This window comes from Delphinapterus leucas, chromosome 5 (assembly GCF_059928025.1).
Source record: "Delphinapterus leucas isolate spDelLeu-1000000601 "Yukka" chromosome 5, BTC_Dleu_Yukka2, whole genome shotgun sequence".
Lineage (NCBI taxonomy): Eukaryota > Metazoa > Chordata > Mammalia > Artiodactyla > Monodontidae > Delphinapterus > Delphinapterus leucas.
Genome location: NC_143133.1, coordinates 65,753,939 through 65,883,014, shown reverse-complemented (window position 1 = coordinate 65,883,014; position 129,076 = coordinate 65,753,939). Strand labels below are relative to the sequence as shown.

Here is a 129,076-nt window from a genome sequence, read left to right as displayed (position 1 = left end):
ACCACCCTAAAGTACTTCCTTGGACAGATTTTCTCCAGGCCTCTTTCCTTATCATTTACTGAATATCGAAATTCTTCCTCCCTGGCGAAGGGGTTGGTTCCACCCTCAGCTGGTACTAAGTGATCATTTCTTCTTGTTGTTCATTTGATGTTCATTTCTTCTTGATGATCATTTCTTGTTCATCACTACCTCACCTTGTATTAGTTTTATATTCTTGGTTAGTTAAGTCATAAGGGGGAGAGCTGGTTTAAAAAGGAGCTTTTTAGTCAGTGGCAATCCAACATTCCCAGGACTACCCTCTGAAAAACCGAGAAGAGGGGTTTTCATGGAATCTTTAGTCCCTCCCACTTAGCCCCTTCCTTGTGACAAAAAGTTACCCTGAAATCTGGAAAATTGTTCCTTTTTGGCCACTTTCTCCAATAATTAGTGTATTTTTAATAATACCACCGTCTTGCAATGCCAAGCAACCAGTGAATGTTAAAGGGAAATAATCATCTTGTAATTCAGACTGGTAGGAAACAGTCATTTCTAATTACTTGTCATAAGAGAATACAATGCAATTAAAGATTCTGGCTTAGACTAGAGCCTCCACACAGCCACTGTCTCCACTTGAATCAGAATATTTTTGACTGTCTGAAAAGGCAAAGTCAGAGAGATGGACCATACACTCATTCAAATTGGCTTTTACCATGATGGACGACATCTTACAGATGTTTTATATTTTTGATGGGTGTTATTACATAGACTGGGAGAGGTAATTATTGAAAGCCAAGGTCCTTAGGTCTAGAAGAGTTATTAGGGATTATTTCAGAATGGGTTTAGGCACATTTAAACATGCAGTAGGTGCTTAAGCATGTCAATAAACATCTTTTTGGAGGACTCATTATGGTGAGCTCCTTAGGATACAAAGATAATTTTGTTACTATATCCAAGACACTTTTCAGTCCTCACCCTACTTGATCTTTGTGGCAAAGACAATATTATGTATTCACTGGGTTCTATTTTATTTTCCTCTTCTTGGATGCACAGGAGGACTACTTTTTCTAGTCTCCCCTGTAGTTTGAAACCTACTTCTGGCCAAAACCTCTACAGGAGAGTGATGTGTGTCACTTCTGTGCCAAGACACAGAAGAGTGTGTGTGAGCCTTCCATGTTCTCTCTTACTCTATTTTGAGGACTTATCTTCAGGTGACAGAGACTCAGGGTGGAACCAGCCGGGTCACTCTTCAGAGTGGGCTTCCTCCGAGTCCTGCAGCAGATTGAGTGTGAGAAGGAAATAAATGTGTAGTGTAAAGCTACTGTGATTTGGAGGGTTAGTTTGTTACTGCAACATCACCTAGCTTATTCTGATTGACAGCCTCTTCAGAGGCATCTGACGCCCCCAACCTTACTTGGATTACGCCACTCAAAGCTCTCCTGATTTTCCTGCTACTCCTTTGACTTCACCATCTCAGATTGTCTTTAAGGTTCTTCTTCCCAGTCTCAGTCTTTAAATGTTGGAGTTTCTTGGTTTTCTAACCTGGGCTCTCCTCCTCTCAATGTATGCAGTCTTCCTGTCTCAATTACCATAAGATGAGGACTCTCAAAGTTATATCTCTAGCCCAGTCTTCCCTCCTAAGTTATAGATCCCTATACATATCTACCAACCTACTGGGTGTCTTATATGCATCTCAAGCTCAATCTACCCAAAATTTAACTTAAAAGTTCTCCTTCCCTCAAAGCTGTTCCTCCTCCAGTTTTTCTATCCACATGTTGGATAGAACATATGTTCCTCCTGCATATGTTCTATCCAACATATGGTGAATGGTATCACCATTTGTTGTAGCTGTTTACCAAAGATGGCCCCCGATGAACCATACCTTCCCATATTCATACTTGTATTTAGACTCTCGCACATTGAATCTGCCTGGCTCTGTGACCCATTTTAACCAGTAGAAGTGAGACATGGCAATGGCAGCTTCCACCTTTGCATTTTTGGGAGCCTTGAGCTACCACCTAAGATGTCCAGCTACTCTTCTGGAGGGTCCCTGTGAAGACAGAGAGGCCCTGAGTCTACATGGAAAGAAGGGAGAGGCCCAACTCTGCTAACATTCCAGCTGAGCCAGTTTCCCAGCCGTCTCCACCGAGGCCCCAGACGTGATTGAAGCCACCTTGGATGTTCTAGCCCCAGCTGCCCCCTGACTGAGAACACGTGAGAGAGCACAAGCAACAGCAGTAGAAGAACTGCTCAGCTGAGCACCGTCAACCGACAGAATTATGAGAAATGAGAAAGCAGTCGTTTGTTTAGCCATTAAATGTTAAGTGGTTGGATGATGGCCATTCTGACCGGTGTGAGGTGATACCTCATTGTAGTTGTTTTCTTTTTTTTTTTTTTGCGGTACACGGGCCTCCCACTGTTGTGGCCTCTACTGCTGTGAAGCACAGGCTCCAGACGTGCAGGCTCAGCGGCCATGGCTCATGGGCCCAGCCGCTCCGTGGCATGTGGGATCTTCCCGGACCGGGGCACGAACCTGCGTCCCCTGCATCAGCAGGCAGACTCTCAACCACTGCACCACCAGGGAAGCCCCTCATTGTAGTTTTGATTTGTATTTCTCTAATGATTAGTGATGTTGAGCATCCTTTCATGTGTTTGTTGGCAATCTGTATGTCTTCTTTGGAGAAATGTCTATTTAGGTCTTCTGCCCATTTTTGGATTGGGTTGTTTGTTTTTTTGATATTGAGCTGCATGAGCTGCTTGTAAATTTTGGAGATTAATCCTTTGTCAGTTGCTTGATTTGCAAATATTTTCTCCCATTCTGAGGGTTGTCTTTTTATCTTTTTTTTTTTTTTTTTAAATATCTTTATTGGGGTATAATTGCTTTACAATGGTGTGTTAGTTTCTGCTTTATAACAAAGTGAATCAGTTATACATATACATATGTTCCCATATGTCTTCCCTCTTGCGTCTCCCTCCCTCCCACTCTCCCTATCCCACCCCTCCAGGCTGTCACAAAGCACCGAGCTAATATCCCTGTGCCTTGCGGCTGCTTCCCCCTAGCTATCTACCTTACTACGTTTGTTAGTGTGTATATGTCCATGACTCTCTCTCGCCCTGTCAAAGCTCACCCTTCCCCCTCCCCATATCCTCAAGTCCGTTCTCCAGTAGGTCTGCGTCTTTATTCCTGTCTTACCCCTAGGTTCTTCATGACATTTTTTTTCCCCTTAAATTCCATATATATGTGTTAGCATACGGTATTTGTCTTTTTCTTTCTGACTTACTTCACTCTGTATGACAGACTCTAGGTCTATCCATCTCATTACAAATAGCTCAATTTCATTTCTTTTTAAGGCTGAGTAATATTCCATTGTATATATGTGCCACATTTTCTTTATCCATTCATCCGATGATGGGCGCTTAGGTTGTTTCCATCTCCGGGCTATTGTAAATAGAGCTGCAATGAACATTTTGGTACATGACTCTTTTTGAATTTTGGTTTTCTCAGGGTATATGCCCAGTAGTGGGATTGCTGGGTCATATGGTAATTCTATTTGTAGTTTTTTAAGGAACCTCCATACTGTTCTCCATATTGGCTGAACCAATTCACATTCCCACCAGCAGTGCAAGAGTGTTCCCTTTTCTCCACACCCTCGCCAGCATTTATTGTTTCTAGATTTTTTGATGATGGCCATTCTGACTGGTGTGAGATGATATCTCATTGTAGTTTTGATTTGCATTTCTCTAATGATTAATGATGTTGAGCATCCTTTCATGTGTTTGTTGGCAATCTGTATGTCTTCTTTGGAGAAATGTCTATTTAGGTCTTCTGCCCATTTTTGGATTGGGTTGTTTGTTTTTTTGATATTGAGCTGCATGAGCTGCTTGTAAATTTTGGAGATTAATCCTTTGTCAGTTGCTTGATTTGCAAATATTTTCTCCCATTCTGAGGGTTGTCTTTTTATCTTGTTTATGGTTTCCTTTGCTGTGAAAAAGCTTTGAAGTTTCATTAGGTCCCATTTGTTTATTTATTTATTTATTTATTTATTTCCAGTTCGCGGGCCTCTCACTGTTGTGGCCTCTCCCGTTGCGGAACACAGGCTCCGGACGCGCAGGCTCAGCGGCCATGGCTCACAGGCCCAGCCGCTCTGCGGCATGTGGGATCTTCCCAGGCCGGGGCACAAACCCGTGTCCCCTGCATCAGCAGGCGGACTCTCAACCACTGCGCCACCAGGGAAGGCCCCCATTTGTTTATTTTTGTTTTTATTTCCATTTCTCTAGGAGGTGGGTCAGAAAGGATCTTGCTGTGATTTACATCATAGAGTGTTCTGCCTATGTTTTCCTCTAAGAGTTTTATAGTGTCTGGCCTAAGATTTAGGTCTTTAATCCATTTTGAGTTTATTTTTGTGTATGGTGTTACATACACAAAATTTGATTCTTTTACATGTAGCTGTCCAGTTTTCCCAGCACCACTTACTGAAGAGACTGTCTTTTCTCCATTGTATATCCTTGCCTCCTTTATCAAAAATAAGCTGACCATATGTGCATGGATTTATCTCTGGGCTTTCTATCCTGTTCCATTGATCTATATTTCTGTTTTTGTGCCAGTACCATACTGTCTTGATTACAGTAGCTTTGTAGTGTAGTCTGAAGTCTGGAAGCCTGACTCCTCCAGCTCCATTTTTCTTTCTCAACATTGCTTTGGCTATTTGGGGTCTTTTGTGTTTCCATACAAATTGTGAAATTTTTTGTTCTTTTGCAGCTCTATTTACAATAGCCAGGACATGGAAGCAACCTAAATGTCCATTGACAGATGAATGGATAAAGAAGATGTGGCACATATATACAATGGAATATTAGCCACAAAAAGAAATGAAATTGAGTTATTTGTAGTGAGGTGGATGTCCCTAGAGACTGTCATACAGCGTGAAGTAAGAAAGAGAAAAACAAATACCATATGCTAACACATATATATGCAATCTAAAAAAAAAAAAAAGAAAGGTTCTGAAGAACCTAGGGGCAGGACAGGAATAAAGACGCAGACATAGAGAATGGACTTGAGGACAGGGGGAGGGAGAAGGGTAAGCTGGGATGAAGTGAGAGAGTGGCATGGACATATATACACTACCAAATGTAAAATAGCTAGCTAGTGGGAAGAAGCTGCATAGCACAGGGAGATCAGCTCGGTGCTTTGTGACCACCTAGAGGGGTGGGATAGGGAAGGTGGGAGGAAGACGCCAGAGGGAGTAGATATGGGGATATATGTATATGTATAGCTGATTCACTTTGCTATAAAGCAGAAACTAACACACCATTGTAAAGCAATTATACTCCAATAAAGATGTTAAAAAAATGTTAACTGGTTTGGAATACAACAGTGTAGATAACTGAAACACCGGATCCCCAGAAACCTGGAGATGATCTTTCATTTCTCTCCCTCATCCTCCACATCTAGTTCCCAGCCTCTTTGATTATACCCCCTAAATATTTTTTGAGTAGTACTCTTTTTTCCATATGCCATTTTCCGGTCCAGATTACTATCATCCTTTTACTATTAGATTCCTCCTGTAGCAAGAGGGATCATTTAAATGCAAATTTGGTTATGATCTTGGCCAGCCACCTAAAACCCTCCATGGATCCCTGCTGTTTTTAGGAGAAAATTCAATCTTCTTGACATTGCTTCCAAATCTGTGCAGGCTCTGGTCCTTGCCTATTTTCTAGACTTATGCAACTCTACGTTTCAATCATCCTAGATTTGTTTCAATTTCTCCAGGGTGCCACTGTTGTCTCTTGACTCCCTGCTTTTTTATTTGTTCTTCTTTCTACCTAAAATACTTTTTCCTGTGGTCATCCCTTCTCTTTCTCCTTTTTCAAATTTCTACTCATCCTTCGGGTCTCAGTTTAAATATAATTTCCTCCGGAAAACTTCTCTGATCCTCCAAGCCTGGATTAGTTATCCTTGCCAAGTGTTACTGTGCAATTCATTAATTCTTTCACTCATCAAATTTTTAGTGAGCTTGTATTTTGAGTCAGACACTGTCACCCTTCCCCTATAATAACCTCATCATACTCCTCTGTAATTATTTGTTTGCCTAGGTTTGTCCCTAGCCTGTAGGCTCTCCAAGGAAAAGGACCACGTTTATCTCATTTCACTTTGTATCTCCAGTGTTTAGCACATAATACTAATACATACGTAATGAACGGATGAAACTAAACTTAGTCTTTATAGGTGGTATAACCAGTGGAAGGAAATCATTATTCACTAGAGACTCAGTTCTAATAAACATACCACTTAGCATTTCAGTAAATATTTGGCAAGAGAAAAAAGTTCATGGTTTATTGGAGACAAAGCACAATTTGCGATGACAAATTATGATCAAAATTCAAGTCCAGTTTGATTTTCTGAAATCATAGTTATCCACGAATTGGAGGGCCATAGTAGCAATCATTTAGCATTAAGCCAGCAGCTTTGATCCTGAACAGCTGCAAACGTCAGGCTGAATAGGAAAGCTAACCCCCAGAAGTCACTACATCATTTATTTCACAGAGAGTTGCTAGTGGTGTCTGAGTACTCTGAAAACAGCTTGAATATATTTGCTCCAAAGAGACATGGTGCTAGGAATATCCTCATCTATTCTGGAAGGTCTAATATGCCTCAAAGATGAGTGGTTTCCAGGCTGCTCAGACCTGATAATTGTGGTCACCCCCAGCAATGACTGCCCCTGGTAGACTGCCATAGGAAGAATGGAAAATGCTAGGTAGACCGGTTTCCTTAAATAGCTTATCATCTTCAAAGGTCTTCAAATAACTGCCTCTGGCTCTTGGTCCCATTTTAGGGAAATTTCTGCAAGAAACCTGGAGTAGCCACCAAAGGATATAGAGGCACACAAACAGGCAAAATCCCGCTATCTTTGAATACTTATTGGTGATCACCCTCAGTCGTTCTTGTTAGCATCACTGTCTCTGGTTTAAGAGGTCCTTGCGTTCATTACAAAGCCCTTCTACTTTTAGCCTAATTTCAGTAGCCCTTTTGAATATTAGGCATTTATGCGAAGCCACCTCAAGTCCTTTCCGAAAGTATGTTGAATGCAAATAAACATTTCATGTATCAGTTGTTTATTGAATTAAGATGCAGGCTCTATTCCAAAGAGTGGTTTCTCTGGGTCCTGGAAATATGTTTGAGCTTTATTCTTTTAAGGTTTCTGATATTTTTTTGCATTGAGAATATTATTTTACAATAAGAAGTGACAGTATAATATTTAATAGGCCACAGAGGTAGAAGAGAACTTAATAATTTTGTCTAAGCCTGTCATTATACACTTGAGGAAGATGCCACTCACAGAAGACGTGATTTACTTGATTCCTGATGAGATATGCAAACATTAGCCACTAGTGAGGTTTTGTTCAGTATTTTCAGTTAAATGTCAATGATAGCTCTATCCGCAAGAATAGAGGAGAACTTTGGCTTTCTGGCCATACTGTTTTATTTTTTCCTCCACCCCAAACATGACAAATTGACTCATCACTAAAGATAAACATGTCTGACATCAGTATTTGAACTTGGAGTATTCATGGTTCTATTGGAGCATTTGAATAAAAGTGTTTGAATGACTCCCTATATTAAAAATTAAAACTTTTGAGCTACATAATTGCTATGAATTTAAAGCATGCTGGTGCTAGCAACGGTGGGCAGGTAAGGTTATTTTGAGGTTTTCTTCTTTTTAAGCACTTCCGATCTAATTTTAAAACTTTTTGGATCCTACAGGATCTTCTCTTGTAAAGCAGAGAATGTGTAGCTGTGATTATCCACTTAGCCCAGATCCATTCTATGGTTTAAAAAAAAATGTTATTTGCTAACACATACCAGACTTCACACAGGCACAAGGTAAACCCACAGGTCCAGTAACAAGATTTGCTGTGTTAAATGCAATTGGGTCTCAAATTTTAAGCAGTTAAATGTCTTAATTTGTCCTTTTCTTCCTACCATAATATAATGAGGATAAACTCTGACACACAGCAGCTCTGCAAAGAGAAGATTTCTCCTTGTTCATTGTTTGTCAAACCAATCTTCTCTCCTGAAATTTGATTTCCCAAGTGCCTTACAGTCCTTAAGCCAGGTGGCTGCAGTGAGTCCTCTTGGAACGTTCATAATCATCTGAAATAAAGCACACCCTAGAAGCCAGAAACACTTAAGACAATCAAATGGGGTTAGTCACCAAGCAGAAATAACTCCTTGAACCTCGTGCTAACTCTGCCCTTTAGCCTACCCACCGACTCCAGCCCAGGTTGCTGAAGGGAATCACCTTGGCTCTGAAATAAATAGTACGAATATCCCCTGGGTTAAGTACTTATGTGTCCTCTTATACACACGATTCATTTTTCTGGTGCTTGGTTCAAATACTGTCAGCTGGAAGTTTGCCTTGTGGCTTGAAGAAAGAAAACTGTAGTGTGCTTTCCGAAGGACCCTGTCTACAGTGGCCCCTCAACCCCAGGCTTCAAGATTTCAATATTAAATATTGTAATCTTTTCCCATAGCAATCAGTCTTCCATCTAGGAAAGGCCAACTGATGAGATGATATGGTTTTTAGAAAATCAAAGAAATACAGTGTTAAATTTGTGGGGGAAAAGCATGGATTTGGATTTGACTGTACCTGGACACTTCTTGTTGTTTATTTGTTTGCTTTTTAACAGAATTGTGCTGGGACACATATGTTTCCTTTTACTTGGTTAACCTGAGCAGTAACTGGACTTCATTGTGCATGTAGGCCCCTGATAAACAGGAGAGCTGCTGAACCCTGTGAATTAAGCCAACTTTCTAGAATTTTTATGAGATGATAGTAACTGCATTGACTTAAAAAGAGATATCAAACTTCTTCTACTTGTTTTTTTCCCCCAAATGGGAAAGTCAGGAGATTGGTGTTGAAGAAGAGTAAATAAGAAGAAAGGCAAATCAATGATATTAAAATCAGGGAAGTTGTTACTAGGAAAAACTATGGAACCTATTAAATTTTGACCTTAAAATAAGCATCATAATAATTTTTTAAACCTGAACTACTACCAGGGATAGAACTATAGGCACCTATGCTCATTTCAATGTGATTTTATTGCTATGTCATGGCCTAGTATGTCTGCCTGTGTTAGGAAGCTTTCCATTCCAAGGGACAGAAAAATCAACTCACGCTGGATTAAATAATAAAGGAGGAAATTCCCTAGTGGTCCAGTGGTTAAGAATCTGCCTTCCAATGCAGGGTACGTGGGTTCGATCCCTGGTTGGGGAACTAACCACATGCCGCGGGGCAACTAAGCCCTCACGCCACAACTACTGAGCCTGCGCACCTCAACTAGAGCGCCTGCGTGCCTCAACTAGAGAGCCTGCGTGCCACAAACTACAGAGCCCGCGTGCCACAAACTACAGAGCCCACGCGATCTGGACCCCCGCGCCACAACTAGAGAGAAGCCCGCGCACCATAATGAAGATCCCGCACGCGGCAACTGAGACCCTACGTGGCCAAATAGATAAATAAATAATTGTTTAAAATAAATAAAGGAATTTACAGGTATTATGAAAATGCAGTGGTGTGAGTTCCAGAACTAGTTAGTCTAGAGCTCAGTAATGTCACTGTGGACTCTGTTTCTTCTGTTTTTTTTTTTTTTTTTCTCTCTACATCTGCCATCTACAGTGTGGGCTTCACCCAGAGGCTGGGCCCTTTGATGTTACAAGAGAGCTGTTAGTATAATTAAGTCCACATGCTTCCTCTTTTTTATCCAGAGAAAGATAGAGTCTTTCCTTAGCTCTCTAACAAAAATTCTGAGATTCCTGTTGATTGGACCTTTAATTGGTTTAAGCCTAGGTCACTTTAACCAATATCTATGGTGAAGGGGTGGGATTATCCTGATGGATTATAGCAGTAAGACTTTACCCCTGAAGCTGATGGAGGGGTTCATCCCACCTAAAAACATGACTGCTGTAGAATCGATGTTGGGAAGGTGACAGATTTTCTATTATATATACTCTGGGGAGCAGTGAATTCAAGTTTCCCCATCCTTGAATTGTCTTTTATGATAGGCAGTAAAGGATACAATAGTAAATTTAAAGCTATCAGAAATCTTGGTGTTTTTACTGAGCCCCGTTTCTGAGAGCTATTAGAGAAAGTAAGATTGTGAGGTTACCCCTCAGAGTCTTCTCATTTATGTTACTCATGCTTTCCTTCTATGAATCACATAGAAATATACTGATCACATACTGGTTCAAGTCAAAGAGTCAGAGAATTCTTCAATTCTACACCAAAGGATGAAGATCAATGACACTGAAGCTGGGAACTACCACAAATGTTTTACCCAAACTACAAAAATGTTGTATTAAATGATTCATTAAAGCAAAAGATATATCCTTACCTTATTTTTTTTCCTTTTTTACAAAGATAAACTAAGAAGTTAGACAAGGGCGTGTTTATCCCATTCAAAAGATTACCCAAACAGAAGAAACAATGGTATATGTTGCATACTCTTGAATCACCAAACAATATCATCCTTGGGTCCAGAAGGGAATCTGTTTGCTGGACAAATAGACAACCAATATCAGAATCTACAGGCATCCTTGTACCGGCTTTCTGAAAGGCAGTACATTCTTAGTCTATCAGAATAGATTGTCTGATATGCTTTTTCTTTTTTTTTTTTAATTGGGGGTATAGTTTTTTACAATGTTGTGTTAGTTTCTACCGTACAGAGAAGTGAAGTAGAGTTCTTGTGCTGTACAGCAGTGATATGCTTTTTCAATACTGGGACTTCCCCGGCAGTCCGGTGGTTGGGATTCCGCATGACCACTGCAGGGGGCACAGGTTCAATCCCCGGTCAGGGACCTAGGATCCCACATGTTGCGTGGCACAGTGAAAAAAACAAAACAAAAAACCACAAAAGGTCAATACTAACTCATGTTAGTTGCCTAGTCTCCTGAATTCAGCTTAAGGTGTTTATACACTTTCTAAGATTTCAGTGGCTCTCTGGAATCTTTGCTCGTGGTGCAATGCTTGATATCTTTGGCTACTAGTTTTAGAGCTTTCCCTCCTGAGTGCTGGGAGAAGGTAGGAGAGAGAAAGACATGTTAGATATGGACATTATACTTTCCTTTAATGTTCAGTCTCTTGACACCCTACAAAAGTTTTATTTGTCCTGCCCTGAGAAATGAGTACCTCAACCATATTCTTGACAGGGTTCCTAATGACAGCATTACTTTTCATTAGAAATTTCTTAGGAGAAAACCTTGACTAAAGAGTGCTAATGAATTCCAGCCACTCCCACAGCTGCCTTGGTCCTTACCTCTCACAAGCCTCCACTTCCTACTTTCATAGTTCCAGATGTTTCCCATTTGGTTTTAATGTTGCCATTCTTGTAGCTGGGCATCACGAAATTTAAAATGGTCTAAGAATAAAAAAAAAAAAACCATGTCTGTATATTATCAAGATACTTGTGTGATTTCCCAAATGTATTAATTGTTCAATCAATACTTTCCAAAGTGCCAGAGAACGTTGAGAAGAGTATGGAATAGTTTCTTGATGAAATATATTCAGGAAAATGTGGGTTTCACAAATTCACATGGACTACTGCAGAATTGTTCAGGCCTTTAATATGCATTCTTTACCTCCAAGCAAAAGGATATCTGGTGCTTTCTACTCATGTTTGACCATGGAATCCTTTTCCTGAAGAACATTTCATATAACACATCTGAGGAACACACTTTGCAAAATGCTCATTTATGTCAAGTTACCATGTTTTCTGGGAGTCTGTTATCTGCTTTCCCTTCGTTATTAGATGTTCCTAGGATTCTATTCCATGACAAAATCCAGTAAGGAAAGCTTTGCCATTATCTTTCAAGGAGAAGTAGGATGGGAAAAGGCCCAAAATCTATTTTCTCAAGGAGAGCAGATCTGATTCAAAATCAGGAGCCTCTGATTCATCTTAATTGTTGTATTTCTGAGGGCAGAGGACATTTGCCATTAACTTCTAACAGGATCCTTTTTTCTATCTTAAAGTACATTCTGCTATGTAAATACAAGGTCATACTAAACTTGGAAAGTGCCAACGCAGCAGTTTTAGACAACTGACGTAAGTTTTATGGAAGCATTTTTTGCAACCCACTTTTAAGGATAGGGTGAATTCTCCACATGTAAACTGCAAATGGGGATGAGGCTCTGGTGTCAGCTACAAGTTCATGTTCAGATCTGAGTATGCCCCAGGGGAACAGAACTCTATCTGAGTTAAGGGGCTACAGTTGAAAAGCTCACAGGCCACTCCCAGAGCAGCAATAGGGTCACACGGTGATGGCCAGGCTTTGCCAAGACTCAATACCCAGATGAATTCTCTCTTTATTCAAGCCTAGACTACATTTCATTGTAGAATTTTGCTAACTGAATAAATTCTAATGAACTCTTATCTGGTATGGATGGCTTTCTTTCTATATTTTCTACTGTTCTTAGTTTTTCATGTTATAAAAGCAATAGATGGCCAGTGTTGGCAAAACACACAAAAGTGTGCAGTTAGGATAAAAATCATTCATAACCCCACAAATCAAAAATAACTGCTGTTGATATTCTGGTTTATCTATTTCAATATTTTATTTCTTTTTGAGTTGTTACATAGTTCCTTTGCAGGATGCTTTGAGACTATCTCTGAACTCTTTGTGGCCCTAATGCCCTATGCTGGAATTTATTTTGGGGGCAGATTCTCTTTTCTCAGAAGAGCTGCACTGGTGAGACTGTCTAGCTATAGAGAAACAAGTTCAGCAAAAGTTTTTTTTTTTTTTCCTACTGTAGCCCTGAATATCGGTAGAGTAATTCCACTCCTACAACTTGTACTGTATTCCTACTAACACATGGTAACCCCAACACTAATGGAAACTGCTAACATTTTCTATATGTTAGAATATGTCCTGTTTTAAATGCAGTATCCTATTTAGTCCTTACAATAACACTATGTGTTACATTCTATTATTATCCCCGTTGTGCAGGTGAGGAAACCAAGGCACAGAGAGGATAAACAACGTGCCCAAGGTCACAAGTATTAAGTGGTGGAGCTGGGGTTTGAACATTGCACCTCCAGAGTCTGCCTTCCTTCTTCAGACTGAGATGTTAACTGAGGTAAAGGCTGCCTTCACTGTGGGCTGAGTGTAGCGCTGAGAAATCATCGTGATATTAGCTGGCTTGATTCTGATTCCTCTAGCATGTTGGAATACAATGGTGCATTCCAAGGGGCAGGGGTGGTGGGTGAGGGGAGGAGAGAGTGAGAGAATATGAAAAAGCAAAGTCTAGTTGAGAGGAATGTGTCTCTGAACACGGCAGCAGGCCAGAGGCCGGAAGCTAGGGAGGAAAGAAGACATGGCTCCCTGTGAACAGGCGTGGCCAATGGATTTTAAGTGCAATGGTACGTGAATTCCAATTTGATGTTTTTCTTTCTTGCCTTGTAATTTGGCTGTGCTATTGTCAACTTTATTAAACTTATTTAAGTTGATTAAACCACAGGAGTCCTCTCTTAGCTGGTCTCTGAAGAATAAAGGAGTGATGGCTTGTACTCATGTTTGGGGCTTAAGTATAGAAGGAATGATGAAATGGGCAAAAGTGACAAGCTGCAGCCTGGGGCAGTAGTCAAGCATGGAAGGTGGAAAACAAAAACCAGGACATGCTGAAGATCACCATAAATAACTGCAGAGAGGACCAGACTTCTTATAGTCCTGTGGGATGGGGCAAGGATTTATATTTGGATATTATGGGGAAGCTCAATCCTGTAGGCCTTGAAAACTGCGGACACTTGAGTGACATACACAACACAAAGCATATGTTATATATTTTACTTATAAAACTTGAATCATATTTAATTTGATACATGGCTTTTTATGTAGCATTTTACTGTGGGTATTTTAATAATTTAAATTAAAATTTTTGAAAATGCTATTTTTCAGGGGCAGAAATGTCATTATAAGGAAGTACCATAATATTCACAACTTCTTCCCTATTGTTAGACATCTAGGATGTTTTCCAATTTTTTTGCCTATATAAGTAGCAGTGTGAGATAAGAATGCCCATTACCATCACTTACTAGACATCTTAACAAATAAGACATGAAAAAATGAGGACATAATTGAAAGGAGACGAACTTTTTTTTATAGACGATGATTAACTACACAGAAAATCAAAGAGAAATGATAAACAATGTATTTATTAGAACTAATAAGAGTGTCCAGCAAAGTTGCTGTGCCCCAAATTAACATTTAAAAAAATCAGTGGTATTCTTGTAACAATACCAATTAGAAAATTATAGTCTGTAAGTTCAATTTTGCTTAAAATCCCAGCAGGCATTTTACAGCTATTCCTAAAATCCATATGGAAGGGTAAAGGTCCAAAAATGGCCAAGACGATTTTGAGAAAGGAAGAAATTTGCCCTTCCAGATATCAAGGCTTGATATATAGTAATTAAAACAATGTGATACTGGTGTAGGGATAGACAAATAGATCAAAGAGATGGAATTATTGCCCAGAAACAGACTCTCAGATATTGCAAGACAGTCTCTCACAGAAGTGACGTTACAAATCAGCAGGAAAATGATGAGGTATTTAATAAGTGGATCTGGGAAAATAGACTATCCAAAGGGAAAAAAACACATTAGATCTGCAGTTCACTTGATAAAAATCTAAATGTGAATTTCAAAACTTTAAAAAATTTTAAGAGAGTATGGAGCAGAATACCTTTATAGAATTGGAGTAGGGAAGGATTTCTTAAATGAGACTCTAGAAGCACAAAACTTACACAGATGTTCATATACTTACTATGTTAAAATTTAAAATTGTTGAAAGACCAAATAAAGTTTACAAGACAAACCACAGATTGAGAAGAAACATTTGCAATGTGTGTGACTGATAAAGGATTTAGGATCTAGAATACTTACAAAATCCTTAAAAAGCAATAAAAAGAAAAGAAATTCAACAAGGCAATTTGCGAAGGAAATGAACAGGTAATTCAGGGAAGTGAAACTGGACTGTCCAATAAAGATATGAAAATATGCCCAGCTTCATCAGTAGTCAGGAGGATGCAAATGAAGGCAATGAAATACCATTTCCTTTCCACCAGAGAGGTAAAAATTAACAAGCCTGACTTAGCGAGTTTTGGGTGTGATGGGGGAAATAGGATCTTCCACACACTGTTGTCAGGCTACTTGGAACAATCACCTTTGAAAGCAGTTTGGCAATATCTGGTAAGGCTGAAGGTACTCAACAAAACAGAACTTATGAGTGGATGATAAAAAATAAAAAGGCAATCAAGTTGATACTTCTGGTGTGCCCTCCCTGACAACATTCCCCTCCTTTAACCACAAATCCTCAATTTTGTTTATATTATTTCTTTGCTTTGCTTTGCTCTTTTACCACATATTATGTACCCACAGAGACTATAATGCTTAGTTTTCTACTGCCTTTGGACTTCATATCAATGGGTATCATACTGTATGTAATCTCTGGTGTCTTGCTATTTTAACCAAACGTTATGTTTTCCGAGATTCATCCAAGTGTATATGTGCACTCCGTGGCTCACTCATTTTTCACTGCTAAAACGGAGTACTGTAATTTATATAAAGCAGTGCTGTGAGGGACATCCTTGAACCTGTCCCATGGACATCTGTGAGAGTTTCTTGAGCTTCTCTAGAGTTTAGGCTAAGGTGTTTATGTTCTAGAAGTGAAATTGCTACATCAAGGGGTATGAGCTTCGTCAACTTCACTAGATAATGCACAGTTGTTTACCAATATACATTCTCATTAGCAGTGTGTGAGTTCCCATTCTCCACATCCTCACTGACGCCTGATATCATTAAAGTTTAAATTTTTATCAATCTCATGGGTATATGATGGCGTTTCATAATTTGCATTTCATTCCTAATAAAATTGAATATATATATTTTTTGTTATGTTTTCTGTGAAGTGCCTTTTCATGTCTTTTGTCCATTTTTCTATTGACCTGTTCTTATTGATATTTTGCAGTTCTTTATATAGTTTGTATGCTAATTGTTGGCTGTATGTGTGACAAAGAACTTCTCTTGGTTTGTAGCTTTATGAAAAACTTCCTTGGGGCTTCCCTGGTGGCACAGTGGTTGAGAGTCCGCCTGCCAATGCAGGGGACACGGGTTCGTGCCCCGGTCCGGGAAGATCCCACATGCCGCGGAGCGGCTGAGCCCGTGAGCCATGGCTGCTGAGCCTGCGCGTCCGGAGCCTGTGCTCTGCAACAGGAGAGGCCACAACAGTGAGAGGCCCGCGTACCGCAAAAAAACAAAACAAAACAACTTTCTTTTTGCGATATAGAAGTTTTTAAATTCTTAATATAATTGAGGACTTTCTATTTTTTGGGGGGTCGAGATAGCCTTATCTTACTTTTAAAATTTGCATTTCTTTGATCACAAGTAAGGCTGAACTTTTTTTCATGTTTATTGGCCATTTATATTTATTTTTTGTCAGCTTTTTTATGTCCTTTTGCTCATTTTCTATTGATTTGTAAAGGACTTCATATGTTAAGGATATTAACCTTTTGTCATGTTTGTTGGGAATATTTCCCCTAGTTTCTTATTACTTGTAAATTTTGCTTAAAATTCTCTTTATCGAGTACGTTTTTAAGCATATTTAAATCCTAATTCTTCCTTTTCCTGTTTGTGTTTTTCACACTTGACAAAAATTAACTCATCTGGAATTAATTTTGTGATGAAGAGATGACATTAATCAACTGTCCCTCCTTTATCCACTGATTTGTGTTATCATTATTATACACTAACATTTTTATGCTTACTTGGGTCTGTTTCTGGGCCATATACTTTGTTGTGTTAATTATAATTATTTTATCCATTCTTGCCCAAGATACCTACTGCGTTTATTCTTCTCTTTCTAGTAAAGTTTACCATTTGGTAAGGCAAATTCCTTTGTTCTTTTCAAACTTTCTTGGATCATCTCAGAATAGGCATTCTCCATTTCTCTAATCAAATATTTCACTCGTTTCCCAGAGTGTTAGCATATAAACAAGACGCAGCTTCTCAATTTTCAAAGTGTTAGAAAACGTGAAATACTTTCATCACAACTTTTCATGAATTCAGGAGGAACTGTTGAATATTCCAAGGTCAGAGCTTGGGACAGTAATTAATATTGTACCATTGAGAGTGAGGGTGTAGCACTTGACATGATGTTTGATAGGTGCTTCCTATAGTTATACTTCAGTCACTTTCAGCCAAGGTATTTTCTTTACTTCTTCTTCTTTTTTTTTTTTTTTCTTAATTCCCCGGCCAGGGATCGAACCCGGGCCCACAGCAATGAAAGTGCCACATTCTAACCACTGGACTGTAGGGGAACTCCCCAGCCAAGGTATTTTCTAAACCAACAGGGCCTGTTATGATTATTCTCTCTCTCCTTGGTGGACCATGAAGAAAACAGGCTTTCACGGACAATGTCATTATTCCTGCTGAAAAAGTGAAACGCCTTGATTCCTGTATGAATGAATTCGTTTGTGGTGAAATGCTACTGTCCTATAGGAATCAATGAGCTGGACCCTCAGTGTCTTCTCCCCAACAGAGTGGTTAGAGAGGGACCTCTCCTTTGTTCAGGCCTTGGCTGTTGAGTTTGAGAAAGTGGAGGACCAGTTTAGCAACACAAAAGTTGGGTTATCTATCAGGCAGAACTGGTATTCCCCAGTTCTGGAGACCGGACTTGGGGTCGGGCGGGGGAGGCTTTGCAGGTGGTGTGTGTTGGGAGGGAGGTCCCTGCGGCTCTGGCCAGAGGTGTGGATGGTGTGGAGACACTCATCGGCCTCCTCTCCAGCAAACACCAAAGTGTCCAAGGTCACGCCAAAGGGGTAAAAATGGGATAATAAGTCTATTGGAGTATTTTGTACGTTTACTATAAAAAGAGTGTTCTAGTCTCCGTTTGGGTGTGGATTAAATCCTGCGAAGTCCAGCTATGCTCAGGGGTCCTTCTAGTTGGTCTCATGTGGGGTCCCAGACATGAGGACCAGGCACAGTTGAATATGAGCTTCACCTAATCCCTCCTGACTGGAGCCAGTTGAAATACACAGTTATGTAAAATCTTACACTCATTCAGAATAAGTCACTTATTCCTCGTATACCTCTATTCGTCATCTATAAAATGCGGAGGCATACATTTATCTTCTCATGTGCCAGAAATGCTTTTTGACAAATAAAACAATGCTTGCAAAAGTACAGTTGATAAAATGGTGCTAAACAAGTTCAGAAAAGATTCTGCCTTGTATATTTACACACTTTTCTGTCCTTTTGAGTCATTCAGAACAAAGAAGGAAGGGGAAGGGCATGGTTCTGCAAAATGCTGAACATGGGTGCTTGTGAAAGAGCAATTTTTGATGACAATACACAAACAATGCTGAAAAGTGTCATGAATTGTAGCGATACCACCTGCTGATCAATGGCTTTATCAGCTTCTTTCTCTGAATGACCCAAGACACTCCAAAAGCAAAAATTTGGACGCCAAATCTCGACGTATTTGTCAAATGGAAGGACTCACAGCAAGTTCGTAGCAGCTGATAGAAAAGAGATTTAGTTACAGGTTGTGGCCTGAGAACAAAATTGGACTTGTGGGTATATTTTGTGGAGCCTCACAATTTTGGTTGGCACTGTGCTGGAAAATGCTTTGAACTGTCAATATTTAAAAATCTGGGGATTTCGTATGAAAACAATTGGTTAGAGCTGGGTAGCTGCCTCCTTCTTTAGACAGGACTGCTTTTTTTTTTTGCTGTGCACCAGTGCCAATGTTTATTATTATTATTTAAAATTTTATTGAAGTATAGTTGATTTACAGTATTGTGTTAATTTCTGCTGTACAGCAAAGTGATTCAGTTATACATATACTTTTTCATATTCTTTTCCATTACGGTTTATCACAGGATACTGAATGTAGTTCCCTGTGCTATCCAGTAGGACCTTGTTGTTTATCCATCCTATATATACTAGTTTGCATCTGCTAATCCCGAACTCCCAATCCTTCTCTCTCCCACCCCTCCTCCCCCTTGGCAACCACATGTCTGTTCTCTACGTCTGTGAATCTGTTTCTGTTTCGTAGATATGTTCATTTGTTAGACAAAACTGTTCTTTTTTCAGTTTGCCATAGTCTATACCACTCTCTTAATACTGTCCTCTTCTGGTTCTCATTTACAGTACCTAGCTGGTCCCTCCAGTCATTTGAGTTTGTAACCCCTGACTTAGATAATGCCAAAGGATGGGGAGAGATCCTTTGTGGTCCAAATTCAGACCTTAAAAAGGAGTCCTTGGGTCTCGAAGAAAGTCAACGGAAGAAAAGCTAGTTCAACATTATCCCAGGTAAAATGTTCTTCTTTTAATAAAGACATTCTTCATAGATCACATGTTAGAATAACAATCTTTTCTTTGTTTTGAAATGCATTGTAGTTGAATAAACTTTCACTTAAATAACAATGGATATATTAAACTACTCCAATAGTTGCTAAAATTCTCTTACAAAAGGCAAAGAATTCACTTTTATATGGAAACAGCAGCAACTACTAACTGCATACCAAACTTTGCAAAAAAAGCAGCAGGATACAACTTGCAGTAGCAATTAGAATATTGTGTCTTAAAATGATGGAAACTTTCAAGGCATTTGATTGCTATTGCGACGACCTACAAATTTGAGACACAGTGCCAGGCAAGATACTTGTGTATTTTGCTGATACAGTATCAGCAGGATGCCACCTTTTCAAAGGATATTCCCAGACTCAACAATGGAGAGAAAGGTCCTCAGTGAACAGACTGTATGTATACAGTGAGAGGGAGCATTGGGTCAGCACTGGAAAAAGCGGCAGAATAGAGCGGCTTTAAAGGGTTTGACGTGGTTTTCTCTAGCCAGTACTGGAAGTAAACCATCATTTGGTTGTTTTAGACAATTTCCTCTGGTATTTGCATGGTCTCTCCTGGTTATTGTGATTCTCATCTCAAGGAGTTTGAATCCTTCAGTGGCAGGCAATTCCTTGGTGACTCCTACAGTCAGCTGGTAAGTTTGATTTGCCTTAAATAGCTGACCTCAGGATGCATCAATATACATATGCAAATACGCATCACTGCCATCAACTGACCCTGTAACTCTGGACCAAAAGCTGCAAGAGAGAGACAGCCTGATTCTCTCTTCCCCAAGTAAGAAAACTGGCCCCCCCACCCCTCAAAAAAAAAAAATCAATGAAATACAAAGTTGATTTGAGTATTTTATTTATAAATGTACATTTACTATAAAAGCTGTTGCATTTTAGACAACTTTTTTATGTTTATTTTTTACTATTTCTCAGAGGCATTTTAGAATAAATATTTTAAATGAAGGTTAGTGTAACTGATATAGAACATTGGCCCACCCAGAACAGTAACATCTTTTGGACGGACTCACATATGAGGTGGATCATTTCAGCCTGTTAAGTCTTACACTGTGTATAGATAACTATAATATGTATTGCATTAGTAACACTACACGGAAAGAATGAACACATGTCATGAAAGTTTGCAAGTGAAAAACAAAGAGTTACCCATTTTTTTCCTTAAGAAAGAGAAGGGACAAGCTTTTGAAGTATAAGAAAAAAAAAGATATACTTCCTCAGGAACAATAAATCACTCACTTGCCTCATCTGTTTTTTAAACAAACACATTTACATTGTAGCTCAACAGAGCAGAGCACTTTTTTTTTTTTTCCCTGGGATCTCAAAGATAATTTGAAAAGAAATAGATCATACTCACTATGCTGCATTGGAAAAAACAAGATCTAGTCTGCCCGAGCTGCCATGTAACAGACTCCAAATGAAATATAAATCAAATATAAATAGAAACAGTTGGCAATTAGAATTTAGAAAATGTTGGAGATTATTCTGTGCTGGTGACTATTGTTCATTATGGAAAAGCACATTTTGCAGTTGGAGATGGGGCTTTATTTTTCTTGATTCTAGCTTCAATACAATGTACAATGAGTCTCACTAAGAAATATGTATAAATGAGTTTGTGAAACCAGAAGAGAATGTGCAATATTCATAGAATCCTTACAGAACAGATGGAGTCCCACATGTAAAAAGTATTCTAGAAAAATCGGTTATGAAGAATCGTATTGTACATGTTTGTGCATTACTGGTGGTAAAGTACACTGCTAGTGTCATGCAAAGTGTAAACATACACATTATCAAAATACGTAACAAAACATGCAGGTGGTTAATCAAAATACGGGACTTAATCTGTACATTTTCAAAACGTTCTTTTTTTTAGTTTTTCTCTTTTTCTTTTTCTTTTTTAAGATTTTTTTCCTCCTGTAAAACAGCGAACACCTCCATGAGGAGTCTTGAGAACTTGGAGGGGACTTCATCTGTCTTCAATGTACTGCATCCTTAATTCATCAATGACTATGTGCAACAGCTTTGCATTTTCTAAGGCACAATTTTAAATGAAATGATGTGTAAATTTCAATCTAACAACAGCTTATCCAAATGACGAAATGGTCAAAATACCTCCAGTGGCTGAGGAAATTTCTGTACTTACATGGAACCCGCATGCAGAGAACCGTCTAGCGTGTAAATAAATAATTGCTAGTCATATTCAATAAGACACAGAAAAAAAATTATTGCTTACCTAACAGAAAAACATCTACTTGATTTCCTTTTATGACTACATTAACCTATTAGGAGTATATCCAGAGTCTACATTCACAAAATGTCATCTGTCATCACTTATTTGCCATCATTTTAAGGCAGAATAAATAGTCCCCCTTTCCCCAGTCTTAAAGAAAACAGCCTGGAGATCTAAAATGTGATGCTTTTTAGTAACTTGATTCCTTTCTTGGCCAGATGAAATTCATCACACAGGGCAAAAAATAAACCAGCTCTCCGCAAGAGTTTCTCGCTAAACTTCTCCATGAGCAAGGTCCAGTATTGGTAGTAAAGAGAGTTGGTGATGTAGGGCGTGAGGAGAGCAGGTAGGTATCCAGGAGGGTGGACAGGGCACGATGTGAACAGTAGGTTCTTGTTGATCGCATGCTAGTGGCTTCTCACATCATATGTCATTCAGATTCTATTAAGATGGGCTTAATGCTTTACTTTAGCCACCTGGGCTTCAGACCCCCAAGGAGAACTTGCAGGCAAGGGTGAGCGGTGGTCACACCTAATGATGGGCTGATCTCAATGAGAGCTTCCATATGTCCCACACTGAGCCTCTTATTGAATCTAGAGCCTAAAGAGAAGCAAGCAACAAAGCCCTCCTGGCTATCATTGACCCACCACTCTTTGGAAGATTAAACTTCCTCACAGATTTTGGTAATAACTTTGGAAATGATGACTGAATTATGTCCCTCTGGTTTCTTCCTACCCTTGGGCAATGTCCCAGAGTGTAAGCCTAGCCCGTATAGCAAGGGTTCTCTCTATTTGATGGGTCAGCCTACAGCAATGGCATAACTTCCAAAGGACACAGAATCTAACACTAACGGTGCAATAATTTATTGGTATGACTTCCACCTCAAAAAGTAAGTAACACAAATGTTTCAGGATTACAGTATATATTATCAGACTAGCATCTTTGCATTAAAAACAAGTTATAGCTCAGAGCTAGATGGTGTGATTTTTAGTTTCTGAAATGCATTAATTGTATGCTCCTGTCTCAGAAGACCACATGTCTCAAATTGGCATGTCCTGCATTTTCTGCAGCTCAATTCTGTAAACATAAAGTTTTTAATTCCTAGAAATGCTAAAAAAACCCCAGGTTTATTGCATCATTTATCTCATTAACTCCCAAAGAAAAGAATAACACATTTTAAACTGTAAGCCTGTTTGACCATGCTAAGACCTTTTTTGGGAACTATTCAGGATCGTTACAATTCAATATTCTTTTGTATATACTGTGCAAATGCCAAAAAAAAAAAAAAAAAAAAAAGGAAAGCAGGAAAAACACAAACACTGTGCTACAAAAGAACAGATACCATCTTTTAGAATAGCCTTTCAGAAATTAGATGAATGCTGAGGAGCCCCTGCACTTAGGGTTTTGTTAAACGATTGCCAGGGGACACCCTCAGTAAGGAAATGGTGAGTGATCTGGAAGCTCGAAAACCACGTCACAATGTTGTGGGTTGGCCAGCGCCTGGGACAAAGAACACAGAGCAACATTTGGTTAAAGTAGTCAACCATTCTGGCTTCAGATGTTTAAACATTTCCAAAATTAGCAATGCCCTTTGCCGAAGTCTCTTCCCTCTAGGGAGGGGAAACTCGTCCCACTATGCTACTCAGAGTGTGGTCCGGGGACCAGCCATATTGGCATCACCTGGAGCTTGTTAGAAATGCAGACTTTCGAGCCCCGTCCCAGAACTGAACAAGGTGATTCATATGCCCTGTCAAGTTTGGTTGAAGTCCTCTGGATTTCACCCTAAACCAAATGATCTCCACCAAGTTTTCTACCTTGTCTTCTGGGGCAAATAAGCAAGAAAATAATCTCTCTTCTTTCAGTTTCTCTAGGTTGTGGTTTCTCTAAGAATAAATACATTGCAAGAGGAGGAATTTGACATATGATCTAGATATAAGGATTGTTAGATTCAGCAAATAAAATACAGAACACCCAATAAAATTTGAATTTTAGATAAACAACAGATACATTTTTTAGCATATATCCCATGGGATATTTGGGATATACTTGTGCTACATCCTGAGCAGGTGATGTTTGGGACACACATACTAAAAAAAAATTCACTGTTATCTGAAATTCAAAAACATTTAACTGGGCATCTTGTATTTTATCTGGCAAACCTATCTAGGAAGGATGGTTTGGGTCCCATATTTCCTGCTGAAACCTTCACAAAGTTTCTCCTTCATTTTAGGCACTAGAGTTGTGATGAGGCAATCGCAACATTGGAAAAGACCCCAGGGATTTTGCGTTAAATGCATCTCACAAGAGTGAATGATGGAACAGACACAAAGACGTGGTCATCTAACACCCAAGCACAAATGGCACCAGTTAAACATGTGATGGCTTGATCCATGACAGGTAATTTGTTTTGCACTTCTATTCCCATTTACATATGAACTTAAAAACAGTTTACGTTGCTTTTAGGAATTGCATTTTAATATGCTGCTATGCTCTTTTTCCCCTCCAAGAGAAAAATTTCATTTAAACGTGGCTACTTACTTAAAGAAGATAGGCTTATATATTCAGGTTTTATTATTCTACACAATGAAATTATTTTGTTTCACTTAGAATGCTTATGATGTAAACCACCCCTCACATCTATCCATCTCCCCTCTTCTCAACTTAGATCAAAAGAAAAAAAAAAAGAAAAAACAATTTTAGCCATTTTTCCCATTCTGACTCTTTTATGCATTTGGGGTATATTCAACCAATTCAAGTGTATTTCTCTAGCCAATTATTAGCCTTTCCATCTATTCACTCTGAAGATATAGTTTTTCCTTATGACACCAAGAAAAATGAGCAGTATTCTCAGATGTACTGGTCATTCTCCCTGTCATGTGTTGACTTAATTAAAGTTTAGCCTAAAATGATATTAACATTTATCTGGAAAAATAAACATGAGAGTTAGGAAAACTCGGAAAAAATAATTGGAGAGAAGGTAGCCATTCTCTGCTTCAATATTGAAACATAATATGAAGCTATGATAATTAAAACTGATACTAGAGAATAAATAGGTTAATAAAACATAATAAAATATCCAGAAGAAGACTCAAATATATATGGGAACTTAGTTTAAGAGAAAGCTGGTATTCCAAATTAACAAGAAAAAATGGGATTATTCATTAAGTTATAGACATACAATTGGCTAATTGGAAAAAAAAATAAAGCTAGTATTTATCTTGTTTCTTGTCCCCAAATACATTTCTGATTATCACATGTTTACATGCCAAAAAAACCCAGAAAATAATTCTAGGAGAAATCTCAGCTAAATTTATTTATACCCTTGGAATAGTGAGAGTTTTTCTAAGGAGGACACAAAACCCAGAATCCAAAAAGGAGAAAAAGAGATATGTTTAACTATTTAAAATGAAAATCTTTTCTATGAAAAAAAAATCACAAAGTAGAAAGACCAATGATAACTGCCCAAAGCAGCAAATATAAAATAAAGGGAAATTTTCCTTAATTTACAAAGAACTCGTAAAAATCAACTGCCAATAGAACAATGGGCAAAAGATAAAGAAATATAAATGTCAATAGAAAAAGAAATATAAATGGTGAACAAACATATGAAAAGATGTTTAAACTAATTTATAGTTAAAGACTACAGATCAAAGCAAAGAGGTTTTTTTTCTTTTTTTTTTTTTCCTCCCCACTTAGCAGAGTGGAAATTTTAAAAGTTTGATGATATCCAGAGCTGACATAGGCATGGAGAGAGAAAGAGGCTCTCTTATATACTTTGCAGGGAGCATACACTTTTCTGGAAGATAATTAGGCAAGTTGCCTGAAAATTTAAAAAGCACATGCCTTTTTATTCAGCAGTACCACTGCTCAGAATCTACCCGGTGAAAATGCTTTCAAATGTTCATCAAGACATACATACAAGGATGTTCACTGGAGCATTTAAAAAATAATATTAAAAAACTAGAAATAACTGGAGCACTCATTCATAGAGCATTAGTTTTAAATTATGGTTAAGTCCACACAATGGAATTGTATGCAGCTATTAAAGAGCCATTAAAAAGAATGAGGAGAAAGAAAATGCTATATGGAAAAATTCCCAAGATATATCATTAGGTGAAAAACAACAGCAACAAAAACTAAGTACCACTGTGGCTATGTCATTACCTTTGTGAAATAAGAACCAATACAGGTAGATGTGTCACACACATATGCATCTGTGTGTGTGTGCGTGTGTGTGTATGCATGTGCGTGTATACAAACATACATTCTGCCCCTCTCCCCAAAAACTTATTAGAAAGTGATTACGTGGTTAAGGTTGAAGAGGTTCACTTTTAATTTGGTATCTTTCTAAACAATCTAATTTTTCTAACCTTTTACTACTTATAACTTCTATTTATTTATTCTTTTGAATATTGATATTGGTTATCTAGACAGAGAGATAATGAGCCTTTTCGCTTTCTTCTTAGTACCTTAGTATTCTAAAAAACATCCTAGTAAAATATCGCATCAAAAACATTAAAGAAAAAATCATATCTTTAATCTACCTCCAATCACCTTATTTTTCATCTTACAGGACAATTACAGGAACTCTATGGTTCTTGTCTTTAGATTTGGAATCAAAAGCAGTTAGTGGCCTTTATATTTGTATACACAACAGAAAAATTGCTGGCCTAGATCTGAAAAGCTAACTTCCAAAGAAAGGACAACGAAACACCCAGCTTCTCAATTAAAATGTAAATCTGGATGAAAGCAGGTCACTGTTATCCAGAGGTGAGTTCAGGTTTGTTCTCTGCTGGCATTCTTCAAGCACTTCAAATTATGAAAGAAATTCAGATTTACAGCACTTTTCAAATCTGGTTCAAGAGGCCATCAACCTAACAGCGCCCTCTTCTGGTTCCATGACTCACATTCAGCAGGTCATTGAGGTTGCAGGGAAAACTCCAATTTATGTTAGATGATAGGAAAAAAATCACTTTGAATCCTGAGACAAAAGGGTTTAGTTTTCCTTTTTAATGACTAATAAGAACGTTCTGTATAAAAAAATAAATAAAATAAAATTCAAAAATTAAATAAAGAGGGCTTCCCTGGTGGCGCAGTGGTCGAGAGTCTGCCTGCCGATGCAGGGGACACGGGTTCGTGCCCCGGTCCGGGAGGATCCCACATGCCGCGGAGCGGCTGGGCCTGTGGGCCATGGCCGCTGAGCCTGCGTGTCTGGAGCCTGTGCTCCGCGATGGGAGAGGCCACAACAGTGAGAGGCCCACGTACCACAAAAAAAAAAAAAATTAAATAAAGAGAAGAGCATTGGCACAAGAAGAGAAAATCAAAGAATATTCTTCTTCAAAAGTAAAAAAAAAAAAAAAGAAAAAGAGGAAGCTCCCAATTTCTCCTAACATTATCATTTTTTTTAATTTGCCAGAAATGTTGGGTACATGTATATCTATAACTGATTCACTTTGCTGTACACCTGAAACTAACACAACATTGTAAATCAACTATACTCCAATAAATTAAAAAATAAATAAATAACTAAATAAAATAGATAGCTAGTGCAAAGCCACATAGCACAGGGAGATCAGCTCGGTGCTTTGTGACCATCTAGAGGGGTGCGATAGGGAGGGCGGGAGGGATAAAGAAGAAAAAAACCCAAACAAAAAAACAAAACAAACAAATACAAATATAGTTTAAGTACAATATAATTATTATATATTATACATGTATATATATATTTGTATATAACTGTATATATATTTATGGTATATATATGGTATACTATTATCCCATATTTTATATGTATAATACATAGTATAAAAATTAATATCAATATTTTGTATATACATATAAAATACATATAAAATAGTCCAGGTTGATGGCAGCAGCTCTAAGTTGGAACCGTTTTGACCTCAAGTCAAATGTTTATCATAGATCAAAACCACCTGGGTTTAATTTTTATTTCCCATCATTTTGTTAAAATAGGCATATATTTCTCTGAATTTACAAAATCTATAGCAATAAAACAACTTAATTTCAATTTTCACTCTTAAAATCTTCAGTCTTGCAGATTTAGAAACCCACATGAAAAGACTGTAAAAATGCCACTTCACTTACTTTGAGAAATAATAAAAAATTCTTGAATTTCAAACACCAGATCTTCGCTCATATTTTTTTTTTAAAAAGAGTTTTTGACTGACAAATTTGCATAGAAGAGTCACCTGCTGTCTAGGTCATGCACCAGAAGGACTATACTTAGGATGGAGAGTGAGGAAGGATTCAGAGGCTAGCCACTGGCTAGTTTCAGATTTTATAAACAGCAGCTGGGCAACAGCACCCCCTGGTGGTCCCCCCAAAATAACATTAACTTTCTGTGGCAGGAGACCCAGACATGAGATGCGAGGCATTGATTTGATGAGCAGTGGAGAGCTATTCTTCATATGTGAAACACCCTCCAAATGCTACTGGTCTTCTAAAGAGATGCCTCAACAAATAAATAGTTTCAGACTTTATAGCATCCCTGCATCTCACTGAAATCTCTATGGTGAGCTCAGGCAACGTCTCAAACTCGGTTTACATTTTTACCTGCTGGTGTATTAATGCACTTCTGGATAAAAAGAATTAGTCCATGTTATAGCAGTAACTTCCAGTAAGAAACAAGTGGTAAATACAGGATTATTTCATTATCATTTCTTTTACCTGGATGCTAATGTATCTTTCCTTCAGTGTAGGAGTATCAACTGATGGAGAGTAGCTGAATTCCTAAGCTAGGTCTATGAAAGGCATATATGGTTGCACTCATTCATCTCAAGGTATTTCCCCTCAGGACTTACTTCTGGATCGCATGTAGCAGTCATTACAGTTTAGAAGACCATTTCGAATCCTAACATCCGTCCCACTCACTGCATCTCCAAGCTGTCCTTTACAAATTCCACACTATTGGGTAGAAAGAACAGAAGGTTATAAGGTGCGTAAGGAATTGTTTCCTTATAATGTTTAGTTATTGTTCACATGAATAGTACAGTAATCACTTCTCCAACCTCCACATTTGTTGCATATCTACTATGTATTAGATGCTGCACCACGACTTGACTTCCAGCAACAATATACTTTTAGCATTTTATCCTAACTCCTGGCATTTTTCAGAGAAGGACACCAGTTCAGAGAGGTTAGCTGACTCGTCCAAGGTTGTGAAGTTGGTAAGTGGTATCAGGTTGATCCCAAAGCCTATGCACACCGATTCTCAATCAAGACGGAAGAACCGTTTTAAACAGGTTAAATCCTAGTGGTTTTAAATAAAAACATGGCCAAGGAATGATCAATATATATTGAAACTTGTCTCTGAATAATCTTCAAATGCTTTTTAGCATTGTTGGTAAGTTCTACCTGACCAGAATGACTGGGAAATAGCTATTCCACTTTATGTTTCCACGTTAAAGGCAGTGATACCAAGTCAGCCTGAGAGCAGAAAGAGACTGTAGGGTACACTGTACTGGCTGAATCAGAGAACAGGCCAGCCTACCGCAGGGGGATCTTGACCCAGCCCAGGAAACAAGGGCCAGCCCCAGACTGATGCTCTAAGGTCATCTCAGGTAGAGGGAGGCTTCATCCAAATTATGTTACAAGCTGCATCTACACAGAAGGGTAGGGGATAAATTTAAGCGGTGATGTACCTTAAAGCATCAGGTCAGCTCCAGGAAGTAAGTGACTAGAGAGAATAAAGGCCTTGACAGCTAAGAAGACAAGTCCCTTATCTGCTGAGAATCTGCAAAGACTCGTTGCCACCTTGATTATTCTGAGTTCTGGTAAAGTTTCTGAGAATAAACTGTGGTGTTGGAACATATTATCTTGGTATCACTATGAATTTTTTAAAAGTATGAAGCCTCCAGGGACTTCCCTGGCAGTCCAGCGGTTAAGACTCCATGCTTCCAATGCAGGGGGCAGGGGTTCAATCCCTGGTCGGGGAACTAAGATCCCACATGACACACAGCGTGGCCAAAAAAAAAAAAAACATTCCCAGACAATTTAGGATATACATTACCTATGTCAATTTTACAATAAGAATATTGATAAATGGAGTCTAATCAAGTATCCATATTGCACTTTGTCCATCAGTTTTGCTTTCCAGTGATTACTGACATTATTAAATTAATAACTTTGGGACAACCTCACTCACTTTCTCTTATAGGTAAAGTGGAAGTTATTTTAAACCCATGCAAGTTTACTTTATAGCTGAGGGGGCTACTAATGAGAAACAGGACAAATCCAAGAAGGACACAGAAAGCATGTTAGGGTTATAAAGAGAAAGAAATGATTCTTTTTCAGAGATAGAGGTTTGGCTTCAAAATTATATATTATCTGAAACATGTCCATGGGTGAAAAAAGGAAATGCTGATATAGTCTGACCTGTAAATATTATAATAAATCAGGCATAATAATATAATATAATATATATATAATATATAAAATATATATATATATATTATATATATATAATATATAATAAACAGGCATTCATTCACCGGCTTGTTGGCAGGAGATTTGGGACTAGAATGTAGTCCTCCTCATTTTCAGTTATTTATTAATTCATTCATCTGAAAATATTTATTGACACCATCTTCACTGGGTGCAGAGGACATAGTGTGAGCCAGACAGACGTGGTGCCTGCCCTTACGGAGCTTGTAGAGAGCAGATGACAATTAAACAATTCAATAGTGAGTGGTGAGGACCACGAAAGGTTCTATAAGGACCTGTAACAAAGGCAACTTGACTTAGTGTGGTAAGCAGGTCAGCTTCTCAGAGGAAGTGATATTCAGTCTGTGACTGCAGACATACTCGTTTGGAGACCTACAAGTTAGCAACTAGCTGTAACCACTCAATTGACAATCTTCCATTAAGTCAAAGACCCAAAATCTTTGAATTGAGTCTCAAGAGTTTGAGAAGCATCAAAGATGTGACATTCCAAATAAATCCATCTGGCCTTAAAAGATTCAGAAGCATCGTCATCCTCCAGGGTGGCTTTCTCAGCTTCCTGCTAAAGTATATGCTCTTTAGCAACGAAAAATGGTTTTATAAAGACAAGTCGCACAAATCTGTTTTGCCTCCTCTAACCTGACATCCCAGAGGGATGCGTGATAGGAGAGTTTCATCCTGAAGGATGGACTCCACGCACACTTCTGTACAACCTAGAGTCAGGGGGCCCTCACAAGCAAAGGCTGTCAGGATTTCCAGGAGGTAGTCACTCAGCACAGAACGAGGCCAAAAGACATTATGAGACTGTACTTAGGCAGAAGAGAGATGAATACATACCCTAAAGCACTGGATGTGAAAATAGAGATTGAGGGTCTCGATGATCATTGCAGCTCCTTTACCCAATGGAAGCCCACACGAAGAGCACAGCTTCTTCCCACTTATAGACCTAAGTTGCAAAATATATGTCATAATAAAATGTTCCGTTTAGAATCATTGGTCAAACACACTAATATGGAGCCTCACGCAAAAAAAAAAATAAATAAATAAAACATGAGTTTTTAAAATGTTTATACTGTAAGTGAAACAATTACTGAACTGATAATGAGTAGGAATTAGGTATAAGATGCAGACAATTGATAGATTAAATACAATAGGCCTCCACTGTGGCATGGAATTCTGTGTGTGTGTGTGTGTGTGCGTGTAGGTGTGTGTGTTAGTTGTTATAAAAAGTTTGCGTTGTAGTCTATTCAACCACAGTGATCAAATGCCTTGAGATGATTTAATGTATTTATCATATGTTTTCTTACGTCCTAAAAGACAGTCAAGTTTAGCTTTATTAAGGTTTTAATGTTGTGTTAAATTTTTCTATAATTGGTTCATTGGCCCACTAGGGCATTTCTTTTTACTTATTAAAATTTTTTGTTTGTTTGTTTAAAAATAAAGAGGAAATTGTGATACAGCCTAACAGGTATCAGGCAGATGTGGGATCAAATCCCTGCTCTGATACCAAGTTCTGTGATCCGGTATGAAGAACTCACATTGGGTTTCCATTCCACCTGGCTCAGACAGGATGGCTGTGCTCTAAGGCAGCTTTCCCTCAGCTAAGATCGGATTGCAGTGATGCCGATTGTCGGGAAATCTCTTGGAATTACACAAGAAATTTTAAAATATGCACTATCATTTGGAAGCAAAGAGAGGGACAGAAGAAACAGAAAGACAAGAGAAAAAAGGAAGAGTTGCCCTTAGCAAACTCTATTTATTAGGATTTCCCTCTTATCCAGTAGTTAAATGAAATTTCTAAATCAAAGAAAACCTTGGAGTACTCAGTCATTTGTCTCTCCAGGGAATGGGAGCTCAGGCAGCTTTTAAGAATATCATGGGGCCTAATTAATGTCCAGAAGCAATCATTAGAGAGCTCGAGTAGAGTAAAAGGGAGGATGAAGTTTCATTTCTCAGCGCCCGCCTGGTTCACTGTAAGAGCCATCAGCGGATCCTGCCTAGAAGGTCCGAGCCGTCTTGGAGGGAAAGGCGCCGACTTAGGAGCCCGGCAATTGTCTGGTGGATTTTCTTATTAGATTGCAAGTTCTGCACAATGTAATTAAAGCCCTATGGCCATAGCCGCGCCAACGTCACACACTTGGCTCTTTCGACTGTGGGCTGATAAAATCTTTAGGCAGATGGGGATGTGTTCTTTCCTCCCGCCTATGTGTGTGTGTAGGAAGAGACATGGATGGACAAATCCCTCACAATCCTCGGGCAAGCACTAATTTGGTTGCGACTGTGCTCAACAGGCTCTAGCCAAAACAAAGCAGCCTCAGAAAGGCTTGCTGACCTCTTGTACCTGTTTGGTGACTGGCCAGGAGGGGTGGAGGAGCAGGGGGACAAGTGCCCAGCCTGGAAGTTCTCGCGAGGGCTTTTCCTGTAACATGGGAAAGGAGCCAAACATCACGTCAAGTAAAGAGAAGTCCAATCCCACAAGGAAAGGCTTTTTAGACAAGGAAAAAAAACACCCCACTTCCTTGGCAACCAAATAAAAGACCACAGTGTGTCCTAGGGGTCACTTTTTTTTTTTTTACAAAGGACAAAAAAATTTCCATCTAGCAGACTGTACAGACATTGGATGTCTGATATCAAAACCAGGCTGGCATTGTTGAACAGAAAGACAGAATAGTTTTCTATTCTTTAGTTTGGTCAGGCTCTTTGCTAGTTAAAGTTGCACTCCAAGTTAGATATAAAAATTATGGACAGGGTGGGAGGGGAGAGATGAACAGGGGTGTAGGGAAAAGTTCTTAAAGAGAGCCCAGAAATAAAGGGCAGCGCTTAAACGAGGTATTTTTCAGTGAGGTGCCTTCCACCCCTATTCATAAGTTCGTTACATGATTAGGGATGATGTTCAAAACATCTAATGACTGCTATGTGATTGGGCATCTACAAAGCAGAATGGTTCCCAGCCAGAAGCCCCCAGAATGGTTTTACGGGTGCTGTTGGTTACACGTGAGCCCTGCCTGTGATTAAGCTGTCAGTTCCGGGCTCTTGATTTTAAAAGTTAATTTCAGGGGCTTCCCTGGTGGTGCAGTGGTTGAGAGTCCGCCTGCCGATGCAGGGGACACGGGTTCGTGCCCCAGTCCGGGAGGATCCCACATGCTGCGGAGCAGCTGGGCCCGTGAGCCATGGCCACTGAGCCTGTGCGTCTGGAGCCTGTGCTCCCCAACGGGAGAGGCCACAACAGTGAGAGGCCCGTGTAACGCAAAAAAAAAAAAAAAAGGTAATTTCATTGGTAAAGAAAGGGACAGAAAAGAACAAGGAAAAGAGAAATGCCAGCATAGACATGAACAGAGCATGAGGCCATCTGTCTTGTAACTGCTTTCAGAATAACTCCCGGAGCCCCTGCCCCCGCAAACCTCCCTCCTCAGACAGAGCTTGTCTTCTCCAAAATATCAGCTTTTCATGGAATATCCTAAAGTATAAGGACCATCACCTTGAAAAATGGTTGAAAATCACCACAATGATCAATAAAAATAACAACTCCTTCTATGTGATTTTACCTTCTATTAATTCTCCATGTCATCTAGACAGAGAGAAATGAAATTGGATAGACATAAGAGAAAAGGGGGAAATGGTTCAAAAGTGTATTGAGAAAAAATGTAACAAGAAAAATAAGATAAAAGGACGAACTTATAAAACAAGTTATTATCATCATCACCATCACTGTCATTATCAACACCATTGTCTACAATGTATAGTACTTATTACTTGCCAGGCACAAAGCCCTATGAAGTAGGCACTACTATTATTCCCATTTTATACACGAAGAAACTGGAACAGAGAAAGATTAAGTATCTTGGTCAAAGTTCCATGCAGGCAAGTGTCAGAGTCAATATTTTGAATCCAGGTAGTCTGGCTCCAGGTAGAATGATTGGTTAAAGTATAATGAATATTATCTTTTTAAAACTGATTACAAGGAACCTCTGGCTCAAATATGATCTTATCATGGAACTGTGGGTTTACTCTGAATCCCTCTACCACTCATCCAGACAAGTACTTTGGATAAGTTATTTAATACCTCTGAGCCTCAATTTCCTCATCTGTAAAATGGGAACAATAACCCAATAATGTTATTGGGAGAGTTCAGTGAGTTAATATATGAAAAGAAGAGGAGAAAGATATATGTAAACCCTTCAACACAGTGCCTATTATATTGACATGTTTCAAAAATGATGCGAACTATTATTACTATAAAAAACACAATTGTTACAAAATTAGAATAGAGCCTGGGGTAGTTAGTTAAGGGGAGAGAATGATGATGAGAGGAAACATTTTTTCCTTGAAAGAACATTTGTCCATAGGCTCTGAGACAATTTAACTCACTTAAATAAATTGCTAATACAACAGACCTGCACATTCTTTCCAATGTTTAGATTTGTGGGTTAAAAACATACTTTTAAGTTGCCAAATTCAGACTAAATATTTACTTGCCAGCAAGATTGTTCCAAACTGCCATAAATATTTGTTACCTTGTCAATGACAGTCAATGGAGAGAAAGCACAAAAATGCTGCTAACATCTAGCCATCTCACACTTTTTCACTCCCCGCCCCCCCCCCCCCCCCCCCCCCGTTCTTAGTCAATTAAAATAAAAAAGAAATTCCACACCCGTCTTATTTGGTTACTCACTTCCGCCTTTCACTCGGAGACTCAATTTGATGATTAATGCTTTTGTCCAATGGGAGGGTTTTTGGCTTCACATCTTCTAAAATGTGCATTGGTGGGTTTGATACCTGCTGATTCCGGGATGGATCTGAGGCCAAGTAAAGAACATACACTTAGTGCTCAGTAAAGCTGCCGCCTTAGTGCTTAGTAATCACATTTCTTTAAAGTGCTAATGGCTGCTGAGGTCTCACAGTGATTTCATGGAGCCTCCGGACGGTGCTGTTTAGCATAAGCTGGAAGAGAAGCTTGCAGCCAGCAGAGGTCATATCTGTCTGGACGATGGGGTGGGGAAGGGGTCTTACAATAATTGAAACATGGGGGTTGGTTTTCTCCATTCTTACCCTGAGCTAGCTGTGGGTTCATCCCACAGGGTGAGGCCCCAGCTTCTGTATCCAGCTGGAGGTCCTGATATATTCCTTTCAATGCAGGGTTCTCAGAATGAGTCAAGACTCCTTGAGTTAGGCTGTTAAAATAACAAATATATCTCAGAACAGGAATAAAAGCAACTGAACGAAAATTATTGATCTTCTCCCTCAGGACCGATTACAATACGAGAAAAGAAATGGGGCTAAATAAATATTTATTCTTTTATGTTAAACTAGATTTAAAATGGTTTTAGAATACTGTTCAATGCTGCGCAGTTTCATTATCCAGCAGTTTAACAAACCATCATTCCTGATGTCCTCTCTACCTCCTTGTCCACAAAATTCTTCATTCTAATCATTTCAGGGGGTGCCAGAACTAAATGCAATCTCCCAGGTTTTCACAAGAGAGGACTTATTGTGGAAAATATTTGGGCCACATGGGGCTTCGGCAGCCTATGGTAATTCACTGGTCCTTTAGTAGCTTCTCTGTGCAAAGAAAGGAGAGACGGAGGAGATTTTTTAAAGGTTTCTGGTGACAACAGGGCCTGTCTGGAGAACGAGCAGTAATTCATGGAAAATGCTTATTAGCATCCTTCAAATATTCCTGACTAGTGGCTTTCATTTCAAAAACTGGAAAGTCTCTTTAAATAGTGTTAACTGGAAACAGATGTGCTGTTCCAAGGGCTCTGCAGGCTCTGGACATGGGTCCCAAGCTCTAATATCTTACAATTCACCGAGTCTCCTAGCTGATGAGCATAGGAGAATTCTCCGTGCAAATCCCACCAGAAGAGCTCAGCTCCCAGCCAACCTTTCAAATTGGCCAGTCTTTGAAAATGATACTTAGATAGCCTTTTGTGTCTTTGGGTCCCTCTGAGGAGGCTGTGTGTGTACCCAAGTGTGTATGCACACACACACATGCATGCACACTTTCCAACATCTATCTGATATATCGGAGCCCCAAAGGCCAACATTTGTATCATAAAGAACTTGCTGGTGGCAGAGCACTGCTAGCCTCTTGGGTTTCTGCAGGTCCCTTTTAGGTCTCAGGCATGGGGTCGCATCAATAAACTCACTACAGTCCGTACCTACAACCAGATTCTGCTCCAGTCTGAGCTAGCTCTGAATGCTCCAGGAGTTTCTGGGTATCCTGTTCTGATCTCCCATGGAACATACTGGAACCCATGGGGTAGGGGGATTACCCATGACCAACGGGTTTGTTGGCTATCCTTTATATTATCACCCAGAGTAAACACGGCTTCTCACAGGTCAGAGGATACTAATGGCAAAGTTCAGGTCCACATTGAGTAGGACACCACGGCCTCATTTTTTTTTTTCTTCTTTTAAATAAGCTTTATTTCTGTGGACGAGTCTTAGAGTTATTTTAAAAAATTGCAAAGATAGTACAGAGACTTCCCATCTACCCTGTACACAGTTTCCCCTGTTGTTTTCTGTGAGTATGGTACTTTGGTTACAGTTAATGAATCAGTATTGATACAGTATTTTTTTTCTTTCTTTTTTTTAGTTTTAATATACTTTTAAATTTAAGTATAGTTGATTCACAATGCTGTGTTAATTTCTGTTTTACAGCAAAGTGGTTCAGTTTTATATATATATATATACATATGTATATGTATATATATATACACACACACACACATATACATTCTTTTTTAAAATATTCTTTTCCATTATGGTTTATCATAGGTTCTCTGTGCTATACAGTAGGACCTTGTTGTTTATCCATTCTATATATAATAGCTTACATCTGCTAACCCCAGCTTCCCACTCCATCCCTCCCCCAACCACCTTCCCCTTGGCAACCACCAGTCTGTTCTCTATAACCACACCACAGCCCCATTTTAAACTCTATCCCTCCAGATACATTAACCATTTCAGGTGAGTGGTATTTAGGTTTGGGACTTTGAATTGACAACATGCTCCTTTGGTGATCTATACTGTCTCCCCTCATTTAAAAGAAGGTTTCACCTATTTATATTCAATAGTATAAGGACACTGACTTGAGAGCCATTAGAACATCTTCAAGCAATAATATACGCATAATGTATTATTGGAATGATAATTTCAAAGCTGAATATGATTTGCATTAGTGATGGGTGCCCTTCCTGGGAGTGAAGGGGCACAGCCCGGCTTTGCGCATATGGATGGACAGCCTGGAATGGCTCATACCTGCCCTTTTCCTCCAGTGGATCACCTTCCTTAGTCTTAGGCAATGAGCCACTGTTATCCCCCTGGAATGGTGTCTTCTGTCTTGTCTTTTGTTCTTCCTCTCGACAGTTTTCCAAGTCCATCTTATTCTAATGGGGAAAACAAGGATAATCTTGAATATAATTTTTAAACACACTGGACAATACTCATGTTTGGCCATGGAATATCTGAAGCACTTTCTCAATCACACTGACTACAATTTAAAGAACAGTCGTTCAAATTAACTGAATAGGGCTTCCCTGGTGGCGCAGTGGTTGAGAGTCCGCCTGCCAATGCAGAGGACACAGCTTCGTGCCCCGGTCTGGGAAGATCCCATGTGCCATGGGGCGGCTGGGCCCGTGAGCCATGGCCGCTGAGCCTGTGCGTCCGGAGCCTGTGCTCCGCAATGGGAGAGGCCACAACAGTGAGAGGCCCGCGTACCGCAAAAAAAAAAAAAAAAAAATTAACTGAATAGTAACTGATTTCCAATGATTTGAAATGAACATGTAAGCTGGATCTCTCTCAAAAGTTATCATAAAAGGGAACTGGCTAGAAAACCCATCTTTCAGAATAAAACAAAGTCATAGGATTGCTTATTTCAGGACAAGTGGCATTTGAGTGCCCGTGGGTTATTTCAAAATGCAGATTATGTAGTGTAACGTTTAAAAATTGTATAAAAAATTTTTAATCTTTAATTTAAATTTTAAAAATTTAAGTAAAAAACAAGCAGAAACGAACACACCACTGTAAAGCAATTATACTCCAATAAAGATGTTAAAAAAATAAAATAGAAATAAAAAACAATACACTTCAAATTTTGATATTTGAAAATGGCTGGTAAATATCGAAAAATTGTTGGACAGTGTAGAATTCCTTTGATGATGATACATAAAAAACTTATTTTAGAGTCTAGAAAATCTTTCATAATTATCATTGCAATATATGAAAGAGACATGAAAGACTTGGCTTTTGTGATAATCTTTGTATATAACAGCAAAGATAAGCAATACTCTGAGCTTCCTGAGTGACCATGCAATATCAAATTTGGTGAATTACTTTTGTACAATCTTCATTTGTATTAAGTTAAAATTGGATAATTTAAAAATTTTAGTGTATTGCAGCATATATTAATTGACTACAGAAATGACTAATATGACATATACCCAAGTGATATTATGTTTATTGCAAAATGAATTTATTCTGTTATTATACCATCAAAAACTAAAATGCAGATTATAGACTATCCAGGTGTTGGTATGACCAATGTCCACTACCTCCATGACCTTATTTGGGGGATATGGAGGTTGACCAGCCTTTCTGGACTCTCTCCAGACCTTGAAGACACACATATATATATATTCATGTGGAATTTTAAGAGTGATTCAGAAGAAACTTTCATGGAGGCCGGTGAGAGTGTATTGTTGGCATCCTACTGCTAACATCCAGTGCAAAGAGATGTATGGTCTGGCAGAGAGAAACATACGTCTGCTAAATGAATGAATGATGGGCAGTTAGAAAGACATTCCAGCACGTGGCATCACTAACCAGGGTCTTGCCAACCAGTGCAGAGACTTTGGTTTCCAGCCTGTGGGGGCAGGGCTGGCTTCAGTAATATGTTTACTGCTCTCAGGGATTGACTCTAGGGTTTCACCACGGCAATGACATTATGATGGGGTACAATGGCCACGTAGTAGCTGACATGATTCTAGAGAAACAGCTAGTCCTGGATTTAAACTGGTGGAAAACTTGGCCTTGTGGTTTAGTACTTCTATTTTAGTTTTCTTATTTCATGAATTCCTTTTAATCTATGGTCTTACCATTGTCCCACTGCCTTCAGTCACAGAGGAGGATGTAGACAGCTGGTCTGCAGAACTTGAAGAAATAGTAAATGGAACCACAGTGTCCTCAATTATTTTGCGCTCCTAGGGGAAGGACAGGAATTAATGAAAGGGGGAGAAAGGATAAATCATATTTGTCAAGAGAAAAGTGTCATTAAAGAAATTTAGGGACAAACATCAGAATTATGTGTAAACAAGCAGGGCATAAAAAAAGGTCTTACTTTTAAAAAGCATGTAAATCAGATAACATGCTCTATGGGCAATGATTTAGAAATTAGCATTTAATTTAGAAAAACAGAGTCTTTGCAAGTTAATTAGTGTGATTCAAGAGGCCTAATTAGAAATGCTATTAGGGAAAGTATTATGCACAAAAATTATTGTTGAAGAACAAATTCACAACAATATTAATCATAAACAGATTTTGGATAATATATATAAGGTGTAGTTTCAAATTCTCAGACGTGGTCTGGTTTGTTCATCTAAAAATGAAACAAACAAAAGCAAATTCTCCTCCCTTCTAAATCTCTTTAGTACCATTCAGTGAATGCAGCAGTAAGGATTCACTTAGCCTTGATATCAAAATTATCCTCATAAAAATTAATATTAATTCACTACTACCAAACATGCTTGCCTCAAACACACACACAGATAAACAAATTGATACTTTCATGTCATCTAAGACAAATCAAGAATCTGACCTTTGTGACTAAAGAAGAGATACAATTCTATTCTCCCCCTTGACCATGACTCAACACACCCTTACCACAAGCTAAACTTGGAAGAGTAGTAGTCTTTTACAGCCTATAGGATAGGACTCTTTTAAAAGGTTGATAGGGCTCTGTTGTGAGTAAAGAGAATCAGACATGCCCCATGGGTACACACAGCACAGACAGAGAAAGTGCTGATAGACTTTGAGGAATCAGGGCTTCAGGGTCAAATTCCTTCCGGGGAATTTCCTACCTCCTCATAGTATCTGCGTTCTTCCTCTTCCACCTCCTTTTGGGCCTTTTCCCACTCTTCCTTCAGCTTGTCCTGTTCCTTCCGGTATCTCTCCTGTTATGGAATTTCCATAGATTGTTCTGAACGGACCAGTGCATACATCATTGGCACTTTTCCCCCCGCTAAACCATCACGTACAATGTGTTGCAAGACTCTCTTCTTGCTGTGAGGTTCTGAAGCTAACCCATTCGTGCACCAAAAGGGGAATACCATTTTGTGGTGCTCAGACATGTTAGGGACATAAAAATCCAACAGAGAACAATTTTTTCTGCTGTGGGTGTTTCATAGAATGTTCTTCAGATATATGAGTAGGCATTTGCTTATGGAAAGAGAAAAGATGGAAAGATTCTAAACTCCTTCTTAACTTGGGTTTTGTCCTCAGGGGTAGGTTAAACCAATAGTTTGCTTTTACTGGGCCCTTCAGAGATGAGTTTTGCCATTCCACTAATAGAAATACGTTGCTGCTGGGAGAGTTTAATAAAAGATTAAAAAAAAAAAAAAAACCTCGCAGGTTTACAAGATAGATGATGGAGAAAGGTCCAAAGTGAGCAGGACGATAATTAGCTGAGTGGCTGAATTACTCTTTGCTGGTGGCCATTCTACTAAAATGGAGTCCTCCTAACTTTAAGTCCTCCTGAATTAAGAGTAGCTTTTAAACAGCCCATTAGAAGGCTTTGATATCAGAACTGCTATTATTGTTTTCAGAAAAAAATAGGACACTAGTCACCACTTCCAGAGAAAAAAATAAAAATACTCTGAATAGGAAAAGGATGTAAGGATAAGGAGAGCTTTAAAAATGTGACTGGGGTCCCTGACAGCTGACTAGAAGAAATGAATACACGGAAATGAAAAGGAATGCTTAAGATGAGAACTGACATCCCTGGGTGCCTTGAGAATGGCATCGCCGACATGACAGAGACCAAGGAATTGCTGGAATACTACGTACAGTCAAATATTTTAGGCTGATTACTGTCAGTCCTCTCTCTGAGGCTAACATGAGTCTGTGCTTCCATCTTCTTGGGGAAGACACTGAGAATTCCTCCAGGTATTACTTGTTATGTTATCATCTTAGGAGCAAAAGGGCTTTATGCGATTGTCTGGAGCCTAATGTTCCTATTAATGCTCTGGCCAAACCACTGTTGGTCAATCCATGGTAGGCTTTTAAACTTCGGCTAAAAATTTTGTTATAAAACCTAATATTGTAAAGTTTTAGAGAGGGACTCCAAGGGTCTTCAGAATAGAGGAAACAGACCTTAAAACTTTACAGAAGATGAAAAACAAACAAAGCTTCTTACATTTATTGGTTCTAGGAGCTTATATCACATGTTTGCCTCACCAAGAGGATGAACTGATGATACAGGGGCCAAAGATGTGGTATATCTGTCCACACACACACACACACATGACACCCTTCCTTCCCCATAAACACCTTGCCCCTAAGCCCACAACCCACGCCTAAAACCACGGCCACCTTTCAAAGAATAACAGACACAGCAAGACCATGGGAAACACAGGCCATCTTCTTTACTCTGTGGAATTTCTGACTCCTGGTGGAATGGACATCTGACTTCCAACAGAATAGCAGATGACCAGGGCTGGTCTGGGGTCTCCCAACGGACCTAAATGTGCCAACAGCTCTGGGACTTTGCTGAACCTAGTTCTTACTAAGAACTAGATTTTGGTATTGAAGGTTTACTCCTATGTAATTTTGAAAAGTGTCAAACTTAACGGGCAGACCTAGAGCCACACTACAATTAATTAACTATCTAGCTGACCTTTGCTCCCCACCCCTGGGAATTAAGCCAAAGGATTAGAACAAAAAGATAAGAAAAAAAAGTAAAATAAACTCGCATTAAGCACTGCTTTCTACACATCAGCAGAAAGTCACAAAAATAAATGAGATTTAACATTCTTTTTCTTTATGACTTTCGGTAAAATCAATACCATTGGGAGTATAGGGGAAAGAACATGAGTTTTAGAGTCACCCAAGCTTGGATTTGAAACGAAGCTCAACATTTGTTAGAGGTATGACCTCGGGCAATTAAATAATTTTTTTTTTTTTTTTTTTTTTTTTGCGGTACCTGGGTCTCTCACTGTTGTGGCCTCTCCTGTTGCGGAGCACAGGCTCCGGACGCGCAGGCTCAGCGGCCATGGCTCACGGGCCCAGCCGCTCTGCGGCATGTGGGATCTTCCCGGACCTGGGCACGAACCCGTGTCCCCTGCATCGGCAGGCGGACTCTCAACCACTGCGCCACCAGGGAAGCCCTATATAACTTATTTTGAGCCTTAATTTCTTCAATTGCAAACTGAGATCAATAAGACATACTTTGATGAGTTTTATGAGAATGAAGTTAGGTAAAATATGTCACACACCTACAAATATGCCAGTTCTGGCACACCCCAAATGCTCAGCATAGGTTAGTTTCTAAGGTTACTAGATTACTTTTTGAAGCTCTGTTGCTCCACAAAACTGGGATGAAACAAGTAGGAGCATGATAAGTTAACTCCCAGAATTTTTCTAGAATTGAAAATTAGAAGCTTTTGCTCAAAGATGGAGCAAACATTTCTACTTAAGGAATAAGACCCAGGTCAACTTTCATTTCACATGTATGCTATCAATAACCTTCTGACAATTCCTTCCCGCTCCTAGTTGGACTGGAATTTGATTGGCAGCGAAGAAGGTGATGAGTGGGTGGGTTGGCCCTTAATCAATACTTGGATTTTTTTCTAAGTGAAATCCTTTCTCCTTATGTTCATCAGTGTAACCTCTGGTGGGAGGTATTAGACTCAGAGCATTCTGTCTCATGGACACAAAATGAACAGACTTAGACTCAACGACTTCTGAGAAGAAGCTGATTCCATGTATTTCCTGGGCTAAACATCTATTTAATACAGCAGAAATTAAGAGAGCATCACCAAAAAGAAGAAAAAAAAATAAAAGGCAGCAAACCCAGTCCTACCTGGAGCAAACGTTCCTGCTCCTGTTGCCATTTTTCCTGTCGCCTGCGTTCCTCTTCCGGGTCCCAAGCCCACAACTTCAACTGTTTAGAATATAAAACCATGATCAGAACTGAGCCATGTCCTCAAGGCCAGGCCAGGACAAGGGGCACAATTAGCTCACGGTTTGACACCATGATGGACACACAGAAGCAGAAACCTTCCCGTATCTAAAGGTGCTCTTTGTTGGCAGAAACCACTTTTTTTTTTTTTTTTGCGGTACGTGGGCCTCTCACTGCTGTGGCCTCTCCCATTGCGGAGCACAGGCTCCGGACACGCAGGCTCAGCGGCCATGGCTCACGGGCCCAGCCGCTCCACGGTATGTGGGATCCTCCCGGACCGGGGTACGAACCCGCGTCCCCTGCATCGGCAGGCGGACTCCCAACCACCGCGCCACCAGGGAAGCCCAGAAACCACTTTTTAATCCTAGTCCCTCTATGGTTTACTTCCAATATGCTGGTATGATCCTGTGAACCTTTTCGGAGCTAATGAAAATGCGAAGTAATTAGCCACTGGCATGGGAAGGCTTTTGCTTTGTTTCTCTTAGAAGTGATTTCTTAAATGTATTCATGCTCCTAAGCATAAGACACTCATGCTGCATATTGATCCCGGGTCCAAGCAAATAGGAATGCTTACTTCAGCAGAACTGCATTTTGTGAGAAGCGGTGTTTGCTGTGCTACAGAACTAATCTTTTATACTGCTATTATTGCTTTTCCACCCGTTTTCTCTAAAGTGGGATCATTTAACTCACCAGTGTTCACCAGCATCACCAGAGATCCAGACAAGGGGAGTCCCTGATCAGGGCCCACAAAACAAACCCACAGACTTTGGTTTGTTTGGTCTTTTAAAAAAGGTTTTTACGATTTTGAGAACCAAGTGAGAAAACGAGAATAATGGGAGGAGGATGCATGAACCAAAGTGGGCACCCAGGCCACGGAATATGAATGAGATTGAGAGGGTCTGAGGGGGGAAGAGAAATCACAGCTGGTCCCTGGGAAACCAGCAAAAGTGGGGAGGCTGATGTGTTTAAAGTTGGCCTCCCTTGTCACCCAGAGTAGGTACTGAGGCAATCCAGGCTCCCCGATAACTGTGCTTCTTCCCTTCTCTCTGTTCGGATGGGATAGTTTTGGGAGGCACTTAGAACTGTCTGGGAATGCTGAGGGAAAGAGCAGGGTGAGGGTGAAGGAACTAGGGAGGAGGGGGAGAGTCTGGGGCAGGGTGCGGGGCAGGCAGACTCTACCTACCCTGGCTGCCTGCGAAGCTGGACAGAGTCAGTCCTGTCCAAGGTTTACATGGGTCTAGCTACTGCTCAAGATAGCTGGGCCAGCCCACCTCCCCTGCCCTGCCCCCAGTAATCCAGGCTACCACTCAGGTGCACAATGGCTGGCCCATCCAGGGAAGTCTCCAGGCTGAGAACACGAGCTAGGCCATGGCTGTTACTCAATTTTTAACATTATAAATATCTATAGCTTTAATGTATTTAGGCGTGTGAAGTGTGGGCCTCGGTGGATACTCTTGCTGTGGTTCCTGCAAATGGTAGGGATGGTCACAAAAAGTCAGAGAAAGGTGGCCAAATCAGGGAGGGAAATGTATTTCCTATATGCCACTCTTGGGATTCATACTGCATATCTGCATATGAAAGCCTCTGACAAGTTATGCAGGAGAAAAACTATTTTATTGTATAAAATCCAGAGTTTCCCAAATTTCCTTGGATGACCATAAAATGTCATCTAAATATGGATCCCAGGTGGAAAATTCTCCTGGAATTAATGGAGTTGGAGGTTGGCTCCACTTGGCATTTTCCTAAGACTTGGAAGCGGTTTAAATGTTCAGACCCTCTCTCAGGGGCATGGCCCTTCTGTGACTTTTGATGAAAAGGGTGTGGTAATGTGAATAAAGCTATAGGGAGCCCAATGGGGAAAGTCCAACAGCAGGAAGATAAGAGCAACAATTAGAAATTATTTAGTTAATTTTCAGGTTTCCCTAGGTTGTGATGGCAAGAATAAGTCAGGAGTAAGCAGAAACAGGAGGGAGAAGTGTGGGATATGGGGATTGAGCACAGAAGAAAATATGGAATATTTGTTAGAAAGCAAGAAAGAAAAACAATGAGCATTTTCAGAGGAAGATAAAGAGGAAGAGACCATTGTGACAAAGAGGAGGGCAAAAGAAGTGGTCATGCTCCTTTTTCGGTGACTATTTGCTGAGCACTTACTTATGACCAGGTGGCGTAGCAGGAGGCCAAGAGCCCCAGCCTCATGGAGCTAACAGCTGAGAGTGGGGATTGGGGGTGGGCTTGTGAGGGAGTGACCCATATATAAACGATCCCCAGGAGACAGTGGGATAATTACCATAACAGAGATAGAAAAGGTTCCAGAGAAAGAATGCAGAGCATTTGGCACACTTTGTTCTATAATTTATCTGTTTACAGATCTGGATCTTTCTCTGGCCTAGGGCTTCCTTGAGAGCAAAGAGGGCCCTTTATCCTGCCTAAGTATCTCAAGACCTTGAATTTTTAGGTCTTCAGGAAATGTTCGTTGAATAAATAAATGGGATAACTTCATGCTGGGTAAGCATCCTCTTCTCTCCCCTTTGTAGACCCTATAGCTTTGGGCCACTTCACGTCTGAGCAAAACTGCCCCGGGTCTATTGAGTTCAGACTAATCGAATGCTTACTTCCCCTCAACCTTCTCTTATTTTCCAATTTCTTTTAATTTTCCATTCTATGAAGAGCTATTTATCATCAAAAGAACATCAAATTTAGGTGGGTACTTTCGAGAATTCACCTATATAGGTCAGTAATTTCTCTCTTTCTTATTCTATTTTCCATACACAGAAATAAGAATGTATCTCTGTAGGACACCCTTCCTCTCCATCCCTGCCGGGGGGACTAGAACAATTTGACATGGTTGTTCCCGTGTCATTTAAAATGGAACTCAATGGGTTATGTTATACTACTCTTCAGATCTGTGCCATGAATGCCAGCCTTGGGGTCCTTCTGGGGGTCCCATCCTCTGTGGATGTACTCAGCTTCCCAACAAACTCAGGATTCCCAGTACTGGCTTAAGACTGAGCCTCCACAAATGGCTGGTAGTTCTGGAACGTGGCTGGAGATATTGAGGGGGTTTTGTGATGGGTGATGGGTCCCTTCTCCATTCTGCACAGGTACTTAGGAATTCCCAAAGTGAGACAATTTACCTATAGATAAGAATTGGTGTTGGCTATGGTGGGCCTCTTGGATTAGCTACTGGGGAGGATTCATTCATGTATTGGGCACTGTGCTACAGGCTTCTGTGTAATTATTTCAAATAAAGCCCACAACACTCTGAAAGTACTATTATCTCATTGTACTACCAAGGAAGACAAGGTTCAGAGAAGTTATACAGCACCTTCAGGGTCATATGGTTAGTAAATCTGTAATCAAAGGTGCAGCAGTGATTATACAGCTACACCTGGGGGCCTCAGGAAATGCTACAGTTGACTGTGCCATAGAGGAAGGCTCCAAACCAATGCAAATTTCAGAGGGTGAGTATTCCAGGCCCAGCATTGGAGACACTCAGTTCATAGAAGAGTCAGGTCTATGGAGAATGTCCAGGTATAATTCGGCAGCAAGGAATTTCTACAGTGTCATGTGTCTTGGCATTTTAATTAGCAAGTGCTCTTTTTATTTCATCCAAATAAAGAATTGAAAACTAAATGTACAATTAATATTATTCAAGATACTGATATTCAAGATGGCGGAGGAGTAGGTAGACGTGGAGTTCATCTCTCTCCACATAGGAATACATCTATAGATGCAACAGTTCTCACAGAACACCGGCTGAAAACTAGCAGAAGACCTTGAACACCAGAAAGGACTATAAAGATCCCTTCATAACTGGAAGGGAAGCATTTGAGGCTGTCAGAAGAGGGTGAAGCAGCCGATCTGTGGCAGACGGGACAGAGTGAGAAATGCACAGACGGTCCGTACCACAGCCCTACATGTCCCAGACTGGGACGTGTGTTCACAGGCTGCCCCTCCAAGAGCAGAGGCAGTGAGAGGACGTGTGAGCACCGGTCTTCACGGGGAAGCAGTAGGGACAGAGCCCGGCACCGCCTCCTGGTTCTCCCTTTCAGGGAAACCAGGGAAACAAGAACTAGCAAGAGCTTGACAAATGCCTGGCTTTGAATTGGAGACCATTCACCTGCCTATTGTTTCATTCCTGGAAATTTCACTGCAACTAAGTAAGAAAAAATAATACCTGAAAGAAAGAAAACAAAGAACAAAATACCCCAGAATTCCTAAAAAACAGGTCTTGGTGCTCTGGCCGGGTGCCAGGCCTGAGCCTCTGAGGTGGGAGAGCCGAGTTCAGGACATTGGTCCACCAGAGACCTCTCAGCCCCATGTAATATCAAATGGCGACAGCTCTCCCAGAGATCTCCATCTCAACGTTAAGACCCAGCTCCACTCAACGACCAGCAAGCTACAGTGCTGGACACCCCATGCCAAACAACTAGCAAGATGGGAACACAAACCCACCCATTAGCAAAGAGGTTGCCTAAAATCATAATAAGTTCACAGACACCCCAAAACACACCACCGGACTTGGTCCTGCCCACCAGAAAGACAAGATCCAGCCTCATCCACCAGAACACAGGCACCAGTCCCCTGCACCAGGAAGCCTACACAACCCACTGAGCCAAGCTTACCCACTGGGGGCAGACAACAAAAACAACGGGAACTACGAACCTGCAGCCTGTGAAACAGAGACCCCAAACATAGTAAGTTAAGCAAAATGAGAAGACAGAGAAATACACAGCAGATGAAGGAGCAAGGTAAAAACCCACCAGACCAAACAAATGAAGAGGAAATAGGCAGTCTATGTGAAAAAGAATTCAGAGTAATGATAGTAAAGATGATCCAAAATCTTGGAAATAGAATGGAGAAAATACAAGAAACATTTAACAAGGACCTAGAAGAACTAAGGAGCAAACAAACAATGACGAACAACAAAATAAATGAAATTAAAAATTCTCTAGAAGGAATCAATAGCAGAATAACTGAGGCAGAAGAACAGATAAGTGACCTGGAAGATAAAATAGTGGAAATAACTACTGCAGAGCAGAATAAAGAAAAAAGAATGAAAAGAGTTGAGGACAGCCTCAGAGATCTCTGGGACAACATTAAACACACCAACATTCGAATTATAGGGGTCCCAGAAGAAGAAGAGAAAAAGAAAGGGTCTGATAAAATATTTGAAGATATTAAAGTTGAAAACTTCCCTAACATGGGAAAGGAAATAGTCAATCAAGTCCAGGAAGCACAGAGAGTCCCATACAGGATAAATCCAAGGAGAAACACGCCAAGACACATGTTAATCAAACTATCAAAAATTAAATACAAAGAAAAAATATTATAAGCAGCAAGGGAAAAACAACAAATAACATACAAGGGAATCCCCATAAGGTTAACAGCTGATCCTTCAGCAGAAACTCTGCAAGCCAGAACGGAGTGGCAGGATATATTTAAAGTGATGAAAGGGAAAAACCTACAACCAAGATTACTCTACCCAGCAAGGATCTCGGTTAGATTCAGTGGAGAAATTAAAAGCTTTACAGACAAGCAAAAGCTAAGAGAATTCAGCACCACCAAACCACCTCTACAGCAAATGCTAAAAGAACCTCTCTAGGCAGGAAACACAAGAGAAGGAAAAGACCTACAATAACAAACTCAAAACAGTTAAGAAAATGGTAAAAGGAACATACATATCGATAACTACCTTAAATGTAAGTGGATTAAATGCTCCAACCAAAAGACATAGATTGGTTGAATGGATACAAAAACAAGACCCATACATCTGCTGTCTACAAGAGACCCACTTCAGACCTAGGGACACATACAGACTGAAAGTGAGAGGATGGAAAAAGATATTCCATGCAAATGGAAATCAAAAGAAAGCTGGAGTAGCAATTCTCATATCAGACAAAATAGACTTTAAAATAAAGACTATTACAAGAGACAAAGAAGGACACTACATAATGATCAAAGGATCAATCCAAGAAGAAGATATAACAATTGTAAATATTTATGCACCCAACATAGGAGCACCTCAATACATAAGGCAAATGCTAACAGCCATAAAAGGGGAAAGCGACAGTAACACAATCATAGTAGGGGACTTTAACACCCCACTTTCACCAATGGACAGATCATCCAAAATGAAAATAAATAAGGAAACACAAGCTTTAAATGATACATTAAACAAGATGGACTTAATTGATATTTATAGGACATTCCATCCAAAAACAGGATATTACACTTTCTTCTCAAGTGTTCATGGAACATTTCCCAGGATAGATCATATCTTGGGTCACAAATCAAGCCTTTGTAAATTTAAGAAAATTGAAATCATATCAAGTATCTTTTCCGACCACAATGCTATGAGACTAGGTATCAATTACAGGAAAAAATCTGTAAAAAACACAAGCACATGGAGGCGAAACAATAGACTATTAAATAACCAAGAGGCCACTGAAGAAATCAAAGAGGAAATAAAAAAATACCTAGAGGGCTTCCCTGGTGGCGCAGTGGTTGAGAGTCTGCCTGCCGATGCAGGGGACACCGGTTCGTGCCCCGGTCTGGGAAGATCCCACCTGCCGCGGAGCGGCTAGGCCCGTGAGCCATGGCCGTTGAGCCTGCATGTCCGGAGCCTGTGCTCCACAACGGGAGAGGCCACAACAGTGAGAGGCCCATGTACCGCAAAAAAAACCCAAAACCTAGAAACAAATTACAATGAAAACACAATGCCCCAAAACCTACGGCATGCTGCAAAAGCAGTTCTAAGAGGGAAGTTTATAGCAATACAATCCTACCTCAAGAAACAAGAACATCTCAAATAAACGACCTAACCTTACACCTAAAGTAATTAGAGAAAGAAGAACAAAAAACCTCAAAGTTAGCAGAAGGAAAGAAATCATAAAGATCAGATCACAAATAAATGAAAAAGAAATGAAGGAAATGATAGCAAAGATGAATAAAACTAAAAGCTGGTTCTTTGAGAAGATAAACAAAATTGATAAACCATTAGCCAGACTCCTCAAGAAAAGAAGGGAGAAGACTCAAATCAATAGAATTAGAAATGAAAAAGGAGAAGTAACAACCGACACTGCAGAAATACAAAGGATCATGACAGATTACTAGAAGCAACTACATGCCAATAAAATGGACAACCTGGAAGAAATGGACAAATTCTTAGAAAAGCACAACGTTCTGAGACTGAACCAGGAAGAAACAGAAAATATAAATAGACCAATCACAAGGACTGAAATTGAGACTGTGATTAAAAATCTTCCAACAAACAAAAGCCCAGGACCAGATGGCTTCAGAGGCGAATTCTATCAAACATGTAGAGAAGAGCTAACACCTATCCTTCTCAAACTCTCCCAAAATATAGCAGAGGGAGGAACACTCCCAAACTCATTCTACAAGGCCACCATCACCCTGATACCAAAACCAGACAAAGATGCCACAAACAAAGAAAACTACAGGCCAATATCATTGATGAACAGAGATGCAAAAATCCTCAACAAAATACTAGCAAACAGAATCCAACAGCACATGAAAAGGATCATACGCCATGATCAAGTGGGGTTTATCGCAGGAATGCAAGGATTCTTCAATACATGCAAATCAATCAGTGTGATAAACCATATTAAGAAACTGAAGGAGAAAAACCACATGATCATCTCAATAGATGCAGAAAAAGCTTTTGAGAAAATTCAACACCCATATATGATAAAAAACCCTCCAGAAAGTAGACATAGAGGGAACTTACCTCAACATAATAAAGGCTATATATGACAAACCCACAGCCAACATCGTTCTCAATGGTGAAAAACTGAAACCATTTCCACTAAGATCAGGAACAAGACAAGGTTGTCCACTCTCACCACTATTTTTCAACATAGTTTTGGAAGTTTTAGCCACAGCAATCAGAGAAGAAAAAGAAATAAAAGGAATCCAAGTTGCAAAAGAAGAAGTAAAACTGTCACTGTTTGCAGATGACATGATACTATACATAGAGAATCCTAAAGATGCTACCAGAAAACTACTAGAGCTAATCAATGAATTTGGTAAAGTAGCAGGATACAAAATTAATGCACAGAAATCTCTTGCATTCCTATACACTAATGATGAAAAATCTGAAAGAGAAATTAAGGAAACACTCCCATTTATCACTGCAACAAAAAGAATAAAATACCTAGGAATAAACCTACCTAAGGAGACAAAAGACCTGTATGCAGAAAACTATAAGACACTGATGAAAGAAATTAAAGATGTTACAAAAAGATGGAGAGATATACCATGTTCTTGGATTGGAAGAATCAACATTGTGAAAATGACTATCCTACCCAAAGCAATCTACAGATTCAGTGCAATCCCTATCAAACTACCAATGGCATTTTTCACAGAACTAGAACAAAAAATTGCACAATTCGTATGGAAACACAAAAGACCCCGAATAGCCAAAGCAACCTTGAGAAAGAAAAACGGAGCTGGAGGAATCAGGCTCCCTGACTTCAGACTATACTACAAAGCTACAGTAATCAAGACAGTATGGTACTGGCACAAAAACAGAAATATAGATCAATGGAACAGGATAGAAAGCCCAGAGATAAACCCACGCACATATGGTCACCTTATCTTTGATAAAGGAGGCAAGAATATACAAGGGAGGAAAGACAGCCTCTTCAATAAGTGGTGCTGGGAAAACTGGACAGCTACATGTAAAAGAATGAAATTAGAAGACTCACTAAGACCATACATGTAAATAAACTCAAAATGGATTAAGGACCTAAATGTAAGGTCAGAGACTATAAAACTCTTAGAGGAAAACATAGGCAGAACACTCCACGACATAAATCATAGCAAGATCCTTTTTGACCCACCTCCTACAGAAATGGAAATAAAACCAAAAATAAACAAGTGGGACCTAATGAAACTTAAAAGCTTTTGCACAGCAAAGGAAACCATAAACAAGACCAAAAGACAACCCTCAGAATGGGAGAAGATATTTGCAAACGACCCAACTGACAAAGGATTAATCTCCAAAATATACAAGTAGCTTATGCAGCTCAATATCAAAAAAACAAACAACTCAATCCAAAAATGGGCAGAAGACATTTCTCCAAAGAAGATATACAGATTCCCAACAAACACATGAAAGGATGCTTAACATCACTAATCATTAGAGAAATGCAAATCAAAACTACAATGAGGTATCATCTCACACCCGTCAGAATGGCCATCATCAAAAAATCTACAAACAATAAATGCTGGAGAGGGTGTGGAGAAAAGGGAACCCTCTTGCACTGTTGGTGGGAATGTAAATTGATACAGCCACTATAGAGAACTGTATGGAGGTTCCTCAAAAAACTAAAAATAGAACTACCATACGACCCAGCAATCCCACTAACTGGGCATATACCCTGAGAAAACCATAATTCAAAAAGAGTCATGTACCACAATGTTCATTGCAGCTCTATTTACAATAACCAGGACATGGAAGCAACCTAAGTGTCCACTGACAGATGAATGGATAAAGAAGATGTGGCACATATATACAATGGAATATTACTCAGCCATAAAAAGAAACGAAATTGAGTTATTTGTAGTGAGGTGGATGGACCTAGAGTCTGTCATACAGAGTGAGGTAAGTCAGAAAGAGAAAAACAAATACCATATGCTAACACATATATATGAATCTAAAAAAAAAATGGTTCTGAAGAACCTAGGGGCAGGACAGGAATAAAGATGCAGATGTAGAGAATGGACTTGAGGACACGGGGAGGGGGAAGGGTAAGCTGGGACGAAGTGAGAGAGTGGCATGGACATATATACACTACCAAATGTAAAATAGATAGCTAGTGGGAAGCAGCTGCACAGCACAGGGAGATCAGCTCAGTGCTTTGTGTCCACCTAGAGGGGTAGGATAGGGAGGATGGAGGGAGATGCAAGAGGGAAGAGATATGGGGATATGTGTATACGTATAGCTGATTCACTTTGTTATACAGCAGAAACTAACACACCATTGTAAAGCAGTTATACTCCAATAAAGATGTTAAAAAATATATATTATTCAAGATACTGATTGTGAGCAGGAATATGACCCAGACAGCATGGGTCTCCCAGAGAAAGTCCAGGCTGGGCCCTGTCTGCCGATGATACACTGTGTTAAAGTATTGCCTTCATTTAAAAAGCTGATTTTGAATGCCTACGGAAGTTGCATATTTTATTACTAATTCCTTATGTCACATTCATTTTGGTTGTTTCTTTTAGATTTTACTTTCCTGACTCACCATTTTGCTTCCAGGCATGATAACAACTGTGCAAAATGATAATCCATCTCTTTCTCTATGATTCAACTGACAGCATTATATCCGACAAAAATATTCTTTTACAATCAAAAGTTTGGAGACCGTTTTTGATTGAATCCCCTTTAAGTGAATCAAATACCTTATAAATTAAAATCACACTAAATGCATGATCTTATTCCTCAGTAGGAATTACTTACAGGCGTAGTTACAGGTGACTTTTCACTGCTTGGAGAATCCACTGTACAGAAAGAAAGGAAAAAAGATCACAATGTGAGTAGCTTCTAATTGTCTTTCTTTTTTGATCGTCTCAGTGGAGTGTGGTTCCTATGTCAGCTTCAAACCACCTTTTTTTTGGTTAGCCAAGAGCATTAGAAAATCATGATAAAGCAGACCCCTGAAGCAGCTTGTACCCATCACCAAGAGAAGTTATGACCAGTGTAATATGATTGATCACATCAATTAGCACCAGGTACTACATTATAGGAAGCGAAATCTATTCCTATGAGTGCTCATTTTAAGGCACCTTGCACTCTGGCTTGACTGAGCAGTTCCCTCACTGTCTGACACAGAGAAGGATCACACAGAGAGAGGCCAGATGTCATCCAGGAAGTAGAGAAGGTGACACAGTTAACAAGAGGACCGCTACCAGTTCCAGGTAAATGCTTCTAATCTTTGTTTAAAAAAAAAAAGAAGAAGACCATAACGAAAGAGGTGAATATTATTTCTTTGGATTTTCAAAATCAAAGTAAAATTCTGCGAATTTCCCCCAATTTTAGTACTGATAACTGGTACTGATATCAATGAACCAGCTCTTTGCTAACTGTGTGCCCCTGGAATCAGAAATGAAGAAAAGTACCAGATATAATTGGTTGCCCACAACATGGATTTTGCAAAAAAGAAATAGAGCTCCCCAGTATGCATTTTACCTGACTGGGAGAAAAACTGGGAACGTCGCCAAGAGTTCTGAACTCTCAGCAGAACGCTGGCAGTGCCAGGCGACTCTAGATCAGATGGCAGAACAGAACAAATAGAAAAACCATGAAAACAGGGCTGAGACTTGAATAGAACCACACTCCCAAGTACTAATGGAGGTTTGGCTGTCATCAGAACAAGGATTGAGAGTGAAAGTATCCAGAGTACAAAATACCTCAATAAAATGCACACAAAGCCCAAAGATGTGGACAAAAGTCCATAGATGGGCCAGTTTATGCTATTGTTTGCTGTTGGGTGGGAGTTTAGGAGCTCATACTTAAAGGTGATATTGTTAAGATGCTGAATCTCCAAATGATGGGATGATGTGTGATGTAAGGGCAAAGTGCACAGTTTACCTTGCTTTTGGAAAGCACTAGAAAAGTATAAAAGACAGCAGAGATGAGTTCAATTATTCTTACACACTTTATAAATGTTATTATGGAAGTCTGTGGTGGCAGTTATATACGTGTGTAGTAAAAAGATGTGTATGTGTGTATCTGTAATGGGGTGGCATCAAGCAGACAGTAGCTGAAGGCAAGCATTTGCATCCTTAACCTAGATGCTATGCTCATCTGTCATCATTCTCAATGCAAATAAAGACAGCGGTTTTTAAAACGTGCACATATTTTCCTGAAACATCAATTCAAGATATCTTTCTACTATTGGGAGACAGTTGAGAAAAGGAAATCTGTCCTCTTTACATGTAATTTTATGAATGTTTTCAGAGTATTTAAAGGTTATTTATGCACATGGGTATGTTTAAGGGAAATCTGTGGAGCATCACTAGGGACCCCACACATCTGCAGTAGCCTGTCTGAGCAGTCGAGAAACAGACCACTTGGTGGAGATGATGGCATCATCACTGTCCTGGGGAGAGAATGTTAGGTATGGCTCCAGGATTCCTGATCCTGACCCTACAGCTTCTTTGGACTTGATGTGCAGCCTCTGACTAGTCACTTAAACGTATGCTGACTTTTTTGTTTTGTTTTGTTTCTGCGGTACGCGGGCCTCTCAACTATTGTGGCCTCTCCCGTTGCGGAGCACAGGCTCCGGACGCGCAGGCTCAGCGGCCATGGCTCACGGGCCCAGCCGCTCCGCGGCACGTGGGATCTTCCCGGACCGGGGCACGAACCCGTGTCCCCTGCATCGGCAGGCGGACTCCCAACCACTGCGCCACCAGGGAAGCCCCTATGCTGACCTTTTATAGCTGGGCAAAGCCCTATACTCCCCCGCCAATCCCCAACTAAAGACAAATCATGTCTTTTAAGACTACATTTATTAGAGGCCTTTTGCTACTTGAAAGATAGGAACTTTATACGCACCAAACAAGTATTAATGTTATTTTTACATCTACCAGTGATGTTTTTGGTACACAATTTAAACACATGCTTCAAGCCAGTGGTTTCCAGAGTGTGGTCCCTGGATCTGCAGCATCAGCATCACCTTTGGGAACTTGTTAGAAATGTAAATACTGTGGCCCCAGCCCAGACCTACACAATCAGATGCTGTATGAGTGGGGTCCAGAGAGCGGTGTTTTAATTCATCCTGCAGGAGACCCTGCCACATCTCAGGTTTGAAAATTACTGCTATGTCTCTACAATATAAACACTCCTATTTTAAGGAGAGCATTTAAGAATGCTTCATTCCTGCCTGGAACCTTGCTTTATACTTCTACTCTTACTGCACCTATTCTGCAGCTACTAGATTATACTGTAGTGCTTATTCTAGGTCAGGTGTTGAGCTAAATGCCTTGTTTTTTGTTTTTGGTTTATCTCATTTAATTCTTCCAACAACCCTATGAGGTTGGTACTGTTATTATTTCCAGTTTACGGGTGACAGAGGTTAGAGAGAACTTGGTGGGTAAGATCATGCAGATTAGAACTCGAAGAGCCAGAATTTGAAGCCAGGCCTTCTGTCTCCAGAGCCTGCAGCTGTAATTACAGCTTCCATGAGCCAGACAAGAGTGTGGAACAGGTGTATGACAAATATAATCCCATCTTGAAGAATGATTTTGGAAATGCTCTAGTGCCACTGAATTTTATTTTTCATTCACCTTAGATAAAGCATGAAGTAAAGTCCCTTAATTCAACAGCACATTTTACAAAATCGAAATGCCTTACAACAGATAATTAGATGTAAAAATATCGAAGACAATAAAACTAATTAATATGGCTTAAAATATCTATTTCCTCTCTGTATTACTTACATACACAATTAAAAAGTGCTAGAAATAGGGCAGAATTAAAATCTAAATGTGACCAATTGCTGGCCCAGTTAGGAGAGTTTACTTTTGTCACTTCCCTTCAGGACAGTAGGGCTGACGAATTTAAATCAAATGCTTTGAAGACGGTATTGAACTTGTTTCCACGTTAAGAAGCTAGTGATTATCAGTACCTGTACCAATTAATTCCCTCCCGAGTACTTCCTGTTATGCAGATAGAGCCCAACTTATCTCCCAGCCGTCAACAAAGACTAATGGAAGCCAAGTAGCATTCTGCCAAAGAGCTGCCCATCCTTGAAAAGAAAAGCAACAAGTCCCCAGCCACAATGACCCTGTACATCCTCTCTTTGCCTGGACTGATAGATCTATAAAGTGTACTGGGGAAAGCACGTTAAAAGAGAAAAACAAGAAACCTTATAGTTCTTGCCTCCTGAACTCTCGCCGTTTTCACATCACATCAGTAAAGAGAGAGAACTCACACCAGTAAAGCCCGGTGGTCTGTCTCTTGGGAAGCATAGTCCCTATGGATCATGGAATCCTCAGGACCCATCCCCCTACTGTTCACATCCCTCAGGCTCCTTTCTGGTGGTTGTGGGTGCCTGGGGTTCTTACCAAGATAAACGGATTCAAGTTGGGCTCTTAAAGAATAAAGGGGTGAATTCACAACCTATACATGGCCTAAAGGCACTTGGGGAGTTTGCAGTGGCCATTGCCATTTTAAGACCTTCAGAGGCCCTAAACGCCCATATTTTTCGAGGCCATCCCTCCCTAAATTATACCAAACATGTTAAAATGTATCAAACATGGGACAAAGTGAGAGAGTGGCATGGACATATAAACACTACCACATGTAAAAGAAATAGCTAGTGGGAAGCAACTGCATAGCACACGGAGATCAGCTTGGTGCTCTGTGACCACCTAGAGGAGTGGGATAGGGAGGGTGGGAGGGGGATGCAAGAAGGAGGAGATATGGGGATATATGTATATGTATATGTATAGCTGATTCACTTTGTTATAAAGCAGAAACTAACACGCCATCGTAAAGCAATTATACTCCAATAAAGATGTTAAAAAAAATAAAATAAAATATATCAAACATATGAAATATATTAAGGTTTATCCTCAGCCTATATATATATATATGTGTGTTCCATATAACTATATATTCTAACTGTAAAGAATATTTGGAAAGATTAAAGTTTTTGGCTCTGAGTAACACGTTTAATCTGTGATCATGAATGTTTCTTGGTAATCATCATGCACAGCCAGGAACTATTATGGGGCAAGAAAATCTGACTTTCTTCCAAAATCACTGTCAAATTAAATGAATAATTTAGGAAGACTAGAAAATTAACAGTTAGTGAACTTGACATAATATTAAGATCATAAACTCTTTATTAAAGTTATTGATTTTTTATTTTTTAAAATATTTAAGAGCCAATAAAAATTATTTTCGGGTATCAAATACTGGTATAGGCCCTATTGTGCCCACAGTGTCTGGCTGACAAAACGGTCTTGGCAGCTGGGGTTCCTGGCTAAGCCAAACAGAGACTGTAGCTCCAGACCTCCATTCTGAAGTGATTAATTCAGCCATCATGGACTCTGGCAAACCCAACGGCTAAAGGTACATCAACATAAAGGAAGTAATCTGCCTTGAAAATGAAGAATATTTCACTACAAATGGGCCCAGCAGAACACGTAGAACTGAAACAAAACACTTCTATCTTTTTACCTTGAGAACTGAGATTTGGCAAAGGTAATTGGCTGCTTTCAGGCATTTTGTCCAGAAATGGAAACGTCAGGGTTGCTTCTGGTTCTGGAGATTTTGGCTTTACCACCTGGATCATGGGCAACAGACATAAATATTACAAGTATTGTCCATTACTAAATGCACAGGTGAAATAAAATTTAAGGATCCATGGCTACAATAAGTCAAGAAGCCCAAACATTTAAATTGTAAATGGAAAATTTTGCCCCTTCTCCAAACCCCTTCATGCTTTTCTACATTAATAGAGAGGTCAATTTTTCAGAGAAATCAAACTAGAGCATAAAAATTTGATGATCATGTTTCTTCAAACTCAGAGGACAATATTCCATATTTGAGATAATACATCACTCTGTTTCATGTTCTTATTGGGATCAATCACGGTTTCTCTTCTTGGTACTACATAATACTGAATTTGTAATGTCAGGAAGTGCGATGTTCCACATAAGATTTAAAAAAAATCTTACTATGTAAGTATTAAATGTTAAAGTAATATTACCTTCTAATGGGCATTATTCTTGAGACACTACATACTCCCCCCAACAAATTTACACAAAGCACATTAAAGACAATATACTGTGCTTGTTGACAAAGAAGCATTATTGTAAATAACCATTATATCAAACAGTGCCATAGCGATGATGCCCTTAAGGGATTTTTGAAGCATGTTAGACCACATGACCTTATGGTAAATAGATCCAAAGTTACAGGCTTTAAAAATTCTTATGTTTGCTTTGTAAAAACAGATTTTTCTTGTTATTGCTAGTTAATTTTATTTTGTTTCTCCCCAATCGGAAGGGCCTTTGGTAGAACACCCTCCTTCCGATTTGTTGCTTCTAATCAACTGATTTCTGAAAGACCAGATAACCAAACTAATGACCAAAATAAAGAGTCAATAGACTCTGAGCAGAGATCGGAATGAGGAGTGTGGCTGTATCAGTTCCGATGTCCTTTTAGCTGCTTACAGAATCTTCTCTGATTCACTGGCTGGTGGCCATGAAGAGATTAACTTTATGGCCAGTGGGCGAGTGAGGCTCCAGAGCATTTGTTTCATCATAAGTTGATCTCTTATTTGGTCCTCAGGATGATTTAATGTCTAGAATTTCTCCTCAGTAAGATTTTATTTTTCTTGATGAAGAATATATTCAACCCTAATGGAATCTTGAAGAAAATACAGTTAATTGTTCTGCATTACGGAGGTCAACCAGATGTCCAAATGAACTTCAGTGCTAAAACATGCAGCAAAACCTAAGGCCTAGATTTACCAAAGTTGACAACCCTCAGATCTTAAGCTCATACCATTTCCTCCATAGTGGAATTGACAAAAATATGTTTCGGTTAATGCCTGGTTGTAAATGAAACAGTTAATCTCAGCAGAAATGCTCAAAATACCCACTATGTAAAAGGTCAGCCTGTGTGCATTGGTACTTTGTTTTATAAAGGTAACACTCTCAAGTGAAATCAGAAAATAAAAGCTGTTGCAACCACTGGCATCATCTTTCTTTCTTTCTTTCTCTAAAAGTTAACTGTAAAGTAGAGAAAGGAGAAAAGGAGAAATTCACATGTTGTGAAAAGCATTGGGTTCAAAGACCATTATTCCATTTGCTAATCATCTAGCAGAGATTCTTAACCTGGGGTCCACAGAAAAGAAGTCATGTGGTTATACATATTTCGTACTACTTGATACCAAGGAAAACTTGGTAATGCTGTGTATTTTATGGTTTAAACAATATTATTCTGAGAATAATGTTTACCAGATAGACAAAGGGTCCATGGTGCATGTACATGCGTGGGCACACGTGCAGCGTGCGCGTGTGCACACACACACACATACACACAGAGTTAAGAACCCCTGAAAACAATTTTTTCCATAGTAGGGTAGCCATGACGCTGGGGGTCCAAAGATGGATCACATAGATGAGGTTACACAGATGAATATTTTTTATGCTATGGTGTCCATTTTGTGTGATTTTAAAAATATTTTTTCTAGCAATGGTATGAGTTTTCCTTTCATTTTATATTTACATAGGAAAAAAGGTCGATTTGCAAGAAGAATAAATAAATAGATTACAAGTGTAACGTGGATCAGGCACAACCTGCAAGGGCAGGAAATCCTGTCTGCCCCCAACGCTTTTCCTACAGTTAGGTTCTTCTGTTCAGACCTCCAGACCATTTTTTAACTCTCTATGTATAAAAATGGGGGAGTAGCTAGAGTCTGAAATCCCCAAAAGGCATCAGGGAAGCAGGCATTTTTGGGCTCCACCAGGCATACAGCATCTCAGCATCTTAAGGCCAGGGGCTGTGTCTTATTCACTGTTGAATATCCAGTGTCTGCAGAGTGCTTGGCACATAGTAGGTGCACAACCACTATTGGTTGAGTAGATGATAGATGAACCAGAACTAGAAGTGGTAAAATTTTCACTCTAAAGTCAAATCCAAATTTAGGTTTAACTTTTAAAGTTGGAATATCACCACATAAAGTATCCAGTATGCAAGTCAGTTGTACTCTATCTTGGTGACCCATCAGAATCACCTGGGGACCTTTTGAAAATACAGATGCCTGAGCCCTGTTCCCAGAGACTGAGATTTATATGACCTGGTATCTATTAAATTCTAAAGGGTAACCAAGGTTGAGGACAAGAGGTACAAAAGATGACTTTTAGACTGTGCCTGAAAACAAACTAAATTGATATGAAAGAGATGAGACTCCAAACAAGGAAGAAATTTAATAAAAACAAGATGTTAAAACCCATTATATCAGAATAATAATTTTCTTGTTTCCTTGTTATTCAAGTTCAGAGGCATCAGAAGTACCATTACTGTAAAACAGGTAAATATCGGAAAGAGAATATGGAGTAAGTTACAAATAAGCAAGCTCATGTACGGCAAACTAAAACCTAACTGCAAAGCTTTATAACAGATATCTATACTACATTTTTCTTTTAAATGTATATAATTTTTATAAAAATTTTTATTTATATAATTTTTATTAAAAATTTTATAAAAATAATTTTATAAAAATTAGCCATTTAAAATAAATTTTAAAAGATGTTGAAAGAATATATATACCACTTATTATTAATAGAGAGGTAGGTTTCAGTGACTTTTTCTCTCTCTTGCTCTATTTCTATGTTTTTTATTTATATATTTTATGTATACTTACACATACTATTTGATAGATTTGTTACATATTTCCATGTATATCACTGTAAATATACATTAAAAATAAATAGCTATAGGCTGAATGTTTGTGTCCCCCCAAAATTCATATGCTGAAACCCTAACCCCCCAAGGTAATGGTATTGGGAGCTGGGCCTTCTGGGAGGTGATTAGGTCATGGGGGTGAAGATCTCATGAATGGGACTAGTGACGGTATAAAAGAGACTCAGGACCCTTGGCCCTTCTGCCAAGTGAGGGCACAGCAAGAAGACAGCCGTCTGTGAGTCAGGAAGTGGGTTCTCACCAGAGGCTGACTGTCAGCGCCTTGCTCTTACACCTCCCAGCTGCCATAACTGACAGAAATACATTTCTGTTGTTTATAAGCCACCAAGTCTGTGGTTTTCTGTTATAGCTGCCCAAGTGGACTAACACAGACATCTTTCTATATGTAGTTACATTTTTTTTTTTACAATGAACATGTATTATATTTGTATTAAGAAAAAAAAATACAGATCAAAGGTAGGAAACAAGATCAGGAGAGAAAATAAATCTTCATTGCAAAATGGTGCCACCATAGCAGCCAGCAGTAACATGAAGCCACGTGAATCGTGGACTTAACGGCTTTAGTCCACCTCACCTTTTGTGACAGCACCAGTTCCACCTTTCCACTCATTTCGTTTTCCGGTTTTTTCTGGTCTTTCTCTTCTGGCACCTCGTTCTTCACCTGGGGGCTGGAGGAAAGCTCCACAAAGGCCACGGTCGGGCTGGATCGGGTCACAGTTGATGTAAAATACTGTGGCTCTGAAATGGAGTTACATTCAGAAACATAAAGAACAAGATGAAAACCATATAAAGGCTCGTTGGTCCTGCCATGCCAGGAAGTACACTGAGTACATATCTTGCCCGGGGCAACATGGAGCTGGATTACAGTGTGATGAGAGGTACAAAAGAGCTTCAGGTACTAGAATTCTCTAGGCTCTTTCAAGATATTATTAAAAAATAAAGCAACATAAAACACATCAAAGAACCCCACTATGAAAAACTTAAGTTCTGAATAAGAGTCCCAGTTTACATATGAATAACACTACATGAAACAAAATGCTGGCAGGAAATATTACGAGAGGTGGGTTGGACAGGTGAACATTTATAGATAATTTCTATCCAAACTTCTTTCCAAATGAGGGGCAGCCTGACTCTTCCTTTTGTATTTCAATGTTCCTTTTTAACATCATGTTTTCATAATTGGAATGTGTTAGGGATTGTGTGGTTAAAATCAATATAATGCAATGAAAATTAAGTGTTCTCGGGTATACAAAGAAGAATTTGGTACAGTCTAAAGTGGGTGGAAAAGTCACCACCTGAGGGGGCATATCAGAATGTGGAGGTACAGTCTAGTTTGAAAAAGTATACACTAAAATTTTTAGTAATGACTTTTAATTTACTTTACAATGCCATTTAAAAATAACTTGGTATTAGAAAAGGGTGAGAGGTTTTCATGTTTATCAAAAGAAAAAATGTGTTAAAAATATCGAGAAATATTACTTTAGGGAATAGTGGGTTTCTATTCATACTCACTGTTCATATTTGTGGCATTACTTTATTCTTTCAAACTATTCATTGGGTTTACCACTTCCGCATCTTTTTTTTTTTTTTTTTTTTTTTTGCGGTATGCAGGTCTCTCACTGTTGTGGCCTCCCCGCTGCGGAGCACAGGCTCCGGAAGCGCAGGCTCAGCGGCCATGGCTCACGGGCCCAGCCACTCCGCGGCATGTGGGATCTTCCCGGACCGGGGCACGAACCCACGTCCCCCGCATCGGCAGGCGGACTCTCAACCACTGCGCGACCAGGGAAGCCCTCAGCATCTATTTTTATGATATATTTTTAATCTGTCTTATCTATTGCTGTTACTGTGTGTTAAATATAACCCTCAGTTTTTAGCATTATTGATTAGGGGAAATATAACTCTCTTATGATGACAGAGATAAACTTTCAACTTCCCAGGTGGCGCAGTGGTTGAGAATCCACCTGCCAATGCAGGGGTCATGGGTTCGTGCCCCGATACGGGAAGATCCCACATGCCACGGAGTGGCTGGGCCCGTGAGCCATGGCCGCAGGGCCTGCGCGTCCGGGGAGAGGCCACAACAGTGAGAGGCCCGCGTACCAAAAAAGAAAAAACAAACGAAGTAAGGTAGCAAAAAGCATGGGTTCCTGTTTTTTTTTTACAGCAAGATAAATCACTTGGTCAGAATTTCCCCCAGGAAGTCACTAGGTGGCAGCACAACCACACCAGTCACAGAGCCTCGTTCACTACCTTTTTTATTTTCATTCTCTTAAGAGTTATCACGCTTTACCTTAAAACTAGTCTGTTATAAAAACAAACCTGATGAGGCAACTTCTGTATTCCCTTTTTCTGTTTTTTCACCATCATTCTCATCTTCTTGACTGTTTGTTTCAGTTTCTTCAGTCGTTGCCTAAAAGAAAGATATTTTTCCACCTTGAACACATTATCCCTTTGAAGGTTCTAGAAGGTAAAGGATTTCTTTCTCTTTTTTCCAGTAGTAATTTTCAGGCCAACGAGGTGAGCTGCCTATATGAATTCACTCTTTTCTATTTCCAGTGGTGAAAGGCTGGGTTTGTCGGAAAGAGACGTTCCGTGAAGGAGAACGTAAGTGCTGAAGCAGAACCATGTTATGAGGGCACACAACCCCACTACCTCCCCTCCTCCTCTGACTGCCTCTTTTTCCTTCCTTTCACTATCAGTTTTTCAAAATCATAGTTACCACTCTCTTGCTTCCAAATGGCTTTACAGTTGGCTTAGGGTCATATCACCAGTGAAAAAAATATTTTTTTCAAGTTGCAATTAACCTCTCAGTAGCTTGTCTTCAGCACAGATGCTGGTGGCTCTTAGCACTGTGCATTTTATTCTTGAAGTTCTCTCCCTTTCTGGGCTCTCAACAACTTTCTGTTACCCAACTTCTCATATTCCACCCCCCCCCCATAATTTCTGAAAGAAACTGAAGAAGACACAAAGAAATGGAAAGATATCTTGTATTCGTGGATTGGAAGAATTAATATTGTTAAAATATCCCCATTACCCAAAGCAATCTACAGATTCAATGCAATCCCTCTAAAAATTCCAATGGCATTTTTCACAGAAATTGAAAAAAAGAACCCTAAAATTCATATGGAAATACAAAGGACCCCAAATAGCTAAAGCAATCTTGAGCAAGAAGAACAAAACTGGAAGCATCACATTTCCTGATTTTAAACTATGTTACCAAGCTACATTAATCAAAACAGTTTGGTACTGGCATAAAAACAGACACATAAATCAATGGAACAGAACAACCAGAAATCAACCCACACTTTCATGGTCAACTAATTTTTGACAAAGGCACCAAGAATACAAAATGGGTAAAGGATAGACTTTTCAGTAAATGCTGTTGGGAAAACTGGATATCGACATGCAAAAGAATGAAATTGGACTCTTATCTTACACCATACACCAAAATCAATGTCTAAATGGATAAAAGACTTAAAAGTATGACTGCAAACCATAAAACTCCTAGAAGAAAACAGGGGGAAATCTCCTTGGCATTGGTCTTAGCAATGATTTCTTGGATTTGGCACCAAAAGCTCAGGCAACAAAAGCAAAAATAAACAAGTGGGACTACATCAAACTGAAAATGTTTCTGGACAGCAAAGGAAACAAATAACAAAATGAGAGGGCAATCTATGGAATGGGAGAAAATATTTGCAAATTATACATCCAATAGGGGATTGATATCCAAAATACAAAAGGAATTCTTACAACTCAATAGTAAAAAACATCAAATAAACCAACTTAAAAATGGGAAAAGGACCTGAATAGACATTTTCCCAAAGAAGATATACAAATGGCCAACTGAAGTCATGTATATGAAAAGATGCTCAACATCACTAATCACCAGGGAAATCAAAACTACAGTGAGATATCACCTTATATCTTCTAGGGATTGTTATTATCAAAAAGTCAAAAGAGGGACTTCCCTGGTACAGTGGTTAAGAATCCGCCTGCCAATGCAGGGGACGTGGGTTCGAGCCCTGGTCGGGAAGATCCCACATGCCGCAGAGCAACTAAGCCCATGCACCACAACTACTGAAGCCCACGCACCTAGAGCCTGTGCTCCGCAACAAAGAGGAGGCACCGCAATGAGAAGCCTGCTCACTGCAACCGAGAGTAGCCCCCGCTCGCCGCAACTAAAGAAAGCCCGTGTGCAGCAACGAAGACCCAACGCAGCCAAAAAATAAATTAAAAAAAAAAAAAGTCAAAAGGTGGCAAGTGTTGTTGAGAATGTGGAGAAAAGGGAACCATTGTACACTGATGATGGGAATATAAATTGGTACAGCCATTATGGAAAACAGTATGGAGTTTCATCAAAAATTTAAAATAGAACCATTATATGATCCAGCAATTCCACTTCTAGGTATATATAGCCAAAGGAAATGAAATCAGTATCTCGAAGAGATATCTGTACTCCCATGTTCATTGCAGCATTATTCACAATAGCTAAGATATGGAAACAACCTAAATGTTGATGGATGACTAGATAAAGAAAATATGTATATATTATTCATATATTCTGATATGTAAATATTACTATTATATGCACAAATATCAATATTATACACACATATACAATGGAATATTATTGAGCCTTTAAAAAGAAGAAAATCCTGTCATTTGTGACAATATGCATGAAACTGGAGAACATTATGCTGAGTGAAATAAGTCAGACACAGAAAGACAAATATTGCATGATCTCAGTTATATCTGGAATCTACAAAATTAAAATTAAAAAATGCCAGACCCGTAGTAACAGAGAGTAGGATGGTAGCTACCAGAGGCTGGGGCATGGGGGAAAAGTGAAGGGGAAAAAAAAAGTAAAATGATAGTTGCCTGGGTCTGAGGGGAGGGGGCCGTGGGGAACTATTGTTTAATGGGTACAGAGTTTCAGTTTAGCAAGATGAAAAGAGTTCTGGAGATGGATGGTGGCAATGGTTGCACAATATGAATGTACTAAATACTACTAAACTGTACACTTAAAAATGGTTAAGATAGTAAATTTTATGTTTCACTTTACCACAATTAAAAATTGGAAAAAAATTTGTAAAAAAAATTATTTGCAAATTTTCAAAGTTAAAGAAAAGACACAAGGAAACTTTAAGCCACTAGCCTTTCAAGCTGCTAAAGAATTTTATAATAGCATCTAGTGGCAAAGATATGCTTTTTCTTTTGGAGGATGGGGTAGTTTTGACATCTTCATAACTAGATGAGCACTTTCTAATGACAGATAACAGTGTATCAATTCTGGAAGAACATAATATTAAATTAACATGCACCTTTAAAACCCTAGGAAGGAAATAAGCATCATATTTATACTACTTAATGGATTTTGTAACTTTTAAATACATCAGGAAGCCTGAATTGAAGCCCTTTGAGAGACTTAATGAGTAGAAATGGTTAAATAAACCAAAGTCTCTTTTATTATAGTGAAGTTACATATATATGTTCTCTGTGTGTGTGTACACTGTTATATGAACAACTGACATGACAGTAGTATTTGAAGACCCACCAGCCTAGTATTACAACAGAATAACCTGGGTTTAATAATTTAAAGTGTCCCCCCCACACATAGAAGTATTAATACATAGTGTTTTTTGTTTTATGATGTTAATATATAAATAGTCAGAGATACTGATTTTTAATATATAAAATACTGTCTGAAATACTGATTTTTACGTTTTCTCCCCAAATGGATTAGATTATGGAAAACTATCTGAGGTTGGGAAACAAATTTGCAGTTAAATATTGATGTATGATGCTCTTGAGAACACTGGTGTTTCCAGTGACTGGGAAATAAATAACTACAAAAACTGAGCCAAAGCCTTCCCAGCCCAAACATGAACAAAGAAATGGACATATTTTATTAAATCTTAGATGCCATCAAGTTTAAGTTGTATTATTTTAGGTACTACTAAGAAAGAAAACAAACTACTAAACAAACTAAATAGGACACACTACTGATTATAAGACATATCCTGAAAAAAAAAAAAAAAGACATGTCCTGATTTAGAGATGCTCAAGTGTGGCAAGTGTGCCCCTTGGAATCAATGAAATAAGATAATTCATGAAGTCCTTTAGACATAATTTTAAAAAATTTATTTATTTTATTTATTTATTTTTGGCTGCATTGGGTCTTCGTTGCTGTGCGCAAGCTTTCCCTAGTTGTGGCGAGCAGGGGCTACTCTTTGTTGCGGTGCGTGGGCTTCTCATTGCCGTGTCTTCTCTTGTTGCAGAGCACGGGCTCTAGGCGCACAGGCTTCAGTAGCTGTGGCACGTGGGCTCAGTAGTTGTGGCTCATGGGCTCTAGAGTGCAGGCTCAGTAGTTGTGGCACACGGGCTTAGGCTCCGCGGCATGTGGGATCTTCCCGGACCAGGGCTCGAACCCGTGTCCCCTGCATTAGCAGGCGGATTCTTAACCGCTGCGCCACCAGGGGAGCCCTAGACATGATTTATAATGCAGAAGAGACAAAGTCCTCAAGCACTACTTCAATAAGGATGATTTTTCTAGCACACCTCATTTCAGTAATATTTTACTTATGCATGACTAATGCAGAACTTCGATTTTCAAGAATACTCATGTTTCTGGATGCATTTCTATGTGGCTTAACACTCAAATACTGAACTCCCAGATGACCCAATTTATCTTCCCTTAAAATTATGTTTTAAAGGTTATACACTGTTGTCACTGTAGCCATGGTCAATATTTACTAGATTTCCCACATGTCAGCACTTGATGTGGATTATCTTTCTTAGTCCTCAGAGCAAGCTTGTCAAGTATGCACCAATATGATTCCCTTTATACAGGTGAGGAAGCTGAGGCCCAGGAGGCTAAGTCACTTACCCAGAGTCACATTGCTAGTAGGCAGGGGAGGTAGGAACCCTGACCTGTGCTGGTAACCTCAATGCTCCAACATCTGGACTTGGAGTCACACCCACTGCCAACTTCTCCCTAGGTATTTAAAGGTTTTGACCCATAAGATGCAATCCAGAACCTGAGTGTCCCAAGTTTATTGCTGAAATGATTCAAACTGCCCTTTCCATGCCCTTTCCTTCTCATCCATTCTACCTCATCCTTTCCATTCTACCTCTCATTCATTTATTATGCAAAAGATGAGAACTCTCCGGGATCTCTCGGGACAGGGGTCAAGTTAGCCAAGTCTCTACTTCCCAGGGCAGCTTGAGACCAGACCACCCCCAGCCATCACCCCGTCTTGAGGCTTTTGATCCAGTCCAGGTTCTGAGGGGGACAGGGACCCAGCATGGTATCTGACATAGAGCCAACATGTAATCCATGATAGGGGAGCAAATGTTAGATGAATTATTTACGAAATTTATACTGTCAAGCTTAGTTTAAATGCATACTAGTCATCAAAATCAAGCTATTACTAACAAAATATTCAGGATAAATTAAGAGAAAAAGCAAGTTACAACACAATTTGAATAACATGATCCCCCCAAAATCTTTTATATACACTGAGAAAAAGAGAAGGATGCACATTTTAAAAAATCTTAACTTCTGAGTGGCTGGAGTAATAACTAGTTTAAATTTTTTTATGGTTTTCTATATTCTGCTATATATATATATATATATATATATATATATATATATATATATATAGACTATATATAATCAAGGGAAATCCCAAAGCCAGTTTAATTAACTTCTGTCTGATACTCCATTCTGAAGTCTTGTTACTTTTGTACTCACATCATTACTTCAAAGGTAATGAGTTCAAAATTGGCACTTTCAACCAGTGCCGATGGACTCAGAGATTTGCCTGAAACAAACCTGTCTGGCTAGAAAATGTGCTTTATGGCCCACACTTTCCTTTGGTTATAGCTGAAAAGAGGAGAAGCCTTCCCTTCTCCAACTGGTAATACTGTCTCAAGAATGAAAATAAAAACAGACCCCTGGACATGAATGAATGAGAGCGCAGAAAGGTTACAGGGGCCTAAGCCGGGAGCTGGCGTCCCCTTGACTAAGAACACCATCTAAACTGGCCCTGGTGCCAGACCGAGCCCTGAGGCCACAGGTGGGAGGTGGCAGTTTCCTGGCTTGAGAGGGACATGGTCTAGCCACAGATCTGCCTGGCTTTGGGCTGTTCTTTTAACAAGAACCTTACTGGTGAACCAGCCCAGAGAGCGTCTCTGTGGAATGAATTGGATATATGAAGCAGGAGGGGACAAATGGTCCTGAGACCCAGGGTCTGAGTGGCCCTGTTTCTAGGACAGAGGAGGTATGAAAGCTTGGACTGATCATTTAACCTCTACGGGTTGGAAGGTGTGATGTCCAAGGTCCTTACCTGAGCTGCTATTCGGTGACTCTGACTGACTGTCCGGCTCCAGTCCTGAAGAACTTATCTGGACGCAAGCCTGGAAAATCAGTCTATTTATGTCTTGGCACCAGGACCCAGGTACCACATATGCCATGCATATGTTTCCCTTTTTGCTTTTATATCACCAAATATCTATTTTCACTGGTTGAAAGAGGATCTACGTGGAGAATCAGCCTTTCCACTCCTTAAACTTTTTCTTTTTGCCTTAAACTTCTCCAGCCAACAATGTGCGGGTCGGACCCAGGTTTGATTTTTTTATTGTTCCTGATGTATACTATCTTGAAGTCTGTAAACGCTTTCAGACCTAAATATCTTTAATGACTTAATTAGCGTATTAAATCTAAGGCTCTTGCAACTACTTCTGGATGGAGTAAAACAGTTTCTAGAGAAATGTCTGTTGACATTTGACATCTAAAAGGAATCTGCAGTTGGTCACAGTTGTAAGGAAAACAGCACCTACTCAAATGCCTTCATCCTGCTCTCACTGCAAAATGAAATGTTTCAAGAAAGATCTGATTGTCTGTTTTCCTGGATCAGAAAACATTAGTAAAGTACTGAATTTTCAAGAGGAAGGCCTAGAGCTTTGTCAAGGTGGAAAGATCCTGTTACTTAGTTTGAGAAACGCAGATGAAGTTGTTTAGATCCCTCAGAGCTGAGTCTGGCCGTTGGTCCATGAGGGAGAATTGCCACAGACCCGGTGGGAGGGTGCTGCCAGCGCAGAGGGCATGCAGGACATCGGTTGGGATGAGCTGGCAAGAAGGCGCTGACAGGAGGTCAGCGGGTGAGAGTCCTGGGGGTTTAGGTGGCAGAGGGAAGCCAGACTTGGGAAAGAGTGAATAATAGGAGAACCAAAAAGAGCTGCTGGAAGAAGCGTGTGAGCATCTGCAAGGGCAATCGTCTTCTGGAAAAAGCTGTTCATGTCTGTTTGCTTCCTAGAGAATTACAGCTGGAGCTACTGACGGGCTGAGTTGGAAGACAACATGGAATTTATCCCATTTGTTTGAAATTCACATCTGTTCAATATGGTGATTCTGATGACCTTACTTTAACCTAAAAAACTTTGCACCTATCACCCTTTCAGGCTTCTGAAAAATATACGGTAACTTTCTTTCTCCCATTTGTTGAATGACAATGTTAAAACTAACTTAAGGGCACCTCTGTGAGTCACTGTGACATCATGCTAAGTGCTCTATACATATGAATTCTCACGATAACCATCAGATGCCTATACGATTATTATCCTTATTTTAAATATAAACTGAGGCTCAGGGGGGGTTTGGTCTTTGACCTAGTGCATGGGGTACTTTAGGTATTTTAGGAAAGGGTCATTTTTGGCAGGAAGAGATTCAAAGACAAGTATAGCTCACAGTGGATCAAGAAAACACTAGACTATCTTGAAGGGAGACATTTCTCTGTAGGTCACTAAACAGGATAAATTAGTCCTTAGATTAAAAGACCTTCCAAATTCTTTTCCAATCCTGGATTCTACAAGTCTAGTATTTGTGCTATGATATGATTTTCTTACAGAAGCCAATATTTTAAAATGCAAAAAAAAAAGTGAGTGTTAGATTTCCATTGGGAAATATCTCAGGGATAACTGGGAGGGGCCGTGGGAGCCCCGATCCCTCTGGGTGGAGTGTATGGCATCTAGTCACCCTCATCACCTCTTAGCCCTGTGATCCCCTCTTGAGGTCTTTGCTTCTGCTAGTCGCAACATGTGGAACAGCTTGCTTTCCCCCTCCATTCCAATGCAAATCCTACAAGTTGATTTTGAAACTCACATAAAACCTTCCCAACTAGACTAACTGCAGCCTACAATGATCTTACCTGTCCCTTGCCATTTTATGTCCCTCTAGGCTTCTAACCCTGTTTTCTAGCACTTAATTAAATATTATTTTATATACTTTGCTAGTTGCTTTATGAAAATTGCTCTCATAGCAAGTTTATGAGTTTCTTTTTCAATTTCAAAAATGGGCCACAGAGTAGGTCATTTATTCATGCTTATCAGGTAACGGACAACCATCGGCACAACGGCTATCATGATCTCATTACCTTAAAGGTGATTCAAATGAGGATGATCTGGAGTTTGTTAGTCTCAATAGATATAACCAGAGTATTAAAAATTAATAACAAGCCAAACTTAATTTAGGATCTATTTCTAAACTAAGAGTCGATGGTCCCAAGAGTTTCTAATGAGAAAGATGAGGTAGAAGGAACCTGAAGACATGACGTCATACGCAAAAGTGGTTGTGCTGACCCAAGAGGCTGACCCTCCAACCTCACACCCCGTGGCCCATTGCAGTGTGGTGCCCACCTTTCTCCGCCACTCGGCCTCTCCGTCTGAATTAATGCTCCTGCCTACTGGTACTGTGCCCTTTGAATAGTTCCAGCTCACCCTGAAGGAACTGTGACATTTTAGTGGTGGGTGAGGCTACTCCTTTGTAAAAAGTATATCTGTTGGGAATGCAGTTTTGGGAAGAAAGACACTATTTAAAAAGAAGAACACTATTCCTTTGACAGCCCCACAGAATGGGGCAAATGAATTAGAAACAGCAAATCAAGGCAAGCTGGTAAAAAGGCCTGGGAGGCTGTTGAGTGCAGCCTCCTGTTTTAAGCTGGTCACCATATTTTGCCATGACCAATGAATTCTACCGTTTCAATGGGAATATACTGGCTGAAACACAGTCAAGAAATGCTTTTCCTGGAACATGGAGAAGGAAGTAAAACGAGGAGTAGGTTTAAAAATGGCTCTTAGGGGATCTCCCTGGTGGCGCAGTGGTTAAGAATCCACTTGCCAATGCAGGGGACACGGGTTCGAGCCCTGGTCCGGGAAGATCCCACATGTCACGGAGCAACTCAGCCCGTGCGCCACAACTTCGCTCACCACAACTAGGGAAAGCCCACGCGCATCGAAGACCCAACACAGCCAAAAATTAATTAATTAATTAATGAAAAGAAAACGGCTCTTAGGATAACATATTATAAATGGAAAACTTTTGGTGTCATAATTTGTAAGCGAGTATGAAGAGCGTTTTAGCTAAAATTTCATGAAGTGCAGCTAACAACTTGGCTCGAAGTCTGATATATACAGGTAGTTATCTACCCAGAAAATAACGTAGTAGCCCCTGACATGGTTAATTCAGGAGCCTAAAGTACTAGACGTGAGGTAAATAAATGCTATGACCTCTTCAGAACCACTAGGGTTTATTGAACTAGAAATCACTCCAAACTAGGCAGTTTTTTCCAGAGTAAGAGACTCCCAGGCTCTTCCATGAGATTAGACCTCAGGCTGCCTAGGATCACGATGGTTTCCAGAAAAAAGTCCACAAGGCCACCTTTTGATTAGGGCTTTCCTTGTTATACCGTATATACTTCTGAAATAACATGATTTCTTTCAGATCATCTAATTTTGCCTCTCTTGAAACTAGATACTTTTGGGGCAATGTAACCAATGTGACATCTTTCAATCCATCTTCTCTTTGCCATTAGAGAGTATAGCAGTACAACTACTGTTAAGGTGGAAAATGCCTGGCAGTAAGAGACAATAGGCTATTTTCTTTTTATGTTGCTCATTGTAAAAATAAGAAAATTAGTAATTATTGAGAATGAGTATTTTTTAAGGGAGGTTTAGTAAAACCCCAAAACAAACAAGTAAAACCCCCTTTTCTTCTGTTTACGATTCCATATAGGATCGATAAAGCTTTTTCCCCAATGGGTTAGAAGCTTCGAACAAGACAGATTAAATAGTTGGTGTGGGAAGTTTAGACCTTACACCATCTGGTCTCTTTACTTATTCCTTTAACTTCTGCTGGTAAAAAATCTATTCCGCCAAGGGCAGGGTTCCTCCCAGATTCAAACAACAAAATGGTCAGAGGGCAGAGGTAAAGGTAGAGAATGGACACGTGCCTGATAGCAGAGCCCTTAGGATTTGTTCTTGGAATTAATCTACTGGGTCTGACTAATCCCTGTGTACCTCTGTTATGGGACCAGTGTGGCTCCTACACTGTTGCTTCTCCAAAGTACAGGGACAAAGCACTGTGCTCAACAGTATGTGCAAAGGGCCTGTGGCCTGATGGACAGAGTAACCAGATGGAGTCATGGAAAGGTACTTATGAAGGGAACTTAGGAAACACTCCTCATTAAGTGTGGCAAAAGAAAAATAAGAACAGAATTACTAACTGTCCCAGAAGAGCAATCCTACCACTGCAATGTCTAATTAATTGGGGGAACTTATTTAAATTTAAGAGCATAAGTTCATGTTGACTCTACTAGTAAAGTTCCCACACTCCTAGCAGAACTCAGTCTTCCATCTCATGCTAACTCATAAGAACTCTTCAGAGGTGGTAACATTCATGCAAATGAAAAGTAGAATTAAATTCCAGGTTGAGGGATTCAGCCTGTGCCTTGATCACAAAACTTTTCTCCTAGAGACCAGCAAACATGTTACCATGGTGAGGAAGTTATTTTGGTCCATTCCACTTTGAATCTCTTTCTAGGGCTTGAGCACTGCGAGGAAGAATTAAATTCTCTCAACTCCTCTGCGAAAACATACTTTATTCTTCAAAAGACAAATCCTGGAGATAAGAAAAATAATATCTAGTCCTCTGGATGGGTTTAGCTAGCTGGGCCATTTAACTTAGCCCTGGAGCTGGAAGACGAGTTTCCCTCTGGACCAAACTTTTCTAGGTGCTGGGGGAAAAAATCGTGACAGTTTCCCCCATCCTTTATAATTCCAACCCAAACACTATAAATTAAAACCGCGGAAATCAGCCTCTGGTGAGAACAGATAAGGCTGAACAGAGTCCGATTCTACCCCAAAAACCGGCCTGTATCTGTGGTACTGACAGTTGGGGTTTGATCAGCAAAACCAGCACGAACCCTGGTGAGAGATCTAAGAAAAAGTGTAATCTTCTTGATGACGTTTTATACTCCAAATAAGCAAATCTAATGTTATTTTGAGTTCTCTCTTCTGCTATTCTTGAATTACCCTACATTTTTCAGCTTGGCCATTCAACAGTACTTCTAATTACACTGGATTTCAGGGGCTAAACCAATAAAAAAATTAATTTGATTTTTAATGAGTTTTTTCAAACTAATAAGAAAGATGCCCTTTTATACATATTGTCAAGGATGGAAAGTCAGGTTCTGGTGGCACCAGTTATTTTCAAATTATTTTAACAAGTCTGATGGGGTCCTGAAAAGACAGAAATGAAGGTATTTCAGAGATTTATTTCTTTTTCTATAACACTAGACACCAATCGCAGGGGGACAAGAAAAAGGTTTTTACTCATAACACATGACACCTTCTGTTATATTCCTCTGTTAGGGCTGAACTGTGTCCTCCCCCCTATTTATATGTGGAAGTCCTAAACTCAACTACCTCAGAATGCGACCTTATTTGGAAACAGGATTTTTGCAGATGTAATTAAATTAAGACGAGGTCATACTGGAGTGGAGTAGGTCCCTAATCCAGTATGACTTGTGTCCTTATAAAAAGGGGAGATTTGGACACAGACAACACACAGGGAGAGTGCCATGTGAACATCAAGGCAGAGATCAGGGTGGTGCATCTACAAGGCAGAGAATGCCAAAGACTGCCAGCAAACCACCAGAAGCCAGGACCAGATTCTCCATCATAGACACCAGAAGGAACCAACCCTGCCAACACCTTGACTTTGGACTTCCAGCCAGCAGGACCATGAGACAATTAATATCTGTTGTGTAAGCCACTCAGTTTGTGTCACTTTGTTATGGCAGCCCTAGCAAACTAATACACCTTCCTAGAAAGAAATGATCATTATCAAGATCTACTTATTTTTTTAAAAATAGATTATTTCACATTGAAATTATCCCAAAGAGGAAAAAGAAAAAGTTTGCTTCTTACCGTCAGCTCTTGGGGAAGAGAACTTGGCTTCTTTATGTTGATCTCAATGCTACTGTTGTCTTGTTTCAGCTCCATGGGGGACCCATGCACTCTGGCCACACCTTCAAACATCTGGGATTTGGTCAACGAGGGGGCAAGTGCCACGGGGGGACACTCTCTTTCCTTCTCCTCCTCGTCAACGTGAACTGTCTCTCCATTCATGGTGACTTTCCCATCTACCTGTAAAAACCGGAATGAACAAGAACATGCTATTCCCCAGCAAAAGACTATAACAAAATAACACGTTCAGAATCACCTTAAATCATTAGCATTTAATAATCATGATCTAACAAAGAATAAGGTCTTTTATATGCTTCGGTCAGTTCTAGAAACTAGGGCTCCTCTAAATGCCATCTTTGAAGGCTTCTTTAAAAGGTGGTCTGCCTTCTCAGGCTGCTTCACGCTAGAATACGTTTCATGTTCACCTTACTGTGGGTCTGCTTTTATTTTGCAGTATAGAAAATCAAGGGCATATTTGGGTTCCAGTAATTTTTCATTTACTTTCTGACTGCTAATCCACAACTTTGAGACTTTTTTTTTTTTCCGATTAGCGTATTAAATTAGGCGGAACTCATCTTAGATCAGGAATATTTCACAGGTTATCCTGTCATGGTCAGGAGCAATGGGTACTTTTTGGAAGCTATCACGGAGGGCAGGGAACCTGGTGCTATGCTATGTGACAGTAAATCCCTATTTCTAGTTAACCGGACCATCCCAGTTTCTTCAAGAAAAAGAGGCCATGCATATTAAGATATTTTTGTTTTGCACCCATGTCTAGGGAGGGTGGTGGGAGCGAGAAAGAAGGAGTGACAGTGGTTAGCCTGGCTTATTAAAAGGTATCTAGAAATCTCTGTCTTAAGGTCTGACAGTATGTAGCATGGTCCTGAAAAGAAGCTCTGCAGTGAGACGGCCTCAGAGTGAGTCCTGGCTCTATTGCTTAACAGCCATGTAATCTTCAACCTCGGTTTCCTCACCTTTATGATAATAGTATTCCTTAATGATGCTGTTACGGTGATTTTACGGATTAATATATGCACAGAATTTAGAACAGTATCTGACACATTGTAAGTATGTAAATAGTAGCTATTCTTCTTACTAAACCTTCTAAAATCTTTTAAAAGGACTAACAGAAGGGCAGATGCTAGTTATAGTTTATTTACCCTAAGTCAGTGGCTTGTACATCTATTGTCTGTGATCCATGAAGTTGAAATCACAACTGAACGCACACATGTAAAGATAACTGAAACGAAGTTTTGCAAAATAATATTTACCTTTTTTTATGTGTGATGCACTAGGCTGTCTTTTGAACATTGTACTCTATTCTACCTCCTTTTTTTTTTAAAAAAAGAATGCTGATTCCAAACCACTAAATTGATTTCATAACCTAGCAACAGGTGGCAACTCTCAGTTTGAAAACACTGCCTTAAACCATTTTACTTGCTCTTCCTTTACTCTTAAATCTGTTGTACTAAGAAACTGAGCCTGTATTCCCTGTCTCCTGTGCCCACCTCCCCCCACAAGAAAACACACACACACACACACACACACACACACGCACACGCACGCACACACACACACACACACACACACACACCCCTTAGCTTCAGTTCTGGCATTATCTGGCAACAACTGTTGTCTGTTCCATTTACATACTACCATACCAGTGGGTCCACCCACTCAATGGTGGGGCTGTGAACAGGGTTGACAGCCATCAAGACCTACGATGAGTTGAGGGCTCACTGGTGAGCCCCAGCTCTGAAAGGATCTCTATCCAGTTCCTCAATCCACCTCTCCTGAGGCCTCCACATTGTCTTGCCACAATGGCAAGGGACTGGGTTTTCTCAGGGCCAAAGTCTTGCCATGAAGTCATCTATCCTAATTCTTCTGTTTAAATGATCATACCGTGCTGTTTATATTAAGGATAGGAAGTGGACACCTGGATGAACTGATCAGCTGCCTTGGATAGCAACTTAAATAAATGTATTCCCTATCCCTGTGCTGGGCCACCTCAACATCAAACCTTCCTTCATGAAATCTCAGACAGTGCATCACCGTGGGCCCTAGGTGAAGGACAGCTGCTGAGGTACTTAGGTGGCCTGCCGAGCACATATGATCATGTGTATATCTGTGTGTGCACGAGTCTGCATGATGAGTAGCTCATCTTCTCAGGAAAAACTTAGTGTGTTTATTCAATAAACAGTTGCTGAGTGCCTAGGCACCTATGCCAGGCACTCAGGATGAAGCTATGAACAACAAGGACACAGTCCCTGCCCTTCGAGGGATAAACATCTCAATTCAACCCAGATGAGACAGCCAGGACATTTTTCTTTTGTTTCATCAAAGCCTAAGGCACAGATTTTGAAGACACATTCAGAGTTATCTAAGCAAAAGTCAGAAAGTGTGGTTTGGTTCCCTCTGAAATTCAATAGGAAGATACATGGCATCCCACTGCTCAATTAGTTTAGTTTAGCAAACTTTCTTTACAGTCACATGTCCGTGTCTGCTACTGATGAATTCCACCTGTCTTCTATTATGAACCCATGTGGTGTGCAGGGACAATCAGAACTGATTTTTCTTTATAGTCAACATAGCTTGAGACAAAGGATGAGCACTTCCTCCTGATGTGAGGGAAAATACTAGAATTTGAGGAAGAAAAAAGATGTTTGACTGTCTTAGATTCTTTGGTTCTGGTACATCACTTTACACATTCATTGGCAACCCCTCCATCCCCCAAAACAACATATTTTCTTCCCACTTAAAAAATTAAAAAAATCTGTCTCATCTGAGAACCAAGTACATCCCATGTATTCCTTGTATTCTTATTTTTTTGTATTGTAGCATCTTTTTAGATATGATGGTAGTTTCTTCCTAAAAGAGAGGTAGCTGTATATACTTCTATTTAAGCCAAAGGCAACCAAAATTTTGTTTTGAGGAATTTGCAATACCTCCAGATAGCTGGAGATACCTAGGGTGCTGCTAAATTAGGGTTTGTTATGACTACTATAGAGAGACCATGCCATCATATCCAACTATGAAGCAGACATTGCTCATGGAGATGACTCAACCACCAATCTCACGGAAGCCCATCAGTATTAAAAACAGGAATTGAGGGGAATCATCTACCCCTTAACTATTTGCAAACCAAATCTCAGAGACACATAAACCTCACAATCATACATGTTAACACATTTTGCTTTTGTCTGATAAAAACAATTGCATCTTCTTGAGACAAGATGCTTCCTTCCAGTGATTACCTGGGGTTCAGTTTTGGTTCTACCCTTAAGGAGCTCATCCTACCTTGAAGGTCTTCAGGACCTCTTGAGAGTTTTTGGGCTGGGAGTAAGGCTTGGGTGTCAGCATAGGCACTGCTTTGGGAGTGACAGTTTTGCTTGGAGACCCACTGCCTGCTGACATGCTGGCATCCAGTACACTGGTACGAGCGATGGTGGTTTCCACGGTGGCAGTGAATTTGGGTGGAGACAGTGACTGTTGCCGCAGGTATTTCATGGGGTTGGGGTCATTCAGGAAGGAGGATAAGTTTGGCTCTGCTGAATGGCTTCTTTCCAGAATTTTTGGCATCTCCAAGCGTTCAAGGACAGCTTCGCTGATGGTGAACCTCTCGATGTACTGTTGGAGGATCCTTTCCGCCTCCTCCTGGGACCGTGCATTCTTGTATGCCTCATGCAACTCCCTCTCTCTCCGCTCCCTAAAGGATGGGCATGGGAGGGGAAGCAAGAACAAAGGCAACAGTCACAGGAATTGCAAAGCAGACCTTGGTAGAGCTGAAGGAAAGTATACAAACAGGAAGTATAATATTGGTGTCAGAGCCGTGGTGATAACCAACAATTTTTAGGAAAAGCACATCTAGATAATACTGTACATTCAACAACAAGAACAACCACAGAAAGAACCCACTTTTCCTGGACAATTTCCCTGTAGGTTTTGATGCTTTTCCTTCGTTCACTTGTCCCATCCTCTCCAGCCAGTAACTTCTCCATTTTTTTCCTTTCTTCCTCTTTCTTGATTAAGTCCTGAGAAGCACTTCTTCTACGGCTCTTCCAACGAGCCAGGTCCTGCAGGGGTGGGGGGAGGGAGATAGAACATTTTTCTTCAGGCTTGCACATAATTCCATTTCTACTCTTCAGGGTTGAGTAAGCACTGACTATTGGCCAGGCTAAGACATTCCTGTACATCCAATGTAAGTCTGGTTGGAACAGGACTACCTCGAAGGCAGGAACCCTTCAGAAATATCTACATTATCCATAGCAGGGCAGCGCATTTATTTAAACACGGTAATGTAAAATTTGTGATCAAATTCCATGTCAGTTGCCAAATTTTAAAGTATTGCCTCAGAGGGTATTGTAAGAAACTTCATTTCTTGCTATTTACAACCTCTGCATTGTGAATGGACTCGCTGACAACAGAATGGTAGGAATTAACCACAGACCTACAATTCCCTCAGGGAAGGAAGAAAAGACAGAAAAAAAAATTGGCTTTGGGGTCTTACAAAACCAACAATTCTGTATGTATTAAGTCATCTGATCCTTTCAAGAACCTCACCACAAATCCTATGGGCAGTTAGAGCATAATGTTGAGGACTTAGGATTCTGGAGTCAGACGGGTGGGAGTGCGGCTGTGAGAAACAATCCTAGCTCTATCTCTTCCATGCTTTGGAATCTCAGGCACATTCCTTAGCCTCTCTGCACCTCAGTTTCCTCATCTCTAAAATAGAAATGATAATAATACCTACTCTTACAAGCCTGTTGTGAGGGTTAAATGAGGTAGTGCACATAAGGTACACAGACATAATTATTACCACATTTTATCAACTTTAGAAAAGTTAACTTTTTTGACTAAAGGTAGAGTCAAATCTGCAGTAGCCACCTCAGAGGGCTCTGTGAGGATGAAGTAATCCACTCTTCCTCCTCTCATCCCTATCTTTAGGCTTCTCCCCTGCCCTGGCTCTTTGCTCCTAGCACACAGATGATCCCAAGGCCCCCATCAGGCCCTGGAGCCTTCCTTACTGGTTACAATCCTGGCTCTCTTGCTCACTAGCTGTGTGACTTTGGACAAGTTACTTAGCTGTTCTGGGACTCGTCTGTAGAACTGAGGACAATCATAGTTGCTAGCTCATTGAATTATTGAGAGGATTAAAGAATGATTACATGCAAGGTACTTAGAATAGTACCTGTTACTGGTACGCTTTCGATGTTGGCAATTATCATTGTCATCATCATTATTATCATCGATTCCAAATATATAGTCTCAAAAGACAGTCCCTCCTCAATTCTGCATCCCGTGCCAGTTGCCTCCCTTCTGCTCCCCTCTTTTTGGTGGCCAAACTTCAGCAAGGGTACTTTCCCTAATGCCCACATGGACTGTGTCACCGTTTGAAGCTCTCTAGGGGCGCCCTTCCTCTGCATGGCTTTCCAGCCCAAGTCTGATTTTCCAGCCCCGCTTGATTTTCTGCTCCAAAGGGCCTCTAGCCCAGCGGGCCGAGCAGTCTCCCCGCTGCCCACGGCCCTGCACGGCACTCACATCTTGCCATTTGTCATCCTCTTCCCGCAGCTGGTTGTTTATCAGCTGCAGCTGCTCCTGGCGGGCCCTGCTGTGCGGCTGCACCTTGGCCTCCTCCTCACACCGCATGTCGAACATACTCGTGCTCCTGCGTGCGGAGAGAGCAGACGACGCGTGGACAAGGATCAGTGCTCCGCAAGTCTCCGCGCATTTGCAGCGTCCCGCCGCGGCGGGGCGCTATCGCGTTTGGAAAAACTGCCCCCTTCCCTCCGCAGCTTAAGGCAGCAGCGTGATTTGCAGTCTGTTCATCCCTCGGCCTGCAGCAGCGGGCATGCTAGCAGCCTCACCTCTTCTCCTTTTGCGGCAAAAAGCGAAAATGTGACCATCTTTGTCTTCAGTGATGGCAGAATCAGGCCAATCTAATTTTATATGTAGGGGTCAATATATGTTTAAAGTAAAGGGCTAGAAAAAGGTATTTGAAGCTCTGGGCTCGTCTCACTTGTATTAGAAAGTAAAATGAAGAGAGTTAAAATGTATAACTCGGGGAGAATTTAAAGGGAGGGAGAGTGGTGTCCCCTGAAGTGAAACTTAATTGCAGTAAATGCTTCTTTGTGTAAAGAGCTGGCTTAAATGCTTTCTCCGTTAACTGAGGCAATCTCTCCATTTTCAAAAAGAAAACAAAAATATATCATACATTTTCAAGTCTAAGGCACCACCTTTTCCTGTTGTATTTTCTGAATTTTGGTTGCATCCAACAGCTATGTATTAATGAAACATACGTTTGATGTGGTTTATTTCTATGTCCTGTAAAACTGTCTGTAAATTGATAGTGCGTTGATGGCATCTTGGAATCAAGAAAATATTTTATGGTAAGATTAAAGGATAAAATATATAAATCAGTATATACTTTGTATCCTAAAATTCTCACAATGGTTTCACTTTATTTTTGTCAGGATACCTCTGAATCTACTCTTTTAAAAGCAAAAGCATTGGGAAAGCAATTTTTAAAAACCTTTAGGCGGTTCATATAATTGATATATTCTATAGGAGCTTATTAAATGTTGGGCAAGACCATAGGGCCTTTTCTGCGATGCTTATGTAGACCTTTGCTATAACGAAAGCTGAAGCAGCAAGATGAAAATAGAAATAAAAACCAAAGCAAAATCTTCCCGTTTTTTTCTCTCAAAGAAATGACTAGTTCTGGGAACCAAATGGGTTATAGAACACTCAAATCGAGTGGAGGGCTGTTTAAGAACAGAAGACCGATAGTCCATTTTTGAAGCCAGCTTAACACAAAGAAAAAAGACAAGCCATGCATTGAGACACCAACTAGTTCCAGACATCATCAGTGATGTCCAAAATAGTCATGCCCATGGCCAGACAATGCACAGCAGCAGCGTCACTGGATGCTAGTGGGTTCCTTAGCAGGCAGCTCTCTGGAAGGAGAAGATGACCCCAAAGCAATGGCTGCCCACCTTCATTTCGGTCCACCCAAATGAACTTGCATGGATGCGTGGGTGCCTCTCCCCTCTCTCTGGATGCTGCACAATTTGAGTCTGACCTAAGAGAGCTAACACTGAAGACTACACTTGTAATCTGCTTTCCCCAAGAGTATTCTAATAATCTGCGCCAAGGGACTTCCTTTGATCTGAGGCTTCTGTTTGCATGGACATGACAAACCACGTGAGGAGCTGTCCACAAACTCAGGGGACAGTGTTGATTGTGGCAGCTGTACCTTCCTGAAAGATAAACTGGAGCCCTCAAAAGAGAGGAGGGGCTGCGATTTTTCACCTAGCTTATGCTATTTATTCATGTGGTTTAAGGAAGATTTAGGAATTCGCAGAGTTAGGTAGAAAAGTCTAACCCATGGTTTTTAAACTTCATGGATCAAAATTCCCTTAAACAAGCTTTCCAGAAAGGGACCAAAACTCATCCCATTCTTCCTTTCAGAGTTTAAAAAAGTCTTACCTTGAAATACGTCTGATTCAGTCAGTTCATCTTTGAAGGCAATTTACAGGCTTTGTGAAGGTCTTAGAAGATATAAACTCCTCTGAGCTGGGACTGTCTTGTGATCTACTAAATAGTTGGCAGATTGTGGGAGAGGAAGGAGGTCCCTTCCTTCAGCTTTGCCATCTATAATTTTTAAAGGGCAGAATTTTGGTTTAGGCCACAGTGGGTGGCCATAAAGCAAGGACTTCTTCTGGGACCCTGGGAGGAAAATGGCAGCTTCCTCCAGGATTTGAGAATTGCTTATCTCACTCGACCGGCATGGAGAGGATGGGAGCAAGGCCTTCAGAATTGCCTCCTTCTGTCCCGGGTTCCTATCTCTGCTCCCAACATGAAGTTTTAACTACCTCAGCCCGAATGTGGCCAAAAGCTTGTTAGTGAAATAAAAAGAGAAACACTTGCCTGCCTTCTCATATACCAGGAAGTACTATTTTTTCCTAGAGTTTTTTTTTTTTTTAAAGAAACACCAGCCAACTGGCCCGAAAAAGAAATAATAAAACTATGAGCAATATCTTTATACCATTTCAAAAAAAGGAACTAAGCAAGCTCAGAACTGATAATAGTAGACAGAAAATGAGCTGAGTCACCATTCAGAAAATGTTCCCTAATTCAGAGGTTGGACTCAGCCTCCAAAATGAAGAAGTGCCTGTCTAGGGATGGGGTGGGGGACCCTGCAGAAGCCTAGGTTCCAGAATGTTAAATGGACTTGCACCAAGGCTATTCTTCTCAGCACAACAGGCTGTGCCCTTGGGCTGCTGGGACACGGGCCCCTGGCTGCAGGGCCCAGGAGCCTCTCTCGGTGACAGGCTGGCATTTCTGAGGGCCAGGATTAAATTACCTCAAGGGGAGCCTGGAAACTGTTTCTGGCCCAAGTCTAAGGTAAGGGAATTAAGAACAAAATGGCCTTTGGCTCTCACAGTGTCCAGCCTCCTCGGAGGGGACCGCTGGGAGAGGAGGCATGTGGAAGTAAAGGGCAAGAAGGTGAAACTAAATCCATGGAGCCATTCGTGGCTTGCCAGGAGGTGGAAATTTCTGTTTGCCTGTGTGGTAGGTCTGCCCCTGACCTGCATTTTCCTTAAAGGGCACATCTTTTTTTGATTGGGTTGCATTTTAAGAATGTGTCAATTATGAACAAATAGAGTCTGTGCCAATAGTTGTCCTTAAAGATTTTGAAAAAGGGAGATAGTGGGGGAGTGAACAAAATATATTATGAATTTCTGTTTTAAAAAAAACAAAACCCTGACATAAACTTTTCTTTTTGTTCCCCACATGGTTTCATATAAATTATGTCTACTCCAAGAAAGAAATTCAGCCCTTTGGATGTTCCTAGATAAGACCTTTGGAAAAGAAGCTCTGTATACTCACCCTGGCCCATAAGGCTGCTTTTTTGGTAAATTTAGAGGAGTCCCCACTCCCACCCCTTTTAAAAAAAATCATTAACTTCTCCTGAGGGTGAGGTTTCATATTCAGGTACAGGTAAAATTCAAAAGCTCTTTAATGTAGCTTCTTTTCTTTCAGTTTTTAGGGTTTTTTAGAGATCTGTATTAGGCAAATTGCACAGCAGCTTTGCAATGATGAAGAGTAAATCCATTCTATCAAAATGTTTTTGCTAACCAAATCAAAGAAGTGTTTTGCCTATCAATCTTATATAACCCTCTTTTCAGTGAATGTTAAATACTGCCACTTTAAAAGCAACAACCAGGGCTCAATTTTATAGACTACTTAGCTTCATGCAGTCAGTCAAGCTCCGGCTGAATTTGGTTCTGAGACATGAATGTTCCATGTGTCAGGCCACAGAGCAATTGTGCATCACACATCGGAAACCGATACCCTTGGCGCATGAGTCAGACAGCTTCGAGCTACAAGTACAGACTAAGCTGACCTCTTGAACACAAACATGGAAAAAGCACAATTCAAAAACAGTAAATTGTGGCCTGATCTCGTTGTCATTGGTGGAAATGATATTTGTCTGTTCTACACTGTTATTTAGATTCCTCACTCGGTGACTTGAAACTATGGATCAGGCCAGGAAGACAGGCAGAGGGAATACTCGGGTCCACTCTTATGATGGCCCAGATTCCCACTAGGCCACAAAATCCCTCTCCCAGAGGGCAGACATCAGGCTTAGTGGGCCGCTGTTGTTGGAATGAGATATTAATCATGTTTCTTAAATCTGAGCATTCTGCAAAGAAAACTTCTGCCTTGGATATCAGTTTCAGAATGCTCTGCCTATGAGAAATCCATTTTTGAAATGGAGTTAATGTGGTCACAAACGGGAGAGAGTGGATTCTTTTCAAATTTGGATGTTAGGCCGGGGATGGGAAATGCATCTCTGAGAGGAGCGGAAACCAAGGAGAGGCAGCCCAAGTCATGTTGTACATTTTGACCCCCGACTATGCCACGGAACTTGAACGAAATCCCAACGTTGTGGTCTCAAGCATCCCACAGTTTATATTATTCCAACCTGGGAGGAACTTGGGCTTCTGAATCTATCATTCGTGGCTTAGGATTTATTTTCTTAGCTTAAAAAAAATGTAGCTACGAGAATGACCACTTCATGGCTAAGCCTTTACATATCAAGAATTCAATGCAAAGCACAGAAAAGCCTTTTAACAATTCCGTGGTTCAGAAGGGGTTCCAACGTCCGAACGCTAACAAGAACAACCTTCACGTGCTCTGTCTATAAAAAGTAAACTTTTAAGCAGCAGCTGCATATTAGAATCATGCTTCAGTGGCTTTTTCATTCATCTCCCCTGCACAGAACATATGTTCTGCATTCCCACTTCAAGTGCTTCTCTGAGGCTGCAGAGAAGAGTCAGTTAGCTCTTCAATCCACTGTTATATTAATTGCATTTCAATTAGTGGTGAGTACTGGAAGCATGCAGTTTAGGCTAGTAATTAATGTATTCCTACAAATACAAGACAACTTACTCTGCGTCATCAGACACAGGAGTTCTCGGTCCGTATCTATAAGACCAAATACAAAATTAGAGGATTGGTAAGACGAAGGTTAATGCTGTAACCACACTGGAAATAAAAACTACAAGTGAAATGTATGTGTGCCAAACCTTTTTTGCTGATCATACTGGAAGAGAAGTGTCATTATACAATTAGTAATATTCATTAACTGCTGAAAATGAAAGCAAAGTCTTGACATTTCTGAAGAATGCAAAATGTGTAGTAAAACCCAGAGGAGAAATGAAAAAAATCCCCATGCTACCCACAAAGAAAGAATCTGTTCAATATAAACACAAAAAGGCTTAGGTGCAACCCACAATGTTTAGAGAAGGCAGCTTAGAAAAACCCAGACATGTATGAAGATGGTTCACAAACAGCTGAACTGTTCTTTTCCTTTCTGTGCAGAGTAATGGGCTGTAATGGACACCCAGCATAGAAGCACGCACTTACTGACCCTTTCCCTGATGTGTTAATGCATTTGCACAAATAACATCAAAGAGTGTTTCTGCAGTTTTCTGAAAGCAAACCACAACTCCAACCAGAACCCCAATCAGTGCCTTCCGCATGCATTGGACAAAAACCACAATTCCTAGAAAACTGGCAGCTTTAATCAAAACCAGACGTGGATGATACTCCACAACTTAAAAAACAATGACTTTTTTTTAAACAATCTTTTATATTCTTCTGATTATTTAGATCTACAAAGTTGTACCTTCTTCGATATAGGCATTTTGAGTTTTAATGCGTCTGATAAAACAAAGAAAAAGGTCAAATTAGAAAATAAAAACTAGAACATTATGAGGGCCTATTTTAAGCACATTTAAAAAAAGCAGCTCCCACAAATGACTCTTTCAGCAAAGGAGAATATTAAGAGAAGGCTCTTACCTATGCCCTGAAAGGCTGTTCATTCATGCATTCTGATGGCGGACAAAGAATTTTTTGAGTAAAGAAAAAATGTCCTGATTTCAGTCCAATAAATTAAATGTGCGGGTTTTCAGCAAAAGTTACCTGATCCTGTGTTCAGTTTATAACAATTTATAGGGAAAAGAGTAATTTCTAAAGATCTCTTCCAATGATCTTAGAGAAAACACTCCAAAGCACATGGGTGGACACACACATACACCCTTCTCTCTGACACCTTCGTCATTCTACAACAGTCTGATTCATTAATAATTATTTTCATGCACAGCGAAGGCAACGACACTAGTTAAAAACCCAAAGTTTCTGTTGGAATGGCCAAAATCAAGAAGAGGAAAGTGTTTGTGAATGTCTCTCTTCCAGAAGTGAGACCCATTTTCTGTTTCTCTGGGGAGTAGTTTCAGAAGGTGCTAAAGGTTAAATTAATACCCTCAATTTTCCAAAACCATCACTGCATGGAGGCAGATGGATTCCTTCACAGCAAGAAAGAGTGCATAATCAGTGTTAATTCTACCCAGAATTAACAGTGCTAATTCTGAAGCCCCGGTAAAATGTTTCCCAGTTAATTAACAGGCCTACTAGAATAGACATTCAAATATAGTGTTTTCTAAATGATCTATGGAAACGAGGAGAGAAGTTACTCTTAATGGATGGCTAATCTAGGAATGATCAATGAACAGTTGGTATGTATTTCTGTGTCTATTGGAATATTTTAATTCATGTTTTACCGAAGTAAGATATACATATAGAAAGTGCACAGACCATACACACACACCCTGATGAATTTTCACAAACCACAGATTAGTGTTGAGTTTTGTGCTATATAAATGGACTTATACAGCATGGGCTCTTTTGAGTTTGGCTTCCTTAGCACATTTCCTTTATGAGGTTCAGCTATGTTGTTGCATGCAGGATATATTTAAATTTAAATTGCTTCTACACAAAACACTTAACAGCATTTCGTGGACAGCTCTGCCAACAAATATAGATTAACACTGCAACATAAGCTCCATGATGGTAGGGATTTTTCTTTTGGGGTTCTCTGAACAGTGACCAGGCTAGGCCCTCAATAAGTACGTATTGGATGCTCTGGAAATTGAAAAGAATAGTGCAGTCTCTGAAGATGAGCTTCATTTATCTGTTTTCTATATACATATGGGTTTAAGAAATTTCCCCTCAGACTAATTTATTAGCTTTAAGAGGGCACAAATTTCATCAGAATTGCCTTTGCTGTTAGGGAGAAGATAATTAGAGTTTGGGCTTCAAATGATTTTCCCAGTTGTCCTATGGAACATAGAAAAGTAAAGATGAGTTTAAAAAATCACTAACAAAGAGATTTTTTTAAAAAAAATGCAAAGTAGGTCAGTCCACAGACTATCAAGTACAAAATTGGCCAGACAAATCACAGTTGGTATAAGCATCTTACAAAAAAAAATAAAGCATTTAATAAAGTTTAATTGTGACGGTGGCGGTATGTAGAAAGACAAAAAGAATACTCTATTCACCTATTGATTGTGTTTATGTAACTTTCAGCACTAATAAAGCACTTCGGGATCAACGATTAGCAATATTGTGAACTAGCATAAGCTTCATTTGAAGTGAGAGGGAAAAATGGATTTACTGCTCGTTTAAGATTCTCCCCCGGCACCCAGCACGGCGTTTTACACATAGTCATTACTCAGTAAATACTTGCTGAAAGGAAACATGAATTCCCAAGGTGTGTGCTTTACTCAATCACACAATTACGTCACAGAGTTAATCTCACTATATCTCCTTATGCTCAAACCAGCCATTCAGTCCCATGTGAATATAAAGAGGTCTCTTCCCGAATCACAGATAGACGGACAGATACAAGTGACAGGGAGGTCGTCAGACCGCCACAGTTTCCTCTGGTAGCCTGGTAGGTAATACGCTGGCTGAAAGGGGGAACGGCGGCTCCCCCTTCGGACAGAGGTGGGTTTGGATCTTGGATCTGTGATTACCAGCTGTGTGAGACCAGGGCCTCGGTTCCTTATTGTAGAATACAAAAGAAACTGCTTAGTCTCAAAGGCTGTGTGAGAAGTGAGTAAATGGGCCGCCTAGAATGTTCTAGTAGGCAGCCTATAGGCCTCACTTCCTTCTCTCCTTTCATGCTAACTGCTCTCCGGCAGCCCATGGATGCAGGGTCCGGCACCACATCAGGGCATCTGGGGAGAGAGTGAGCGTGGTGGGCAAGGCTGTCCCTCTCTCACTAACCTGCCCTCACCTGCTGGGATCCAGGTGTGATCCAGGTGTAACCTCTCTCTACATCAGGCTTCCCATTTGTGAATTGGAGCCAACAGCCATTCAACCTACCTGTGAATTCCCAGGAGAAGGTACGCTGGAGGAAGCAGAGGCACTTTGAAAGGGTAACAGTTATAAAGTGGAGCACGGCTACTACTCCTGCCCCCTGAAACCAGCGTTACAATAAGGCTCTCCTATGGTAGTATGATGATTCAGAAGAATGTAAAACGTACATTAAATCCAGATGGTAACGATGGCTAGGATCTTAATCTTAAAATTGGGGGATTACTTAAGATTTTCTTTACTCCCCACTCTACCCTCTGTCCCACTACTATCAAGGTCCTTTGTGAAGCAGAACTTCATGACTTCCTGTTTTACAGTGGAGCTTTAATTATGCCACACACTCCTTACTCCTCTGCCCTGCACTGATCAGGCAGACCACACTTTTCACAAAAGTCTATCAGAAGCTTCAATATATAGGACAGAAGCTTCAACATATAGGACCTGAAACCAGACCATGAACCCCTGGATTACTATTTCCCTACTTTCATTTTATTTTTTTAAATTTGTATTTTACATTGGAGTATAGTTGATTTATAATGCTGTGTTAGTTTCAGGTGTACAGCAAAGTGATTCAGTTATACATATACACATATCCATTCTTTTTCAGATTCTTTTCCCATATAGGTTATTACAGAATATTGAGCTCCCTGTGCTATACAGTAGGTCCTTGTTGATTACCTTTTTAACATATTCCCTACCTTCATTTTAAATCAAGTCAGAGCACGGAATGGAAATCCTACCTCTAGAAAGCACTCTTTGCGAATGTTAAAATTAAATTAAACTAATTTTATAAGTAGTATATATCTTCTTTGGACCTGAAGACCCTCCTGGAATCAGAATGAAATCAAGTAGGTCAGAAAGAAGTTCAACTCCTTTACCCGATGGCTCCTATGTGAGCTAGGAAGAAATAAAAGAGTTTCCCATTTAGGCTGCCCACAAAATGAGAGTCAGAAAGAATGTTTAGTAGGACAATTCACAACTGAACTATTCTTTCCACACCTGCTCACATGCAAAAAAAGAAAAAAAAAACATCTTGGCAGACTAGGCCATTTCATTTCTGCTAGCAATAGCAGGTAAGTGGCACTGATAAACCATAAAGCATTAATGACACATTCAAAGCATGTATCAAGGCTCAGACTGGAGAAACAAAGTCAAAACAGCTTAGGATAATCTTCTGACCTCTTATCTTTTATTGGTGGACCCTTGGCAGATTCCTCCACAATGCGTTGCTTTGCAAATGGAACTGGACAGAACTGGTTTAGCTTGGATCCAATGTGTCTAAGAGATATCCCAGTTCTCCTGGCCATCACATCATCTTTTTGTGAATCATACAATTTTCTTGGGCCTTTCAGTCCACTGCCACTCCAGGCAGGAGCTGTCATCTTCTCTGACTTCTCTTCTCTCTCTGAGGCCTCCCATTCAGAGGTCAGAGGACATGAACTAGGGCACATCAGTCCAACCAGTCAAAGGGCACTTACTGCTAAAGATGTTTTCAGTAGCATCACTCGCTTGGCGTTAACTCAAGACGGAAGAAGCCAGTGATCACAGAGGCAGCAGCACACACAGCAACTGAGGAGTAATACCGTGGACCTCCATCATGCAGCTGATACTCACACGGGAATGGGTTTCCCTTTCTGGTGTTCATGATTCCTGAGAATGAAATTTGGCCAGCACCCAACCACATGCAAGGTCTAAAGTCTCTACCCAGGAAGGGCACTGAAAGCAGAGCTCTGACCCTGGGATGGGCGCATTCCTTTAAGGGGCTCCACGCCACATCAGTCATCAAGCGCATACTGTGGCTTTAAGCTGTTTTGGGGGGACCCAGCAGCCACAAACAGCAGAGGCAGCGCACCCTGGAAAGCGGGCGAGGCGCTCACAGTGGCTGGCCGCTCTCCTCGGATCTTTCAGCCTTTGGCACCGTCTCAGAACCTCTTCGAACAACTCCTTCAGTCGCTTCTTTGCCATCCTGCGGCAGCTGTTTGCAGGTAACTAAAGCCAGACGGGACAGCTTTACTACTAGGAAAGAATTCCCACCAGAGGCCTTGGGCCCACCTGTCAGCCTTCACGTCCTCACCTTTCTCTGTCCTCCTCGGGCACTCACCTAAACTGCAGCTATGCTCTTCCTGGGACTCCGGCACCACAGCCAGCCGGCAGACCCTCTTACAACGGTCATCTACACCAGACGTCACTATTCTGTTGATGATCAAGTAGCATTGGCAGCAAGAGGGAAGAGGGAAAAGAGTTAGGAAAGGAGACAGTGAAAGTCACTGAGACTGAAAGGTTAAGAGAGAAAGTTCGGTTGCTATTCCAGAAGCCGGTTAGTAAGGATGACATACTCAGAATGAGATAATAGAATATGGGCCTGAGAAAGTCAAAGAAGGCTAGCCTGACTCTGCCACCATGGGGCTGAGTGATGGCCCCTTAGTAGTCAAGGACCCAAGGATGCATTCCTTACTAATTTCTTAGTCCCACCCCTTCCACCCCCCACCCCCATCAGCCTCTGAAACCCCAGCAGGGCATTTCTGATGCACCAGGGTTATTTCTATTGACAGCCTCTAGGGTGTCATCCACAGTATGGAACCAAAGAAACCCCTCTCTATGTCATGGACCATCCACTGTGTGCTTTGGATATCACGAACAAGGCATGGAGGAGACTGCCCTGAGCATTTCCTCCTGCCGTGGAGGGCTCTGCTTTGCTCCCACCATGCAGGTGGAGTGGAGTTTCCTGGGAGAATCCAGAATCTTCTTATTTTTTAACAGAAACTCAAACAAATTTTGATAACATGTATACCTGGAAGAGACCCAGGAAAACTGAGTAGCTTACCAAAATGGCTGAAACCCTCACCTTAAGTACCATCTTCAGCTAAAGACAAAAGAGGACGTGTGGGTAGTGGTTTGGGACCTCAGAGGGGAGGAAGGCAATTCACACGGAGATGGCAAAGCAAATTTTTAGTAAATAAATGTTTGCTGGGCCCTGCATAGACAGCGGGGTGGGGGGTGCAGAGTGGACTCTGATCTCTAAGTTTCCCCAAGCACACCTAGCGCACGGAGAATCCAGAACTTTAGAAATGCCCTATACCTGCTTAATGGAAGAAAGACCAGCCCGTGGAACCAAATCCCCAACAGAGGGCTTGGGAGGTCACAGCTGGAAGGCCTCCAGTGAGGATGAGGACTGATGACAGCTCTACAAGGTCTTTTCCCAGGTGATGCCTCACAAATTTGGATGGTGATTGATTCATCCAAGGAAACTCCTGACTCACAGGAACCCTCAAAAGAAGAGTCTTTTTCTACTCATGGTCTGTTATATAATTTAAAAAACTGGGCGGGAGCTGGTGGGGGTGGGGGGAGAGATGTTTACTTTTTTGTGTGTCTACTTAGATGTCCAAAATCTGAACTTAATGACACTAATCACAATTTTTTTCTCCCTCGTGGGATAAGAAAGAGCGAGGGTATAGATAACCCAGATCTTTATCAATGTATCTTTAGGAGAAACATGAAGGGTGTCATTAAAACATTCCATCTAGTTTGTTCAGAATTGCCAACAAATAAAATACTGCTTAATGCAGCCAAGGGAAGATGAATCATTTGCCAAAATTATTGGCATTCCCAGGCAGTGATTCTGGTGACAAGAGAATCAAAATGGATGTCTGTCATTTAACTTCACACACGTTTCCCCGCGGGGAAATCTACTGACATTACTTCTCTGCTAACCAGCCAAAGAGGCTGTTAAAACTACGTCATCTCTGGCGGTTTCTTTAATGTGCTTCAGCAAACTCTTTAAAAGCAGCAGTGATTCCCATGCAGATCTCCTTGCACATGTAATGGCAAAAAGTACCTGCAGTCATTTTGTGGATTAAGCCTGTGGTCTTCCTGTAAACTGGACACGGCCGCCGAGGCAGGGGACACAGAGTACGTCTGAATCTTGCGGCTGTGACTGATGACTTCCTCTGCATCCTCCTTCGGCCCAGCCCTGCCAATGCTGAGCCGCTTCCATGTCTGCTGATCTATCTCTGTCACTGGTCCGAAGTGCACGAACTTCTGCCTAGGGCTGGAAGCTTTCTTATAAGCCCTTGCCTTGCGGCTGGCAAAGTCATCACGGATAGCAGTTTCTGCTTTAATTTCTGGTGAAGGCTCAGGGGCACACGTGTGCTCCACATCTCCATCCCTAGTCAGAACCGGAAATAAGTTCCAAAGGTTTCTAAGGTGAGTAAAATCAATGAAGAGTTTTGAAAAAACACTGGATGTATGAAATATACTTCAACGTCTAAGGCAGAATTGCTTTTCCATTAATCAATCAAATGAAGAAATGATCATTGTCTTGCCTAGGTAAATAGCACTTTAAGTTTCTGTAGCTTTCTTAACATCATAAATGATGGCATAAGAAAACCTTGGGTACGATGAATAATTAAAATTATTTAAAAGTCAAGTTTAAATTCCTTACACGTAAATGAGCCTATCAAAATAAGCATTCACAATAAATCAGTTGAATTAAAGAGGATGTTTCCTGTCCTTGTGGCTTGCAATTTTTAGTATTAACAAGTTTCAACTCATGCAGAATATGCTTTGAGTTTTGAGGCATTTTTTCTGGCCATGAAAATAAAAAATGATAGAAGGATAAGTGATTCCTTCAAAGTTAAATGATACCACTGTTAGGAGAAATCCAGGGGAAAACATGACACACCTCGTCTTTCCTGACACTTTCAGCCTCTCCCACGTCTCCCGGTCGGCTTCTGTTATATTGGCGACCGTGACAAAGCTCGGAGCCTCGCGGTGAGGGCCAAGCCTGCCCTGAATTCTGCGCTGCGCCAGGTCATCCTTGTGAAGATCCGGCACCTGCCTGAGCCCCTCTTCCGCAGGTTCACTCTCCTGAGCCCGCACAATACAGGTCACCCTCGACTTCACCTCTTCCGTTTGGCCTTGGTTTCTGTCAATTCGATCCAGGCCCCCACGTTATTGGAAAAATCAGGTTCCAGGAAGGGGAGCAGACAAACAGCATGTCAAGCATGGAAATTCAGAGGCTGAAGACAGAATGGAATGATGGAAGCACCTCTCCCTTTCGCAAAAATATGGAATCAATTGCAGCCTTGATTACTTTTGTCTACGCTACCCTTTTGACACTGTAAAGAGACAGAGTTTTTCCACCAGATGACAGACTCTAGTTTAGTTTAGGAAGAGAAGCCAGGGCTCGCTGAAAGACTATTAAGAATGGTAATGAGATTTCAGTTTGACAGTAATGATGCCCAATTCCCACACTATTCAAGTTACTGTAATGAATTCAAGTTTTCTGATTGAATCCCTGAGCCTTCTTGGAACGTCTTTTACTGCAGCAGTAAAGTGTTAGTAATGAGCTCTGCATGATCCAAATCCTAGAATTAGTTTGGAGATAGCTGGAACATTGTTCACATATTGAACACCTCAACCATAAGCCTTCATACTGCCAGAAAGTATGATTAAGTCAATGCTGAATAGAAACTTTCAATGTTCAAACTCAGTCTCTGCCTCCTGATAGCATTAATTAGGTTTGGCTAACGTAAACCTGAAGAACAGAGAGGGCATCCTCTTTACCTGGATCCACAGAGGCAGTACCCATTTGTTTCTTGTGTCAATAACTGTTCACCTTTATTAATGCTAAATCTGATATTTTCAATTGTTTTCCTAAGAAGTGAACTTTAGATGCCTAATGTTGACAATATCATAATTTAAACCAAAGTTGTGGCATCTATATGCATAAACATTATATCACATTAAAAGTCAGTTTCTAACTAAATATGTTTCTTGAGATAGAAAATTTCAGAAATATACATAAATAGGGCTATTCATTTTTTTTCAAAATAAATCTTCCAAGCCAGAAGAACATTCTCTTTTTACCTGGATGACTTGGTGTATTTACAGAGCCTATGCAAATAGGAAGGCGACAGAATTTTCTATTTACTTTTAGTTTGGGGAAGGGGATCAAGGAGGGCATAGCAAAGAGCCGCCAGGGAGCCCTCTTTTTTTCATCAGTTCTTTGAAGCTCTCTAGAGAGGTCATGGGCTGTGTCCCCAAACACAGAGTCAGGTGACAACAGACAAATGGGGCTGGAAATATCAGGAATTAAAATTGCATGCAGGAGAAAGGAAAAAAGGGAGGAACAAAAGCTACTCCTTTTCCTAACTCAAGTTGCTGATCCGCATCAATATGCCTTGATGCTACTCAGTTATCCAGAAGTCTTTGTTTCACTGGCAACAACTGATCCCTCCCGCAAGGCCCTATGAGAACGGTTTGTTACAAGGCATGCCAACAAGGACTGCAAAGACCAAGAGCCTCCTGAAGCTAGAATGTGCCCTATAATAAACTGTGCCGGGTCTTCTATGCTCAAATCCCTGTTCTGTGTCCAGAGATCTTTCATGTGTTTTGTACCTGGTGCTTCCTAAACCAAACAATAGAAAACGCTAACTGCTTCACTGATCTCAATGACTCTGCCCAAAGAACCACTTTAATTGTGTAAAACACAGTTTAGGTCTTTATATTCTTAGTTCAATGGGTTACAAACCTCTTAAGTGATAGGCAAAAATATGGCAATTAAATAATAAAGGTGCGAACTCTGATTCTGATGTAAGGAAAGATACGAGAATGATGGACTCTGCACCCTGAAACTGTGCAGGCTGATGGCTTGAATGAACTCATATCCCTCTTAGGATAAAAATCGCTGGCCAAGTTCCATTTCATTAAGCTTTCCTTTCCCTAATTAAGAAGATGGGAGAAAAGTTGGGAGAAGGAAACTCACTTAAAAATAATCTCTATGACAGAACAAATAGAAGTGTGTTATATTATATATTTGAGGGCTTTTTAATGAGAAATCGCCATCGTCAGATGTCTAGGTGATCGTGTTGGTGTGAGGGAAGAAACAGCAAGCCTCATGTTCCCCCCATATCTCAAAGGTGCTGATAAGATAGAAGGGCTCATAGCTAAGGAATAACTATGATTTCTGTCTGCTATGGATGGACTGGAGCAACCTTGAGAGGTGGCTGTTCCCCGATCAGCAACAGCACATGTCTATTGATGCCAATAACGCCCGTCTCTGACACCAGCACCCATATGTGGTGATGTGCCCACATATAGCACATCTGCACACTTGAGCTCCATATTTATTTGGTGAATTCAGCCCTATCTTGGACAGGACCATTCTACTCCCTGCCATCTGAACTTAGGAGAGACTGGATATCTGGGGTTCCACTTTAAAATAAACCACCATTACTGATTATATGTAATTAGGGCAGGAAACAGAGGAATGGGGAGCTTTAATACAAATCACCTTTGCCGAACTATATTCTCTCTCTCCTTCATAGACACACACACACAGAGCACACCTTTTATGTTCTAGACTTTTCTTTTCTGAGATTCCCTTTGAGGGTTGCTTGCTGCCATCTGATTTCTCTGCCTCTTTTTTTCGGTAAGGCCCATAGAGGAGTTGATTCAGTGGCACCATTGGCCTGGTCTGGTTCATCCTAGCTCTCCTGGCGGCAAAGTCATCTTTCTCAAGATCAGGCAGTCGACGTGCAACCTCATCTTCTGATTCTGAATCTCTGCTGTGTTGGTGGATCAGGAAAGGATTTTCTTTGCGAAGGATAATATCTCGAACAGCTTCTTTCTCATCACTTAATTGCTTTTGACTGATAAAGCAAAATTAAACGGAATTACACATGTGATCAGACCAAAACAGTTTTTAAATCCCCATCTCCAGGCAGCCAACTGTCTTGTTAGTGAAAGGTCTTCTCAATATCATTAGTCCAGATGACATCTGTTTACTGTTTTAGTCCAGAGTTGCAGCAGGGTTAGGGTGGGTTTCAAAACCTGGAATTTAGTCAGCTGCTAGCAATACTAAAAAATTCACTTAACTTGCAGGGCCCCATCAGCGTCAGAAAGGCAGGATCCTAAATGGCTCTGAAAGTGACAATCCAAATTCTTTTCATGAAGTTGGGAAAAGTAAGAAGCATTTTGTTATTATTTTTCCTCTGGCACATTAATAATGTACCCAATAGGTACTCGGTTTATTTTGACTGACAGGGCAAAAATTTGAGCTACCAAGAAACTGATCTGGAGGCATGCTAATGAATGCAGCTGTGTGACAGCACACCTGGGACGTGTCCCAGACTGCAAAGTGTAAGGATGGTCTTTCTGCAGAGCTGAGCTAACCTGAAACATCTGGAATAGTTTATGACCATGGACAGGATGGACTCAGGCACAAAAGCTTATCGTGCCCTGCACCCTCCCACCAGCAACCTTTTCTTCGGTCTTTTACCCCCATGACTCTCCACCTCCCAGCTCTTCTGCTTTGTCATATGCTAGCTGTCAAGTAAATCCTATTAAGACATTTTGCCAAAATGTTTACTTAGGGCTATTTTCATTTTCAAGGAAATCTTGAAGGCACCAAACTTTAAATTCTTTAGAATTTAAAGAGGAATGCAGTTTAATGGTGGAATATTAGGACTTTTTATGCTTTGTTTTTTGTTCTTGTTGGGGGTGGGTAGGGTGGGAATACAGTCGATGGCACCTTTCTGATATTCAAACAAACTCCTCCCCCCTACTCATAAGATCAGCCTTGCTTCTAAGTCATAATAAAATATTAAAACTTTACAAATATCATTTATTATCTTCTCAGTTCATAGAGATGGTGAGTAGATAAAGCATCTTGACTTCTAAAGAAAGTTCACCTACTTTGTATCCGATTTCTGAAGGAGGATTAAGGGTAAATTCTTCATGGTCATGGGACAGGTCGTCTCAGAAATGAAGACAGGAGGAATTAGCCTGGCTGAGAGTCATACAAGCAAGGAAACGCTGTCTACTCTGGCTGCCCAGGTGGCCTGCTGTCTGTTGCTTACCCTGTGCTGCTGCAGAGGAGGCCTGTCAGCCTAACAAAACAGCAGGCCCTCACTCCTGACTTTTGGAAAAATCAAACCATCATTAGTCATGTCCAGAAAACTCCTTCTCCCTGCTGACCACTGTTCTCAATAAAAGTTTAAATCGTGGAATTTAGAGGTGGTGGGTGGTGCTTTGCTCTCTGAATAAAGTTATTTCCTAAAATATAAAATTCCGCCCTTTGAGCGGCACTCCGGCTCTTGGTCTCCTGCTTGGCCCCTCCTGGACCGTGCTCATTCTCCTCCCTGCATCCTTAGCCAACAAGTCTGGCAAGAACCAGCTGGTGTTGGTTGACTGTGGCCATAAAGGATGGTCAGCGGGAAACGATAGGCCATTGAATTAATCTCTTCGAAAACGCATTATTTAAAAAGCACATTGATGATGACAAAGAAGGTGGTTAACCATTATTGAGCGCCCACAACGTGCCAGAATTCCTTCTAGTGTTAATTTGTTTAACCTTAATACTAGCCTTGCAATGGTAGTGTGATTAGCGTCCCCATCTTATAGAGTGGAAACTGAGATGAGGTGAAGAAATTTGCCCAAGCTCAAAGTGCCACTGCTGAAGTTAAAATTCAAACCCAGGGAGTCTTGGCTCCAGAGGTCCTGTTCTTAATCACTGCACTATTCATTAAACAAAGGACACGGCCAGGAACAGTTTTGAAAGCAGAACATCATACAAAAAATAAGGCATTATCATTACTATGGAAGTAGGAGAAAGAGAAGTATTTTGGTTACTAAATACAGGGATCATATGAGTTGTGCTTAGAATGAAGTCGTGATTTGCACTGCTGGTTACAGACAGCAATGTTCAGCCAGGATTAATGACAGTAGAATGCTAACTAATCATACCTTACAGTGCTTGCACAGCACTTTACAGTTTACAGAGCCCTTTCAAACGCATTATCTCATCTCAGCTGATCCGACTCCAATTCCAGTAAAGGAGCAGATCCTGAGCTTGAAGCTTTCAAGTCCCAAAGCAACACTCCTTCCATTTTTTGACCAGGGTCCTGGGTTTCAATTTTCCCCAACTCAGGCAGAATACTATGGAATAAAACGTATGCATTTATGCAAATAGCCATGCCAATTTGTGATGCCAATTTGAGAAGGGAGAATCTCGTGCATTATGCATCATGTGAGTTCAGCCAGGCTACAAATTCCCCAGGGTGTTTCTTTTCAGGCTAAATGCCCAGTGTAGCAGGACTCATTTCAAGTGATCTCAATTTAGATATGTGGACTTAAAAAAAGGGGGTGAAGAAAGCTTTCCATATCATTGGCCTCTTAAAGCCACTCCCTGCCCACCTGAAAAAACGATCATAATGACATTCTGCTAATTGCTTGAATCCTGTAAATTCAGAGCTTCCAGGCAGACTCAGAGACAGCAAAAATTTAATGACATAAATTCTGGGCCGGCACTGTTGGCTATGAAGTAATAAATAATGTGTATAAGGCAGATATGTAGGATTATGTTCGCAGGTGTCTAGTTAGCAGAATATTTAAATGACTTTTTATAATGAGCCCTTCTTTTCTGAAGGTCAGTCTATTGTAAAGCTTCAGTATATTCTACTTTGTTTTTCAATAATTATAATACCTCTGAAGAGCTAGTATATTCCAGATACGTTAACTTTTATGACAACCCTGCAAGATCAGTATTATCATGTCCACTGAGGTTTCCAGTTCCAGTCACCTGAATGTAGGTAAAGTAAGTAAATTTAAGTGGCAGACCCTGGCTGTCTGGCTTGATATTCATGGGGCGGTTTGGCACTTTTATTTTGTCTCAGTCATTCACAGATGAGTTAGTTGCCTTGGGAAGTAGGGGTTGCTCGACGGACCCAGATCACTGCTTTACTAAGAAGGAATACCGGGACTTCCCTGATGGTCCAGTGGTTAAGAATTCGCCTTCCAATGCAGGGGACACGGGTTCGATCCCTGGTCAGGGAACTAAGATCCCATATGCCACGGGGCAACTAAGCCTGAGCACCGCAACTACTGAGCCCACGTGCTCTGGAGCCCACGTGCCACAACTAGAGAGAAGCCTGTACACCACAACGGAAGATCCCGTGTGCTGCAACTAAGACCTGAAGCAGCCAAAAATAAATAATTTTTTTTTCTAAAGAAGGAATACAGTCTAATGTGAAATGAGAAATGCCAAGCCTTGCCTTCAACCTGGCAACCCTGTCCTAAGACAAGTAAGGCTATCTTTGTAGGAGAGATTGTGGGTCCTAAGCAGGTGAGGGGGAGGAAAAGCTCTTGTCTCAAAGTTTCTAAGGCTTATATATTTCAAAGTGAATGAGATAATGACTTAAACTAAGGAAGAGCTGGCATTTTCTTTCACCCCCTTTTACTTGGCAACACACAAGCAACCAGCTCAGATTGGCAGTCAGTTTGTTCTATTGAAAGAAACTGGGCTCTCCAGAAAAGCCTGTTTGGCCTCCTGGGAACGTCACGGGCAACACCAGGGACCTCCCTGTTCACACAGTGTCCCAATAGGGCAGCTACATCCAGAGTCACAAAGGTTCATGCAAGTTATGTGTCTGCCTGGTCTCTGATCCCCAAGAATCTGTGCAGCAAGAAGCAGTGACACAGGCATCTGGTAAGGAGGGATGGAGAGAATATGTTCCTGGCACTTAGCTGCATCTGCTCTTCCTCTAAAGATTTCTAAAATGTCTATTGTTCCTTGGAGGGTTTCCCCCCCCTCTGTAATTAATTACTATGTGCTTGAGAAGATCCACAGACTAACAGAAAAGACTGAGTGCTGAAACATATGAAAACAATTAGAAAAGAAGTCCAATCACGTGAAACCTATAATTCAGTTCAAAAAAAAAGTTTACTTCTCCAGTGGGAAACACCAAGTCAGAGAACTCAAATCTCCATGGCATTTTAATTCAGGGGAAGTGAATCTTGATGCTTACTTTATCCTCTTAAACGCAGAGATCTTGGCTTCTTTAGCAGAGTCTCATATTTGGGGGGTAATTAGGCTAACTTAATCATAAACTAAAAGGGAAGGAAAAGTAGTTTATGGACTTCTGACTCCAGTGGCAACTCTAATAAATATCAACTCCACATATTTATTAAGAAAGACCTACTTTCTGTCCCTTGGTGCTAAGATACCTCCTAATATATTCTTTGATAGGAAGCTTGGGACTTCTAGGCTTCTAAACTCATGTGAAAATGGACTAACATGCACTTCTGCTCCTTTTTATATATTAAAAATAATTTAAGGAGGTGTTTGAGAATACTTGGGAAACAACAGCCAAAAAAACCCCCAAAAAACAAAAAACCAATCTGGGGCTTCCCTGGTGGCGCAGTGGTTGAGAGTCCACCTGCCGATGCAGGGGACACAGATTCGTGCCCCGGTCCGGGAAGATCCCACACGCCGCGGAGCGGCTGGGCCCGTGAGCCATGGCCGCGGAGCCTGCGCGTCCGGAGCCTGTGCTCCGCAGCGGGAGAGGCCACAACAGTGAGAGGCCCGCGTACCGCAGAAAAAAAAAAAAAAAAACCAATCTGTAAAAGTACAGCCTTACTCTTGTCTACATGCCTCCTTCCTTGCCTATGCCTCATCCTCTACCTATCTCTCCAAACACAGACTTTCCCAGCTAAAAAAATGGGCCGCAAGAAATATCTGGGGCCTCTTGCTGGGTTCCAAGATGTGGTGGCCAGAATTCATCTGGATTGCAAAGATAGGAGACTGAGGTTACAATGCCTTAAGAGACGTCAGCATATTTAAATGTTTTATATTCTTATTTTCCAGACACCAAGAATCCTTTTCTTCTTCATGATATGCATTTCATTCCAGTTAAGCTACTTTCTGCCACATTAAAAGCAGGATCCCAAATGTGGATAAACTTAGAATGACTGTCAACTCTGCTGTGGGCTGCAAAAAGTAGGTGACAAAGACACAGACAGGCCAGGCTAGTGGCATGGTATGTATAAAATTTTTATGAGAGAGCTAGCAGCTGAAAAATCTATCAACAAATGAATTCTGGGTGTTTGGAGCAGCTGTGTTGTGTTGCTATTGGGAACATTCTCTGGGAATATGCATGATTTTCCTGAACTCTGTTTTAAATGCTAAGTCAGTAGCTCTAAGGTGTGACGTTAACTGACATTTGCAGATATTAACTGACCTGCGAATTTCTGCTTAATAGAGCTAACTTGGATAAAATATGTAAAAATTAAGGCAGATAACAGGAACATGGACAGGAGCAAAAATTACCACGAAAATATACTACCCATCAATTAGAATTACATTTGTAAACTAACCGTGATTCTAGGTTTGTACACAGAATGGGAGCTGTCATAAAAGATTGTACTGTTTTAGCAGAAAATAAACCTCCCAGTTACTGAAGAGGCACAGCATACTCGTGGAATCCCCAGCCTTTGCCCACTTTTCTTTTCTCTACGTCATCATGATTCCTGGCTGTGCCGAGTTCTCTTAAAAGTATCTGCCCATTTGTCTCCCCTTGCTCTTTTGGATACTCTAAAGATGATATGGAGTTTCCTTAAAAAAATTAAAAACAGAACTATCGTGTGATCCAGCAATCCCACTTCTGGGTATATATCCAAAAGAAATGAAACCAGGATCTCAAAGCGATCTTAGCACTCCCATCTCATTGCATCATTATTCAAAATAGCCAAGATGTAGAAACAACCTAAATGTCTATCAAGGGATGAATGGATAAGGGTAATGTTGTATATACATACAAAGGAACGTTATTTGGCCTTATAAAAGAAGTAAATTCTATAATATGTGACAACATGGATAAGTCTTGAGGACATTAAGCTAAGTGAACTAAGCCAGTCACAGAAAGAAAAATACTGCATGATTCCACTTATATGAAGTAGCTAAAGTAGTGAAATACGTAGAATCAAAGAGTGGCATGGTGGCTGCCAGGGGCTGAGGGAGGATGAAATAGGGATTGCTGATCAACAGGCATAAAGTTTCAGTTAAGCAGGATGAATAAATTTTAGAGATTTGGTGTATGATATTGTATCTGTAGTTAACAACACTGTATTGTACAGTTAAAGATTGGTTCAGAGTGTAGATCTCATGCCAAGTGTTCTTACCACAATACAATATTTTTTTTTAAAAGGAAAAAATAAATGGCAAAGGGTATGAGGGAATTTATAGAAGAAGAAACCCAAGTAGCCGATAAACATGGTATAATAGTCAACAGCATTAGTAATCGTGGAAAAATCAATTTTTTAAAAATGAGATTTAAAAAATCAAGCAGATTGGCAATTTTTGAAGATAACAAGAAAAAAAATACATCATAAAGATGATAGTGTCTTTGGTAAATTTTAGTTAAAGACTTTACAGATGTGATAAAAAATGAAGGTATGTGTGTCAAGGGTATTAAGGTTAAAGATTTTTTATAAATTCATACTCTTATCTGTATCACCTATTACCTATTTCCACTGTGCCCTAGACTTGAAGACAGAAGCAGAAAAAATCTGAAAAACGGTAAGGGGATATATTTCATTTTTGTATTCTCAGCATCTAGCCTGGTCTTTGATATAAGGAGAAGCTCAAATGATGTTGAAAAAGCATGTGTCTCACAAGGTCTCGGAGCCAAAATTTAAAGAATATCTGGATTTATTTCTCTTTTTAAGATTCTATGACATTACCCTTCATTATTTCAGAAACCCAGAGAGTTGCTTGTAACATTAGCACAGTTTTATGTTAGAGTTTTCTAGAAGCACATACATGTTTAGGACAGACAAGCCTGTTTGTGGGATACCACAGACAGAAAGAATTACCTCCTTGATGTTTTATCAGTACAAAGCTACTCTAGGATTAAATCCATATAAGTCAGTACTGGAACTTTCACTGAAGACCTAGACCACAGCAATAATCACACATCGAGTTGTATGGAGGAATGGAAGACATTCCATTAAATGTGTGTGAGGCAGCTGTGGTACTATGGTCAGAACATCTGAATCTGGCCACCAAGTCAGTGGTAACCAGCTCTGAGACGGTCAAGTAACTTACTTTCACTGATCCTCAGTTTACCCTGCTTGAAAATGGGCATATCACCTACCTTTTAGGATTAAATGGAACAGCAAGTGGCAAAGGAATTTCAATTGTCAAAGTGTTATGAATTACAATTTGTCAAATAAATTTTGGTCTCACTATTATTTGTTAGTATCTTTGTGGCTATTATATGAGAAAAATTAATCAGCTTCCCCAAACACTACACAAAGCTGTAGAACTATAGTTCTCTGTGACTTCAACTGCTAAAGGTCTCTATCTCACATGTAATATGAGGCCACCAGGACTGTATACTAGTGCCTTTGTTACAATTAAGAGAAGTAATTACTCCATTCTTTGTTTTTGAATCAACGAGCTTTAGAAAATGAGTCAAATAAACCTAATCTTACTTACTACTCCCTTGGGACAAAGAAAGTAAGTGGATTTTTGTCAGCCAGCCACTCTTTCTAAAGAGAGTGTTCCCCGTTCCAAAGAACTATTTTCTAGTGATGTGTAAAGTAAGATAAGAGCCATTTAGGGGTAGTGTGAAAATTAACAAGCCATAAACAATTGAAAAATAAGATGTTATTGCAAGATAAATCCTGCAGCCCACAAATGACTGACCACACATACTTGACCAGGACAAGGTCTACTCAAGCAGCACAAAGCTCCCTCTTCACCTCCATTTAAAAGAACCAGAAACTCAGCAGAGACAGGCCTGAAGACAAAGACTATTCGCTATTTCTATCTGCTGCAAGTAGGAAATAATGATGCAACGGATAAAGCAGGAAGTGGGAAAACAAGATGGAAACTCCATCACAGCAGACAGATTCCAAACCTCCAGGCATGCACAAAGCCAGCCAGGCCTGTCCTTGGCCCACAAAGCTAACCTGGCAAAGCGCTGTGCTGCTGGCATGACCTTGATTCCAGCTTGCTCTAGCCTTCTGCGCTTTTGGATTTCAGCAGCATCTTCCTCTTCAGACTTGGGAGCTGGTGCCACCGCAGCCCCCTCTGGAGGAGGCTGTGCCTTCCCACTGCCCGTGGGTAATTCTAACCCACCACCAGGAGGCTTCCCACCAGGGTCCGTTCGGCGGACGGGGTCCTCTTCACAAGGAGACCCCACTTCACTTCCCTCTTCCTCTATTGTTTCAGGATAGCTAGTGAGTTGGACAACATAATTGACCAAACTAACAGACTAGGCTGGGGAGCAGATCCCATGTCATCTCCCTGTCGTTCTGATATTACTTCCACTTAAAAAAAAAAATCATAGCATGCAATATGATCCTGGTAATGTGAAAAAAATTAAATGCAGCCATTTTTAAATTAATACAATGCATCATAATCTCGACATTGATTAAGAGCTATTTCAAAATTGATATTGAAAGGCAAAAACCTTTTGTTCTAAAAAGATAAAATTCATGTTTTGTTCAATAATTAAAACTTTTAATGTTTATGCAATTGGAAATCATAGATAATAAAGGTGGACTACAAGGAATAACCATGCAATGACAAGGGTGGTTTTGCTGAAAGGGATTAGACGAGACTGTAAGTTTCTTTTATTGGACTCTACGGTTCTTGAAGGCAGGGACTCTATCTTAGCTACCACTGGGTCCCCAAAGCCTAAAAGATAGTACCTAGCATGTAGTAGAAGCTCACTAGATGCATACTTGCTGAATAAATGAATGAATAAATACAAAAACATAATCAGAGATTAGGGGAAAGACTGCTTGTTTCTCTCAAGAGATGAGAAGTCCAATGTTTCTTCCATTTCATTATGACTGTTTCTACATGTGACCCAAGCATGTTCATGCATCCCTTCAATAACGCTTGAGCTCATATCTAGATAAACTTACATCTAGATAAAAGGTCTTACTGCACCTGATCTAACAGGAGTGGGAGTCAGACAGTCTCCACAGAAGGCCATGGATGACAGATGTTCTCAACGTCCTGTCGATAGAGCTAGTTTCAAAAATCTGCTCGTTAAAATCTGCTCATTAGATCAGTATTGGTTGAATACCAACCGTGTGCCAGGCACACCTAGAACAGGTGCCTTCACGAAGCTTATATTCTATCATGACAATCCCTCTCTTAAGATCTGTCCTGCCCACCTCCATCTGTAATCTTACACCAAAGTTCTAAAATGGCTCTTTGAGCTCATTCTTGTCCTGGGGCCATAATTCCCGTACCACAAGCTGGGATGGGAGCAGCGCAGTCCAGGTCTTACCTGAAGGGCCTCTCCCCACCCAGGGGGGAGGTGGCAGTACTCCAGCTCTTCCGGTATTCCTCTCTCTCTGCTTTCTTCTTTCTCAGAGGTGCGGGGACGTAGGCTGTCTGGTTGCTTTTGTTGGGGAGGTACTGGTTAAAAGGCACTGCTGATTTTGGCTCACCGTGGGAAGTCCGCCTCGCAGACATGTCATCCTTCTTCACATCCGGCAGCTTCCGATGGGGCAAGTCGGATTCAGAGTCGCTTCCTCTCCCTGGGAAGAGAGGATGGGTGCTGAGAAAGTGTGCTGGGCTAGCAATAAAGTTCCCAATGGCAAGTATGCAGTACGGGGGATGTGGTTACATCTGTGGGTTCCGGGGATTACTTCCTTAAATTATTCACTTAACAAATCTAAAGTATCAGTCGAAATTAATCCACTCTGGGAAAAGCTCTCCATTCTAATCAGGAAAAAAAAAGTCAAATTAAAAAAAAAAAAAAGAAGAAAGCTTAGCTGTATCTGAGAGTTACAATTAACAACACATTTGCAATAGAACTATACGCCTGCTCAGATCCTTCAACTCTCAGAAGAAGAAACATAAATTTACCAATGGCGTTTTTACTCAGCACCTGTTGTTGCATGTCTTACACTGCGCTAGATATTCTGACAAATAAGAATTATGAAGGATTTATAATCCTTTGTCTTTGAGGTACCTTTAACCAACTCATGAAACACCTGGAGAATATCAGTTATAATCAACGAGCACAGACATATAAGAACTATAGGAATTCAGAAAAATGATCAGTTTGGATTATACCAAGGGTTTGCCTTCCAGGAAACAGCTTGAGTTATCATAAGTGCATATTCCTCTACCTCGGAGCCCTTCCGGGTACCCATAGCTGGAGGCAATCTTTGTTTCCTATGAACACTATGGCCCGAAGGTCTATTTCTCTTCTGAAGCATTATGCTATCTACCTTGTATTTTGAAAATAAGGGCTTTATATCCTTCACACTGTACTTATCACAGTGTCTTTGGGCACAGTGGGTATCCTCAAATGATCAGATGAATCAATGAATTAGTTTGGCTTAAACAGTGTTTTACACAACACAGAGGAATTCAATGTTACCAACGTCAGTCTTTTGTTGGTCAATAGCCCCCATAATTATATTGTATCCTTGTTTCCTGAGTCTCATCTCACCAGATTTCTAAGATCCATTAGAGTGAAATTGTCATGAAAACACAAACTGCTGTGACAGGCAGCCACCGTTTGAATGCTGGTTGAAAACTCTTAATCACTGAGAGCATTATGAAAAGGTTCTTCAACTCCACTGATGGCAAATAGAAATTGACCTCCTTACCCGTGTGAAAAGAACCTTAAACTAAGAGTCCAGCGATGTGGCAGCCTAGCAGAGTGGGTAGTGCAGGGGGTTAAGTCAGATCCACTTCATTTTGAGCTCTGGCACTCATTAGTTTTGTCATTTGTCACTTCACCACTCCAAACCTCAGTTTCCCAATCTATAAAGTGAGGATAATAATATCACCTACTTCATAGTGCTGCTGGGAGGATCAGATACATGTAAAACTCTTGGGTACAGTACTTGGCCCCGAGTAAGTGCTTAACAAACACTGACTACTCTTTATGCCATAATAGTTCTGGATCTGCCACTGATGACCTGTGGGCTCCTAGGCTTGCCTCTAACACACTTGCCTGTCCTTTTTCTGTAAAAATAGGAATGAAATGAATTGCCCTGGAGATAAAATGATTTAATGGCTTTTAAAAAATGGTGAAAGTTAAAGCATTGACCATAAACAAGTTGTTCATTGCTGCAGATGAAATATTCAATTTATGAATTATTCATGCCACTTGCTTTCAGCCTCCCTTCTGAAGTTTTGACCATTTCATTACTTGTTGGTTTTTGATTCATAACTTAACTCCCTTCTCACCCTGTCTTTTATCAAGTCTGTCTCAGTGTCATAATAAAATATTCAGAGCCCCCTGTGAATGCTTTATAACAAACACTAATACTACCTTAACTTGCTAAGCACTTGGACTTGTTTCCCTATTTGATATTATCCCCATTTTACAGTGGTAGAAACAGAGGCCCAGAGAGACCCAAAGAGCCCTTTCTCCATGGCTGGTAAGTTACAGCTCCAGACTCCAGTTTCTGTTCTCCAGATTCCAGCCCAAGAAAGACCCCTAGTTGCTAGAAGGGAGAGAAGCATAGCCCTGGGGAAAGGAAGGATCAGACTTTGCTAAAAGGATGTTGTCATTATGATGTGCACTGTTGCAGTTTCCTAACTTTGGGCACAAGTAGAGAATACATAGCTCCTTCCTCTGCAACACACTTCTCTTGGAAAAATGTCCTTTGCCTAAAGCATCCTGACTAGGGGAAGAACTGTATTTTGCTGAATAAATGAATGAAAGAAAATGATTCTTCAATCAACTATGAAGGCTTAGTATGGATTAGAGTTGTCTCGGTTCCCCCCCACCCCACACACACACCCCGTTCTAAAATCCTGTAATCTATGAAACTTATTTTGGTACAATATCTAAAAACATATTGTCCATAATATACTGAGAGTCTCAAAATAGGTTGTTTAACACATAAACAGATAACCTTTTTTTTTTTTCCCCCAATTAGCCTTTGATGAATGTCTTCAACAGGCACTTCAAGAAAAGTTAATTTGCAAATGCCCTGAGGCAGAGTGGCTCAGCTGAAAGAAGCGTAATGTTTCGGACCTAGAGACCAGGGTCTAATTTCAGCTCCATCATCTACTAGCTGTGCGACTGGGAAATTGAAGCCCTCTGTACCTCAGTGTCCTCACTGGAAATAAGGAGGTGATAATACAGCTCTCCTAGGTTGTCGTGATGATTACAAGAGATGTAAAGCACCTAGATAGTGGCTGGTGAGGTATACTTTCCATAAGTGTTAGAACCCCTCTTATCTCAGGCCAAGACTTCAAAAGATCTTTTTTTTTTTTTTTTTTTGAGGTACACGGACCTCTCACTGCTGTGGCCTCTCCCGCTGCGGAGCACAGGCTCCGGACGCGCAGGCTCAGCGGCCATGGCTCACGGGCCCAGCCACTCCGCGGCATGTGGGATCCTCCCGGACCGGGGCACGAACCCGCGTCCCCTGCATCGGCAGGCGGACTCTCAACCACTGCGCCACCAGGGAAGCCCAAAAAGATCTTGACTTGACTTCACCCTGAAAATATGAAAATGTACTAGGGTGGCATCTCCATCTATGCCCAACATTGCACGTGATGAGGCGGACATACTTTTATCAAAGTCTGATCCTTCCTTTACGCCTGGGCCACATTTCTCTCCCTTCCAGCAACTAGGGGTCTATCTTTTTTTTTTTTTTTTTTTTTTTGCGGTACGCGGGCCTCTCACTGTTGTGGCCTCTCCCATTGCGGAGCAACAGGCTCCGGACGCGCAGGCTCAGCGGCCATGGCTCACGGGCCCAGCCGCTCCGCGGCATGTGGGATTTTCCCGGACCGGGGCACGAACCCGTGTCCCCTGCATCGGCAGGCGGACTCTCAACCACTGCGCCACCAGGGAAGCCCGGGTCTATCTGTTTTTATGTATCTTCACCATACACACCGCCAACCCATTGCTTTTTCATCTCCTCTAACACTCTAATTTCTCTCATTCCTTATTTCTCTCCCCTAACTCGTCTTTTCTATAAAAGATAAGAATATTTATTTAACAATATGCATTATGTTTATAAAATATGTTCTTAATTTTAAAAGCACCTGAGTGGAAGGTTTTGTATTTCCTGTTCAGGGAAGCTTATTAGTGGCCTCAGAAGGCATGCCAGTGAGGGTGAGGGAGGAGCTGGGTACCTACTTAGCAAGCCAGATTGGCTGAATTGACCCTGGAGATCCATAGCCTCCTTACCAGGTGGCTCTCGTGTCCAACCCATGGAATCATGGCACCTCTTACGAGTGTGGCTCTTGATCATCCCTACTGAATGGGTCAGTGGACCTGAGTAATAATAAAATGAAAACTCTCTCTATTGAGCCAATATGTTGTTGGAGAACTTCATGGTAAGACTTTCCCTAATTGACTGTGAGTCCTAGGAAATAAGTTTTCAAGAATTAAAATGTTCTTCTAAATTTGGAAGTGTTTATTAGGACCAGCAATCTTCTTGATTATCATCACTTAAAAAATATACCATAAGCTCTAATGAAATACAACATCTATTTGGATAAAATTATACCACATTTTTTTAAGGCAAATAAAAAACTGTTGTTTTTCTTTAAAACCTTATTAGGTCTTGATTAGTTTACAAGAACATAAGCCTGAAGGTATCAGGCTGATTGGTGAAATCTGTGTGTTAAGACGCTCTTTCATGCATGGTGTTTTGTGAAGCTCAATTTCATGTTTTTCTTTACATGGGAAAAACTTTTATGAAAAGACTCTGGCTTATCAATCTTAACTGCTGCAAACAAAATTGTGCCTCAGCACATATTAGTACAATATTAGTAATTACCATCTCAAATCCCTTCAAGATGTGGCTCATTATAAACTCTGAACCCCTCGAAGCTGGTGACAGAATAAATAAAGGATCTGCATTACCAGTTATTAAAAACTAGGATGAGACAATAATAATTTTTTAAAATAATATGGATGAAATAGTTTGGTTAAAATATGTTTCACAAAAGTAAATCTCCCTTTCAGTTATGTTAAAGGTCAATTAGATCATGCAGTTGGTATTGTAACTTCTAATACTGTGGGTGGGACTTAAGATGTCATGTAAATTTTTAGAAATGTTTTTCAAGCAGTTCACAATGCACCATGGAATTCTTTAGGAGTCACATACGATGTGGCCCTGAGGCTAATCTATTTGTTGGAAAGTTTAAGTACTAAACAAAAGCGTTAGTTCAGTCATGCTAGAATTTGAAAAATCTATTAGGCAAACAGAAAGAAGTGTGGGTAAATTAAGCTTTAGGGTATAAGTTTTTGACTCACGCTTCTTGAGGCTAACATTGTTACACTACTTACAGCGACTTAGGGCACTTAAAAACAATGTTAGGGGACTTTCCTGGTGGAGCAGTGGTTAAGAATCGCCTGCCAATGCAGGGGACACAGGTTCGAGCCCTGGCCCAGGAAGATCCCACATGCCGTGGAGCAACTAAGCCCACGTGCCACAACTACTGAGCCCGTGTGACACAACTACTGAAGCCCATGCACCTAGAGCCCGTGCTCCGCAACAAGAGAAGCCACAACAATGAGAAGCCCGCTCGCCGCAACTAGAGAAAGCCTGCACACAGCAACGAAGACCCAACGCAGCCTAAATAAATAAATAAATAAATAAAAATTACTTAAAAAAAAAAAAAAGACAATGTTAGGATGATTACTTAACCTCTCTAAGATTCATCTGTAAAATATGACTAAGGAATGTTTCACAGAGGACTAAGTCAGATACTGAGTATCTTGTAATATGTGCTGAGGGTTAAATGAGATACCAGGGGTTGAGTAATGAACTCAGGACCTGGGCATGTTAAATACCCAAGTATTTTGGTAACATAGAATTTTATAGCTGCAAGGGATCTTTTAGCTATAAAAGATAATTTTCATCTCAGACAGAAGACTTAAAGTCTCTAGAAACATTAGCTTCAGTCAAGCAATACATGAAAAAGAAATAGACACAAATAAAATTCCCCACCAGCCTAAGTGTCTTTCTGCAAGTTTATACATGCACAGCCAATCTATCTTCCCTTCCTAAAAGCACAAAGGTGCAAGATAAGTAAGGTAAACAGCTCTTGGAAAATATGTGTTCAATTTACATCAGCTTGCATGACCATACATTTTTGTAAAGAAAAATGATCATTCCTTTCAGGTGACATAAAATGCATGGGATTTAAATCAAACCCAGCCTCAGAAGAAACAGGCAGTCTGGGCTGTGTTCTATACGTTAATGGCCACCTGCATCGCTCTAGTCAATGGTCAGGTATCAAAAGCATTGCCCAAACTGTGCCAATTACGGTTTCACAATCCCAAGCTTCAGAGCTTTCCTAAGTGTGTGCAGTGTGTTTCCAGTTTGCTGGAAGTTGATCTACTTTCACTTACACAGTGTGGTACTCACTCAAACATTTCCCTTCCTCGTACCTGGAGCATATAAACCTTCGGCACACTTTATGAGCTAATGGTCTGCACAGCGTCTTGGTTTACTGAGACCCAGGGAGGAATGATGTAACACATTTTCCAACAGAAGATACACTCATTGAGGCAGTGTTCAAACCAGCTGCTGGCAAAGCCAACCAAAATTCTAAGGACCACGAAAAACAACATTAGGAGATTTTTTTTTCCCTACCAGTTTAGAGTTACCAGATTCCAGCAAGGTGGATATGGAGTCTACCTTTCTAGGGCCAATCTCTCGGCTGGTGACAAGGCGGCCCTTGTTAATGTTTGATTCTAAGCTGTGCAGTTTATTAAGGCTCCAACCTACCATCACTGCTTCCCCTGAGGACTACATCTGGCGAAGGTGTCTGCCGGGAACGGGAGCCAAAGGAATCCAGGCTATCGAAGGAATCATCTCTGCCGTGTCGAGGGGGAGAGAGGGAGTCGCTGCGCTCAGAGTCCCAGCAGTCGATGTAGCCACTGTCTCGAATACTACGTTTAGGGCTCTCAACGTCATCCGTCTCCTGTTCAAGAAGAAAAAGAAAGGATTACAGACATCACAGCAACAGACGTAGAGGCTACAAATATCAGGAAAATCAGTCTCCAATGGTCTCCAAAAAATCCTGCATATAGAATCAATCTGGAAAGGCTACGGCAACCAGTTATCAAATTGATTATCATCTACACAACACTTCATTAAGCCTTCCCTGCTGCAACTTTTTCAATCCGAAAATCACACATATTAAAAAAAAAAAAAATCCCCAAGCATCTCGTACTCCACAATGTTGGAAAAAAGAAGTCCAAGGAACTGAGAATAAAAGATCATCAAGTTTGGATTCACAAGAATATAATGACAGATAAAAACAAAAATGAGAAACTAAAACCTTAACCTTGACCCATCTTTCAGGATCCATAACTGCATGTCTGTTCTGGGACCCAGCCCCTGGTTTAGCTGCACAACTGCTTCTGTTTATGCTGTCTGGCTAATGCACACAGCATTTGTTTTTGCAGCAGAATCAGTTCCGTAAAATCCTGGAGCAGCATGCTTCCATCTTCTGCTACCTTGAAGGGAAATTCCTGCTCTGAAAGGGAGCTGTCTTTCTGGGGCAAAAAATTAAAAAAAAAAAAAAAAGCAGCGAAAAATATGCGAAATGATTTTCCTGATGCCTCAGAAGAATCCAGGCATGCTCTCGCGCTCGGCCAGCTCTTGGCACTGGGGGAGCTGAAAGCACTTGTGGCTGACCCACATGTTCAGAGCAGTGAGAACAATGGCTGTCTTTGACAGCCTGTGATTATAAATTCTTTCCAGCGCAAGCAGCACATACTAAAACACTGAAACTCCAGCAGAAGAAAGGTCAGTCAAAGCCATCCTCACCCTCGAATTATAATAAAAGCCTTGTTCCCGCCAGTGTCTTAGCATTAATTACAAGAGTCCAAGCTGACGAAAACAGAAATAACTCCGGTCACTCAAAGATAAACCTCAATTTAATCTCTCCCAGACTGTTGCTTAAAATCAGGGCTGTGAATGACATCCGCAAAGACTGGAAGGTCCCACTGAAGATTTCCTGGGATTCTCAGGCAGGTCCCCTCCCCATTCCCCATAGAAAAGAAAAAAAAAAAAATTCTCCGTGGTAGCAATTTTGGAAACTGTCTACACTGACTAATATGCTCGCCGGAGCCAAAGCCTTTTAGGAAGTGCCTTTGCCAGCTGCTTCTATCAATTATAACCAGATCCTCTGACACACTCCCCAGCAGGGGGCCCTTTGGGGGGACAGAGCAGCTGTAATTCACAAGGCATGCACAGTGGTCTTGCATCAGGAGAAGGAGTAGGAAAAAGGGGAAGGGCAGGGTTGAGGGGGGTACCCTGCTGCAGCCACACCGAGGACCCGATTAGTGCCCCTGAAGAACAGGTTGTCAAACAGCCTAGGTGACTACAGATGACATGACCCTCCCGAGGAAGGCAGAAATTCCAGTTATGGAAATTAAGGTATTTTAGTTTACTCGTAGGTCAAAATTAACCAGGACTTGTACAAAAGCCAGGCCTGACTAGCAGGAAAAAGAATTCATGACTAACTGAAAAGTATACATCTAAATTGGATATGGTTTTGCATTTAATTTCTTTGGAAATGCAAGTAATTATCTTGGATTATTTATCCACTGAGAATAGGCTAAATGGCTAATGTTATTGAACACTTACTATGTGTCTGGGGCTATGCTTGATGCTTTCTCTATGCTCTATTCTTTAATCCTCACAACCTGCTCCCCAGTGATGGGGTTACCATTGTCCCTATTTTATAGAGGAGAAAAGAATCAGAGAGGTTGAGTAAATTGACTCAGGTCACACAGTAATCAGCAAAGCTGTGATTCTAACACAAGACTCTGTCTTCAACTACCAAACGGTAAAACCTGGCATTTGATGAACTTTGGTATAGTTACAGCTGTCAACAACAGCATCACCTCTCCCAGCGGCTGGACACTTACTGCCTGCTTACTCAGTGGATGACACTAACCTGGATAATGTCCCTTCGCTAAACACTGTTTATGCCTAGATCACCAACCTATACGTGCTGCAAAAGAGAGACAGTTTAGAGTAGGTTAAAAGCATGGTCTTGGAAGCTCAGCTGACAGTTTAAATCCTGGCTCCACCCTTTGTCAGCTGTCTGACCCTGGGCAAGTTATTTTACCTTGCCCAATTTCAATTTTCTCATCTGTAAAATAGAGCTAATAATATTTATCTCATAGTATTGCTGGGAAGGTTAAATGTATTACTATATGGAAAGCATTCAGAAAAACACCTGACGCATAAGTGCTCGAAAAATGTTAGCTGTGTTATAATCACACCTATGTATTCATCTGGCAGGTAAATGTCAATATATAAATCATAGAAAATTTATAAATGCAGTTAAGGACATAATCTTATATACACACTGGTACTCTTCTATCTCCTTCTCCATTTATATCCCATAACTAGATGCCTTGGGCCCAATTTCCCATCAGGGAGGGCAGACACTCAGGAAGTCGAGCCACTGGTAACATCTAGAAATGACACAATTTTACAAGCTGCTTGGCACAGAATTACAAAACTGGATTTTCAAGAAAATAATATCAGGCAAGTTTCCCCCAACACCCAAATGTCTCCCCCACCCTATCCTACAGACCACAGGAGAACAGAAAGGAAAAAGAGAAAGTTGACATGCTTCTTGGAGCTCCAGCTGCTTTCTTGCAGCCAGTTATGGGAAAGAAAAACAAAAAGGCCGTTCTGTTCATGACTTTGTAGAAAGCCAAGAATTAAACCTTGGGTCAAGTGAGAGCTGGAAGCTGAACGGCAGGGTCAGTTTGACAAGTGAAAACCAGGCCACCTGTGGCCATCCTTGGCCAAGCTGGTCCCTTAGAAACCTCAGGGTGAAGCAAGAGCCTGGCTCTTTAGCCAGAAATAAAGATTTGGACATCCGCGGGATGAACAATTTTATTGGATTCCATCAAGTCACCCAGAGGCAAGCTTTGGGAGCAGGGTTAGAAGATATAAACCAACACAAAGGCTAGCACAGTCTAAGTGCTCTGTACTCGGGGTCTATTACGTCGTCTACGCTTTCCATCTAGATGCCCAGTAGTGGCATCCTGTCTTCTACAGAGAGCACTCCAGGGAAAGGGGATACGACTCAGATCTGTCCATTGTGCTAATTGCTGGTTGTTCTAGTAAAAGTGTGTTAATGAATGGGGTGTGAATTACTAGCTCCCACAATATTTTTGGATTATTTTACTCATCTGTCCTCTTCTTATCCTCCTTTGTCAGAGATAATGAGAACCAGCTACAGTTGGTGACTGACTTCTGGTATCTGAGAAACTCCAGATGCCTCTGTTTTACCACTCACCATTTTCTGCTTCCTTTGTGATTTATAAGGTGGCTAAATCCTATTCTGCAGTGTGTTAGGTTCTACTTTTCCAGCCTGATGAGCCATCTCTACCCACCATACTCTCGTTGGTGAAGCAATTCATTCCACAGATACTGACTGAACATTGTCTATGTGCCAAGCACTGTCTTCAGTGCTGGGGACACAATGTTATGCAAATTCGATAAATTCCCTGTCCTCATGGGCCTTATGCTCTAGCAGGGAAGGCAAAAAACAAACAGAAAAATATACAAATACAAATTTGTATACAAACACAAATTTGAATACAAAGTTGAATGGTAAGTATCATGAAAAAATAAAGCAGGTTAACGGAAGAGAAGTTGATGATGGCTGCTGCTCTAGGCCAAGGTCTTGTACTTGTTGGCCCATCAAGCTCCCCCCTCTTTAACCCCTTGTTCTGATAGCACCCTCTGAGACAGTACTGGCTTAGGCCAATCATGGTATCCCCTGTCCCTGGTCACACTGACTGGTTCAGGGATAGGACCCACACTGGACCAGAGTACACCCTAGGAATTTTAAAGCTGGGGCCAGGGAGAAGAATTCCTTGCCTTCTGGGCAAGAAGCTAGGAGCAGATAATCCCAGGGATGCTGTTGGCCATGGTCTCTGCTATGAGAGAGTGTTTGCCTACTGGAGGAGAGGATGAATTCAAGAAGAGACCGGAAGAGAAGAGAGACAGAAAGAGAGAGGAAGAACCTAGAATGTTGACTTTCTAGTTGCAGGTCCTGAGATCTCTAGGGCCACCCTTGTCCCTACAGTGCTCCCTTTAATCTCACTATTCTCGTAGTAATTCCCCTTGGTTCAGCTTAAGTGTCCCTTCCTTTGGGAGACTTTCTCTGACGTATCCAGGCCCAGTGAAAGGCCATTGTCATGATGCTTTCAGAGACCTTTTTTGTCTATAGCAATAGCAACCTACTACGAACATCTACTATGTGTCCGATGCTTATGTTAAGGGTTCTACATGTGTTCCTTGCACTACAGAACTTAACAAGTTGTACCACAGTTAATCATTTTTATGCACATTTCTCCCACTAGAAAAAAATGAATATAAAAAAATTTCAGGCTAGCCTCCTTTGTGAAAGAAAAGCTTTTAATTTCAAATTTATTTCAGCATGTATATGTGCAGAAGAGATTCCAGTTGTCTCTCAATATCTGTTTTCCATTTCTTCTCCAGTGAAAATACACACAGTTTTTAAATGAAATAACATCTACTTTCCCCAAGTCTTTCCTTGCAGCTAGGTATGGATACGTGACCAAGTTCAAGTCAATAGGATGTGAGCAGAAGTGTAGTGCATGACTTCCCAGAAGTGTGTTTAAAGGAAGGCATAGGCCTTTCTTCTCCTCAGCCCTCCTTTCTCCTGGCGCAAAGGTGGACGTGAAGGCTAAAGCCTGTGCAGCCATCTTGGACCAGCAGGTGAGTGTCCGTGAGCTGAGGACAGTAGAGTAAAAAGACAGAAGGAGCCTGAGCCCTTGATGGTCACAGGACCCTCACACTAGCCCTGGACTGCTCATGTCCAGGCCTTATGTGAGTTTGATATAAAACTCTATCTTATTTAAGCCACTGGCGGAGTTGTCTGCATTTCCCAGTTAAACTCAATCTTAATTGATAAAATGAGATAGTACACACTTTAGATAAATCTAATATTTTCAGGCATTGGATAGACCTGTGAAATTCAGGTCCATTACTCTCTTTATATAGAGACACCACTACTCTCTTTATACGGGAACACCACAGCTGGCCATTTTTAGTTAAGTCGCGCTTTGGCCAGTGATACTAACTGCTCCCTCATGTCCTGTGATGTCATCTATATTCATTTAAAAAAAAAAGTAACAGCTGTTCACAACAACAGGTCATTTCAAGGCAGTTGTTAGTAACCAACTGTCTCACTAGGAAGGGAAGTTAGGAGAGCTGCAGAGACCAATAGCTGCTCAGATTATAGAGAAGCTGGACTAGTGGTAAGAAACATCAGTAATGAGAAGAAATCAGATTCCAAGAGAAATCAGCAGGGAAACTATGAGGCAGAGCTTTTCAATAGTTTAAAACAGATAATCCATCTATCATTGTCCAAGTCCAAATTTAACATAAGACCAGCAAACATTTAGATTTCACAAATCCATACTGAAACTTACCTTTGTATTTTCCCTAAGTATCCTTTATTGAGAGAGATGAAAGATTAAAGGACAAATAAGGGTTAAGACTAAGAAAAAATGTGTTGTGTTTGAGTGGTGTGTTTATTTTATTTTTCAAGGAATTTAGCTTCAAGGACTTTGTTTATATGTGTTATGACTAATATGAAAGCTTTGTCCATTTATACATATATGAGCCGGCCTGGTTCTAGCCAAATGCAAAGAATTATTAGAACTATTAGCTTTAAGGAAAAAAGAATAAATCATTAGAAAGTTGGAGCAAATTCTTGCTTTCAGTATTAAAAGAAAATCCGTAAAATACAGAATGTCTCTCAACGAGGTCTCATTGGTGCATTTAATTTGCATGTTAGAGAAAAGAGGAAGAAGAAGGTCTTAATTATATATGCTGCACTATGGGTCTTATCCAAAACCCATGGATGCTACTGATTACAAATGAGCCTTACCTATTCACTAAGGCCTGTTGGGTGAGGCTGCTCCCGGGGAATACTTTATGCTAGTACTTTGGGTGAGTTAATGTACACTGCTGAATCCTAAATAGGAACACATAGGCAGCCACACAAAAAACACTGCACTGTTTCTTGGACAAATTCCTACCTTAGGTCAGTCTTTCCCATAATTAAATACACAAATAAAGCTTTGACTATTACAAAACATGTTTTCCAAATTTCCAGGTCATTCAAATGCAATGGTCATAAAATATGCATCTTTGAAGAGAATGCTTCTAATTTTTCAGAGCCCATCTGGAGTGGGTACCCAGGCAAGAACTTGGCTAATGTAACTTCACCCACACCAAGGCCCTGATGGGTAAGCAAAATGACCTTTAGGATGAAAGTGCAGAGCAAGTCTTCATTTTTGTATAATGCTGTATTGTTTAATTCAGGCATTATTCCCCCAAGAAAATAAGCACTGAGCTCTTTGGTATCTAAAATCATATACGGACGGATTGAACTTTCTCTTTTGGAATTAAAATTGGATAAAGCTCAGATCTCCCATTCTCAGAAGGGAATAAAAGTTCAGGTAGGCGTGGGTGTATGAGGCAAAGATGGCATTGGTAAGACAAGCGGTCATTTCCTTGAGTGCACGACATATTTGGCCTGTGCAATTTTACCACGTGAAACTGTAAAGATCTTAAAAACAAGCAAATGTGTTGCTTTCCCACCTTGTCTGAACGTCATGGGATGAAGAAGAAAAGTCAAGTTACCTTCCTCATCTGAGCCAGCAAGCCTTCGAACTCCTTCAGGTTTAGCGTTGTCCCACTGTAAGATGCACAGCTATTCGCTGCTTTGCCCAGCCAGTAAATAGTCACTAGTACCTGGGAAAGAGAACCACGCACAAAGAATTACTTTTAAACTAAAGAATCAATAATGCTTCCCTAACAGGAAAGCAGGAGGAGAGAATGTGTAACATTAATTTACAAAGCCCACCATCCATGAGGTATCCATTCTAGGTAAAATCATTTTAATAAGGACCCAATGTTGCATCGGTCAACACAAACACGATTCAGTAGTTAAAATAAGACTCCAGTTTTAGGAAGAATTTGGTTGTGAGAATGTGATCTATAAGACAGCAAGGAGGAAAAATAAACCCTCCAAAATTATTTTCATGTCATGAAGGCTTCAAAACCAGGAAGCAAAATTTTTCAGAAACTCTGGAGTCTTTCCCCAGACCAGCAATGGAACAGGTTGTCAATCCCTTTTGAGAGAGGTGCTTTTAAAGGCCCATAATTTCTACTTGTGGGCACAGAGGTTCTGCTAAGACCACTGGCAAACATTTTTCAGAGGAGTGATAAAGGTTAATTAGTGGTTTCCAGCACAAGATCAACAAAATATATCTAATTAAAGTCAGAAGACAGCAATGTAATGAAGAATGCAATCTGCAGAGACCTAGTTCTGGGGGTACGGTTAGATTCCTATTAATCTGAGATGGGAAATTTTTAGCCTGGTCAAGACTACTGCCAATTAACAGCCTTGGATGTTTAAGAATGTCTATGAATATTCACTGGTCTGAAGCTACAGTCCTAGGTTAACATTTTGTTCTGTCTTTCCAAAGGAACTGTCTGCAAAAGCAAAGGCCCTTTACATTGACTTTCCCACAGAACCCAACAGGGGTCAGCTGAAGATGAGCTCCTTAAAATTGAATTATTGGGATCTGAAGCCTATGGAAAAGCTAAGGCTATTATTTTGTTTTCACATTTGGTCTTATTGCTTCAACTAGGCTGGGAAGTATTTATTGTACCTCCCTCTACTTGGCCAGAAAATGCTTTGGACAATGTGATATATATACATGCTTCCGATGGCAACAGGCCCAAGATATGGTTATGTGCATCATTGCTAGGATGTGATCTGGTTTTCTACCTCTGTGGGAAAATGTGACTTTAGGAATACTTCAAAACTTCCAGAAATTCTTTTTTAACTGATTGCTTACAAATAACTTTCCAGAGAGCAGAAAATTGCGAATGTCAGGACATGAACTCGAGCCATAAAATAACTAATGTGTGCTAAGAGTATGAGGCTCTCTTGAAAAGTGTAATAGGAAAACGGCAGATAGAACTGTGTTGTGTTTTAGATTATGGGGTTTCTGTTTAAAATTGTATGATGAAAAATGTCAAATATCCCTGGTTTTATAGAGGAAGAAAAAGAAGATAAGAATGAGAATGTCAATCAAATATAATAGCACCCTGAAAATTTCTTTAAAAGGGGAGGGTCACAGCCAATTTTAAAATTTTATATACATAAGGTCATTTCTTACATTCTTCAATTTAAACTTAAAATAAAAGAGCACTAACATACTTGCCTTGGAAAATAAGATCTAACTCTAAAAAGTTGATTTTGGAAGGTACTAATAAAAACTCAAAAGATTAATAGGAAAAAAACCACAAAAGGTACAGGCCCACAACGGTCAACACTATTTATATTATGCTAATCTTTTCCCCAGAACAACTTGCCCAACTGCTTAATTTAATAATCCCATCTGTGCCTACCAATGGCAAGGAAGTAATGTTAGTGCTAAAACAGATCATTCTGTGTTTAAGAAACCAAATTACAAATGGAGTGCAAGCTTTCATTTATTTATTTCTGGACTAAGCCCTTATCTAATTAAAGAGACCACCCCTCCCCGCAAAATCTACCATTTTTATTTCTATCAGAATCATTAATTATTCTATCAGAAGCACATATAATTGTTACCTAAGAAAGATTCTTTCTAGCAAGGCATTCGAGAGGCATTGAACTTAATGAGCTAACTTTTACACTTGAACCATCAAAGTTAGAAGGAAGAAAGTTTGGAAAGTGAAATTAAAACACTTACATTTTTCAGCTTCCTGCTATAATCAAGGCTCCTAGTTTGGAAAAAGGAAAAGAAAATATGATCAGTTTCTTCACTGTGATCTTCCCTTCAACACCTTTAAGATGTATTTGAAAGCTAACATATATAATGAAATCAGCAGAATATATTACTTTTAAGGTCTATGATTAGTGATTTCAGGTACTAAATAAAATTACTTAGAAAACAAAATACAGAAGGATAAGGTGGAATTAAAGTTCCATAGTGCACCATGGAAGGATGAATGCTCTGTAACATCTGGAAAATGAAGAATTCCATTTAAAACTACCACTGTTTATATTTGTATAATCAAAGCTTAACTGTAAAAGTAAAATTTTGCCTTGGTTATATATCACTGTCAAATTGAAATCTGACTGCACTTCCAAAATCTTCTTTATACAAGTACTTTTAAAGAAGTTCTAAAACCTTACCTAATTAAAGAGACCTGAAAATATATGTAAAAGAGGCAATGCTATCCTAATACTTGTTCTTTTCTGCTATGGACATAAATCAGTGCTGGGGAATTAGCCATAAGCAAGAAAATATGCATGCTATGTTCAAATATACACACATGCATTCTTAAATATACATAAATGTTTATTCTCAAACTATAAACAAAAAAAGCTATTTGGTGGTACTTTCTACATATTCATACAGTGAAATATAAAAATTTCTCCCAAATTATTTCAAAGTTTCTTTAACATGTCAACAAAGAAATACTAGGAAAATAAATGCTACACTTCTTTTTTCCACAGAACTTCAGTGGGGGGGGGTGCTGGGGAGGGAGAATGTAATTCTATTATATAAAAAAGAATTCCTCCAGATATTTAGATCCCAGTTACCTTATTGCTGCATACTCTGACCCAAAGTACGTATTAATGAATAGATACACAATTTTAAGTCAATTGAGACTTGAGGGACTAGAAAACAATGTAGTCTATAGTCTATACTAATCTAGTCTATACTAAGGAGATAAACCATCAACAGAGACTTAGACTGTAAGAAGCAGTGGTCCAATTTGGATTTGATTAAGAACATGTTTTCATATTCCCCCCTATTAACAGAAAGAAAGATTTGTCATTATCTGCTTAGATATTTGCTAGGATTTAAAATAATTTAACAACAGTAACAGCAGCAAAACCAGATGAAAACAAAAATCTACAGAAGATTTGAAATTTTTGTGAAAAACAACTTAAGAACAGGGAACATAAGGCTTTTTCTGCACTGCCAATGACTGTTTTTTGACTAAAATTGTGACCCAGTTCTAAAAAAAAATCACGCTTGGCACACAGTAGGAGCTCACAAAATATTTGTTTGAATGACTTCCACGTAACAACCAATTACGTGAAAATGCTCCCACATTTTTCAGAGACATCCTCGGGAGCAATCCAAAGGCTTTCCTCATTTTCATCCAATTGCTGCGATTCCCTGGAATGATACTTGCTGCATGCCCTTCTGGATTATGTTTTCATGTCCCATCAAGGTCGTCTGGCACCCATTACAGTAGAGTTCACGAAATTACACACAGAGTAATCATTTGCAGTTTTCCCTCTTTCTTTCTTTCTAGTCTACTCAAGTTACTTCTCAAAAAAAAAATAATAAGAAAAATTACCCACAATAAAAGCTAATCTAAAGAGTATTTTTCAAAAGACAATTTCAAAAAGCATCAAAATTTCCTCTTTGGGATCTACCCCTCTACCTATTGCTTCCACCATTAATTGGTGTCAGTAGGGGGTTCTCCATCTCTGCTAATGTTTGGCTCAACTTTCAGAGGGGAAAGCAGAAAAATATAGCAGTTCTACTCTCATCTCCCATAGCTATGAAATCTACATATGTTGCAAATGTCCCCTGGACAGTGCCAAGTTAAACCAGCATCACTTACAGAAAAGTTGTGAAGCAGATAGCTCATTCCATGCCCCAATCTTCCCTAATACTAGAAAAGATTTTCTAAGTACCAGAAATGAATTTATGGCATAATTTTTAATATAAAGTTCTTTATGTGCTTCTAAATATTCATACAGTGAAATAAAAATGTTTTCTCCATAATTATGCCAAATTCAACAACCTACAACACTTGTGGACCACCCCTCCCACCACGCTCGTCCTTGCTCATTACCCTTCTACCACACTGGCTGGCCACTCTTCTTTCTCTTTCTAGACATCAAGTTTGTTTCTCTTCCCAGCCTTTCTACCTGATTCCTCTGCCCTGAATACCCTATAGATCTCAGCATGTCTGGCTCTTGCTTCCCATTCATGTCTCAGCTGAAATGCCACATCTTTAGAGAGACCATTCTTGACCACCTTTCTTTTTTATTTCCCCCCTGTTTGACTGAGATATAATTGATATAAAACGTTATATAAGTTTAAGGTGTGCAACACAGTGATTTGATATATGTATATATTGCCATGGTCACTATCTTTTACACCATCTATTTTATTATTATTTTATTTTCTTCTCAGCACTTATCACTCCCTGCAATTTTTAAAAATTTACTTATTTACTTCCCATTTCTTGACACAGGGTATAAATTCCCTGTGAACAGGGGGCCTGTTCTCTAGTGACTGGAAAGTATCAGACACATAGTAGCTGCTCAGTAAATCTTTGTTCAATTAATGAAAAATGACATAGGGGAAGGCGATGGGCAAGTATTGCTTAACGAAAATAATAGTCTCAAGTGAAGGAAAAACTTGGAAGAAAATGAGGAGAAGAAATGCAAAAATGGGAGACAGATGGAAAGGTATGATAAAGAAGGGAAGGGAAGCATAGGGAAGAGAAGGAGACAGAGAAAAGAAGCAGAGAGAAAGAGAAAAAGAACAGAGAAAAGAAGAGGAGAAGGGGAAGATTGTCCAGTAATTGAGAAGTGACTGTCTGTGTGCCACTGGTCTAAGTGACTTTTTTTCCTTTAGGTTGCTTTCTGTGCCTTTGAACTAAAGTCGCTTTCTTTAGAAGTTGGTTGAACCATCTTCCCAGATCTGCACTGAGAAAGCTTTAGCTAGAATCATACCTGAAAGAACATTCTGTCCAACATCAAACATGCTAACATTCTCATTATAGGGGTCTGGGAAGGAGAAGAGAGGGAGAAAGGAGCACCTAAATACATAATGTAAATATTTACTGAAATAAAAGGAGAAACTGACAGTAATACAATAGTAGTACAGGACTTTAATACCTACTTAAATCAATGGACAGATCATCCAGACAGAAAATCAATAATAAAACATTAGTTTCAAATGACATATAAGATGGACTTATTAGATATATACAGAACATTACAACCAAAAGCAGCAGAATACACATTCTTTTCAAGTGCACATGGAACATTCTTCAGGATGAATACCACACACACACACACACAAAAGAACATTCTGTCCAATTCCATTTTATAGATGAAGACACAGAGCCCTACTGAAGCAAGGGAGCTTGCCTAGGATTATAGACCTGGGGGTAGCAGATGTAGAGGTAGACCTGAGATTTCCCGATGCTCACAGTTTTGTAGAAAAGCAGTAAAGTGATACGAGTTCTGAATTTCTAAAACCAATCAGTCTCAGAAGCCTCCTGGTTTAGTAACATATTGATTTAAAGTGACTCTTAAAAAAAAATGAATGCAGCTGCCAACAGTGTCAAAGTGAACTTTCCTTCACACTCTAATCAATGTGTGTGTAACAAATGATTACCTACCATGTCACACAGTTACTATTGTTTCTGGTCACTTGCCACCCAGGTGAAACTATGAATGTGAGATGAGGCAGAACCTGAAACAATTTCCTAAAATGCATAATGATTTATAGAGGCTGGATTTAGGCACAGAAATAAATGGAGCATGTGAGGACTAAAATGAGGTTTATGGTGGTTTACATATTCAAATATCATAATTTTTATTCTGTTCTTTTTACACTTAAGTAAAAATTTTCCATGAGAAGTATTAAAGAGAGGTCAAAAGGTACAAACTTCCAGTTATAAAATAAATAAGTCATGGGGATGTAATGTACAGCATGACAACTATAGTTAATAACACTGTATTGCATATTTGAAAGTTGCTAAGAAATTGCTAAGAGAGTAGATCTTAAAAGTTCTCATCACAAGAAAAATAAACTTTATATGGTGACAGATGTTAACTAGACTTATTGTGGTAAACATTTTGCAATATATACAAATATTAAATCATTATGTTGCACACCTAAAACTAATATAATGGTGTATGTTAATTGTACTTCAAAAAAGAAAAGGCACATTGACAACAGAGAAGTGCTTTTTACATAATCAATCATGGCTGACTCTCCCTTATTCCCAGTCATAAATCATAAAATCCAAAAATCATAAAATCCAATATGAACTCCAACTTGATTTCATTTAGTAGTTTCAATTATTTTTCCCCATCATTAAGAAAAAGCCAGTATCGGCAAATAGCAAAAAATTAACAGCTCTGAATTTTGGTTTCTTTCTCTTTTCTGTCCTTCTATGATAAAATGACCCAAAAGTAATCAAAAGGAGAAGTATAGCCAGTCCAAAGATGCTATCTATGTAATCAAGCTTATTATTAAAGCATATTAATGCCAAATACTGTTTGACTAATTTCAAAAAGGTTTTATCTGAATTTGGTAGAGTCTAAAGAACTTTTAAACTACAGGAAAGTTGCCTCTACCATCTCAAAAGGACTTTTCATCTCATTACTCTGCTCATGAGCTATTTCTTCATAGAGAAGCACATTGCCTTTTCTTTTACTATAACATTCTTTCCCAAGAATTCTTTGGCCCCAAACATGGCTCACTGAGTAAATACAGTCAACAATAGCCAAATGGCCAATGATCCATCTTCAAAGAACTTGATCACTGACACATATGAGAAAACAGTTACAAATGTAAATGAAGAATAGATTTTTCCATAATCTATTGACTTCTTTGTATAATAAACAGAGTTCAAATCTGTTTAGGAGTTTGCAGTCTTCCAGGAGCCTATTCATATGCCCAACTGGAGCCAATAAAAGCTTTTTGTCTAACCCAAACAGATTTGTGCATATTTCTCCCTTGCCTCTCCCTCTGTTAAGTTTCACTTAACATTTTCTTCCCTTTCTCTAAAATTCTAACTCTATGTACATGATTTTTACATTTCAAAAAATTATGTTTGATCAGAATGAAAGCTATACACAAGGGAAGGCCAATGTGGTTTATTTTGAAAGCTAGGTTTTTACCTTCACATTTTGATTTTATTAGGCATGCCCAATTCTCTGCCTCTTAGACCTTACATCATCATCACAAAACTGCAAATCAAACCATAAATGGGTTTCCCTTGAACATAAATCATGCATTACTTACTTGACTGTTACTCTGTTGGACGTATCCTGTAGGTCACTCGGGTCAAAAAGTTGAGATTCTTTAAGGCCGAGCTCTTTACAACCTCTCAAGAATAATATGATATTGTCCTGGAAGGAAGAAAAGAAATCCAAGTCTATATTATTTTATGAACCAGCCTTTCTTCTTTAATAGTCCAAATTACTGGAGGGATGTCAGTCATTAAGGCAGTGAGAGTCAGGTGTGAGTCATGGCCTGTTGGATAATAAAATCATACCTCATTAGGAAATGCTGTAATAAACAGACACTTCAAACTTCTAAACCCGCAGCTATGTCATATTCATTTTTTTCCCTTTATCTTTTCACCTTTGTATAAAACTGTAAGTTAAATGCCATTGGAAAGTAGAAATTAGCAATTTGGGGGAAATAGTACTCAAAACCCATGAATTCCCTATTGCTTCAAAGTTTTGTCCATGTCTTATTGCCTAGAATCTGGTTCAAAATGGATATATATATATTTTTAAATAGGTTTTACTACCCAAGTGTCATCTTCAACGAGTTTTTCTTTTCAATTGATCTTCAAAAAATATATCCTTATCTAAAAAAAGGGTACAAATGAACTTATCTACAAAACAGAAATACAGTTTGTAGAAAACAAACTTATAGCTACCAGGGGTAAGGGCGGGGGAGGGATAAATTGGGAGGTTGGGATTGACATATACACACTACTATATATAAAATAAAATATATAACTAATAAGGACCTACTGTATAGCACAGGGAACTCTACTCAATACTCTGTAATGGCCTATATGGGAAAAGAATCTGAAAAAGGATAGATATATGTATGTGTATAACTGATTCACTTTGCTGTACACCTGAAACTAATACAACATCGTAAATCAACTATATTCCAATAAAAATTTTTTAAAATACATCCTTTATCAATGGGTTTGGACCAGTAATACCTCTTTGTGGACTTATACTGAATTAAATGGGGTGGGGAAATCTAGACTTAATTGGAAAGGGAAAAATGAGGGGGCAAGGAAATCTTTTGAATATAATGTCAAAGACCCTCCTCATGGTGACAAATTTCTCTAGCAGGTACAAGTTTACTTTGACCTGGCAGAGTAGCAGACACAATCGACAGCTGAGGAGGGTTCTGGTCTTCATCTGTTGGGAGTCATTAAGAATAAATAAATGGCTCTGGAAGGAATTGCAAATTGTGAGTCATACTTTTGGAACTCTAGGATGTTAGCAGCAGGTTCATCCGTTGTAAGTCTCCAATTATCCTCTTCCTAAAAGACTTCTGATGAGCTAACTGGTCCCATCAGGTAGTTCAAACTACAGGAAAGGAAAGATGAAGGCTGGTTCCAGGATGCAGATCAATGTGAATCCATCTAAATGCTCTAAGAAAGATGCTACAAAAATCTGAAAAAATGGTCGTGGTAAATAAATCAT

At 40.1% G+C, this 129,076-nt stretch overlaps 1 protein-coding gene across 1 annotated transcript; it reads right to left on the bottom strand.

The window, feature by feature from the left end:
- Positions 1-20,202: 20,202 nt before the first annotated feature.
- On the bottom strand, positions 20,203-127,747 carry LOC111170287 (LIM and calponin homology domains-containing protein 1). Its single transcript, XM_089911836.1, has 32 exons — positions 127,641-127,747; positions 122,313-122,343; positions 120,208-120,318; positions 113,278-113,473; positions 106,845-107,097; positions 105,511-105,777; positions 97,107-97,409; positions 94,439-94,681; positions 93,593-93,922; positions 91,832-91,950; positions 91,635-91,746; positions 90,937-91,197; positions 86,488-86,523; positions 81,571-81,697; positions 79,948-80,105; positions 79,330-79,738; positions 75,994-76,212; positions 64,048-64,138; positions 62,306-62,469; positions 58,477-58,582; positions 54,478-54,552; positions 53,749-53,789; positions 43,161-43,241; positions 40,162-40,254; positions 39,181-39,285; positions 37,346-37,473; positions 35,135-35,256; positions 34,758-34,881; positions 32,427-32,504; positions 30,923-31,031; positions 28,447-28,549; positions 20,203-23,125 (listed from the first exon to the last, which is right to left on the bottom strand). Exons 3-32 carry the CDS (start codon positions 120,214-120,216, stop codon positions 23,100-23,102), a joined length of 4,488 nt encoding a protein of 1,495 aa, XP_089767962.1. The 5' UTR covers positions 120,217-120,318; positions 122,313-122,343; positions 127,641-127,747; the 3' UTR covers positions 20,203-23,099.
- Positions 127,748-129,076: the final 1,329 nt, after the last annotated feature.

Coding starts and splice junctions, on each gene's coding strand:
- LOC111170287 (XM_089911836.1), bottom strand. Junction 79,739..79,947: donor AGGGAAATTGTCCAGGAAAA/GTGGGTTCTTTC, acceptor CCCATCCTTTAG/GGAGCGGAGAGAGAGGGAGT. Junction 32,505..34,757: donor TCTCCGAGTGAAAGGCGGAA/GTGAGTAACCAA, acceptor CCCATGTTACAG/GAAAAGCCCTCGCGAGAACT.